The 144,179-nt window shown below is 41.4% G+C and overlaps 2 protein-coding genes across 2 annotated transcripts in view; both read right to left on the minus strand.

Moving 5' to 3' along the window:
• Positions 1 to 1,317: 1,317 nt before the first annotated feature.
• PRKAR2A (protein kinase cAMP-dependent type II regulatory subunit alpha) lies at positions 1,318 to 113,745 on the minus strand. The gene is made up of 11 exons (XM_044451696.1): positions 113,267 to 113,745; positions 81,684 to 81,719; positions 38,331 to 38,383; positions 37,776 to 37,859; positions 22,818 to 22,924; positions 19,142 to 19,295; positions 14,553 to 14,654; positions 13,587 to 13,661; positions 11,720 to 11,785; positions 6,707 to 6,845; positions 1,318 to 5,393 (listed from the first exon to the last, which is right to left on the minus strand). Exons 1-11 carry the CDS (start codon positions 113,550 to 113,552, stop codon positions 5,260 to 5,262), a joined length of 1,236 nt encoding a protein of 411 aa, XP_044307631.1. The 5' UTR covers positions 113,553 to 113,745; the 3' UTR covers positions 1,318 to 5,259.
• A 26,187-nt stretch (positions 113,746 to 139,932) lies between these two features.
• Positions 139,933 to 144,179, minus strand: part of SLC25A20 (solute carrier family 25 member 20) — a 20,087-nt gene continuing 15,840 nt past the window's right edge. The window contains exons 8-9 of the mRNA XM_044452051.1: positions 144,154 to 144,179; positions 139,933 to 141,481 (exon numbers count right to left, since the gene is read on the minus strand). The exon at positions 144,154 to 144,179 is cut by the window's right edge and continues 99 nt beyond it. Of these exons, the coding sequence (XP_044307986.1) occupies positions 141,419 to 141,481; positions 144,154 to 144,179 (89 nt within the window). The 3' untranslated portion in view covers positions 139,933 to 141,418. The remainder of the gene's footprint in view (positions 141,482 to 144,153) is intronic.

Here is a 144,179-nt window from a genome sequence, read left to right on the forward strand (position 1 = left end):
GGAAAATAGTAAAAAATGAAAGGAATTCAACAGTTTGGTACCACTAACTTAGAAGCCAGACACAAGTTACCAAATAGCATTTCCAGCTGCCAATTTTGCAATTAAAAATTTATAAATTTTGGAAGGAACAGAAAAGATATGCTACAGATGCAACTTAAAGATATCTTGCATTTCAAGCAGAAAAACACAAAATAGCCATTTCTTTATCAGTTACACTAGTTGCCAATAAAAGTCCGAGCCCAATTTAAGGCACTGCTTATAATCTATAAAGCCCTAAATGGCTTAGGTCCGGTATACCTGAAGGAATGCCTTCTTCCCTATGTGCCCTCCCATCCCTTGACACTGAGGCCGAGGTCCTGCTCCAGGAGCCCTCCTTGAAGGAGACTGGGAGGGTGAGTACCAGGGGGAGGGTCTTCTCTGTGGTGGCGCCCCACCTATGGAATACACTCCCCAGAGAGGTTTGCCTGGCACTGACGTTATATTCTTTTTGGCATCAGGCAAATCCCTTTATATTTTCCTGTTATTTTAATGTTTAATTGATTTTAACTGGGGTTTTAGTATATCAATTGTCGGATGCTGTGGTGTCTGTTTTATTCTACTCATTTTTTGAAGGTCGTCTTAAGATGCTTCTAGTGGACGGGTCAGAAAATCTTTCAATAAATAAATAAATAAGAATAGGAATAGTGCAGAACTGCAGCTTTTGAAACTCAGAAGCCTCATTCAGTTTATACTATATCTATACCAACCATACATCTTCCCATTTTCAGGCTTCTCTAGTGCTAGAAACTTCGTGCTGAAATACAGATTTAGAAATGTCATGTCTTTCCAGCATGGTAGCTTCCCATGCACGAGTAGTTACTCTTGAGAAGTGTCCCGGCACATTTCCCCCTGCAGTCTGCTGAGCAGGTATATCTCAGAAGGGCTGCACCACGAAAAAAAGAAGCCGATTTGCCCCACATCAGACTATTTGTTCATCTAGGGCCATGCTGCCTAGTCTGACCAGCAGCGCCCCACCCCTTTCCAGGATCTCAGGCAAAGAGGGGTCTTTCCCCATCCCCTGCTACCTAAGATCCTTTTACGCAAGATACCAGAGACTGAACTTGCGGCCTTGTGGTGCAAAGCAGGTGCTCTTCCAATAAATTCCTTGCACTTGAACCCACTACACAAAGCTACACAACTTCAGAGGAAGAGCCGCTCCATGTCCCCCACTGTCAGCTGTTATGCATCACTCAAGCTTACTCGCCTCTTTTAATCTACAGGCACTGAAAAGGACAGCATTGGCTAGAGGTGAAAAATAACAGACACAGAGAGCTGTAATCAGGAAGGCTGGACATGGCACGTCAGCTTTTATTAGTTGGAGGGGGAAGTCAAGCCCCGGATCATACTGAGACCAGCGTCGTAGATGGCAGATGTTCTCTCCCCATCTTGGGTGCTGCCATTGTGCAACAACTGAGCCCTCTGCAAATCTGCCCACGCTTGTTGGGGGGAAATAATTGAATGCTAGCTGCAAAAACAGATTAATTTAAGCCACTCCCCAGCAGATAAAAAGAGAACATCCCTCATACTTAATGCAACAGAAATACATATCAGAACCAATTTGTGGAATTCTCACAGGCAAGACACATTTAAAGCACTTGGAGCTTTGAGGTAGCATCTTTATGCAAAATTAAATTTACCTTTGTGACTGGAGGAAAGCATTCATAGTACATGGTTTAGACTTTAGCTAGCCTCAGCAAATTTGTGTCATATTCCTAAGAGATCAGGGACCATTTCCTTTTTCCTGGATGACCAGGTCCAACACAGCCCTATCGCCTGTACAGGGAGAAACCACAGATAAGTCTTCTTTAAATGAAACATGTGGCTGAAAGAAATGGAGCACACTCACCTCACTAGCAGTACTCACAAAAAAGCTAACTGCAGTGGGAGAAAATACTCAGAAAAATGTATTTTTGGCAAGACTAGTTTACATATACATGTCAAGAACAACTGTAAAGAAAAAAATGACAAAAGGGCATCGCTGTTTCCTTCTGCAGAACTACACTCTTGCTGATATTTGTTTTATAGAAAGGAATTTGTTTAATACATTGTGTGAAAACATGTGCTGTGATGTTAACAGAAATATCGTAATACCAGGACAGTGTAAGTTTCTCCCAGCAGCCTTAAAAATAGCAAGCATAAAGTTAAAAAAGACAATCTCAGGAGATACCGCTCTTCTTAGTCATTTTGCTGCTCAGTTATCTTATTAAAGCTAAACATCACCAATGAATTTATACATACTAATGGATCTCGTTTCCCCTTAACAAAGAGCAAAGCCAGAAGTGGAAGCATAACTCTTGACAGATGTTCAGGTAAGTCATATGGGATAAGTGAAGCCAAGGTAAAAGCAGGAATCTAAAAATAGAGATGGACCTCTCTTCATCAATGTTGCTAGACTCCAGTTGGACTGGGGAGAAATAGTAGATGTCTACATGATTGCTCTAACTAGCTGCCACTCTAAATATAGCACAACAAATAATTTAATATCACGATTTCCAAATGATTTTCACTCTGACAAACCCCAAATGGCTCATGATCTCTTCAGTGTGAGGAGCAACCCACAGGACTACAGATTTGAACTCATATTTAAATCCAGTTGACAAAAAAAAAATCTGTCTTGGTTGAATGTACATGTAGAATTCTCACATAAGAGATCACAGGAACAGCAGTGAATTGTGCTCATGATAAAGTGATTCATAGGACCAGTTGGCCATTCACAAATATGCACAGGTAAGAAGATTCTGCACATGTAGAAAGGTAAGCCCAATTTGGCATTGTGCAACATCAGCCCTTGAACTGCCTGCTTCAGATAAGTACAGAAAGTTATTTTCAGTAGGAAGTTTGTTGATCGGTACCAACTCATATAACTCCACCTGTTCAACACATGCCCTTTTTCAGTTCTGCACCGGGCTTCCAACACATCCCTTCCCTTCTTTTCAATGCAGAATTCTCTCCATGACATCAGCAAACCAAACCCCAGCAACTGTCAGGTGATGAAGATGCCATAGTGTGTACTATAAAGCAACTGTATCGAATGAACAAGCACAGAAACTCCTCCCATGTTCCAATGGACAAGTGCTCAGCAAAGCATGTACAAATGAGGGAGGGGCACTCCCAGGCTGACTGGAAACCGTGGCTTGTTTGGCTCAACTAGAACTGTGACCAAGTCTCAAAAGAACTGAATGGCTTGGATGAAGCACTGAACAACCAACGAAAGCTGCATAGTGACCTTTTTCCACCTAACTCCTCCTTAATTAGATCCATGGCCTAGAGGTTTATACAAACTGAGAATTGTACAATTAAAAACAATATCTTTGGTGTAAAATCGTAAGATGAATGAAACATACCCTCCTCTGGGCTTTTCTGACATAGCAAACCTGTCTCCTATAAGCAAAGAACACAGGGCTGAATGCTGGAACAAGAGGGGATATGCTCACCAACGGCTTGACCTTTTCCAGTGACATTCATAACAAAACAGTAAAGTCCTTTTGCCTGTAAGCTAGAACAATGTCATTCCCTGATACAGAAACATAGTTAAAAGCAAATCTTAAATTACTAATAAAGGGACAGAAATTGTAGCAAGTTGGAAAATGGCTACTTGCTAAGACCCGTGAATTAGACCTTTGTCAGAAAGAATGAATTAAGATTGCTGGGCTTGTTTCAGTTGTAAATGGCAGAGCCACAATGAATTCAATTATTCTATCAGGTGGAAATCTACAATTAGTGAAAATCTATCCCCAAATAGACATGATTACATCACACCGAGAAACATGGATAATGCAACAGCAACTGACATTACTACTTATGGGTTCAGTAGTTTTTCCTTTAAGAATGTTCTTTCTAAAGCTATAAAAAGACCAATTTTAAAGTCTAATTCTTCTAGAGATAATACTTGGATAAAATTTAATCCAGATGTTAATTTTGGTAAATAGTGCTAGAGGAACAGACACTTATTTTGAAATGCTGCTGGCTTAGCAGACATTTTTTTTAAAAAATGTAATTGTCTGAATCTCTCAAAGAGATTTCTCCAGCTGGAGTTCAGAGAGTAAATGAGATTTTTTCATTTTAGTTTTTTGTTTTTTTAAAAAAACATTCACTTTTGAAGTAAAATGTTATTTTTTTAAAAAAAGATTTAGCAAACAGACTTGGTAATTGGAAAGTGTTTACCTAATTATGTTAAAGAATGTTGTAAAGTATTATCATTGAAAGGAGTCCTCTTTAGTACATAAATACTTTTTAAGTTACAAAAAAACCCCAACCCTCCTTTAAAAAAAAAGAGCATTAAAACTGATTCTGTCAAGGGCACTGCCATGCGAAATCTAAAAGTATAAAGAATCCCATGAACAGGAATTTGGGTTATGTTTCACTGTCTCCCAACAGACCACAAATCAGTCCACTTTAAGAAACAGACAACAAAGCTTCCAAAGAGAATATGCCTGCAATACATCTGGCCATGGGATTCTACGGTCTATTATTCTGATTCACTGTTGCCTTAAATACCTACCTATATTTTAAAAAAGTATGCTTTCTGTTACTGATACCGCTCACAATTCAGCATGCAGCTTCACCACTCATTATTGGCCAGGTAGGTTCCTCATGAACACGCAGGCTATAAAAGCTGCAGTACCAGCCATATCCAGCAGATGACAGGAAGAACTCAGAATTAGCCGACTCACTAGCACTGAAATCTTCCCAGCCCCTTTAACATTACCAACTACTTCAAATCCAAGTACATAATCATTATTAAAAGCAGATTTTGATACTCTCGAGAAAACAGTGTCAAAAAGATGCTGCTGCTAAGGAGGTGGCTGTCCCTGAGTGAAGGAAGAGCCACCTGCTATCCCAGATCTTGGATCACAAAGTTCTTTCTTTCCTTCTTTCTTTTTGAAACGAGAACAACAAATAGAGGGCTCCACATCTTTCATATCAGGCACTTGAATTGTTGGAGAGACATGCCATTCTGAACCAAACAATGTGAAAAGGAGAATTAAGAGACTCAGCTAGGTCTAATAATGAAATTTCAGCAGCAAAGTGGAGGCCTGGAGCAAACCTTGACCCATCCAGCTGTGCTGAGACCTATGTGGGTTTCTAAAAAATGCCCAAGAAGACACCAACAGCCACTGTCCCGTCGTGTCCTTTTTTTCATTTGTGTGGTGCTGCGTTGTTGCTAATAGGAGACTTTTCTGTGTCTTGAACTGAGAAGGCACCAAGGTATTCCTGTGCCTAATTGCCTGGATTTGTCAGGTCCAAGCTTGAACCAAACAATGCCACCAGCTGCTCCTCATAATGTGTTATATTCCTCTTCATAATGTCCATGCAGGGCCCAAGTAACCGCTCAAATGCTTGCACATCCATAACTGCACAAAAACACAGAGATATGAAAAGACTGTAGCATCACTGCTTCAATGGAAAACAAATGTACACACTGCCAACACCGTCATAAAAAAGAGCCATAGAGCACATTACTGAGGGAAGGTGGGGGAATCTCATACCTGGAGGTTTCTGAAGTGATCCTGACACCAGGTTTGTGGTTTGGGTGGTTGCTGTGGTGATGAAGGGATGGACCAAACAGCCCTTGCCAAACCATTTTATTTCCCCCACTTCAGTGGAAGTCATTTTCACAGATAGCAACATTTTGTTTGATGGGGCTACCCACCCTGGGCCTGAAGGATGTTCTAGAAGTACCTCCTATGCTGGATTACAGAACATACCCAGAAGGATGAAGAGAAGACCAAGCCAATGAGCACAGGTTGGGTTTCTTAGTAAAATGGGATCCAGACCTCCTAGCATGTTTCAAGTGAAAACATGTCTCTTGCTCAGATAAAGCACTTTAGCATAAAAATCAGGAAAAGATTAGTGTGATTGAATGCAATGCCTCCCAACTTACCACCTCCCAAACAGCTATCTTTAGAAGAGGGGCTGTCTCAGTTGTGTTGTCCCACATAAGGAATGCTCTCCCCTCTGCAGGCCCTCGTGGTGTTTTCTTAATGCTGTCTTTTTAGTACTAGCTAAAACCATTTTTTATCTTCCCAGGCTTGTAAGAATTTCATGGATGAAGAAATTGTATAATAGTTCAGTTACCCAACTTCTTTTATTTACTGTTAACTCCAACTTTTGCTGCTTCTATTCTGTTTGATAGCCAAAGCTCTCTAAGCGGGTTGCAATAAGTTTGCCGCTATTTTGTAAACTGCTCTGAAGGTGTTTAAAAATTGAATGGCTGGATAAAAATTTATGAAATGAAAAATAAAACAATGCCCACTCCATCAGAAAAAAAGGGAAGGTGAGTGTGTTCAAGGTTTTCTTCACAGCAATTTAAGCTAATATATAAGCTCTTAAGTGAGCCATAAGCCCTTTAAACTATAATGAAAGAGCTTTCATTAATCAGCAGTTATAAGCAGTTAGCAAGTGGCTAACACTTGTATGAAAGAGTTTCTTTGCACCTCCGAGACTCTGCAGGAAGAGAAGACAATATTTCAAAGACCAGGAAGCATGTTTGAACCATACATCCAATGGAGAGGGGAGAAATCTGGGCTGTTTGCCTCACAAATGGAGTTGAAACTAAATAAATCGTGGCTCCAAATGGAACAGTACAGGGAACATGAACCAACACAGCCTGGTCTGAAGGTACTTGATCAGGAAAGTAACATACAAGAAGAGATGGTGTCCTTACCTAAACATTTGACCTCCCCAACTGCATAGGCAGAGGCTGCTCTAGGTTTGTTAGTAACAAGTGCAAGTTCTCCAAAATACTGTCCTTTTTGACACCGAGCAATCTCCACCTCCTGGTTTGCATCCTTGCCCGTGACAGTCTGCACCAAAAACACATCATTTGGAAACGTTGTAATAGAGATACAGTATAGTCTGTATGTTTTTAAAGCCAGTAAACACATTTTTAAAATTGCAACAGGTCTCTGGAGAAAGAAGTTAATGCAGCTACAAACTCTGAATCTCTTTTTCAAAGTGAAAATCATGTTTTGATTTCAAAATTATTTTATTATTGTGAATCTTCAATTCCGTGCTGTTAGCTGCCCAGAAGAATATTATTTATTTCATTTTTATACTGCCCAATAGCCAAAATGCTCTCCGATTGGTTAACAAAATTAAAAAGAGCATATAAACAAAAATGAACAGAAACAACACATAACAATATAATCATGTAGCAACATGTTTGAAAAAGTATAGACATAAAATAAGGAAATGAGGACAGGCAGGCCTTTTTGCATGGGATGACCTAGCATTCCATATCCCATGCACACAGCAATTCTCCTGGTTATTCTGTCAACCTACTTACAAGGAGGCCATTTGTACCAGCAGAACATGGGAAAATGGATTTCATTCAAAAGCAATGAGGAAGCTGCTGAGAAAGTAGAGCACTAAGATAACACAAATTGCTTGTTTATCAACTACTTTCTACTACTGCTCCATTAGGAAATACAAGGGCTTTGCCAAATGCCAGGGTACATTTTGACTGTTAGTGCACAGTTTGATTTCTATAAAACTCTGTGCCCGTGTAAAGGCAGGAGGGGGCCACAGACTCATGTGCCCCCATCCTTTCATCTCTGCTGCATATGCTCTGCACCCTTTCTTTGCTTACTAGTATGGTAAAATATTACACCTGCACTAATGTTAAATATGCTTAGCATTTCACCAAACTTGGGCAATCTCTAGCTAGCATTAACCCCAGTTAGTGGCTAGGCAGAAGTGCTCGATTCCTGCTTTGGCTCAGCCTTCCACCAAGTAAGAGAGTTTATGGGTTCTCTTGGGCTGAAACAGATGTAATGTTTAAACTGCATCCTTAACAGAATAAGGATTATATTGGTATTCCACTCATCCTGCTCCACAATAAGCTCCTTTTTGAGCTAACTGAGGTGGTCTTGGGAGTGGTGCTGAAGTCTCCATAGTTTATGGTACTCAAGGACTTCCGTCTACAGCCTGAGGCTGTCTTGTCTGGAGGGGCTCAGAATTTCACAGCAACCATGCATCTGTCCCAATTAGTATCTGGCCCTAATGGTTCAGCAGGGCCCACTGTGGGTCAGGTTTTTTAGGTAGTGCAGGATGATGGTGAATGATGGAGCTGCAGAAGAACTTCTGGGTCAGAAAAATGGCCCAGGAAGGTCCTGAGTGTCCACAGGGTGGGATCCAATAACCCCTCTAATTTTCCAGATTGCAAAGGACAGTGAAACAAATGAAAGTTTGACTAAAGGAAAACTTGGAACAAATCCTACTGAACATGGTCAAGGTCTCCTTTGAAAGCCTATTCCATGGCATTAAGAGTGACAAAAAAATTCATGCTTCACCACCACCATCACATCTGCTCAGACTTGTCCAGCTTTGAACAGCTCATTCAGGTGGCCAGAAGCCTGTTATGCCCTGGTCTGAAAGAAGAGGTGCACGGTGTCCTGTTGTGATCAACTTGCACACACTTTGCAGAGAGAACTGGCCTTATCTGTGTTGACTTGAGTGCCATACTTGATAACTGATCTGATAGATAGATAAAATGCCGGCTCTTGTGTGGTCAGTCACAATATATATTTTTCAAAACGTACAGTCTGAGGATGAGGCAAGTGCTTTGGAGAAGCGAGGTCTACCAGTTTTGTGCTTTACCTTTAGACACCCCAGCTTGTAAAAGCAGCAAGGGGAGGGAATGACCGAATGGGTACGGACAGAGGTGACCGCCTCTTAATGGGAAAGTGTAATTCCGTCATACCTAAAGGAGATAATGCCTTTGCTGGCACACACATACATCCTGAACCCCAATGTGCCGGGTATTTTCCAGCCTGTCTTCAATAATCCATTCTTGGGCAAGGTGCTAGCGTGTGTGCTGCCTCCTCAGTTCCAGGGATTCCTGGATAAAACAGATTATCTAGATTCGTTTCACCTTGGCCTCAGACAATACGTTCACCTATGCCAGGAAATGGACAGAGGGATTCTGCCTCTGCTAGTTCTACTGTATCCTTCAGTGCAATCAACCATGATATCCTTTCTAAGGAATCCGACTGTGGTGGGGTAGAAATGTGCTAGCATATCATGATTTTGGCCTTCTTGAAGGGACAGTATCAGAAGGTAGTACTGGAGGATTCTTGGTTTACTTCATGGGCATCGGACTGGGATTCAGTGCCACCAGTACATTGATGGCACTGAACTCTTTCCTCTCCTTTCCATATAAATCCAATAAAATTGTTCAGGTTCTCGTATAACGGTAACTGACTATATGAGGACAAATAAAAGGAGACAAAGGCGCTTCTGAACACACAAAGGATAGATCATGGAATAGGGATTAAACATGTACTGGGAACAGTTAGATTCACCCTGAAGACTCAGGCTCACAAATTGTGTTTACTCTTGGACTCAGGCCTGAACCTGGATGCCCCAAATCCCATTAGGACTACTATAATATACTCTGTGAGGAGCTGGCTTTGAATACGATTCAAAACTTCAGCTGATCCAAAATGCCGTCGCAAGACGGCTGTTGACTCCCCTGTTATATCAGATGCACTGACTATGTGTTTTGAAAAGCTGAACTCAACATGCTGGTTATGATCTGTAAAGCCATCCATGGTTTGGCACAAGGATACCTGAAAGATCACCTTTTCCCATACCAACTTGTCACAATCTTAAGTTCTGGTGAGGCCATTCTTTTAATACCACCACCCTCGGAGATGCATTTGGTGGCAATGCAAGAAACAGTCTTTTTAATGACTTCAGCTAGGACAGTGGTGGTGAACCGATGGCACATGTGCCACAGCAGGCATGCAGAGCCCTCTCTGTTGGCATGTGAGTCAAGTCACCCCAGCATGACCTCAGCAGCCAACAATCAGATAACAGTGCAAATGAGGCCATTTGAGAGAGAGAGAGAGAGAGAGAACTGGCTGCTTGAACTGGCTGCGAGTTGTTTATTCTAAATTAAAACCTCAGTTTTCAGACTTTATTGCAATGTTGGCATGCTGTGATAAATAAGTGGGTTTTGGGTTGAAGTGTGGGAACTCGGTCTCTACACAGTTCACCATCACTGGGTTGGGTTAGAAAAACCAGGTGTCCTGTAAGATTTTGATGGTTGGAATGTGTTTAGAATGGGCAAAAATGATGAGCTGTGCAGAAAAAGCTACTCAAGGAACACTTTTTCAAAATCGCCCGCTTTTCAATGGAACTTTCACCCTCTATTAGGGTTAGGGGATAGCACCAGGGTAGGGTTAGGGTTGGAAAACCAGGTGTACTGGCAAGATTTCGATGGTTGGAATGTGTTTAGAATGGGCAAAAATGATGAGCAGTGCAGAAAAAGCTACTCAAAGAAGGCTTTTTGAAAATTACCCTCTTTTCAATTGAACTTTACCCCTATATTAGTGTTAGGGGAATGCACCAGGGTAGGGCTAGGGCAGAGGTCACGAACCTATGGCATGCATGCCATAGCAGGTACACAGAGCTCTCTTTGTCATCATGAGAGCCAAGTCACCCCTGCATCGCCCCAGTTTTCAGGTTTTATTGCAGTGTTGGCATTTTGCGATAAATAAGTGGGGTTTGGGTTGCCGTTTGGGCACTCAGTCTCTAAAAGGTTCGCTATCAGTGACCTAGGCTATGGAACTCCCTCCCAAAGGAGACTAGGTTTGCTCCCCCTCTGCTATATGTCTGATGCCAGGCAAAGACCACTTTATTCAAGAACGCCTTTGGCCTCTAAATGGATCTATTGAGTTGGATGCTGTTTTTATGGTGAAACTGTTATATTTTATTGTGTTTTATTGATATATCTATGGAATGCGCTCCCCAGAGAGGTCCGCCTGGCGCCGTCATTATTTGTTTTTCGGCGCCAGGCGAAGACCTTTTTATTCAAATATAATTTTAACTGCTAATAGTATTTATTTATTCTATTCTTTGGCCAGGGCAACTTAATTTATACTGTTAATTTATATTATTTTAACTAAATTTATTTATGTTTGTGAGCCGCCCCGAGGCTTCGGCGAATGGGGCGGCATAGAAATTTCCTAAATAAATAAAAATATCTATCTTAGTTGTTTTTTTAGTGCTGTTAGTGATAAAAAGGCAGGGCAAAAATCAAGTGAATAATAATGCATAACCTTATGAAAGGGCCACTATGATTTTTCATTATTTACATACCAGTTTAGTGAGTCTGCCATGATTAAGATGCCAACTCAATTAGTTGCAAGCCCTTGGGGTGGTCTTGCACACAGGCTCTTTAGCCCTAACCATCTGAAGAGACAGTCACCTGCAGACAGTTGCTTTCCACCCTGATAACTGTGATTCTAGAAGGCAGGGAAAGGGAGCCTCTTTCATCCCAATAGCCAAACTGAATTTTGGAGATGTTCCCAGTGGTGGGGAGGGCTGAAAGCAGAAGTGTCAGTGGTAAAAATACCAGCATTATGTAGCTTAAACTTATCTAAATCTTAGAAGAGACTTAGTTTTAACTCTCAAGTGGAGGAAAACCACACAAGAGTTGCAAAATCACCAGGCAACTGGTGGTCAAATGAAAGGGGAAATGCACAAAGGGAAGCACAATCATTTGGGGAACCTTCAAGAATGGGATTGGGTCTCTGGACTGGAGATTCTCCATCCTAGCAATAAGGACCACTGTCCGTATTAGGAATCTGGAAAACACATAACCCGGAAACTTAACTGGCTGATCTTGATATTTTCATGTCCCAAACGCCACCACACACATATGAGAACTCACCTTGCTTTTAATCAAGATTTTTACTTCACCAGACTCTACAATGTAAAAGCTGTCTGCCTTATCACCCTGTGGAGAAAAAATGGGTTTTAGGTTTTGCATTTTCTGAAGTTCTTCTCAAAAACTGATTTCAAACCAGATACTGTTTAATTTCTAACACAGTTGCTAGAAAAGATAATGAAGAACAGAACTATGTTGGGTGATAACCAGGTTCAAGGCCTCAAAAGACCCATTAAGAAGTACCACACTACTGAAGTATTTCAGCCAGGGAAAAGAAGAAGAGTACACATTAATGGGTCAACGTATTCAAAACTAGAAGTTGATCACTCAAAGAGTTTATCCTCAGTTTACTTTTTGTACTTTGCTGTGGATAACAGTGTCAATAAACAAACACGCACAAGCATGAGCTTACTAAGAGGTTTCTGTAAAATGTGGCAAGTGTCACTTTAGAAACACTAATATAGAAGATTCAAGGACTGCTATGCACTCTCCATATTTTACCCATGTACTACCTTCGTGCTTTACAAGCACCTTTTGCATTTTGATATACATCCATTTCAGAGGACAAGGTTTAACTAAGCACCAGCCTGAAGGCAAGTTCCTCCACTTCTGGGAGAGCAACATTAACTGTAAAAAAGCTTACCTGTTCTGACATCCAAGCAAGAGCAAGCCACTTGGCATGAGCTGCACAAGCCACTGCTTCTGTGGAATTGCAGTGGAGCTGGTTGCCCAGGTTTGGACAATACGAAAATCCATTGTGGGTCCAACAATACCTAGCTCAAGCTATGAATTGGTAGGGTGCCCTGATGCCCCCAAATAAGACAACTTACCAGAAGCAGTCCAGGTCTGCATGACACAGCAACTGGCCATGGCTAGTCACCCATGATTAGTTTCTATGTCATATGAACCCCATCACTGAATTTAATTATCCATTAAGCCGCATATTGTTTTGAATTAACTGCCATGGAAATCACTGGGAGAAGACAGCAAGTCTATCAAGATCCAACCTTCAGAGAGTCCAACTACTATCAAGCCAGCTGTTGGAGGATATGGAGTAGGGGTATCCTGGTTCTCTTGGCACAGACACTTATCTGTTGGACTTCTAGATTTGGTTGGGGGTGAGTATGAAGAGGTGAGTAGTCTCTGCTCCATTGTGAGGCCAAGACAGTTAGCATCTGAGCACATATCAGGTTAAGTGGACCCCGGGTGATGGTGGACGACAGGAAGGCCTGAAGGAATGTTGTCCATGGGGTTGTGATGGGTTGGATGTGACTTTGCAACTAACCACAACAACAACGTATCAGGTATAGAATGAGGGCATCTATTCCTTTTTTCTTAGGTGGGAGATCATTATGTAGAAGCTTGCACCTGCTGAGATTGTAACACGCTTATTTTAAACATGTTGGTAAGATCTTTGAAGGCCTACAGGACAGAAAGGTACTAATATCTGTGAACTAATTCAATAAAATCTTCTAGTTAACTTATCCATGGAGAAAAGGAAACATATGATGTGTATTATTGAGTACTGGCTACAAAGGAATCTAAGATGCAGGTAAGTCATTATTACAAGAATATACCGCAGCCCTATAAAAGCAAATCCAGCAATTAATTTCTGGATGACCGTGATATGTTCTAGTTCCAGAGCACTAATAGACTGTACCTCTGGACCACTATCTTCTTGCTGTTCCCAAGAAGTGGAGGCACTTACACAGCATCCAATAAAATTCTGCATTTTTTGGTCTTCTACTTTCATATAAAATGCACAAGATTTATGGCTCTTAAATAAAAACACCAATAGATTCAAGTAGTTCAGGCTAACAATAAGGTCAACCTAACCTAGCCATATTGAATGTGAACTGTGCCCACATACCTGACAAATGATACGCTCCCCATCTCGATATGTCTTCTCCCCTATTACATCAACAATTTTCATTCGCTCTGAAGGCTGCAACAGAAACAGAAAATTGTTTTCACCTGTCCTAACACTTTCTCTGGCATAACCCAATGCATTCCACAACATGGATTCAAAATTATCCATATACAGATACATGCAAAACAGTCTCCTTTTTGCTACTATGCCTTTTGGCAGGGCTTCCAATAAGTCCTATGTCCCCAAGGAGTTTCATAATTTATTACTGAGGGGCGGTTTGCCCAGCTGCCACTCTAGTTAGCTATGCCTGTCTGTGTCTGTACCATCATCCTTTCCACTGCTTTGCTTAGATCAGCTAGCTCAAAAAGTGGCAGGAAGACTATTTTTTTTCAATTCCTCCCAACCACCATTTCCTGCTGCTGTGTTCAACAGCTATTCACAGCTGCCAGTGTTTCCACTAGACCTGGGTGCCAAGCAGAAGCAGCTGTGGTGATCCATGCCAGCAGCCATGCCAGCATGCACACAAGCTTCTTTCCTTTCATTTTGACAGAGCAACTACCAGAAGGGGCCCCGTCAGAGAGCTGAGTGTACAGCCTATGACAACAGCATTCTGGACTCTCTGCCAGTTAACTCGGGATTGCCATTGTGTTCAGCATAAGATGGCACTTTGTAGGTTCCACATGTGGTTTAACATTCTTCCAACAGAAGCGCTTCAAGGCCAGAGGAAGCTGTCACACCTCAAGACTCCATAGCCCAACACAGTTTACCCCTTAAATATTCATCTATAAAATAGTATCCATGTACATAGCAAAGTTGTCTATTTGGAAAAACACATTATAACTCTTCAGTGGCTATTGCCACAGGTTCTTTCCTATCCTAGCAGATGGAATAAGCTCCTAAATAATTTCAATAGTGAAAAGGCAATTTAACAATTCTTTGGGGATCACTTTCTACAAAGGACTTTACCTCCAGTGACTTGAGAAGGGGCACTGACTCAATAAATAATTCATACATCTTCCTCTTCTTTGCATTGTTTTTTAGTATAATTCTTCTGAATGTCACTCGATCCTTTAAGAAACAGTGTGAAAAAACAGGTTATTTCTTTTGGCAGTTGCAATCTGAACTAATCAAACCAGGACCACATCAACACAAATAACACACCCATTTAAAACCCACTGGTTCGCTGAGTTTGTGGTGGGCTTACTGTGGGTGTAACGTTGGTTTTAGTATGTTATTTTGTGATTTTCTATGTTATTGATTGTTGTTATATAGTTTAATGCGGTAAACCATCCAGGGAACCTTGTTTGGGCTGATGGATGGCATACAAATATTTAAACAAAGAAACAAACTGTCCCATTTGGTTGTATGAATAAGTATAAAATTTGTCTAGTCATCCAACTTTCGCAATTGCCAATAAATACATTCATGTTGGAAAGAGAACATGAAGAGAGTTGAGAGGCAAAAATATTCTTTCCTAAACATCCTTTCTCTCTCCTTGTACTTTATGCAGAGGATGTAGTCAAGAATCAGGTTGTTGAGAATGAACAAACGTTTATTCAAGCAAGAAATGCTGCTTAGCTGGTTTCTTAGGCATTAGGAAATGACAGAATAACAGAAAGATCAGGCCACAAATAAACCAGCCTGTCTCATTGAACTTTGTGCCATCAATATAAGATGAACTAGTCTTCCCATGCGTCTAGTCTTTCCTTTCCCAAAGATTCAGAAGTCATGAAACAGAAGTCATAGCACTCTCATGAAAGACAAAAGCAACATAATCTCTCCCACACACTTTCCATGTACATCACAAAGCAAGTTTTGTTCAGCCCAATTGCAGATTGGCTATTAAATCCATGATGCACTAACCAGTTACAGGACACATTCGGAAAAGCAAGCAGTTTGCAAATTATGTATTACCCAAAGCATCTTAAAGCTTTGTACATCAATTAGTTCTGAGAGCTACAGACAGGGAAAATAACAGGCATGTACTTCCATGTATATTTTCACCTCTGGGAAACCATCTACATCAGCATTGACTAGAGGATGCTGGAGGTTGTAGTCCAACACATCTGGAGGATGTTGTGAAAGGTTGTTCTACATGACGAAGTGTCCACTAGGTGGTGATATATGAATGATCAAGTGGGCTGGAGCGTATCCAGATTCAGCACAAATTCTTACCTCACAGTTTTCATTCATACATGCACACACTGACATTGTAACTTGCAAGATCTAAAAGATCACAGCAACATTATTGTTGCCGAAATACATACATAAGAGCTAGCTCCTAAATCACAAGCAGGTAGAAATACTGGCATCTCCACTCCCACATTACAAAACATGCATATGCCACCAGGCATGTGGTTGTATACATGAGAATCAGTTCTGGGTTTTCACCATAATTTTACACGAATTGGTATAACCTGCTCTGGAAAGGTATGCCTTAATGATTGCTTGCTTTTCATAGAATAATTTTGAATTTAGGAATGGAGTATGACTATATAAGCCCACTATCCACCCCTGCCCCCTGTGCTCTCGTGTAGGTTTGACATTTTGTGGGACTGTGCGTAAAACTCCTGCCCTAATGAGGAAGGGAAGATTACAGAAATTGTGAATAAACTGTCCTTTCTGAGATTTATGTGAAAATATGCTTCCCATGCAATTGCAAGCACGATCCTAGAGCGACCCAAACCCCTGCCATGAAGAGCATCCCTATTAGCCTTGCATTCAGTGCTGTTAGAGGACTGAGAATATATGTGAAAAATGATCGCTTGAATAGGTCAGGGCAGACAACAGAGTCAGTGCTGTATTTTAAATTCACTGGAATTATGTCAGAACAGGCAAGGTTGTTGTAGACCTACTTCATAATTGTGTGAACAAAGAAATACAATTCTTGGATGTTACAAAGAAAGTGACAAAGTGATTGACTACTGTCTTTAAATCTAAACCTGTAATCAGAGGAGCCATAAATGATATTCAGGATATAATATAATAATAGGGGGAATTCATGCTTTAGTGTTTTCAGCAATGGGCTAGAAATAAAATGTGTTTCTTAATCAAACAGAACACAAATAGCATGATAATGTTTAGTTTCTGAAGAGGATAATACTGGTAAGGGACTTGAAAGGCCTACTATCTTGTGCCCACAGACAATCTACTCACTGAGTGGTTTAACATTTCTAGAACAACTTTGGCAAGTCAAAATACAAATTGTGTAATGTGAGGTAGAATGCCTTAGACAAGATTCAAAGAAGGTAGCTTCTCTGTTATGAAAGTTTAGTGCAAGCGTATATGGAGTCAACCTAAATGGTGAGATTTAGAGATCCACCTGCCATATTAATATGCTGTGTTTTCTGCAAACTCACAAAGAATGTAAGATGATAGCTTACAACTAATAGAAATTAAAAAAGGAAAAAGGACAGAAGAGGAAGAGGAAAATAAGCCAAGGAAGGTGTCATGGCCTCAGAGGAGAGAAGTCAAATGGCAGCTGGTTCCAGCCACCACTGTCTCACTTCTTCTGATGCAGCTAGATGGAATGGCTGATAGAAAGTGCACATTTAGGCATCAAAGCTAAACAAGGAGGAAACCTGAAGCATTCATTTACAATCCGTGCTTTAATGCTTCTTCTGTATATGTATAGGGAAGACCTGCTCCATATTGCTTTTCCAGAAACTGATAACTATATTAAAGAAAAAGGCACTCAGATACTATGCAAAAGTGCTTCAGGTTAGCTTAAAAACAGAAAAAAATTACCCTGAACATTCTTTGACTTGAAACAAAAAGCTATTTTTTGGACAAAGGAGGAGGAAAGGCTGACAGAATGGAAATCAAAGGTGCAAGACATTAGGGAGGGCACAAAACTGGATTTGGAAGAATAAAGATACCTACAAGGCTATGGATGATCTCCAGAAGTAGCAAACCATTCACAGTAGAACAAGAGAAGTCAGTAACTGTGATGTCTGTGCGTGAATGAGAGAAAATAGTAATGCAGTTTCCCATTTCTGTCAGCACAGGCTTGCAAATCCTGCTCACGGTAAATGGCTTTTGCTTATGGTGTGGGAGGTGAAGGGAGCCTAACATTCAAATGCACCCACAAGGCTCTAATAAGCAGCTGTGAGACAAATGAAGGCAATTGAGAGGACTGTTCCAAGGTGATGGGAGACATTACCAGGAAGGCAGGGAACAATGGAGAGAATCTCTGGGAGCCTGAAAATGGTATAGATAATCAAGCAGAAATATAATTATGTCCAGGGCAAAGCAGAACTGGGGAATGAGTGCTGAGGCTGCCTACATCTCTCTCCAACATTTTGAACAGTCCACCTTAAAAATGGTGATTTGAAAAGGGATCAAAAGTCTCTTGCACTTGAACAAGTATCTGTAATAAAATACACCATTACAGAATAAGAGTTTCTTCATATATAGAAACTCCAAAGCATATGTGCAAGAGCCAACTGGCAACTGGAACGAAGCGATAGCGGATGGAATCTGAAGTATTACACAGCTGATTCTGCATGCAAAGAGGGTTTTGGCGCACGCATGCACCCCCCTCCCCCAATAGCTTCCCATGCTGCATGGCAAACAGCTTTTGAAAATCAGGAAGCTTTCAAACGCTGTTTGTGATACAACATGGGTAAGTGTAAACTTCAAAGGAAAAAATCTCATTAGGCCCGCAAGTGCCACAAACATGGCTACCAAACATTCCCTACACATCTTGGGTTTTTTATGTTGCACTGAGCAATTTTTGTTGGGAAGGTGAAAAAACTCAAACGAAATTAAAATCTTCAGCCAGCTCTGAGTACAATCATTCTGTTCACAGTTCATTTTGTGCAGAAGAGGAAGATGACTGATGCTCAGAAGACAGGCAATGAATAAAGTAAAACCTCTCCTAAGAGAGTGGCTGCTTAGCCTTCTTCTGAAGAGGTCCCAAGATAAGATTACTGAGCCTGTGAATGAAATAAGCCCTGTAAGTAACAGCCTAGCTAGCTCAACAGTTAAAGGGCCATTTTAAGGCAGGGATGGAAAACATTTCTGTTGAGCACTGCACTCTTGGGAGCGGCACACACTTGCGGAGGGCAGTGGTCAGTGGGTAGAAGACGCAGACAAAGCTAAGAGTGGGCAGAGATAGGCAAGGCAATGGCCTATCCATATTTCCTAGAATTTTTGTCTTCTCTCTCCAGCTGTGACCTTAAAAATCTCACTTCAAACAAGCAATTATGTACATAAAAAAGTATCCACTGGCACAAGCTTTTTTCTATATATTCTAACTGTTAGCAGGAAGATTTTTAAGGGGCTCACAGAGTACATGGGTGAAGTGAACTCCACCAACCCCAGCTAAAACCCACTTCCACAGCAATTGTCAAGAAAAGAACGGCCAGATCAAGAAAAATTCCTGTTCCTCACCCGTTTCACAATGTTAAAATTAATAGTCAGCCTAGCCAAAAGCACAAAGCTACATATTGAAGAATACAAGAGCAGCAAAACAGTGGACAGAAATTATATTTATTACTATATCATGCAAGTATAATGAGAGATGGTTTGCCCACCACACACAGAAAACTTACCAATCCCCAAAGAGATCCATCTGTTGTAGCAACAATAGTCGCAGCTCTAGGAGTGTTGTACATCAAGGCCAGTTCCCCAAAACTGCCATGATTATCATAGCGGCCAACACAACGAGTTTGGCCATCTCGTGCTACAAAAATATCATACAATCCCCTAGAATGATGAGAAACACAAATTCTTAGACAAACACAAAACATTAGACCAAATGCAAAGCACTGCTACCAAGAACCCAGTCTGGCAAAATGCAAGCAAGCAAGGTCCTCCCCAATCCATTTAAAATAAGACTGTTTCCAAATTTCTCCCCTGTGGTTTGAGTAGAACAAGCCTGCTAAAATGTATTGTGACATGCATCCAAAGCAACTTTTTTCTTCTTCTCACCAAGTTGATCCTTATTTGGAAATCTTTTTCTCTTACATGTGTTATACAGAAGAATATTCTTGCAAAATTTTTATCATCTTCTATATTGATTGCTCTCAAGAATATTATACGGTAGGGCACTATCATCTCTATTTTATAGATAGAGGAATTGAAGCAGATAAATGATTACAGAAAAGATACCCACTAAAAGGATGGTTCAGGGAAGGTGACTTGAACCAATGTCACCAAGAGTTCTGCATCGCCATGGGGAGTTTAACCATTTCAAAAACCATGGACTTTTTCAATATTGCCAGCAGCTGCAGACAAGTTTCCATGTATAATATTTTAGGTCTATTTGAGAATGGAAAATGGAATTATTTCTTATTATATAAATGAAAATATGTTTTCTAATTTCCAGTGACTTTCAGAAAGAATATTTCTAAATATTGCTCTAAGTTAATTTTATCCCCAGCCACCTAATCACATGAAGTACAATTGATAATGACCTGGAGAGAAGGCAAGCATGTTGCTTACAGTCCTTGTCTGGTTTTGTGGAACATACTTGTACTATTTGAAAAACATCCACCAGGAGCCAATTATTTATACCCAGCTTTCACTCTGATTGCATGGCTTTGAGACACAGACACTGCTACAATGTCTACGTAGTAATATGCAGAACTACATTTTGTAAGCTGACAGTGCTGAATCTGGCCTATTCTCCAATGCATCATGCTATCTAAGAAAATATGCAATCACAAAAAGGATGATCTACTGCTGCTAAGAAAGAACAATGCTACTAGTACATAGAGAATTTTGTATCAGGAGTTTTACAAAGACAGCAATAAGCATAAAAGTGTTAACAGCTTAGTCACCGTCTCCAACTTGCTTTGGATCAACAACAGGGCATCAGGTGATACTGCAACATCTAACACAGAAAAGCAGCTTTGGGATAGCAGCTTTCTCAGCAACAGAGATTTCCAGGCAATAAAAAACTATTGCTTTTGGCTTTGATCAAGGAATAAACATTTTGAAGGAGCTCAATATTTTCATAAAATGGAACACTCACACTGGTTCCTAAATCACAGAACTAAACAAGACTGACATTTTTAAAACAACTACTGACATTCAGTAGAAATATGAGAGTATGGTACACTCAAATATGAAAACTTTGTAAGAAGTTATGAGGATTAAATGTTCACACATCCTAAGCAATATTCAAGAATGGGAAACACCCATTGTGAGAATATATGAATCGGCTAGTAATAAGGATGTCTTAAATATCAGATACTGTTGTATGCATAGGAGACAAGAAAAATTGATTTCTGTTCCAATCTTAGTTCATAGATTCATAGAATAGTAGAGCTGGAAAGGGACAAGAAGGTCATCAGGTGCAAACTGCTGCTGGTGCAGGATGCCAAGTTACACCATTCCACTCAGACAACTGTCCAGTTTAGCCTTGAATCTCTTTAGTGGGAGAGCCCACAACCTCTCTTGGCAACTGGTTCCATCACTGTATTGCTTTGAGAGTTAGGAAGTTTTTCCTTGTGTCTAGTCTGAATCTAGTGTGCTGTAGTTCAGGTTTGTTGTTCTGTATCCTACACTGAGGGATGAGTGAGAAGAGATCTTTTCCTTCCGCTTTGTGACAGCCGTTGAAGTACTTGTAGAGTTTTCATATCCCCTCTCAGTTGTCCCTTCTCAAGGCTGCACATGTCCAGCTCTCTCAGTTTCTCATTGCAGGGACTGGTTTCCAGACCATCATCTTAGCTGCCCAACTCTGAATCCTTTCTAGTTTTTCTGTATTTTTTTAAAACTTGGGTGCCCAAAACTGAACACGGTATTCTAGGTTTGACTAGTGCAAAGTAAAGGGAAACTAGTACCTCTAGTTCATTCAGCTAGCTATTAGAACTTGTTTCATAAGAGTTTATCAGCAGCAAAAGTAAAAAATAAGTTTTTTCAAAACTTTTAATTCTTTCAATACTTGCTTAAATCACCCAATTTTATCTCTGTGAGGTTCCTGTGCTGTTCTTTTTAGATCCTGGATGCTCATGCCTTTACTCTGTAGTATTTATATTTTTAAGTCTTTAATTGTATCTTTAATGTTATATTGCAAGCCACCCTCAGTGCTTGTCTCAAGGAAGGACATCAACTCCTATTTAATAACAGCAATATACCTATAAGTCCCTCAAAGAAATTTTGCACTATTTCTTTGAGGTATGATAGAAGCTGAGTCTTTGGGTCCATGCTCTGCCCACAAACACTTGGGTTTATAATTATGATGAAATATGCCATGAATATGCATATTTCCCCAAACTTATAGAAGACTTAAATAGGTGTTCATCACTCCCATTGTCGGCATAGAAATTTTCAAGAAGGAATACTATCTTGATAGTTTTAGACACTCCAAATCAATGTAAATGTGTTTCATGAGTAACAAAAAATAATGGCTATAGAAATAAAGTCATGTGTGGAATGAGAGAAAGATTTTAACTGTCACCATAATATGACAATTCCTGCAAGTCTCCCAAAGAAAGTCAGGCTACATATGTACCACAGTTTTTGCTGTTTTATATTCAGAACATAGAATAGTTTATCTTTGAGCTTTACTGGTGCTTAAGTAAGGCCTTCTGGCCTGAGTTTGGCAGGCTGCATGATGCCCCCAAAGCCCACCCGCTCACATGATCTCATCAGTGGTGCCCCACCTACTGTTTTCTCCAGTGCAGAAGGCACATGGAGCACCATTACCTCTTTCTGAACAATAAACTACTCAACTGGACTCCTACACATGGCAGTGAAGTTGACTGCTTCTTCCCACCTTACTCATGTCCTGACCAAGGTGCTAGTGGGCTAGGAAGGGAGTTGCCTGGAGTTTTTAGGACCTGGTTCCTGAAAGTGCCACCCAAGTTGAGTGATTTATTTCTGCTCTGTCATTCATTATTAAGGCAACCTCTTGTTATCTATTATCAAGAGGAGATAACAAGGGGATTCCATTCCCAAGATCAAGAGTTGGGGCTTGAGCAGGAGCCCATAAAGGCAGGAGTTTCTCTTCTCTGCTATAAATCTACACTTCAAGGGGCCATTCAGTTGTCCATGTGTGTCATTTCCAAATGATTTATGAGCCATAAAGTGAAAGCTACCATAGTATCCATTTATTTTACTTTTCAGTCACATCATGTTCCTAGAAAATGCTCTTCTGAATTTTAAAGAAGTACATGCACAGCTTAAAAAGTTCACTTCCCTAGCAATGCATTCCTAGATTTTGGCAAAACTTAAAGAATGAAGTCTTAAACTCAGTGGCAAAGCAGTTTTTTGGCTTCTTACCGCTCAATGACATAAAAGTTGTCTCCATCATCTCCCTGGTCAATTACATGTTCCTGAGGTTGCACTCTTCTTTCAAACATGGCATCAAGAACCTGTGACAACTGCTCCTGAAAGGACAAGAGTGCTTTGTTTAACATCATTTACTATAAATACTGAGGCATGCTCATTTTTACACAGTATTTTTTCTTGTTTATTCCTTGCATTCCATATTTTGCCTCTTCATATTGTTATTCAGTATAACGAGCTCTTCAAATGTTACATTCTTTGCATGGCAATTTCTTCATATAGGAAAACATGGGCTAAATGCACTGTATAGAGTGTGGTCTAAGCTCATACACACACGTGCCACACACAAGTCAAACAACTTGTGCATACCACATACTTGGAAAAATTCAAGCTGCACTTCACATATTCCACAAGATAGTACATACTGCCCTACACTGCAGTTATCTCCATGAAGCAAACCAGCACATGTGAGGCATTCCAAATATCAAATTTAGTGGGTCAGTTCACAGTGACCTGTGTGCAAACTTGTCACCTGCCAACCAGATTTAGAATCACAGAATCAGTGCAGGACTGTAAATTAAACCATCCCTCTCAGGTGGCTGTCCATCTTGCTTCTAGTGTGGGAGAGCCCACAACCTCCCTAGATAATTCATCCTATTGTCAGAATGCTCTAGTAGTCAGGAAATTTTTCTTGCTATCTAGCCAGAATCTGGCTTCCAGTAACTTGGTCCCTTATTCTGCATCCTGCACTCTGGCCCTCCTCTTTGTGACAGCCTTTCAAGTACCTACCCACTTATGTTGCTGGTGTATCTTGCCATGTTGCCTAAATTCAGGCAGCATTACCTGTTCAGGAAGGCAGTGACCTTCAAATAGCCCATGGATTATTTGAGGGTTTCTGCCCCTAAAACAAGCCATGCCATCCAGATTTGGACAACTTGGAAAAAATTCACACCAGCAATGTTACTTAGAAATGTATCTAATCCAGTGCAGCTTGTTTACTATGCCATGATCAAAGGGTCAAAGTGAACACTTGGTTTTCAACATTTAACAGTTACTATGGAAGTCAACCAATTAACCGGAGACACTAACCTCAATTTGTTATGTGCAACTTTGATGAAAAGAATATCTCGCAGGGCATAGGTGAAGATGAATGGCTGATATAATGAAAGCACTTTGCAAACTAGATTCAATGGAAGTAAACACTTAATAGTCAAGGACAGAAAAAGCATATGCCGTGTTTTAAAAACTCAAAATGTTTCAAGCACTACAGACTGCTCTACAGTGTAGAACAAAATCCTGGCTGATGGATGTCATAAACACCCGGTACCCATGCTGAATCAAAACATGTTTTAAACATAAAAATATTGGTCGCACATCTGAATGCTACCCATATTAAACACACACACCTTCTATATTTCTGAATATAGAAAACGTAGGCTAAGATCTCTCTCCCTGGCAAGTTAACTACCCACAGCCAAGGAATTAAAAACACCCACTATTAAGAAATTTCAAACATGCAGGTACCCAACTGCAGTCTGAAGAAGTACAATATAGAATTTTAGCATGATTAAATAAGCTCTGAATGGCAAGGAAACAGTGGAGTCCAGGGCATTACTGAAAGAGTTTGATAGTTAAAAGACAACAACTACTACTACATCAGCTGACATAAGGTTCCTGTCTTCATTAGTAACAGCTACCTGGAAATAATTCACAATAGCTGCAGTACAAAAGTGACACTCGCCTCGCAATAAGAAAAATGTGTCATTTAGAATTAAGGCAATTTTATGAAAAGTCAAACTAAAATCAATGCAATTAATACACCCAACACAAAACATGCTGTAAACATATTTTAACATATAATTTTATTTAACAAACCTAACTGTAGTTCTGGAACAGGTCTGCAGACTGTGCATATAGTCCAAAATAATCCTAATACTTCCCAAGTAAACTAGGCTGTAGCTTTATTAACAGCAACCCTCCCAAATGTGTATCCCCCTCAGAACCAGGGCTAATGTTTTGTGCGAGACAGCAGCACAATCCCAAATTCTGTGCTACCACCGGCTAACATGTTATTTCTATTATAGTGAGAGGTCCCAGAACAAACCAATATTAAGTAGCATTCTGTGTTAGTCTTTCATTGCAAAATCAAACCAACTGAAATTTATTTAAAAGTTATTTTAACTGTTAATTTATTATTATTGTATTTATAAATTTTAATATATAGCCGAGATGGTACCAGTTTTTAAATTATTAATAGTATTTTTATGGTTCTTTTATGGATGTTGTGAGCCACCCCAAGGCTTTGTTGCAATGGGGGCGGCATAAAAATGTTTTAAATAAATAAATAAGACCTTGTCATGACTGACTTGTCCCCATCCGTTTCAATAGGTCCATCTTAGAGATGGGTAAGATTCTTTTATCTCTTCAAAAGATAAAAGAATACCAAGGTATTATGCTACTACTGTACTGCTTTACGCCACAACCCCCAAATTTTGTAGGCTTTCAGGGATATCAAATTCTGGACTTTTTTGTGGTCTTAACTAGAAATTCCAGCTGGACATGCTATGCAAAAAGTACAGTACAAAATAAGGATTTTGTGGTACAAAACAGCACAAAACTAGTACCAACATTTGGTATTGAAAGGGCTCTGAAAAGCAAATATAATATTTCAAGCATGAGTATTATTGCTCAGGTTGCTGGATTGCAAATTAAATCTATTAGTATTTGTCAGTGCTAGTCAACCTATTTAAAAGTTCTTTTTCTTCTAGCGAAAGCCACTTAATTACAACATATGCTTCAGCCTATCATTATGTATTTATTCAAGGTCCTCTGTATACCACTTCTCCGCCTGAAGGTCCCCCAAAGCACACCATAGTGGCTACATTTGTTACTGATAGCAACTTACCAATGCTGTGATTCACTTGCTACTCCTACATTTTTATTGCTACTGACACTTATAAACTCTCTGCTTCAGTTATTGCTTGATTTTCAGACTTGTATGTTACCTGTTGAATTATTAAAGCTGACAGAACACAGTCAACATTTTGAAAACAAGAGGGATTATCTCTAATGAACATACTGGAATAAACTCTGAACCACCTTCTGTGAGAAGAGGGGTGGGGTTTGAAAAGCTTTGGCGCTACAGTAGTGGGGGGCGGGGGGGGGGAGAGCTGACATTCAGGCAAAAGCTTGTCCCTCCCTGTTCAAATCTTATCAAAAGGAGTTCTAGAGCTTTCATCATACTAGGATTCCCGGTGCTCATGCAGTCTTTCAAATCATTATTAAATGATTGCACATTGTAGCTAAGCAACCTATAGCAAAATAAAGAAAACCTAACAAAATAAAGATTTCACAACACCTCTACGTGAAGATGGCCTACAAAACAGCAGAAAAAGGCTTTACACTGTTGGAAACAAAGCACAGAGTTAAATGAACTTGGGTGAATGGGGCCAATATGTACCAACCAACAACATATCCCCAGCAGATGCTGCTTCAAGCCCTTTCTAGAAAACCTACACAACAGGATGGAGAAAATTCATTGCTGGTTTCACTGCCATTTCTATCAGTCCTAGCCAACATACTTAACAGTAAGAGATGAAAGAAGCTGCAGTCCAAAACATGCAGAGGGCCTTCTGTTTATCACCCCCGCTCTACAACATACTAGATTCAGTTCTAAAGCCACCTTGTTACATTGCTAGAAGATTGTTAGCAAACTCCTACCTGATATCTTTGGTAGACCTATAATATGTGGTCTCCCAATTTTAGGACATTATTAGAGAACATTACTGTCTCAGGACAGATATGAGTAACAGCCAGATGTATTCCTCCATGAATCGGAGAACGCCTTCCATTTGTGGCTTCCTGCTGGAAGAAAGGGGCATGGTGGTAACCCATCAGTTCCCCCTTCTCCCAGCACCATCTGCCAGCTGTTCTAGAAAGGGTCCCACCATTCAGAACAGATTTTAAGCAGGTAGAGAGACAGGAGGAATTGATGAAAATTGCCACCCTGCCCATTTCCTTCAAAAGGAGTGAAACTCTTACCAAACACAAGTCTACATCTAATCCTAATACAGACCATTACTTGGGTGAAGTGCCTGGCAAGTGACATTTCACTCAGTTTCACAGTAAATCTGAGATGTTAAGTTTTTCATAATAACATTTTACAAGTGAGGAACCTCTGAGAATTCACTTCCAGAGAAGCTAAAGCACAGCTGGTATTTGAAGACAGGCCTAAATTCAGCAGTCCACTGGATGATGTGGGCTCAAAATGGTCTTACTTATGAAAATAATTTGTTTGAAGAGAGGAAATCTTAAAACCTTATAAAATTGCTTTGTTAAAAGGCACACAAAGACTACACTGAAGAGATGTAATATTCTATTCACAATATTTTCTGTTTTACTCCATCTGTTGATGATTAACAGGGCAGGTGAAGAAGGCATCAGGGTCTGCTCCAGCTGAACTCCCCACCACCAACACAGGGCCATCTACTATCAACAACCATGTGAGAAGGATGCCAGGAGAGAGAGGGCAAGGATGAGAATGACACCAGACTCATGCTGGTGTTCCAGGTGGACTCCCCCTTCTCCAGCCCCCAAGGACATCTCCCACTTCTGCCCTATGGGAAGGATCGTTTTTATTTGCTAATGATGTTTGTTATGATTTTATTATTAGTAAACTGCTCTGGTAGGAATTGTATCCTGAAAAGAAGCATATAAATAATTGTAGAAAATTAACACAAACTATTAAGGATTCACTTAATATAGCTGACTAAATCTACCTTTGCGGCTTATTCAGAAGTTCTTAATCGAGAGACTCTGCCAGCAATTATGGTAGTAAGACTGCTTCTGAATTTTCAAATTTCCTATGTAAGTGTAGCAGCTGGATCAGGTAGAGGGTCCATGAAGTCTATCAATCATGTTTCAACATTGTGTAACTAGACACTGTCAAGAAGCTTCCATGCATGTTTATAAATCAATCAGTCAATCAATCAATCTCTCTCTCCCCACACACACACACCCGTCCAGTGCATGAAACATGATAGAGCTACCATATGCAATTTTCTTTTTAATATTTTTTTAATAATTAATCCTGCTCTCCCCTGCACTTCCCCTTTGTCTGGTTGTTATTGTTAGGTTTTAAATTTTGATAATGAAGTGTTTATTCTTTATTTTATGTGTTTTTATCTTTCTTGTAAACAGCCTTGAGACTATGGTAGTAGGCGGCATATAAAGGGAGGGAGGGAGGGGAGGTTTAACCTAGCTTAAATAGATCTAAACTTTAGGAATTCATGTAATCAGACCATCCCAGTAGCCACTCTATATTTTAGCAGCCAATTCTATCAATGATCCTTAGCATGAAGAAATGCTTTTATCTGTGTTAAATTTACTGTCAGCTTCATTTGGATGATCCTGAATTCTATTATTAGGAGAGAAAAAGAACAAATGTTCTATCAATTTTCTTTTAACTATTTATACTTTTATAAGCCACTATCCAGGCAATAAATCTTAGTAAGATATATTAAACATTTAATATTTGTTTAGCAAAGAAATTATTCAGGAACTCTCAGTTTTATGCAGCTATGATGCTGGAACACATGAATGAATGCAATTGTTCAGAGCTCTGTTAAAGGAGATTGTTTGTTGGTTTGTTTGTTTGGGAGGGGAATCCTCTGGCATTTTAATATATTTCCTCTAATTTAAGAGCATGAAATTATAAAACTCAATTTTTCATTTGTATATGCCCATCCTTTTGGGTTTAAATTGTACACTACCCTGATTACTATGGTAAATGAGCAGGTTAGAAATATTATAATAATGAAGATTTGCCAAGTATTTCATTCAACTAAAACTATTCCCAAAACCAAATTCCAGTATTCTAAAACTCCATGTCAAACTACTTAGAACATGTGGACACATATGTTCAACATGTAGGCCTAAAGCTCAACAATGAACAGTAACATGAAATAACCACATCTCTTGGGAGCACAGCAGGCATCTCTATAGCACAAAACGCCTTGCCTGCCATTCAGCTGCTTAATGGAATCACATGCTCCTGAGAAATACTTGGGTGGGTGGTACCTCCTACTAATACACTGCCTCCCAGCTTCAGTGATTAGGAGTGACCAACTCGCCACATAACAGGCTCTGGGAAGATGGAAAAGTGTGCTCCAGGCAGCAGAGCTGTCCAGGCAAGCTGTCACTCAGTGCTCTGCTGCTGGAGCAAGGGCAGAGGGAAACCTGAAAGCACTATAAAAGACAACCCTTAACAATAGCTACACTAACTCTCTCTTCTCGGCTTCCTTTCTGCAATACCTAACCATATATCTTTGCAAGCTTCCTCGTGTTAGAACCTAACATAGTACAGCCACATGCAAATATGAATAATTCTGAACCTTGATTGCATTTATAAAAGGTTTGGCACAATTGGGGTTATTGAATTTAAAACAGCTTATTCCAGTTTGAGTAAAAAGATAATTTACAGACTGAACCTAAACTGACAAGAATTCCTCTTGGATGCATCACAGAATGAAACGGCAAGAGATGGTGAAGGACACCCTAGCACTAGATTTAATTGCTGAGTGAACACTTATGCCAGGACAATACATTATCCTGACATAAATGGCAATTAAAGAACACATTGAACTTGGTGTTCACAAGTACTGGCAGAGAGATGCACCCTGGATGTTTCATTTTAGAATGGCTGTCAAGCCAATGACAAGCTGTCCCTGTTTGTCAACCTTTAAATAGGGAACTATAGGTGAGCGGCCATGTTATATCACTTACCATTTCCTCTTTCTTCATAAGAAACTGGAGACTTTGCTCTCTTTACTACCTCCTAAGTCCCATAATTTAATTGCCCACTAATTCTTCCTGATGCTGCATTGCCTACAACTACAGACAAGTCAATTCTGCAGAACCTGCCCAAGTAACAGACTTACACTTATATAATGCTTACACTGTCTTATAAGATCTTATTTATTCATTCATAATGTGTCTAGGCCACCTTTCAGAGGAGGAGCCCTCCCAAGGTAGCTTACAGCAACAATAAAATCCCATATAATAAAAACTGACACAGCAATAAAACAGGAAAAATTCATTAAAACAAACAACACCAGCAATAAAACATCTAGTACTAAATAACCCACAGCACAACTACAGCGACAAACCAGAAAAGTCCAGCAAACATAATCGGGGAGAGTAAAGAAGCAGGTCTCCAGGGCCTTCCTAAAAGACTGCAATGGACCCTTAATAGCAACCCATTCCAGAGATGAGGGCACTGTGGAAAAGGCCCCTTCTCATACATTAGTACATCTACCTGCCCTCAAAGGTGAGTGAGAGGGGCCTCTGCAGCTGATTTTAAGGTGCAGGCCAGTTGATGTAAGTGAAGGCTGTCCTTCCAAGTACATTCATCCCAAACTATTGAAGGTTTTAAAGGTTAAGGCCAACATATTTGACCTTGAAAATGTGTTGTTAACTAGTGCAGCTCCTGCAGTACAGTGGCTATATGATGTGACTATCTGATCCTCAACAGTACTTGAAAGGTCATATCCTGCACCAGGTTAACTTTCCAGACCATCTTTAACAGCAGCCTAAGTGCAAGGCATTGTAATAGTCCATCATGGATGTGACTAGTGCAGATAATCCTGGCAAGGTCCGTCTGCTCCAGAGATGGCTGGAGCTAGTGTCCCAGCCTAAGCTTGCAAAAAACACTCCTGGACACCACAGCCACCTGACCTTCTTACTTAGATCAGGAGGATTCCCAGACTGCACTGAGTATTTTGTGGGGAATGCAACCCCACCTAAGACTAACTAAAAATCTCAATCCAGAGTAATTGGTTTCCCAAGTTACAGCACTGTCAACTCGTCTGGGCTAAATCTCAGCTTGCTCATCCTTCTCCACTACAAAACAGCCTCCAAACACTGGCCCAAGAGCCATACAACCTCCCTGGAAACAAGAAGTAGAGCTGAGTATCATCCACATACTGATGTTACTTCAACCCAGTGAGAGCCAGTGTGGTGTGGTGGTTAAGAGCATGGAACTGGGACTCAGATGATCTGGGTTCGAGTCCCCGCTCAGCCATGGAGCCAACTGGGTGCCTTTGGGCCAGTCACAGACTCTCAGCCCAACCTACCTCACAGGGTTGTTGTTGTGGGGATAAGATGGAGGAGCAGAATGATGTAAGCTGCCTTGAGCCCTTTGTAGGAAAAAGGCAGGATATAAAGCAAAAAATAAATTAAATAAATAAATAAAACCCAAACCTCCAGATGACTTTGCCAGTGGCCCATGTAGGTGTCAAAAGAAATGATGGACAGAAGGAAATGTGGTGGCTCTCCATAGGGCAGTGGTGATAGGGTAGCATGAAGGTTTCCAAGCATGACCCTCTAAGGCAGCTCTTCCAGGAATGACCAGAACCACATTAGCACCTTGTGTCTTAAGTCCAGCCCAGATAAACAACGCAGAAGGGTATCATGAGCAATGGTACTGATACTCTTCACACAGCACAGCAACCCACCAAGGCAATTTGCTACAATGAGTTGATTATTCCCACAATGCGCCAGACAAAACCATTGGGCTCATCATGAGTATTTCACTCTCTTCATCCCCTTCCTTCCCCCTCGTTCTTCAGGCAGTATCACAGGGTATACCACAGAAGGAACGAGTCCCCTTTCCCTCCCTTCCATGAAGCTGAGCTGTTGTTGGCCTGCCGTCCTATTTCCTCCCATTTTTCTAGATCATAAGAAAATCTACTTGGGCAGCTGTGTCACAAAGGTCCTGTTCAAGGGGCTGCCCATGGCCATCCACCTTTGGAAGAGGGGAGAAATAATATGTAAAAGCAATTGTGCTCATTAGTTTCCTTCTTAATCCAACCTTCCCAATTTGTGAAAATCAGGCATGCAGGATTAGGAGTGAGGGAGCCTGGGGTTAGTGCTGGGCATGCAGAGCACTTGCTGGCAGGTACTCCCCCCCCCCCCACATACAGTACCTATCCAGGCTTCAGAGAAGTATTCCTCTGTGCCACAAACCCCTGGCAGATCCTCTCAGACTGAAATCTGTCTCAGGCTTGCAAAGCTTCAAATAGAGGATATTTGCTCCTGTTTGCAAAGGATCCTCCAGTCTTGTTTGGTTTGGGGGGGAGACTAAATGCCCCAAGAGTTACCTCTGTCTTGCCAGTGTCCACCAGATGTTAGTCCTTTCCAAATCAACCTTGGAATTTGACAGCTGAGGAATGATTGCAAGCATGGGGTTCCCCAAAATTTTTGCAGCACCCTGAGGTGCTATCACTTTGGGATCAAATTATGAAGTCAAGGAGAGCCTGGGAGCATGTGAGCACCCAAAATTTCCCTGAGAATCCAGTTGGGAAAGGGTTTCGGTGGAAGGGGTAATCCCAAGCACCCCCTTTTTTAAGCAGGCTCACTGAACTTTACGGAGGATTCATGCGCCCCTGATTCACTGAGTACATGCCAAAATTAAGTTTGCAGCACAACAGGAAATCCATTTTGGAGGCATGGAAAAAAGGACATGGTCAAGTGGGAAGGACTCTTAGCAGCAGAATCGACAATTTCTTTCCAGTAAATCCAGGAGCACATAAGCCCCCACCCAAAAAGTCCTGAAGACTTGAGGTAGCTAAATATGTAAAAATCTATTCCCCCTGCTAGCTACAGTGAGAAAAGAACATAAGAGAAGGGTTGTTTCACATCTGGAAAATGGAATACTTGCTATTTCAGTTCTTCCTTTTCTTATCCATGACAAGGATGGCACCAGTAAAAAAACTTCCTAAAAACCACTGTAACCTTAAAAGGCATTAGGAAAGCAATGTTTATTTGCCAGCAGATTCCCTGGAACAGCATCAAAGCTTGGCAAAGTCAGTTTCTTTGGTGTTTATCCTATGTTTACATATTTTTCTTTGGTTGCCTGACATGTACAGTATGAAAATTCTAAAATGCCAGCTGAAAGATCTTTTTCAATAGTAATGAGCAATAGCAATGGACAACACTAAAAAGAAGTATCCACAGGTTGCATGCTCCCCTGTCCACTTGGGTTTATTGGCCTCTTTATTCACTTATAATGACCTGTTTCAGATGAAATGACAACCCATCAGTTTAAAAACCTGATGCACGAAGGGGCTGAACCAGCAATGAATCTACAGTTTGTTGTTGGGTTAAACACTGGGTTGTTTCACACCTATACAACCCACTGATCCCATTTCAGATGATATAATCTGCAACATACAAAAGAGGCAACTATGAGTTATGAGTAAAAATGGGACTTATGGGCATAAGAACATAAGAAAAGCCCTGCTGGATCAGACCAGAGGTCACAGACCAGTGATGGCAAACCTTTTAGAGAGCGAGTGCCTAAACTGCAACTCAGAACCCACTTATTTATCAAGAAGTGCTAACACTGCAATAAAACCTGAATTTGCTGACCACCAGCACAAGAGGGCAACGTTCCACTGACCACCAGCTTTTGGCTGGCCCTGAAAAAGGCATCGGAGTGTATTTCCTACCTGAGTGTATTTCTTACCTTTCTTACCTTCTGCTAAAATCACAACGGGTTGTGCAGACTCGAACCAGCGACCTTTCAATCAACCAGCAGCATAGCAGTTTAAACCAATGTATTCCACTGCTGCATCCCATTAAAATCACAGTCGATGCAAATCCCTGGCAGCTCACTGACCAGTCATGCAAAAGTTCTGCAAGTCATGGGTAACGAGTGACTCATTAGTGCCTGGTGCCCTTAATCTTTCTGAATATGCGCATGGCTCCTGGAGGGCGCTGCCTGCCCCTTTGGGCATAGGTTTGCCATCACTGTCATAGACTCATAGAATAGTAGAGCTGGAAGGGGCCATGAAGGTCATCGGTCCAACCCAGACACCAATTATACCAACCCACTCAGATGATTGTCCAATTTCACCTTGAATGTCTCTAGTGTGGGAAAGCCCATGACTTGTTTAGGCAACTGAATCAACTGTTGTATTGCTCTGACAGTGAGGAAACTTTTCCTGATATTTTCCTAGTCCAGCACTCTGTACACACAGTGGTAAACCCGCTGCCCACAAGATCGCTCTAGCAAGATGGGTGCAAGACCTCCATCTGCCCAAGCTTCTCAGCAACTGGTGTACGCAGGCATGCCACCACTGGTAAAGGAGGAAGCACATAGCCAGCAAGGCTAGTAATCACTGACGGGCTCCTCACTCATGAATCTATCCAATCTCTTTTTAAAGACATCCAGATCGGCAGCCATCATCACTTCCCATGGCAGCAAATTCCACAGATTCGCATATGCTCTGTGAAGAAGTACTTCCTTTTATCTGTCCTAAACTTCTCACCACTCAGCTTTGTAGTATGAGCCCAGATTTAAGAGTCATGGGAGAATGAGAAAAATGTCTCTATTTTAAATACCTCTACCATGTCTACCCTACCATTTTTTCTAAGGTGAATAGACCAGTTGCTGCAGCTGGTCTCCACCCCCTGCTCCACCCCCTGATCATTTCTGTCGCCCTTCTCTGTACTTTTCCCAACTCACGTGCAGCTACCGGAACTGTACACAAAATTCTAAAACTGGTTGCACCAAGGGACTACAATCATGGTAGTTTTAGTTTCCATTCAGTTCCTAATTATGCCTAGCATGAAGTTGGCCTTCTTCAAAGAAGCTGAGCACTGGGTCCAACATTTTCATTGAGCTATCCATCACTACTCCAAGATCCCTTTCTTATTCAGTCACTGCCTAGTTCAGATCCCATCAGTATGTACTTGAAGTTGGAATTTTTTTGCCCCAACATGAGTTACTCTACATTTTCTTACACTTAAATACATTTGCCATTTTGATGCCGATTCTCCCAACTTGGAGAGACTCGTTTGGAGCTCCTTACAATCGCTTTGGTATTAACCACCTTAAAAAGTTTAGTGGCATCAGCAAACTTGGCCATCTCACTCCTTACCCCTATTGCCATATCGTTTATGAATAGGCTGAAAAGCACTGGTCCTAATACAGAACCCTGTGGGACTCCACTGGTGACCTCTCTGCATTGGGAGAAATTGCCCACCCTCTTGTCTTCTATCCTTTAACCAGTTAGTCGTGCATAAAAGACCCCTGCTTTTATCCCATGACTGCTTAGTTTGCTCAGGAGCCTTTAGAGAGGGCCTTTGTCAAAAGCCTTTTGGAACTCCAAGTAAACAATGTCTACTGAATTGCCCCTGCCTACATACTTACTGACACTCTGAAAGAACTCCGATAGGTTAGTGAGACAAGACTTTCCCTTACAGAAGCCAAAGTGATTTCTTTTCAGCAGTGCTTGTCCCTCTGTGTGTTACTGATTCTATCTTTATTCATGCTTTCAAGCCATTTACCTAGAACAGATGTTAAGCTGACTGGCCTATGATTTCCCAGATCCCGCCTAGATACTTTTTTTTTTTAAATTGGTGTTATATCAGCTATTCGCCAATCCTCTGATACAAGGGATAATTTTAGAGACACGTTAAATATTTTGGTAAGAAGGGCAGTGATTTCATCTGGATCTAGCAGGGCTCTTACATCCTCATATTCATTAGTCTAAAGCTACAATTCCATGCATCTTTACACAGGATAAATTTCTACTGAACCCTATAATGCTTATTACTTCAGAACAAATATGCACACGATTGGCCTGCAACATTATATTACTTATTCTCAACAGCTTTACAGAGCATGACATGAAGAGTCATACGTTTTCTAGAGGCTTTAAAAATGGTGCACTAGTGAAAAGCTTTTAGTACAAGCTGATTGTAGGCTCATGATCAGCTCAAAGCTGTAAAACTCTCCGCAAATTCTGGAAACAGACTGTGGAGAATACCTCCAACATAGCAGCACCAGTGAAGTTACTGTAACTTGTCACTTCCTACTAGCACAGACACTACTTCAAAATGTCACCAGCAGCATAAACTTGCAAACAGCACTTTGGCAGTTTGGAAAGGCTTTTATGTTAAAAATTTCAGAATAGCTGGCAGTGACTTGAAATTATAGCAGAAGACAACTGGCAATGCTGATAACACTTGTGCTGAAAGGTTTCTACTGTGCCAAGCGATGTAACTGACTGAGTTATAAAACTGTGCTTTATAGTGCATCAAGCATTATAAGACTAATGACAGTAATAGGAGAAGCAATCCCTGCAGAGCAGCCCTTCCATTTGTGCTGCTAGGGAAGGACTACCATGCAATGATCGATACTCGGATACCTGACCTCCAGGGAAAGCTTGAGTCAGGAAACAAAAAGAATACCGTTACACAAGTGAATTGGTTCCTGACATGTTTCTAGGTATTCCTTTTTATCAAGGGACATCTCTTCCAATGCTTCTTGGCAAACCTCCAGGCACTACTTTGAGCTCAAAGCTCTGAAAGCCAAAGAAAACTACTTTGGTTAATACACAAATATGAATAGGCAAGGCCTTAACATAGCAAACTGTAATTTGGGCTTAAAGTCAAAGAAAAGGTTGACATTGGATCAATGCATCTTTTTTCACTGGGCATACAACATGCTGTTTCATGACCCATGAGACCCAGTTACCAACACATGTGCACTTCCAGCAGAAACATTCTCACTTCACTCTAAATTCAGCCTCTTCCTCTCAAGCCACAAAAAGGGTCAGGTTCTCCTTTTGTTTTCTAATTACTCCCTTACCAGTTTACTTGCTTCTCCCCATCCAACAGGGATACATCCCTTAACATATAGTGCCCAGGATTCTAGTAGCAGAAAAGACTACTAAATCTTAAACTAAGACATATTGTGAAAAAATGCTTTAAGAGTGGATCTTCCTAAAAACTTGGAAAATACAAATCGCTGCCCATTTTGCAAAAGGAGGAAGGAGGGCAATAAGACTAGCACACAGTTACTTCCCCAAATACATCCTGAGTTTGGCTATTGTCAGGCCATCCAAATTTCTAACTAAAAGGGTGCAAAGAGTCTTGTAAAAGTGCTGCGCTTAGAGAACGGTAAGAAACAAGGAACACTCCAGAACCATCCAACAAGAAGAGTTTATTTTCAATATGACAGTGAAAGTATCTTCTGTTTTTGGTATAAAAATATGAACCTTAAGGATTTAATATATGCAAAGCAACTTCTCATCTTAACCATTCCCACCAAATCTGCAATCAGGGGCCACGGTGGAGGTACAAGAACCTAGCACCACACTGGCATCAGTCCTGGCTTCTCTAAAAAAAATCCTGCTGGCTAAAGAGGAAGGAGGGCAGTGGTTGCCATTTTTGTTTTTAACAATGCCCTGGAGACTGAGCCAACAACTGTGGCATTGCAAGCATTCCCTACTCCTGCAAAACCAGTTGGGCTACCAGCACAATCAAGGCAGGTGTGTAAGTTGGAGAGGCACCAATTTGAGAGGAAAATGCTGTTCTGTCGGCATCTATCTTCCATGCAATACAGAAATATATTGTGAGTTTTAAAAATGGCATTTCCCTTAATCTTTTGTGTATCTATCTTAACTTGTAGTGGTGAAAGTCAAAGTCCTCAGTTCAAATCTTGCTTCTGCCAAGAACTCACTAGTTAGCTTTAGGCAAGCCATTCATCAGTTTCAGTTTCCTACATACAATATGCATATAATAAGAGCAACCTATTTTACAGTGTAGGTGCAGGATTACAGCAATACAAAGTAAGACAAGTAATTTAGCATATGAAAGTGCTATATAATGTTAGGTCTTAACTTCCTTTTCTTCCACAATAACGTTTTTCTTTTGAAATTCCACTGGTGAAATAAGGGGCAAAAAGTAGTTGTACACTTATATTCAAAACGATTCTGTAAAAGTGAATTCAGTTAATCCAGCTTCATCCACACACTGCTATAAAATACATCAATACACTCTTGTATTTGGACATCAATTTTTTTTAGTGATTAGCCTGCAAACCATTAACATCAGGGGTGAAATTAAAGGTTGATTAAGTAACCACAAGACAAGTACTGATACCTGATCTAGGTTTTTAAAGATGAGGATATCTTTACATGCTTCTTGTAACCTGCATCTCTGCTCATCTGTTTTGGGATGCACTACCTGCAAAACATAATAAAGTAGAAATTTAAAAATGTAGCAGAAAATGCCAAAATAACTTTAAAAGTCTTAATTACACTGTAAATCTGAATGCTGAAATGTACCTAGAAATCAGTAGGAACAGATAGGCATTAAATATTCCTCAGTTCCATGCCCAGTGCTTATTGGAGGGAAGTTTCTTATTACTTTGATAAAAAAGGCAGTGAAAGGCATTTGAGAAGGTTTGAGTATCAACAGTTTTCCTAATTTTTCATGTTCCATCTAATGGAAAGCCTTCTCCTGATTTTGAAAATCCTTTATTGCTGTTTGTAACAATTCTGTAATGCCTTAAAGAAGAAAGTGTCACTGGTTCATTTTATTATGAAATTTAGAGAAAGGAGGTAAAACACACAGAACTGCTTACTGCAGAATCAACAATAAACACCATCCTATGGATTTGCAGAAGAATTAATTACAGGTGGTTTATCCTCTTACCCTTGGTTCTGTATCTTCCTCTTCATCATCTGGGTTGAATGCTTCTGCACAGACTTGAAAGAGAAGGAAAGATTTATATTTTAATGATTAATTGCCACTATGCTCCAAGAGCAATTAACTCTGTGTAGACATGTTAATTAATGTCACGTTCCATTACAACCCCCAATTTACTGTATATGATAAAGTATACATGTATATGCTGTTACTATGTGCTACTAAGTCTTCTTTGTCTAATGGCAGCAGTATGAACGAAAGCCCTCCCAACTGTCCCATCCATGCCATCCCTGCTGAGCTCTTGTAAATGTACACAGATCTCACATTCGGCTCAATATTCAGTAGGAATCACCATGCCTATTCCCGTTAAAAGAGGAAAGGGACAATGGATGTCCCAGCAGATGCAAAAGTTCTGCCCTAAGAGAAAAATACCCTCCTTCTTGCAGAACATAATGTCTACCCTTCAAATCAGGATAATTATAAACACTGCATTGCTATTTTTCTTGTCCTCTTCCTCCTCCAATAAGTAGCAGATCACATAGTCTACAACGCATCTAAACATTTATAATCAAGTATGTGCAATTTCATCAGCTCAGTTTGTACTGTACTAGAAAGAAGGCAGCGGCTGCAGTGAGGTTGCACATAGAAAGATTACCTTAATGGGATACAAGTCAGTTATTACTTTAATGTGACCATAAATTTCCAAGGAAAGTGAATGATAAGATCTCTAAAAGGCACAGTATGAACATTGGGTATAAGTTAAAGAACTCTTTTGGCAATTCCAAAAATATAGACTTGTTAAATAAGCTACAGTAATATAGTGAATCAATGTTTTAAACTAAATACCATCTACAGGAAACCATTTTAATTTTTAGATAGCAGGTTTCAGCAAACCTAACACCCACTGACAATCTCCCAATATGCTTAAAATAGGTAGAAAATCCATGTACATCTGAGTAACAGACGCACACAACCTTACTATATGACAGATCCCACCTTGTTCTTCTTTAAACAGATGGGAACGGAGACCCAGCACAGACTTCCTGCTTGAGGAAGAGGATATGGCAGAGTTTTTCTCTAATTACCCATTCCCTGGCCACTTGGTTTATAGTTTCCTTCAGCAATGTAAGTAGATAGAGGAGTTGAGGAAAAAACTTCCTAATATCTAGCTAATATTCTATGTTCACTGACATCATGGACTCAGCAGTTTGCCATTACTTTGTCTTCTTCGTTCCAGCCAGAGTGAAACATGGCAATTTGCAAATAGAGGCAGCAAATGGCATAGTGGTTAGAATGCTGAATGAGGACTTAGAAAATTCAGGCTTTAGATCTCTACTCAGCATTGAAGTTCACTGGGTTGATTTTGGCCAATTACTGTTTCTCAGCTTAAACTGCCTCACAGGGTTGTGGTTGTGGGGATAAAAATGAAGTAGAGAAAACTTACACAAGCTTCCTTAAGTTCCTTGCAGGAAAAAAATGGATATAAATATGATGGATGAACATTATTAATTACATTTTCTGCAAACAAGCTCTGATCAGCCCTTCTTACTCCTGTCACTAAGTCACTAAGGAGACTGGAATTTGAGGAACAAGAATTATCTAATTTGGTCACACTGAATTTCCCTGAAGTAGTACTTGCACGTGATCCAAGCTATTTATTTTTGTGAAATAAAACATCTCTTTTGCTTACTTCACTGCTTTTTGGAATCTATTTTACCATGAAATACATTCTAGTAATCACCACTCTGAATAGTTTTTGAAAAGAAACAGACTTATCCTACATAGATTTGTCAATCAATGGTTATTAAGCATGGCAAATGAATGTATAGTCTCAATAATTGAAGGCAGTATGCTTCTGATTGCCAGCTGCTGCAGACAAATTGACAAAGGATGCATATCATTACGCCATGCTGCTTCCCAGAGTGCATGGCTGGTTACTACTAGAAACAGAGATCTGGCCTACATGGTTCATTGATTTGATCCAGAAAGGCAGGTATTGAGATTTCCAAAACGACCCCAAAAGTGATCTTAACTTTATAATTTTCTTTTCTGTCACCCTTCTATGGCAATATTCAGGGCATTGTGCAAGTAAAAACAGCACAATAAAATACTTGTAGTCAATTATCTCACAAGGACAAATTATCTCTAGCTTTTAAAAATACAGTTTCTTTCTAAAGAGAAATTTCTTCTTTTCCTTCTTTGATTTTGCTTATACAGTCAATGTTAAGAATGGCCAAAACTAAATATCTGTTTTCACCTTATTTTTTCCCTTTTCTGTTTAGACTTTGCTGCTGAGTTTGCATCATCACAAAATTTACAGAGGCATTCTTTTCTATTTTATTAACTAGGCTGACAGCACAAATGTCTTGGCAGATTGCCCAGCCTGCTGCAGTGAATAAGCTTGGATAGAATAAGAAAAACAAGTCCCTTTCTGAAATTCTGAAATAAATGCACCATCCAGAAGCATGCAAACCATGTGAGAGATTTTAGTTCTGTTTTGTTACCTTCCCATAAGTTACTGATAAATGCATCAATATATAGGATGCTCATTCTTATGATCAAGCTTTCATTCAGGAATCAGTGCAGCTTATTTTAATGTTAAAAACAATTCAGTAAAGCTGCATTGAAGAACTGGTACCACCATGCCCTGTGCTGCTCCCCAACCTCAGCAAAAACAGATGAAAAGTAATTCTCCAACAAATTGTGTTGGCTATGATCTAAAAGAAAGCCGTTTTTAGAAAAACAGCACAGACTTTTTACTTGTAGGAATATGTTCCACATTTTAATTTATGTATGAATGAAGAAATGATGCAAGGATAGATTTGCAATTGCTTAATTATCTAGCTGATAATCAGGTGTCATTTTCTAGAGCACAGTTAATGAAACTGTAGAACAAAGATTTAAAAATTCCCTGAAAGTGGTAACACATTAAGTAAAATGTAAAAATACCCTCAAAAGCAAAAGTGTTGATATTTTTCTCACGTAATATTCTTCCCTACCTACTATATATCATTGCCTACACTGAACTACTTTACCTTGTTGGTTGCACAATACAACGCAATCCCTTATATTAATGAAGATAATATACACCACAATTCCAGTTGTGGCGTATAACAAAAAGAGAGCTTGTGCAGTCTAGCAGATAAGAGTTCAACATGGACAAGTAACTAGAAACAATGGTGTAGTCTCAATCAAATCATCCCCAGTATAAAATGGAAATTGCAGGGTTATATATAATTCTGTGTGGACCTCCATGCACTAAGACATTAGTATGAACAGCTCCTTATAGCATTCAGAAGTTTACCCAATCCAGTCAGAACCATTCACTATAAAATAGGATGATATTTCTACAATGTTTAATTTAAAATCACTTAACAGCAGCAAACAGTATCTCGTAAAACCAAACCACCATATCGAAGAAGAGACTACCACTATCTCAGGGACACTTATGTAGTAGAGTAGACCACAATTTTATAATACAGAGCACCTTGCAGGATGTTAACAAAAGCTTTGTCAAGTCTATGGAAACAAAGAGGTTAATACATACTTCCCAAATCTGGTACATCCCAATATCTTGGATTACAACTCTGATAATCCACAACCATAAAAGACATGAGTAGAGTTGTGGGCTATCATCAAGAAGGCATTAGGTTGAAGAAGCATAGGTTAAAGTAGTAAAAAGAGCCCATGTAAATAACAAGCTGTCAAGAAGTCCCTGGAAAACAGTCTTCCACAAGTAGGCAGTCACATGTGGAGCTTTACTGATGTTGCCCCTTAGATACACAAAGAAGGGGTCCTCAAGCTATGCACAAGCAATGCAGTTTTTACTTCATGATAAAGAACAAGCTCACAATAAGCAGAATAAGCAGTAGTTTAACCCAGAAATTGGAAAGGGGGCATGGGAACACATGTGCCAACTCTTGCCCCTCACCACATCTTTTCAAAAAACTTTCAAAACAACCCAATAACACCACGTTCCTGTGCTGTTTCAGGTTGTCTGCACCCAGAAACTCTGGCTTGTTTCTGGGTTAAATAACCCAAAGTTAATCCAACAACAAACCGTGATTGTTTATTTTGGATCTATACAGGCCAATAACCGAAGCTCTCTAGATTCATGACAATTAATAAAATTACAAAAATATACATTAAAATACAGTATAAAATTCCAATATATAAATGTAGAACAGCTTTAAAAAATCAGTAAACAAAAGTATAAAACCATTTAACATGTAAAACAGAGTATAATCACTGAAACTAGGCTATCCCTCTACAGACAGGAGCATAGTTGAGCTTCCCAATGAAGCTTGTGCACTCAGTGCCACTGAGGCCGCCTGAGCCTCAATTGACAATGGCAGATCAAGGAGAAGTCCCAAGCTATGAACCTGCTCCTATAGGTGGAGTGCAACTCCAACCAGAGCTGGTTGAACACCCTCCACCCAGTCAGAGGAACCACCCACCAACAGCATCTCAGTCTTGCCTGATCTGAGCTTAAGTTTATTAGCCTTACCCAGTCCATTGTCTTAGCCAGACACCAGCACATCCATAGCTTCACCTGAGGATGCAAAGGAGTGTCATCCCAGAAGAGTACTACTGTCAGTGGTTTCAAAAGCCAATGAGAGATCAAGGACTATCACAAGGTCACACTCCCTTTGTCCCTCTCCTTACACAGGTCATCATTCAGGTGGCCAAAGGTGTTTCCAGTTCAAACCCTGGCCTGGACTGCAACTAAAATGGATCCAGATAACCAGTCTCATCCAAAAGTGCCTAAAGCTACTTAAGAACCTTGCCCAGGAAGGGAACATTTGCCACAGGCCTGACATTGCTAAGATCTTCCAGGTCCAGAGGGGACTTCTTAAGGAGTGGTCTCACCACACCTCTTTCAGGTATCATGGGACCACGCTCTCTCTCAAGAAGGCATTAATTACCTCCTTGGCCCAGCAAGCTGTTCCCTCTCTGCTGTTTTTTATTAGGCAGGAGGGGCAAGGATTTAGAATAGAGGTAGCTACATAAACCTGTCCAAGCACATTGTCAACATACGCAAGCTGCACCAACCGAAACCCACCCAATAAAATTAGACTAGGTTGTGCTCTGGGAACCTCACCAGACTCAATTGCTGTAACACTGGATACAAAGTCCTGGTGGATTTTCTCCTGGAAGTGCCTAGCGAGTATGTTACAGGAGGCCTCACCTCAGACAAGCCTACAGCAATTTTAGGGTCCGTATGTAACAGGTTCCAAACAACCCTAAAAAGCTCTTCTGGGCAACAAGTAGAAGATTGAACAGAGGCAGTGCTCTCTCACTGCCCCCAAGTATACCTGACTACAGGCAAATATCAGGGCTTGATGAGAATGAACTATTTTAATGCCCCCACCACCACCCTTACAGAGAGGGAAAGCTGCCGTCAGTCTACACTTCAACAGGTAATGATGTGATCACGGCAAAGGGACTGAATTAAAGTGTCCACACTCAAATCACCATGTCCATGTCCAAATTAAAAAACAGGTCTAAAGTGTGCCCCACTACATGCATTGGGCCAATGATATGCTGGGACAGTCCCATGGTCGTCAAGGAATCCATGAAATCCTGATCTATCCCAGACATTGTGCCCTCAGCACAAATGTTGATACCCCCAAAGACCAAGAGCTTCACCACTGAGACATCACTGCATTATCAACTCCTTAACTCTGGTTTAACCCATAAAAAGGCACAGTTCTGAATTCAGACATCACAAAACAACTGAGGAACAGTCATGGCATGTGAACCTGGTCAATGATTCTATATCCAGTCTGAAACCAACATTTTGAGGGAGGAAATCTGGCCTTCCAAAACAGTTTTTAGAACCATACATGCTTTGCAGTGCCAGTTTAATTTGTAAGTCCCACCAGCTTTAATAAGATGTACTCCCAGAAAGGTCCGTACATGAATGCAGCCTTACCATTGAAAATCTCACCAAATGGGTGAAGATAAAACAGGACTGATAAATATAAAAGGAACAACTGATAGGTACAATTATTCCCAGAACAGGTAAAAACCAGGTATTTGAAATGTGTCCTCAAATGTTATCTTTCCATATAATGGCTAGAATAGCAGCCTTCACTTGGGAAAGCCATTCTAGTCATGTAGATCTGTGAAAAGAATCTGACAAAATGGTCCATGATATCCCGATTAGCAAGCTAGTTAAGTGTGGGCCAGGCAGCACTACTACAAGGTAAACCCACAACAGTGCTCAAAGGCTACTCATGAACGGTTCCACATCAAACTATGGCATGCTATCAAGTGGGATCCTGCAGGGTTCAATTCTGAACCTATATTCGACCTTAGCAGACAAAAGAGAAATTTGAAATGAGCATATCAGATATCAGATTTTTAAAGAATTCAGCTAAATTGGAGCAAGTTCAGAAAAGGGCAACCAAGATGATCAAAGGATTAGAAATTAAGTCCTACGAGAAAAGTTAAATAGAATTGGGTATTTTAACCATAACAAAGTCTGAGGGGAAGATGATATAGCACTTTTCAAATACTAAAAGTGTTGTCACACAGAAGAGGATGCAACCTGATCACCCAAGACCGTATGATGCAACATAACGGGCTTAGGTTACAGGAAGCAGCTTTTGGTTGATCATCAGGAGAAAGCGTTCCTACAGTCAGAGAAGTCATATACTGGAAGCAATTGCCAGAGTGATGGTGGACTCTTTTATCCAAGGAAAGACTGGACAGCTTTCCTAGTCTTAAACTAGATTTGTGCACTAAGCAGGTGGCTGGATTCAATAGCCTTAATGGCTCCTTCCAACTCTACAATTTTATGCCAAATCCATAACCCACAACCACTGGGTTCACATAACATTCTAATACCAAGCAGGAGTAGGATATGCAATCTGGCACCACAGCATGGAGCCCACCCCAAGTTAATGCCTCTATTTTCCTAGGGCATTTTATAAAATAAGAGTAGCCATGCTGTAATAAACCACAGGCTTATCTAAGCTAGCCTTTCCCTTCAGCAGAACAAGAATTCAATAAAACCGTCCTACTCTAAAGAACAAAATGTAGCCATAGTGGATCATAGCAAGGGTCCACTTAGTTCTGCATTCTATCCCCACAGTGGACAACCAGCTGCCCACAGGAAACCAGAAGCACAAGTGTAACCTCCCGCCCATGTTTCCCAGCAACTGGTATTGAGAAACATACTGTCTCCAGTATATTGCCATCATGACAAGTAGGTATTGACAGCTTTCTTCTCCATGAATCTGTCAAATCCCCTTCCAAACCCATCACTGCCAACCCAACTTTGCTGCCTTCACTAGATGACCCGTACTCGATGAGGAACCCAAGAGGTAAATTCAAAAATATTAATATGCATATAATATATTCAGTGATGTGTGCATGTGCACACTTAACTAACTACAAAAGTGGTATATGGAATTAACATATTAGAAACAGGGAATTACATTTAATGCTAGCTTCTTGTGCTATGAAGTAATGAATAAGAGAATTAAAAACATTACCTCTTTCTGAAGTCCTAAAGATAGTCTTCTACAAGATCAAATTTGTTAACAAATTAACAATTTTACAAGGGGTATCTGAAAAGGTCACAGTTTTCCACCAGAGACTGAATAAAAAAAAAGTACTGTGAATAGTTAACCCCATGCCTGGATAATGCATTTAGATGAGCTAAACTGAAAGCACTTGTTCAGTAAATGTCTTGCTACTAGACCAAATTAGAAGATGATAAAATGAGTATGGAGTAATGTTTTAGAGGAGAGGGAGCAAATGAATGTAGAAACATAAGGATCAATTGAGATAGTTGGGATTACACTAATTTATGGCTCATGTAAACTGCCCAGAGAGCTTCAGCTGTGGGATGGAATATAAATGAAATGAACAGCAGCAGCAGCAGCAGCAGCAGCAGCAACAACAAGTAGTTCCAATTGAGCTCTGATTCTAATTTAAAGTGCTTGTTTTAACATATGAAGCCCTAAATGGCTTAGAACCAGGATGCCTGAAGGACAGCCTACTTCCATGTGTAGCTTCCTGGTCCCTAAGTTCAGGTTTGGAAGCCCTTCTGAAGGAGCCATCCTCCAAGGAGGTAAGGAGGATGGTGAGCAGAAGAGGGGCCTTCTCAGTGGTTGTGTTTCACCTGTGGAATAGCTTTCCAAAGGCAGTTTACCTGGTATCTCCATTACAGTATTTCCAGCATCAAGCAAAAACATTTTCCAGGCATTTTTATAATTGATTTCATTCACACATTTTAATGAAATTGTGATTTATATTGTCTTAGAATTTTAACTTATTGTTTTACCTTCTCACAGCTTAACTCTCAGCTGCATATTGTTGTATATTGTGTGATTTGTGTTTACTAATGTGTTTTGTTTATATAGTTGGTTCATTATATTACGCATACGATTGTTTCACTGTGACTTTCTTTGTATATATGATTTTATTTTGTTATTTCACTTTTGTCACTTTGAAATCTGCCTAGAGAGTCCTATGGGACTATTGGCATAAATACATGAATATTCTCATATGGTAACTTTCTGGAATTTTGTGTGCAGACTCCAAAACAAAATGCATTTTCCTAGTTCTATGGCTAATATTTCTTTCAATTACAGAGTCAAAGAAGTATCTTTGCAATCAACATGAATATGTTCTATGAACAATTAACATTTTAAGAGCTTGGTCAATGTATCCAATCTACATCAGACAATACCCCACAGAGGGAGGGGTAAACAATTGTTTCCCAGGCTTTTGCATCTGGTTCTTCTTGCAACAGTTTCCATCTTCCTAGGAAAGCATTTTAAAACCACAGAGGCTTTTGGCTACAGGTGATATAGAAGTTAAATAAATAAACATACATCTCCAGTTTTATGATTCAGATGAGGGAAAGAGGCTTCTAACAAGTGGGAAAGGGGGTTGGGGGTTCAATGTGGCTTTGGGAATTGTAGAATTAAACAGCTTGCAGTTGTACATTTCATTAACATGGTTCCAAGCAACATTTTATAACTCTGCATTTACTTGAACGTTTCAACTTTGGATGAAAAAATGTTCTAAAAATCAGTTATTTGTGATGACATACGATATGCAAGAAAGACGACACAGTGGTGCATTAAGGAGGGACTAAATGAAAAATCTCAAGCTGGCTGTCCTTGCAAAAGAGTGGTGTTTCACTACAGTTCATCCCTTTCAGTCTCTCTGCTGAGATAGAAAGCAAAGTATGTCAGAACCCAGCTGGCCCTCCTGACTGGATACTAGCTGGAAAAAGACAGGCAAAAGTACCGGCTCATGAGGCTAGCTACTCATGTGGCTTGGATATTTCACTGACTGATTTTATTATTAAAAGTACATTCTGCACTATTAGCCCAAGAGCTCTCTTAGACGCCCTATTACTGTAAAGTGGTATTTTGAGAAGGAAAGTGTGCAACATAAGCTGTAAACCTGTATCTCTTGAAAACCAAACTGAAGCCTTGAAGTTCCTCCAGATAAGGATTTTTTTTCATACAATTGTACATCTTCCATCCTTGAAAAATGTGTTTCTTGCAGGCTTCCTGCACACTTCTTGGCACTACTTCTGCAGTGGTTAAAGTCTGCAACCTCTTCCCCCAGTCAGCCCACCCACCACTATAACAAGTACTGTGTGAATCTGCTTGTGCTAATACCATCAGGCAGGGTCTGATACTAGCTGTAACAATTCCCCATGGCCACACCATATGATTTCAAAACTTCATTCTATTTTAAAAGAAGTACATGCAGGGTATCCCCTTAAGAGAATTTAACTAGCTTAGTAGAAAGGTTTCCACTACAGAGATTCCCCATGAAGAGGGGAGTTGATGCTTAAGGTTCTGAAGACCTCTTTAGTACCAGAGAGCACTTCTGCTTTTTCTTTTTATTTAAAGGATTTTACAGCATATTTTCTATTGTTCAAATAAGTTTAAAGATTAAAACTCCAAAAAGTGGCTATCCTCATCTCAGCTGGGTAACCCTTTCATCATGTGGAGTCAAGATATTTCACTAATGACAATGGATCAAAGCTAATACAAGTATATCATTAAAGAAAAATGTATTTTTTACCCAATTGGAGGTCCAGATTTAACATAATTCTTGGCATTTAAAATATAGTTGTACTAGCTCTCATTAGCAGAAACCTGACCACATCACCTCTACACACTATTTGAAAGAGTCCTATTTTCAGCTCCAAAATATTTATACAAACACTGCATTTCCACCCTTTGTTCTGAAATGTATCTCTACTTAATAAACATAAAATAATACAGTCCAAAACAAGTATAGGTACATTCTTGCAATAAAATATATATGTACATAACTGCTGATCTGAGTATCAGTCAAAAGGTCAATCTTAACACAAAAAGAATAACATTGTTTGGGAATCTTAGCAACGGAGATGTTTTGGCAATTCCATTTCAAACAAGTTTTGCATGCTTTCTGAAGAAGCATGAGCAATGTTTGAGGCTCCCTCTCTAAGGCCCTTTCAAAAGAAATCAAAATGAACTTGTTTTGATGGGATTTTAAAGTTTAAAATATTAAATTGATGCAAACTTTCACTAACAGCTCTTCGAGGTCAGTGCTCTCTAGAATGCATTTTCATTCTATTTCTATTAGTATATTAGATTTTTCATCTAAAATATTCTAAAAATTGAAGAAAAGCATAATTATAAATTGTGCTGATTTATAAATTATTATAAATCAGATTCCACATCAAAAGTGTGTATTATTATGTGATATTAAGAATATGCAACAACACCTACAAAGGATCAGAACGATAAATCACCTGTTCACTGTAGGCTGCCAGTTCCAGTACCTTGAGTGCAACGACACCATCCATCCACATGTGCACACGCCCATTAATTCCATTCTCCTTTTCCCATCCCCTTCTTTCTCCTCCCGTCCTTTTATTTCTTCCCTATTTCTCTCTATTTTTGTTCTCTCTGTTTTTGCCTCTCCCCCTCACCAGGACTCTGCCCACCTTGTAAGGTGTCCACGGCCTCCAGCAATAGGAAAACAAGAGACAGACTCACATGAACTCAGAGGCCTGACCAGAGGATGTGGATGCGAAAGCATCTTTCCAGTAGGTGCCACACTGTTCTAGCGACTGCTCCATGTCTGGGCCTCCAAGCTAGAGTGCGCACCTGCTCCCCTCCTGGTCTCCTCATAGTGGTGCCAGCTGGCAGGGGAAGGTACAGGAAATACCAGTAAGTCCAAGTGCTGCAAACAACAACCACAGGTTGTCTACTTCAGCTTTTAAAAATCAGCAATGACCTTAATTTTACAGGTCAATCTTTAACCTGGGGCACATGGACACATGTGCTTGACTGAGCCCCACTCAAATGCAGCAGGAGCAATAGTCACATATGTCTGAGAGTTTTTCTGACAATTTTTTTCAAATGCTGCCACTTTACCTGAACACACAAATTATTCCTACACTTGACACATTTTTATACAAAAGGAGCATTCTAGGGATTTAACACGAGCCCTTCAAAACCAATATTCCTCCAATACGCCTGTGTTATTTTCTCCCAGTTTTCCCTCCCGTGCCAAATGTCCACATGGCTTTTTGAGCTTTTTACTAAACTCAAGGCAGCTCAAATGTGTGTGAATACCTTTAATACAAAGACGTGCCAGTTAGAACCAGCCATATGAACACGATGTTCCCCTAAACAAGGAAAGAGCAGTTCAAGGTAAACATGTTTGTTGATCCTATGCCAAGTCATTCCACAGAAAGAGAATTTCTGAAGAGGCTTTTGGATAAGATATCTGCCCCTATAAAAGACCCACTGGAAACTATGACTCAACTTCACGACCACAGCTTTATAATTCAAGGCACATCATTTATTTAGATAAGGTTTAAATATATCAGATCTGTGTAACTAAGGCAAATTCAGCAAGGCACTGAGCTCCCAATTATGTCACTGTGTCTCAAAAATAAGCAATAGTGTGTGTGTCATCCTTTTAGTAGGGGTAGAGAAAGGAGATGTGTGAAATTTACTTTAAGCCTTTTTTGGTACAGTATTTTAAGCCTAAATGAAGCACATGACTCAGGCTGGTCTGTAGCTTTTGCAAAGATTGTTAAATGCAAGTGCTTGACAGGAAAATAAAGATGCATTCAAAGAAAACATCCTTTTAGAAACAGGAAATGATCTTTGAAATGCAGTTTTAAGCAGTACCTGTTACTTTTTAAAAAGAATCCACTGAAAGGTTTACTTCAGTAATGAATGGTACAGAAAGATCACTAGGCAATGCCTGTACTATAAGAGGAGTGGGCAGAAATAGATTGCTTGAAGTTTTAGATTAAGTCACAGTATTTCTGAACATAAGTCCAAACCATTTGAAGGTCTGCCTTCTGCCAATTCCTGCTATAGAGCATGTGTCCCCACCACAGCGTTTCTGGGGGAAGGGAGCTGCCTCTTCTGATATGCCACCAAATGTGCTGGTAAAATGCAATACGACGGCAGCAGCCATGTTGTGATTCCCAGAGGCTTGTGGAAAAAGATTTGCTTTACAACAAGGCATGCATTTCCCAGGTCACTGAGGCCCCATTGGTGAGGGTGTTCAAAGATACCATGCTGGACATGCATATGGTGGGCATGTCATGGGCAGAGCCGGCTGGAGCCGGGGGTCAGACTAGATGGCCCGGGAGACCCCTTCTGACTCACTCTGATTCTATGTTTCTACACCTTAGTTAACAGCAAAACTGCATCTTTTCTGCCACTCTCCTATCAAAGTTTAGTGGCACACTTGGTGGAGAAAGTGCAATGTCTGCTGAGTTCCAGGAGGATGCAGATTTAGGCATCTAGATCAGCAGAAGTTGCTCATCCTAGTGTAGGACTTACAAACACTACTGAAAGTGTCAGAAAAAAATCTCACATGCAAACAACTCCATACGAATTCCAGAACATGTACTATTAAAACTGGGCTTTCTTTCACAGCAATATTTTTTGCTGTTCAGTCCATCACTGTCCACCCTGTCTCTCCAGGCAAGCTAGTGAGAGGCAGTGTGGTGCAGTGGTTAAGAGAGCAGATCTGGTGCTCAGGCAATCTGAGTCCTAATACCAATTCAGCCATGGATCCAACTGGGTGACTTTGGGCCAGTCACAGACTCTCAGCCCAACCTACCTCACAGGGTTGTTGATGTGGGGATAAGATGGAGAGGAGGAGGAGGAGATGCAAAATGCTTTGAGTTCTTTAAAAAAGAAAAAGGTGGAATATAAATCAAATAAATAATACTTCAGAAGTCACACCCCCCGCCATGATTTCCACTTAACCAGAGTTTTAGAAAGCCAATCTAAGCATTTCACTATTTGTTTCTGTATTTATGCAAAGAGAAGGAGAATCAAAACCTCTGACAGCAAAGGTGATATAAGGCAGAAAATTTGCTAGTGCTTTTTATCTTTCCATGGAAAATTTTCCACATAATGCATGTCTGCATTTATCCATACATGTCTGGTCTGTTGTGCCGCAATCAATCATGTTAGTTAAGCTAAATACAGCATATAAACCTCTGTAAGTTATTCTTCTAAGGCAAACCTCATTATTTATTATTAATTTCATTTCTATATCACCCAATATCTGCAGCTGTCTGGGCAGCTCACAACAAACCTTTACAAACTCTATTGTTCAGTTGCCCACAGAAGAAACTAAAAAATAAGGCATGATGATCCATCCTATATGTTCAATGCAATGGGCTCCATGCTGAGTCTGGACTAGAGCTCTGCATGGCATATTTGCCCTCTACTACTAACATTATTCAACAGCAAACTGAAGGATGACTGAAACTGAAAGCAAGACTGCAATTACTCTAAAACCAGAGATGACAAAAGTGTCTGCATAAAAGTTTCTTAGCCATCTAGTACTTTTGAATTCTTTGAAATAAATCATAATGCCAAAACACAAGAAGACATAACATGTGACATTACTACATTGAAAAGAATGAAGGCAGAAAGTTGTTAAATATAAATATGGTGAGTAGTAGTATATTAATAATGTAACAATAACAGAGAAGCATTTAACAACATGTAGAAATTGTCCTGAAAAAATATAAGACAAATAGAGGAAACTACTACAATGAAGTGGTAGAACTCATTTACAGCATTGAAAAATTGTCTGGAAAAATTTCCAATTCTATTTTTTTCCCAGAAAACCCATATCACTTCAGCTGCTATATTTCAGTCAAAAATGACTGTCTGCACCAACTAGAAAATTATTTGGACACATCAACCCCCTTGCATCCCCTGTTGATGTGACAGCCACCTGCATAATAAGCACCATACCAGTGCTGATCCCACAAAAAGTACAACATGTACCCAGTAGAAAATGAGAGTTTGCACCAGCAGCCTCTAAAAGGGCACCTGCCAGGTTAAGTCCTGGTACTCTGCTGAATACATCCATGCTGTGTGGAACCAGGATATGGACAGCTGTCCATCACTGCTTTAACCTATAACCATCCCACACACATACTGCATGAATGAAGCATAAGTAAATAATTGCACTAAGACTGTACTAGAAGTTACATTCCCTATATTCTATCAACTTTCATGGTTTTGTGAAATGTATGAATATTTCTGTTTACTGATACAGCAAAAGCAATAATTGGTCAGAAATCAATCTGCAGGTAAGACCCATCACCTAATGAAATCTGACAAAGAAGCTTCCATGTAATCGATATATCTACTTGTAACTATAAAATGGTTCTGCTACAGCTTTCTTAAGCCTGGAAGGAATGACATCAGAACATCTTGTAAGAGTCAGCGTGGTGTACCCCTTAAGAGTATGGGCCTGGGACTCGGGCAAACTGGCTTCTGGGCTTCTGGTCTCCACTCAGTCATGGTGCTAATTGAGGGACTCTGAGTTAGTCACAGACTCTCAGTCCAACCTACCTCACAGCACTGTTATTGTGAGGACAAGTTTGAGAGGAGAAGGAGTAACCCTAACCCCAACCCATAAGCTGCCTTGAGTTCCTTGAAAGAAAAAAGGGTGGGATGTAAGTATAATAAAACCAACAAGCCTACATTTGGACATGGAAAGATCTTCCTGAGACATGCTGCTGAAGGAAACAGGAGACATGCCCACACATAAATCAGCTTGATTAATTGGTTCACAGAGAACACTTTGCTAGTCTGCTACAAGCTAAACTAATGGAAGAATGTTGGCTAGAAATTCAGGTACCAATGCACTTGCAATTTAGATATAGCTTGTTCTGCATAGCCTAGTACTAGTTCTGTTTTTTAAAATAGTTATTTGTTAATGGTCACCAACATTCAGAATGGAAGACTGCTATCAGATCCAAGCTGCACCTCTATCAAAAAGCTGAGTCATGGAAACCTTGACCAAGCACTGCTGCTAACTCTGGTTCCCACTTATAGCATTGCAGCTGCTCCGGATCAAAACTCCACAGAATGAGTTCTCAACAGAAAGGAGTTTATCAGCAAGGCAGCTGACTGCCAATACTTATCAGTGATTTCCTCTGTGAGGTGGCAATGGGAATCCTTCCTGTCTTCCTAATGAGAAGACTCACATTACTTGGCAATTCATGCAAGTAGTCCATAAAAGCCTATGTTATAAGAAATTTCCTTATCTTAAAGTTGGCATAAGACTTTTTAAAGCATGACTTTGTCTGACCCAGTTCCCTACCATTGACTCACAAGTTTTGGCTATTTTTTCTTTTCATTTTCTACAAATCTTTAAATATTTCAACAGCAAGTTCAGCTAATGGTGAACATTTATTTATTCTAACAGGATTACTGCTAACTTAACATCAATTGCTCTATCTAAAACTACAAGCTGACTACAAACTAGCTTTCAAGAACAGATGGAATGTATCTAATCTGTGTGGCAAAATATTTGCAACAGCTACATACTACAAAAAGCCTTCTATGTGCAGAATTAATAACATTGAACAATGAATAACTATTTAAGAACAGTTGCTATTTCTTTTTTCAAACTGCAAGTCAAACACATTTCAGTTTTAGCTTTGTGCTGGAAATATTCTGTCAAGAGCAAGTATAGAAAGATGGCAGCAAAACTCCTGCCAAATGAAGGACATGCTTATTACCTTCACAGAAGCATAGAATAATAGATTTGGAAGGGGTCAATAAGGTCAATGTGTCCAACCCCTTGCCCAATGCAGGACTCCAAGTGAAACCATCCCTAACAGCTGGGTGGGAGAGTCATGACATCCCTACCCTAGGTGATTGGTTTCATTGTTGTGTTGCCTGAACAGTCAGGAAGTTTTTCCTGATGTTGAGTCAGAATATCCCTTCTTGTACCTCAAGCCCAATATTCCATGTCCTGCACTCTGAGGTGACAAAGAAATGATCCTTTTGCATGACAGCCTTTTAGGTGCTCCTCTATGATGACCAGGTTTGCAGTAATAGCAGCAAATTGTGGATTAATTTGTTGGGGTTGCACGCCATTACTTTTCTGAATATGTTATTTCCAACTGAGCCAACTGGAATTTGTTCTATGACATGTGAACTTAGACACTATGGATTAATCTTGGGTTAAACGATACAAATATTGTTTTCTGTTGTGGTTTAGGCTGTAGGTTAACGTAGGGTTGTTTAATCCATGACTGACTCATAGATCAGACATCACAGAGCAGCCTCCATTTGAACCCATCAAAGGTTGCATTGTTAGACATATTGATGGTATACACTATGGCAAATCATGAGTAAATTAACCCACCTTTTGGCACCACTCAGTACTAAAAGGGCCAATGCTTGCTTGAAAATAGATTTTACCTCAAAGTAAATACGAAAATCCTAATTGGAAACCAGTGGTGTGATGTAGATTTCCACTAGTATAGTTTTCTGTGGGAAAAATGTTTTCTTTCTAAAAATACATTGTTTCATAATGGATAAAGTACCAGTCAATTTGGCATTGTCAAAGTTTGCTTGTATTCTAACTCTGGTCTTAGTTCATATGAAATAAGAATTTTTTTAAAAAAATCATACGGTATAAACATAACAAACTATATTTAGTATTCCTTTAGATGACTTGAACAAGTAAAAGTCTAGAAAACATAAGATTAATACCTAACTTGGTATGCTTTATCTTATAATTATTTCTGAAATTGATTCAAAATAATGGAAAGCAACAATGTACATTTAGATAAAATAAATTACTTTGCAATTTTCAAAGAAAGCAGTTCAAATTACTTTACAGTTTTTCCACTTCTAATTCTTTATCTTATATAATGCACTAATTTAATCATGACAGTCAATCTTACATAAGCCAATCTTTTCAGGGAAGATAATTTTAAGACCTCTAATTATTTGCATAAAGTAAATTGGCAGTAGTAGTAATTAATTATACTAGTTTCATGTTTGAATATTTTTTTCAGTTAACCATCTTTAAGAAATACGAATGCATCATTTATAACTAAATGTTTACCTTTTGTGCATGCTAAAATTAGTATAACTGTCTTTTTCTGAAACAATACAAGGAAGCTGTTATGCCTTAGAACACTGAAAAGCGCGGGAATAAAAATATTTTTTCAAGGTAAAGCTTACAATTTGTTTAAAAATAACATGTAAGCAATAATAAAGCCAGGATCCTATGCATCCTTACACAAAAACTGCCACCACTCCCTCGCCAGCCATACTGGCTTGGCAGGCTGAGGACTACGGGATTTTTTTTTCTATCTAAAGGAGGACAGAATTGTGTGCTGTTACTGAATTTCTTTCCTAACCCAACTTTTCAGTCGAAATGATTCTGGCTACTGGAAAAGCAGCTGGGTTATTTACACAGGTATTTTACTTGATACAAAAAGGTCAACAGAATTTGGGGGTCTGCAACATGTGCACATACTGCAGAAGGTATTCCTGTTCTGCTGATCAGGGCAGGGACCACCCAATGCTTGTCCCAGACCCTGAACACTAATCATACTTCACAATTTACCTTTAACTGCAAAGATTTTACCTATTGCCCACACACACACAAGTCTACAAAGCTACCAATTTTTTTACATCAAAACAGATTTTCAGGATATGAATTCTGCTCAGTGCCCAGATCTGTCCAGTTCTATTTTTAGACTTTCTGTGCAAGACCCCTGCTAAAAGTTAGGTAAAACTAACTTAGCAGTTCCTGAAACATACTTCCACAAGCTGATGCCTTCCAGACTACAATTCCCAGCATCCTTGACCATTGGCCTTGTTGACTGGGGCTGACAGCAAGTGAAGTGCAAAAAGGGGAAATCATACTGGAATGTCTGCCTAAGAAATTATGCCTAGGCTGAACAGACAAAGGAAAGACTACATAGCAAAAGATGCAATCTAACTCATATGTGGTCTATATAAACCTTAGGCATAAAATACCCAGAAATAAACACCCAGGAAAGCCTGAGCAACAATTGTATGTTCAAGAAGAATGAAGTTCACTGTGGTTTCCAGCTCTCAAATCAACACGAAGAGCATTCCAGAGCCTTTCGTTACTAAGAAGATCCATTTACATGCCATTACCTGACAATACACTGTTGGCCATGGAATAACCAATAAGGCCCATTCAGAAGATTTCAGAGGTCTATTTGGTGTATATGGGAGAAGATATCCTGTTTACAGGGTTGAATGTCAGCAAAAAATTCATGAACATGGCTTGCCAACTAGAAGGCGGCCAATGCAGCTCTTTTAACATTGATATAATATTCATATAGCGAAATGCTCCCCCTAAATATTCTTGCTACTACATTCTGCGCTAGCTGCAGCTTCCAAACAGGCAAAAGAGAACCAGCATAAAGTGCATTCTAGTAGTATAATCCTGAGATAACTAAAGCCTGATTCACCACAGCTAGGCTTTCTGTACGCAAGAATGGACATAACTGTAGCACCAAACAAAATCAGTAACAGGCATTTCTGGGCACTGAAATTATATCTGGGGTTCCAGTGATAAGAACAGATACAGGAGTAGCCCCAAAGTATGGACATATTCCTTGAGAGAGAATGCAGTTCTGTTCAGAGCAGGTGAACAAAAGTCAAATTCCTATACCAGGGAACTGCCTGCTCACAGGGTCTCTGCCTTAATAGGATTCAGGTTCAGTCCATCAACCCTCTTTCAACCCACAACTGCACCAGTGTTTAGAATGCACACACCTCCTCCTGATTCAGATGTCACAGAGAAACAGAGGCAGTTAATGTACTTGCCCCTTGACCTGAATCTTGTAAGAACTAATCCCAACAGCTTCATACACATATTTAATAGCACTGGGAACAAAAACATGGACTGTGCAACCCACAGTTCATCTGCCGGGGACTACAATCAAATCACCTAGTGTTATTCTCAGGAACTGAACCTGTAATAAGAGCAGAACCGCTGTAAAAGTCTCCCCCAACTCACAGAGACAGTTCTGTGGATACCTTGTTTAATGATATACGAGCCCTTGAAAATGGTCCGGCAACTGCAACTGGTGCAGAATCCAGCTGCTTGGTCAGTGACTGGCACTTCTAGAGCAGTCCATATAACACCAGTTTTGAAAGAACTCTGGTTATTGGTTGTGGCCTGGGCCCAATTCAAGGTGCTTGTATTGACATATAAAGAAAGTCCTAAACGGTTTGGGGGCCAGCTATCTGAAGGACCATCTACACCCATATATACCTATCCACCCCCTCAGATCAGCTCAGGAGGCCCTTCTATGAGAGCCACCCCTCAAGGAGATGAGGGGGTGCCAACTAGGCGAAGGGCCTTTTCCGCTGCTGCTCTCCATCTTTGGAACTCCCTCCCTACGAAATTCACCTGGTGCTGTCTCCATTTTCCTTTTGGCACCAGGCAAAGACATACCCTTTTAGAAAAAAAATTTAAACGCTTAGCCCTGAATACTGTGGACCTTATACTGTTATGATAGATGTTTTAAGATATTAGTGTTTTAATAGGTTTTAATGTGTTTTATTATGTTTTAATATGTTTAATGTATTTTAAGCCACCTAAGAAGGCCTCAGCAGTTATAGGCAGCTCATAAATATGTGAATGAATGAATAAGTCAATGAAAGAACAGGAAGAATACAGGAGAACTAACAGGGTGAATACAAAATCAACCTATAAAGGGGGATCTCTTTTAAATTTTCTTCTGTCTCATCCATAGCAGAAAAATTCTGAATACTATATGCCAGCCTTCCCCAACCAAGTGTCCTTAAGACGCTTTAAACTACAATTTCCACGTGACAACAACTACAGTTCCTATGAGACAACTTGACCAATGGGCAGAGATGGTGGTAGATTTAGTTTGAACTATGCAGAAAGTAGCAGACTGAGGAAGGCTGCACTATTCACTCAAGTCAAATAGCTATTTCATTGACTTAATTCCAATGATGCCCAGAGTTTTTGAATTTGCTCCCCCTTCTAAACTTAAGCTACCTTCCAGGGTCCCCAACCCAATGGCAATAATCTATCTCAATCTGCCCGATTTACACTTTTGGTAACGACAATTAACAATGGTTAATACTTGTACTAATTTTCCTTTGCCTTGGGAGACATTTATTTTAGCCTGCAGTAACTACAGAATGATCTCTGTAGGCTAATTTTGTCAGAGGTTGGCTCCTAAGAAGGAACTTTTGGTTGTTCATCATGGCAGAAGAGAATAGACAGGCAGGAACCAGCCAGTTTGCACAACAAGCCGCAGTGTCACCAACAGGCAAGCAGACTCAATGTGATTCATTCTCATTCTTCCATTCCTTCTTCCTCAGTCCTGTAGCCAATATCCAAGCATGCTCCACCAAAGAATCTTTTTGTTTCCCACAATTTCTTCCCCCGCCCCACACAGAGTCTCTAAAAAGCACAATTAAGATTGCTTTTTACAGCTCCCATCCTCCATTTGCACAATTGCATTCACAATATTTATTTAATATAAAATTTAAAGTAGGAGCATCCAAAACACAGGAAAACAAGATTCCCTTCCTTGTCAATTAAATCCTCTTGATATTATATCTTAAACTGTCATTTTTCACTGTCCTTTACCCTTTTAATGCTTCCCCAAATCTCCAGCTACTCCAAAAATGGGAGATATTAACTCCCCCACATGTATACTTTGTGTGGATCATTTTCAGAGCATTAATGCTGCAGTTATTGTGACAGTTCTAAAATAAATCACAAATTTAATAGCTGGGAAATAAATGGAGGGGAAGTTGGGTGCATTTAATGGCTGAGTAGTATTTTGCACCTGCAGTAAAGGAGCAATTGTGACAGATATGCAAATTCCACCTCCATTTACTTCCCAGCCACCAAATTTGCGTATTTTTCTCAATCCAGGATGCCTGCAACCCACAATAAAATTGCTCTCTGAAGTTCAGACATGCCAGTTCATTGTGGGTCAAACACCTCCTAAAGCCATGGGTTGTCAAGTTGGCATGCTACCCAAAAATATGGCACCATGCTGGAGCAATCTAAATTTGAACAAAATGACTATCAACCATGGCTAATTACACATAAGCTTTTCTTGTCATGCAAATCCAGTCACAGGTTGCCAACATGCAAACTGAATCTAAATATTTAGATATATTCTAGAATTATAACATGTCCGTAGTAACCTGCTGCACCTATTCTGAAAATGGCTTATGAAGAAGGCAAATAGGCAATAGATATTCACAGAATCTGATCTGTCAGAAGGCAGAAGCTTGAAAATGTTCTCCATTCTCTTCTGTGTCCTATTCCTATTCTTCACTAAAGAAAAAATATATTTAGCTTTCTGACCTATCTTAATTTTTACAGCTGCTAATAAACCCGACTGAATTTGGAACCATTTTCTTATGCTAATTTAACACTTCATGGAGCAATCCAGATCCAACTTGGTAACAAAATGTTTTTGTGGTGGGCATGGACAGAAAAGGGATTTTTTAATTCAGATCAATTGATGAGTACTAATGATTAGTTTCTGCCTCGTACTTAAAATAACTTGACAGCAATGACTGAACGGCAATGCTTGCTATTGCAGTGCATGTTGCTGTCCAGTTTTGGCCCTGCCACTTTTACATCAGAGTCTCCATCATTACCGAAAGTATTTATGCAAGGCTCCAACAAGGCAAGCCCATTCCAAAGCAAATCAACAGTCGGAGATCTCCCAGTGAGTCCCAAACCATCTCCGAGTGAGTGATCCACCACCCCCCGCCCGTGCTGCGAGACAGCAGCACGCGCATGTGTACGGCAGGCAGGTGGCAGCAGCTTGCTCGCTCGGAGACCATCTCCGAGCGAGCCCCCACCTCCCCACCCATGCAGCAAGCATGTGCACAGGCGGCGAACAGCAGCGCGGACCGGATGGATGGCCATGGCGGGCCGGATCTGTCCCGCAGGCCTTAGTTTGAGGACCCACAGTCAGGGGTCCTCCAACTTTTTCACCGGGGGGCCAGTTGAAAGCTGCCGGCGCTGGGCATGGGCCAGAAAGGTGGTGCCGGCGGTGCACACGGGCTGGCGCGAAGGTGAGACATGCTGAGGCGGGGGTGGGGTGCGCAGTGAGGCAAGGGGAGGCGAGGCATGAGCAGGTGGGCACGGCAAGGGGAGGCAAAGCGCGGGTGGGCGCGCAAGACAGTGGCTTGCTCGCTTGGAGATCATTTTCTCTGAGCAAGCAAACTGCTGCCTCCCCGCAAGCTGGGTGGCAGGTCCAAATGGGCTTGGCGGACCAGATCCAGCCCCTGGGCTGTAGTTTGAGGACCCATGGCCTAGATACTGCACTGTTTTCCTGCAGCTGTGAGAGCTCCTGTAACATGACGCTAATTACATCCTGAAACTTATTGCAATGGCTTGAAAAAGGGACTCATGGAACTATGTAGTTTTTAGCACTCAGGTTAGGTTCCCAAATTTACTAAAGAGTGTAGGAATATGTTCTCACGAGAGAACTGGTATAGTGCTTTTTCAATATTAGTTGACCAATATTAGAAATATTTTCTTCCCTTTAGCCATAAATGCCATGTGAGTTCCCTTTGAAATTGATTCAATTTTTAATTTTACTATAATATGGTGCCTTGGTATTTAAAACTCTTTCTACTGAGGTTTAACTCATGCTACCCAATACTGAATAAGTATCACTTATAGAAGAACTGATGTGTCTACAAAGCACTGGAGCAGTTCTAGTGGTGACCAACAACAGTCTGTGGGTTTTGTAATGTTCTGCATCTTTTTCTTTTCATTTTTAAAGCCAGCTGGGGTTTAAGGCATGTCTAGGGGAAAATTCCGTTTGAGTCCACATGCCTGCAATACATGATTGCAAAAGTCATAAATTACAATAGCACAAATGTTAAATATATACGAGGATCAAAATGAATGGATATCCTAAAAGGCTCTTATTGGCCCAAGTAAACTTTTAATGGGGTTGCCTCAAGTTGCAACATTTGAAGCTAACAATTAAACATTAATTTACTCAGTAGTGATCACCTATCACTCATCAAGCTCTTTGAAATGCCATGCAAATCGTCAGTGGCAGGGAAATATGAAATTAGAAGCTTATCTCTGGCTCGATGCAGAACCAGTCTGCCCATCCCAACATATATGCATTACAATAAATTGTGGCTGCAAAACTGTCAGAGAAGAGCTGTTCCATCATAAAGCTGCCAAGTTTAGCCTAAACCAAGATCTTCAGCAAGAACTACTGGAAAAAAACACTGTTTTGTCTTCAATATTGTTTGGGTCACAGTGTACTACCTATTCCTATGCACTTAAGCAAAACTCTGAACATATCATTGTCACAAAAAGGAGAGTTGCAGTAGTATGTGCAGAGCTATGTTGCTGGATCGAAGTGACGCAGATCAGGAAGTGCTATCTTTATATTTGATTGAGCTCAGTGTACAACTGTTCTCCCTAGGGAATTAGATCTGTGTGCCAACTAAGAGAACTAAAATGGTTTTGTTTGTTCTTCCACAACACAGAGAGATCTTTACTTAGGTTACCATGACATTTAGAAAAGCCCTGGCAAGCCACTAAAGAGCTACAATAATACATCGCTTTTAGTCTTTGTATGCATACCAACTGCTAGCTGAAATATAAACTTGATTCAGTCTTACACACTTGAAAGCTAAATAACTCATCACGAGTTTTTCTGGAATGGAAGGTCATCTTATCGCTGATACAAGATTGCATGCAGAGTGGTGAATGTATGCACACTGACATAGCCTTGGCTTCAACACTGCAAAAGAATTTCAATTATACTGTCAGTGTGCAAAGCTATTCGTAAACAGCTAAGCATTAATGTGACCTTTTGAAAAACAGCATGCATATTCCATGTGACACATAGCCAGAGAGAGCACACACTTTTTGTGCACACGCTCAACTATGACACAGCTGTTATCATTGTAAGAAAGTCAAGAAATCTTATCGGAACTAGCTTTCCGAAAGAAAGAGTCTGTGAAATAGAGCCTGTGGTCTGTGAAATAGGGCCTGTGGCCTGATTTGCATGACATGATGTGGCTCACTATGGGTTATTTAACCCACAATGAGTCACACAGTATCAGCAGGTACCATTTTGCATTCCCAGCCACTGCTTGAAGGTTGCTTTGGCATGTGAATCCTGGAGGCACAAGGGTTAAACAACCCTTGCATAACCTACAATTGCTGAGTTCACAAGACACAACAACTGGTAGTAGGACATGCAAAATGGTGACTTCAAACACAGCAGCCTCACCCTGGTTTAAATAACCCACGGTGGACAGTCACCTTGTATAACTAATTTCATGTGTTGGGAAAATTTGGATAAATCCTGTCTGAAAAGCATTACTCCTGTGTGCCTTTGTATTGTGGGATCAAATCCTGTCTTCCTTCTCAAAACCAAGCTGTCACTGTTTAAAATGGCCCCCCCCCCCCCCGCTCCTTTCTCTCACCTTTAGCTGTAGGCTACAGTAGACAAGCCATTTAGTCCAAATTTACATTGTATACCTTCACAATGATTAAATAATCATTGTTGGAATTCAGTTTTACAAGGAAGTAATCTTGATAGCCCAGAGGCTTAATGTGCCTTGATCATGCAGAATGTTTAGAGTTTAGATGTTTAGATAGGGGTCTGAGCTTATCATGAATAGTTTCTAGTAGCCTGAATTTGCAAGTTTGAGCAGACCTGGAGATGGGTTCAAGTCACTCAACTAAAATGTCAATACAGGCAATTAGAAATATTTTAATCTCATTGTTACAGTGTGATTGACTGACATTTCTTTATCTGTTCTGTATGTGATGACCTCAGAATCTTATTGTAATCTCTGCATTCTGTCATCAATTGCCCTGTACCTGTGTACTTATAAATGCCCTGTGATGGTATTGAAGCTTTGCAGCAGAGTTCATCTCTGCCTGCCTGGTAATGCATGCATTATCGTGAGTGTACCGCGGAAACCTTGGGGTAAATACAATAAAGCCTCAGATGGTCTGGACGCTTGGTCTTTCCCACGAACCCGAGTTTTATTCCCTCTTCTCAAATTGAGATTCCGGGACTCTGACACACGCTAAAGCTAACAAAGCTGCTGAGCAGGAAAGGACCTGGATGCTTGTAAAACTGAAAAGGCTGAAGCGCTTTTCTGTGTCCACAAGTAAAATTATGCATTTTCAGCCACTGTTTAAACCACACAGACCACAGATCTATAATCAACAGAACCAAGCAACAGAATAGCCTATGCTTGCAACAGCATGGCATTTTTTTGGGGGGAGGGGGTGTTGTCTGCTTTGTCACAGATCTCAGTTCAATATCTCAGGGTATACTTTCATCAAACTGTGAACTCCAACCACAATTGCAGCATAAATGACTGCTATCTCTAATCATGAAAATGTTTCCTACAAGCAACTGCAACACACAGGCTGCTCAAGGACAGAACAAAGACACAAAATAACCTCAGTCTCACGCTGATGACCTTCCATCATTCCCATGTACTTGAAATATACGTTATGTGATAGCTCTCAGGCTGCTAGTTTGAAGGTGGGAATGCCAATGTTTGGGTACACACCTATTTCAATTAATTCAATAACAGCTATCAATATTGAAATTCCTTTCAGTTTAGCACTGTTGCCAAATTTTCAAACTGTCACAGATGTGTGTATTAGCAAAACCATATTGTGCAAACAGCTGAAGGGAAAGGAGAAGGAAACAAGAGTTTTGAGCATCAATTAAACAATAAAGCTAATTTTAATGTGTATTCCCTAGAACCTTTTATACATGTTTTGAAACTGAGATGTATAACATCCATGCAAAAAGCAGGAATCATCATTAAAACAAAGGATGTTCTCTGGACTGACCCTATACCTACAATTCTGAAATCAAACAAGAAACCCTTACAATTTCGAACTCTGCAACATTAACCCAAACGTTTTACTCTCCATTTGAGAAATCAGTTTCTATAGCACAACACTGCTGACAATAACCAATTCCATCTCCTCAAGGAGTCCTCATGGGATTCTTGTCCTCATATTAAGAAGACAACAAGCAGGCATAGCACCCATATGTGTGATGCACAAGACCACGGCAAATAACTATTAATTTTACTAAGCAGTATCTATGAAATTGGTCTTATCCCTGTTTTTATCATCATTATCAAATGCAGTGTGTTGGCTGCTGTATATGGTTGTTATGGTTTTTGTAAGCTGTCCAGAGACTTTTATTATTGGGACAGCATATAAAAACTTAAAATAAATAAATGCAAGACAACTCTATAAAACTTCACTAGAAAGTGACTGAGCTTAGCCTGTTCATACAAATTGAAATACATCCTGAAAGAGCTGCTACAATAACCATACTCCGCAAGACTCCAAGAAACAACCTGTATAAGACAGGCCTAAATTACTGACTTTCCTCCAAAAGCTAACTTGTACTCCTTCCAAAAACCAGTACTACTTATTTATTAATTACACCTTTATATGACTTAATAGTCAAAGAATTTATTGCAGCTATAATTGGGCAGCAAAAAGTTCCCTCTCTTAAAAAAAATAAATAGAAACAAAAGGAGGTTGTATTTATTTGTAAAATGTGCTTTGTTTAAGCATTTAAAACAGTGCATTACCAAGGCAAATGTAATTATAATCCACCAGTAATAAATCCAACGTGGAGGTGGCTCAGAGAAAGCTTTTGTATCACTATGACCAGCAGTTAACACTAAGAGGTTAGGTGGAAAAAAATACCAGCCTTGCCTATACCCAGTATTGTCAAATCCTCAGTATTGGGGTTTTCCCCTTTTTCATTTTTAAGGAAAATGGTGGTTTGGAGGGGACTGCTGACTTGATCTCAAGATAGGCCTAGAGGGAAGGACTGATTACCCCTTTTCATGTGGGCCATTTCTGCTATCAGAATAAATCCCAACTTTGCTCCCCCACCTGTGGGATGTCCCCTGTTTTTATACCACATATGTAAAGGCAGTTGCAGGGTATGATTCTGATAGCAAAAATGCCTCACAGAAGAAGGTTAATAGCCCTCAATTCCAGTGTCCCTTGACACGTACACACACCCCAGCTTACAATGGTTTCTTCTTAAAGTCTATTTTGAGCCTCAGCATTATTAAACAGTTCTTTAAAATGGTGTGATCGAAACTAGGAGAGATGAGTGAGATCCCACCAGATACTTCCCATGTTCTTCTGATAGGGAAGAAAAAGTCAGAATGCTTACCTGTAATTGCCATTCTTCAAGCGGCCATCTATACATTCACATTAGGCTTTTAGCACCTGCACAGAATTTATGGCAGGGGTCTCAAACTCAACTTACCTGGGGGCCGCTGGAAGTAGAGTCTGGGTGAGGCTGGGCCGCATCAAGTATTCCACCACGGGGGGGGGGGGGGCCCTCATCCCGCGTCGCTCCTGTTGGCCGGCCCGGCGAAGGCCGCAGGGCCCCTCCCCCATGCCCTGCCCATCCTGGCAATTGGCCCCGCGGGCTGCGAGTTTGAGTCCCTATTTATGGTCAGGAAGCTTCTATAGCTAAGCATTCATTTTGGGCAGAAGCCCATCCCCTTTCTGTTCCCAGGAAGCATGGGGAGGGGCTCCCACCCATCCCATCCGTTCCTATGGAGACCGTCATGGATCTCTGGACAGAGGGGAAGGAGAAGAAGGTCCCAGCCCAGTCCGGCCCTGAGCATCCATGGAAAGTAAAGGAGTGTCCATTGGAAGGATGACAGTAACTGGGACCAGAGGATGGGTTGTGTGAATGCACAGATGACCACTTGAACAACAATTACATGTAAGCTACCTCCCTTTTTTGGTCTCTGTGCATTACACATATGGGCAACTTGCAAGCTTTCTGTGTGAAGGACTGAGGGTGCTTTTATCACTGCAGGATGGAGGAGAGGATTGCCCTGCTGAAGGAGCAGTCTGACCTCACATGGACATCCAGTCATAAGGTCAGATGAACACTGGGAGTGTAGACCATGTGGCAGCTCTGCAAACATCCTGCAAGGGGATCCTGCCAAGGATGGCCACAGATGTGGCTAGGGCTTGTGCGGAGTGAGCGTGGCAGGCCTGGATCGCATGGTGAGTTGAAAGCCTGCCATCTCACAGGCAGGGCACATGGTAGTGGAAACTCTCAGTCCTACATTTATAGAAGGTAAGGGCTTTCCAGATGTCAGGCAGGTGTAAGGTAGACCCTACTGTACTAGATGAGGCCGTGAAAAAGGCAGGGAGAACAATGTCTTGGCTGAGGTGGAATGGAAAGATGACCTTGGGAAGGAAGGCTAGGTCTGGGTGGAGAATTTGGCCTTCTCCTAATGAAAGATCAGGTGGGGTGGGTCCATTTGGAGGGAGCAGAGCTGACTGGTACAATGGGCCAATGTGAGGGCCACTAGGAAGGCCACCTTCCAGGATAGAAGGTGCAAGTTTGTTGAGGCCAGCAGTTCAAATGGTCCTTTGATGAGAGCATGTAGTACCAATGACAGAATTCATGCTGGGGTGCAGGAACAGACAGGTGGGGCAAGGTTTTTACTCCATTCAGGAATCTTCATACCAACAGATGCACAAAGACTGACACCCTCTCAATTGCTGAATGCAAAAAGGAGATGGCCACCGGGTATATAGTTCAATGAGCAGGCGAGGCCTTTCCAGAAGTGGGTCTGGAGGAAATGCAGCACTTTTTCTATGGTGGTTCACCCTGGGTTGGAGCCTTACTGGCACGCAAAGGTAGAACAGGCTTTCCACTTTGCTGAGCAAGACCTCCTTGTGGAAAGTTTCATGGTCGTGTCTAGTACGGCTAACACAGGTGGAAACAGCAGCAGTACCACCCACCTCTAGGGGGTGATCCTTCAGGCCATGAGGTGCAGGATTCTGACATCTGGCTGGAGAACTTGGCCCTAGTCTTGTAAGATGAGGTCCTGTCTGTGGGGCAGGTGGATGAAGTCCACCTGGTTGGAAAAGCCAGGTGAAGCAGTGATCTCAGCTACCATGGTGTAATGAGGATGTAGTCTTTCCTGTCCCTTGTGGACTCAACCTTCCTTGAAGTGCTAAGGGAGACAGCAGGGAACTTCTAGGACTGCTTAACAGTCTGCAGGGCTGGCACTAAGGATATGGCCACTGCTGTCAAGCCCTCCAAGCCCAGAGTTTCAGAGGCTGGATCAGCAACCTGATCCTTTGGTTGCTCAGTTTCTAGGCCCAGATTGATGTCCATTCCCAAGCACCTACTCCACGAAGCAGCCTCATATCAATGGGGACAATTTGCTATCACAGGAGGCACATCTCCTGAAAATTGATGCCAATGCCATTGTGCAGGTGGAGAAGAGTGTGGGAAATGTACTGAAGAAAAAGTTAAGAAAGCTCCCAGGCAACTCAGGTAGGGGTGAGGAATGGTGGATAGGGAAGTGGCTAGAAATAGATTATATTGTAGGATATTTTTTATTCTTTTTTTAAGAAAAGAGTGAAAAACAGGTTGTCAAAGAGACATGAGCAAAGGGACTGTTTGGGGTAGAAAGAGAGAGGAAAAAAAACAATAGAATGCAAAGTATCTAAGGTAGAGGAGAATGAAACGATTTCTGATCTAGGCATGATGGCTGTTGAAAAGGAACTGCGGGGATGGGCAGGAGGGGAAAATGAGAACAGGAAGGGGAGGGGCTTCTGCCCAAAATGAACACTTAGCTGCAGAAGTTTCCCTAAAATAGGCTCTGCAGAGGGGTAAATCCCACACATGTGATTTACAGAGACTCCAAAGAAGAATGAGACGAATCCACGTAATTCATCCAACCCATCTGAGGAACATATTTCCCACTATCAGAGCACTAATATATGCATTACTTCTTACTGGCAGGGCAAAATGGCACAGCCATGAAATTGGAAAATGAAGTGGAGAGGCATTTCTCCAACTGGTTCTTAGGAAGGGCTGCTTCTGTCCCCAAGCTCAACTCCTGCTTTTTTTCCTGACTATTTTTTTTTTTCTGTCTGAGTGCAAGCTAACGGAATGAGGCAGCAGGAGTGAAGCTTGCACTGGAACACAGGGAAAACGTTTCAGGGACAGAAATGCAGGAGAGGGGGCAAAGACAGGGAGAACCATGTTGCTGCACCATTTAGTAGCTATATGATCATTTCCTAAAGACAAGCAGACTTTGTCATCCCCAGTTATCAAGGTGCAAGTCAGCACCACAAAAATGGCTGATATGTGGTGGAAATGCCAGCATGGACATTTGTGGTCACAAGTTTCTTGCTGGGCATGTGCCTCATGGTATATTTGTTTAATGCAGCTTCTTTACACTTCCCTCATGGGGCAAAGTAGTAAACACAGAAGCTTCCAGAAAAGATAAAAAGAGGTTGCAGGGGCAAATGGAAGACCCAGACGCCACAGACCTCTCCAGTGATAGGTTCCCCACTCACCCCATTTGTCCTTTCAGCCTCTCTGCTTTCTACCAGAGGGCCCAATGGAGTAGCTTCAGTTCATCATGTTCTAAGGAAGGGAGGTGGGTCCATGTGCTTGAATCAAAATCTAAAGGAAATATGTGGGGCTTCTTATAGCTTGTATCAGTTTGAAGACTGGCTTTAATGAGTTTCCTCAAGCTTGTTTCCAAACTGGGCTTGGGTACCAACATCCGTACTGGCTAGTTCTATTCTAGGAAAAAACCACGCTATGCTCTTATCAATCAGCAGCAATCTAGCAAAGGTCCATTTAACTACCTACTAATGCCTGCCCCACAGCCTAAAGCCAGCATTCATTCATATGAAGAAGGCTTGGCTTCCACTGTTACCTGCAGCTATGTTCTGTCTTTAGCAAGGCAGTAAAGGAAAAGCTCAAGCAAAACCAGAGTTTAAATAATGAAGTCAACATTTATATATGCTTTATGTTCTAGTTTCTAGCAAGCTTTATGTTCTAGTTTCAAATTTTACAATCATTGCCTTTGTCCAGAATGTCAACACTAGAACCAGCCAAATAGCATACAACAGTAGCTAGCAATACCCTTTTCTTAAGATTTCGTTCAAGTTTACAAATCAGCAGCCAAACTTCAGGCTAAAGAGTTCTCAGTGTTCAGTGAAGAGCAAGCATACATAATATAATTGAACGACAAAGGTTGTCCAAACTTGTCTAGTCTACCAGATAGACTGTCTGGTCTAGATTGTAAATGTTTTGTTTCAAAAGACATTAGAACTTGATGATGTATCCTAAGGTCATCAGACCTGAACAAACACAGTGGAAATATCCTGTCTTACTCTACTTTATTTTAAATACACAATTAACCTTTTGTCCAAGAAATTCCAGAAGCAAGTTCTCTTCATAACGTAGTCATGTAAATCTTCAGAGCTATTGTTAACAATTTCAAACTTCCCTTCATAAAGAAAAGTACTCCAGCCTTCCCTGGAGTATTTCAGAATATTTCACTATTTCACAGATTTTACCAGGCCACTGAGGTGATTTTTGGGATCTTACTATACTATGATAAAGCTATGCCTGTGATCCTTAAAGTTATCAAGTCTCTATACACTACTCATATTAATATAGTATTAAACATTGAAACTTAGTATTTAGGTTGGAACAAAAGTTGGATTCCCTTTATTGTCACTGCTCCAATCCAATGATGATACCTTGGTAAAGGTGCAAATATAACACAGAGAGGGGAGGGCCTCCCTACTAAGTGAGAAGGGGACACTTTTTCCTAATTTCAGGTGTTATAATTATGGCTATTATTACACTGTTTATATTCCCTCTTCAGTCAATGTCATTAGACATAATTTCTAACTATTCAGTTTTGGTACAAAGTGAAAAGTTAAGAGAAAGTATTTGTCAACCACTAGAGGAGTAAATGGATGAAAGCACTACTGCAGTTAGTGTTATGGAAAACAAGGAGAGCTGGTACCCTGTGGGGGCAGCCTGAAGTATGCGCTGCTTGGGATCCTAAATCCTAACTGACACATGTGCAGCCTGTGTGTAGAACGGGATGAAATAGCAGACTTTTGGCTCAGAATACAGAAGAAAAAAAGATTTCTTCCGCACAGTTATTCTCACAGATTTTTCTCACAGTTTTTAACAGCTTCAAGAAACTTGCTGAACGTAACAGTGTAAGGGGTAGACTTTGTGTCCCACTGAAAGATTGTCTCTTCCTTTGTTTGTTAGTGAATTGCTTACTGAACTGATAACAGTTCAAAAATCCTCAAAACTTAATCATCCACCCAGGTACTATTTTTATGTGCTCAAGAGTCAATCTGGCTTGGATTAAGTACTGAACTCAAAGCAGAGCACGATTTTGAACAATGGATCCATTTCTTCTGTTAGAAACAAAGAAGAAAGGTTTGTCTATCTCCTGTCCCTAGGGAGTATTCACACCCGCACTCCTTTTTTTTTATTATTATTCAGATCTGTTCCCAGTTTATGCCTCTGAATGACTTTCTTCCAGCAATGTTTATCATTTATTGCACAAGTCCTTAGACCATGGCAAAGTAAAACAAACATATACAATCAGTTAAAACTGCCATAGTACACAATGACTAAAATTAGCATATAAAACACAGATACACATGTACATAAAACTTGAAACATGTTAATATTTCTAAAGTGCAGACAGAATAAGCCATTCCCAGGAGGTGTGGTAGGGCTATGAGACCACTGTCATAGTCTGCAAACATTCTTGTTAATTTGCAGAGATACAGAATGCAAACTTCTCCCTGCATCCGAAAGCCCTCACTGCAAACCAGGCTACATTTTTGTCACATGCCAATTTGTTCCTTGAAGCAGAATGCCCCGCCCCCCACGCTTTCTTCCCAGTACTTCATTTTCTTTAGAAAATATTATCTAGAACCCTTCCTATATAATGGATAAAGTCTTCCACATCTGGGGATCTACAGATGCACTGTATCTTGCACTGTCTACCTGGAGAACGACTGCCTGGCGACAGTGACACACGCGTTGGTGACTTCCCGCCTTGACTTCTGTAACGCGCTGTACGTGGGGCTGCCCTTGAAGACAGTCCGGATACTTCAATTGGTTCAAAATAGAGCTGCCAGGCTGCTGACAGGGACTGGGCGTTATGTTCACATGACTCCGGTCCTCCGTCAGCTTCACTGGCTTCCCATGGAAGTCCGGGCCCAATTCAAGGTGTTGGTGATGACCTATAAAGCCCTAAACGGCTTGGGTCCTGGCTACCTGAAGGAGCGCTTACGTCCATATACGCCCGCCCGCCCCCTGAGATCTGCGGGAGAGGCCCTTCTCCGGGAACCCTCCGTGAAGGAAATTAGGAGGGTAGGTACCCGGAGGAGGGCTTTCTCAGCGGTGGTGCCCAATCTATGGAATGCGCTCCCCAGAGAGGTCCGCCTGGCGCCGTCATATGTTTTTCGGCGCCAGGCAAAGACCTTTTTATTCAAACATCATTTTAATTGCTAATATTATTTATTCTTCGGCCAGGGCGACTTACTTTATAATGTTAATGTGTTTTATATTTTTAGTGTTTTATAGTTTAACTGATGTTTTGTAAGCCGCCCTGAGGCTTCGGCGAATGGGGCAGCATAGAAATTTTTAAATAAATAAATAAATAGAACGAACATCTCAGATCCAGACAAGGCAATGCCTGTGCTGAACCAGTGTCTGAGTTTGATAATGGTCTGGATGAGGGCCAATAAGCTGAAACTCATTTCAGACAAGATGGAAGTACTGTTGGTTAATGCTCTGTCTAATGGATCAGATGGCTACTGCCCTGTCTTGGATGGGGTCACACTTCCCCTAAAGGACAGGGTCCACAACTTAGGAGTGAGCCTGGACCCAAAGTTTTCATGGGAGTCTCAGGAGGACTCAATAGCCAGGACTGCCTTTTTCCAGCTGCAGTGAATAGACAACTACAGTCTCATCTGGCTAGACAGAGCCTGACCACAGTTACTCATTGCCACTCTGCAGGGGCGCCCCGACTATGGAATGCACTCCCTAGAGAGGTCCACCTGGCGCCGTCTTTATATGCTTTTTGGCGCCAGGTCAAGACATTTTTGTTTGATCAATATTTTAACGTTAATCAATTTTAATTGTATATTTATTTATCTAATTTATTTTGAACACGTCGTTTTTATGCTCAGTTCATGGTATAGCTAATTTATTTTGTTTAGGATTCATAATATTCTGTAAGCCGTCCAGAGACGACAGTGATGGATGGCCTATAAATTTCCGAAATAAATAAATAAATACTCATGCACTGTTAACAGCCCAACTAGATTACTGTAATGCGCTCTATGTAGGGCTGCCTTTAAAGACGATCCGTAGACTTCAACTGGTCCAAAATAGGGCTGCGCATCTGGTGATGGTTGTCAGTTTGCGTGCCCTCATAAAACCTTTTGTGTACAAATTACACTGGTTGGCAGCTGAAGCTCAGGCTCAATTAAAGTGCTTGTTTTAATATACAAAGCCCTAAAAGGCTTGGGACATGGTTGCTTAATGGACCACCTTTTCCAATATACTCCTACCCACCCATTGGGATCTGGAAATGAAGTCCTTCTGAGAAAGCCATACTTAAAAGAGGTAAAAGGGATGACATTTAGAAGAAGAGCCTTCTTGGTGGCTGCCCCCAACCTTTGGAATGGGCTGCCTACAGAGGTCCGCATGACAGCATCTCTATTTTCATTCTAGTGCGAGGCAAAAAAACTATCCTCTTTCACAGAATTTGCAAAAGCTGAAATTAAAACCTAATTATAAGTTCTCACTCCACTCCAACAGATTTCCTCCCATCCTCCCCCTCTACTCGTACTGTTTGTTGTACATTGTTAGCTGTTTAAAGAGTTCTGTCAGACTACTGATCCACATAAAATTTGAAAAATAAAAAAATAAATAAATTGGTATACCGTGAACTCTCAACAGTTTCATTACTGATTCCATTTGTTCAAACTGTTGCCTGGTAAAAGTTTTCCAATCAAAGGATGTCAAACATGTTTCATATTGATGTTTTGTGCCTGCTAAACATTAACTTATTTTAGAGGCTGGAACAGTTATATCACACTGAGCACTTATATCCAAAACTCTTTGTTTAAAAATTATTCTGGTGTCCTTTTCTCATTGGATTCAAAGATATGGAGAATCCAAACTTTGAGTAATTTTGTAAATGTTTGGAGCCAGAACTCTTGTTCCTTTAAGCAAATCTTTGGAAGTCTCTTTTTCAACATCTGGTTGACTCTACACTAGTAATTTACCCCCTGACAAATACTAAATAAGAAATCATTCATATAACCAATTCTGCTCTATAAAATGGAGTTATTTTGTAACTCCTATAATCATGTGCCAGAAATGGTTTTGAACTCTCAAAATTGGTCATTCAAGCAAAGCTCCACATTTTCACATCAAATATTAATATTGGTATCACCTTTGATTTGAAAATATTTAGAATTTGGATGCAATATCCCACAAAATAAAGTAAAATTCAGCAATCTGCTTAGGGATTATAGACCCAAATTGCTTTTACTTCACTTTTTTTTTTTTTTTTTGCAGTGTCCAAGAGCCTGTGGCCAAGAATTGTTCAAGCAATGCATATATTTAGATTTAAAAATAGTCGAGGGGACAGAGTGTTTTTCAAGCAGCATGCATCTGAAAATAGATTTCATTGTAAGTGTGACACTACATTGTAATTCCTGCAGGGAGAGAGAGCATACAACTAGTATTGGGGAGTGAAGCAGTTAATACCAATTTTTACCAGGAAGCTGCAAAAAGTAAGCTCTACATACATGTTCACAAGAACTAGTGATATCATACCTTATTCTTCAAATTACCATTGCTATTATAACCTACTTTTGGGCTTCCAAAAATGCAGTGGCTGATCACTGTGGAAACGTAACTATGAACTAGACAGGCGTTTGGTCTTCTCCAATGGGGCTTTCCTTATGCACACTGATTCAACATGCTGGGTATATGCATTCAGAACTGCAAAAGTCTTGATCGCTTTGCTGTGTATAAAAAAAGTAACATATGACCAAGCGGATCTGAAGAAGTCAGAATTTCTCAACTTACTGAATCAAGAGCCATGCAGTCATCAGTAAGTTCATTTACCTGCCTTTGGGCACCGCAGCCCTTGAAATGCAACAGTGCTGCAGTTACTTGCCCTTAAACAAGGGCTCCTCAACTCACTGTTTGAAATAGCACATTACTGCAAAATATAAAGTAAAATAACATCCCCAGAGGAAAGGAGACAATACCCTTTGCAAAGCCTATCAAGGAGATGAGGGGAAGTCAGGGATTTTGTTGGACTGTACCAACTTTCTGGCAAAAGAGGTAAGAAAAGTATATCAGAAAAAGCTCTCCTCAGGTACCAGGCATCTGCCGTATGCTTGAGGAAATCTCATGTGAAATTAGCTGTTTCAGATACACACTGCTCCTGAGGCAGCACTGTATATTTTCATGTCTTTACCTCCTTATTCAGGGCATTATTTTGAAGAAACTACAGTTATTAGAGTTGCTTTTCATATTTCACATTCACATATATAGACAAACTACTGGGAACCAGATCGCCACAGAGATGACCAGAAACAACTACAAAAAGGGCATCCTTCCAGAAAGAACCATTTAAAAGTGAAGAAGAACCACCTGGGATGGTTTGAATCACAGATTAACCCTCCTGGGATTTCTACCCAAGCCCAGACAACCAGGCAGAGTGGATGTTGTATCCCCCCTGCTCCGTCCTTCCACAGTAACCCAGAAGGCACTGAAGGAGCACTGAGGGAACAGGATGACAGCAGCCACCGGCTGGGAGTGCTGGCTACTGTCACCTGCTTCCCTGTCCCTTCCTGCCTTTCAGCTGTGGCACACAGCGTCTGAGCAACGCTGAGACTGCCCATACCCCTTTCCCATGGCATGTCAAGGCTGACAAGCAGGAAGAGGCAGGGACATGCTCAGCTGGGTCTCCCTGAATGGAGGGTTGGCCAAAAATGCTGACCTGTTCCTCAGTCTACCACCTCCCAAGCCTCAGAAAGTGTGGTGACTGCAGGCACCATACCACCTGGGGGCAGGAGGGTGAGCCAGTGTCTACTTGCACACCTCCTCCCAAATTTCAGATGACATGTTAATTCACTGTAGATTATTCCAACTCTACAACAATCCATGGGGAACCAGGGTGGTTTCGGTGGCTTATGAAGCACCCCATAGGGAAGGGGACACTTTGGACAACATGTTATTGTGCTGTCCTGAACCTAGTCACTGAAACTTTTTATCTCCTTTGTGTGCTGCTCTATTTTACCTTTCCAAAAAATTAAATTCATTTTTTGGAACACTCAAATTAAAAGATAACATTTGCAGCTACATATTAAACAATAGGCAGGCATCTCCTTAGGACAGTGAATAATCCTAAATCCTGATATGTTAATGAAAGGCAGCCAAACTTTGCATTCAAGCCAAAGAAAGCAATTAGCTTGACAGCTGGGGTCTTGTTATATACCAGGGAAGCATTAACAAAAGCCAAGGGAGTTCCTGAATACTTCTAATTGCAGGTGGAGGAAGGAAAATTGCTGTGCACTTTTCTGGGCAGCCCAGCCCTTAAGTGAAATGTGTTTGATATTGTAAACATACAAATGTGTCAAGTGTGAAAAGTACTTTAAGAAAGCATGAAAGACAGACATTCCCAGGAGTAGCAAGCTCACTACAATGCTGTCTAAAAGTATTGCCTTGATAAACATACGTAAGAACAGTAAAGAAACCTGCCGTGATTGCACCACATGTTTCCCACAAAGATGACAAAGATGCTACCTCAAGCAAGCCAGTACCCAGTGTCAGTCTTTTGGTGACCCCAGCCTACTTGGCATGGCTGTAGGCCATGCTCAAGTGCTCAAACTCAATTTAGGGAGTGAAGCTTGCAAAACAAGCAGACAGTCTTTGCATAAATATGTACATATTTAATGCCCTGCATCTGAAGCCCAGCTGGGAGCCAGTTTGCAGACTGAGAAAAGCATGAGGGTATGCAGGCAATTTAAATGCTAATAAGGCCTGGTCTATATATGCAGCAAATGAGTTGGCAGAGAACAGGACATTAGACTGCATGTCCCCCACGTAAAACAAGTTAAAAAGGAAAAAAGAAACACTAGCAGAGGAAATCTCTATAAATCCCATTATCTACTGGGCTAAATTAATTTATATTAGGGACTTTTAAGTGTGTACAAACATTTTTAAGCAACATTCCCTCTTGCACAAAAATATGAATTCATTCTGCCAGCTCAGAACTCTATCATCTTTCTGTTGACTGTGCAAACTATCTCTTTAACCATCACTTGACAGAAATGTAATTTTAAAAATTGCTTTAATTAAAAAAAAATTCTATACTGTCTTTTATTCCCGGGGAATCTCAGGAATTACCCAGCTCTAGTGCATGATGTAATTCCAAACTGTTTCTCAAAGTTGGGAATTGCATAAACACATAGAGAAATAGAGGTCTGATTATAAAAGTAGAACTTTGAAAGTTTTTTAGAGAGTGGGGAAGAGGCAAGGTTGAAAGCTTTCTCTTTCTGCTCTAACTGGTACCTGCATAAAGCAAACAAGAGTTAACTAGAGCTGCTCTGGTACAACAGACTAATTTTAAACTCATATTTTCTAAGACAGCCTTGCTATACTGTTTACACACTTTCAAGAAAAGGGCTTCATATCCTAGTTAGAAAAATGGAATCTAAAACACTGGCCAGGAAAACAGCCTTCAGTTTTCAAGCACTTCTTACTTAGTTTGTGATAGTTTTTGGCATTTCTAAACAGCTCTGTCAGCTTGTCAAGAGCAGTCATAGGGAAACTAGCAGCATATTTTTGCTAAAGAGGCTTAGATTAGAGCCACAGAATCCCTTATTGAAATTATATCTTTTCTCTGTCATTCATATGGAGAAATGTTGGCACAGTAGCTTAATGACACTGAAACTGTCCACTCCAGCGAGATGGGAGTACACTCCCATTGTTCACCCCAGCTCCTACTCAACCTAGCATTTCAAAGCATGTAATGTGAGTAGATAACTAGGTACCACTTCAGTGAGAAGGTAACAGCCCTCCGTGATGTCATGCTGGCCACATGACCATGGGATCATCTTCGGACAGTGCTGGCTCACAGCCTTAGAAACTGAGATGAACCTCACCCCCTATTAGCCACTGACTAAGCAGAGTAAAATCTGCAGGGACTCCTTTACCTTATGTCATTCATGGAGCTTTCCCCACATTATATATCTATGATTGCAAATTAAATCTATTAGTCAAATATATTTTTCATTTTAAATCCCCAAAATAAGATTTAACGAAGTATAGGCAGAGAAAGAAAGATAGATTTGATTTTTGTGAATATGTGAGCTGTAGCTGCATAGCGTAGTTTCTATGGTGGAAAAGTATGTACAAAATAATGGTGCAGTCCTCTTTCACAGAAAGCCCCACTAAAACCCGGCACCCCAATGATTTAGCCAGGCACTGCACTCACTCACATATCTGGGAAACAGCTTACAAGAATTAAGAGCATGATCCTCTCAGAATTAAAAAGTATGCAAATTAAGTCCATGAGTACAGTGACATAATCACAGAAGAGCTGGAAGTCTCCATTGTTTCATTGTCCAAACACCTGTTCTAAGCAAGAATACCCCATACACTACATTGTCAAATGACTACACATCCTCATTCCCAACCCTGGGCACTCCTGAATGCTACCTAAGCTACGCATAAAACACCCAGCCCTAGCTCATGTGAATGCTCAGTACCCTATTAGCCTCAGATTCCCTGAAGTCTTCTGTAAAGCCAAATATAATTTACTAACAGAGGTTAAAAGATGATGGGAGGCATTAAACAAAAAATTAATTTTAAGAACACCAATGAAATTTTAATGTTAAGAGTTTAAAATCTTCTACAATTTTATTTAGCAAATGTTCCAATTTAAAACCAAGTTAGGATGCCAATATTTTGGCTTTTTAAAACTGTTTAATTGTTAGTTTGTTTTAATGGCATTTTAATAACGGGGTATGCCTTTTAATGAAATTACTAGTTTTGTCAGTGGATGCATATGTATTAATTCATTATTTTATTGTTTTAAAGTTTTATTATAATTGGTGTGTTATGTTTTTATATTGTATTTATAGTTTTTATAACCTGTCCAGGGAGCTGTGTGGCTAATGGGGTGGGTTAGAAATCCAGTAAGATAAATAAATACATAATATATTTTATACTGGAGCTTCAAGGAAGGGCAAATATTTGAACAGGATAGGGATCCCAATCTATGGCTCTAAGAAAAGCCAGCTCACCAATATTTTGCTTCAAAAATCCACTAAGCCTACCTGGATGAACTAATATATCATGGTGTACCATGGCAGCTAGGAGACTGAGTATAAATCAAGAAGCAAATTTCACCTTTGCTATGAACCCAATAGGTGACCATAGGCAACCTGCACTCTCAGCCTTCCAATATGAGGGTAATGCCACCTTACTATCTTACAGGGTGCCTATAATAATAAAATATATAAACATGTCTGGAACACTCAAAAGCACTATTTCTTTATGTATCTGGAGAAATAACAGGACATAAATATAACAAAGAGCCTAAGCCAGCATACACCATCTTCCTGTGAATTTTCTTTTCATAACAACTCTATAAGGTGGGCTAGACTAAGAGTTTGTAACTGGATTGAAGCCATCTAGTGACCTATAACAGAGTGAGGACTAGAACCCAAGTCTCCCCAGTTCTACTCCGATACTCTAAGCATTACAACACAGTGGCTCCCTATGCAAAAGTCAAGTATAATGATGACTTCCCTTAATTGTGAACTGCATTTTCCTCAGTTCTTAAATTAAAACAGTTTATGATGGTTATTAAATATAAACATTTACTTTCTGCCTTATGAGAAAACAATCTGACCCTTGGCTTTGGAAATCTGAGTGCAGTAATACTTTTCTGAACATTCCAAAAAATCTATGGTACATCCCTGTTGACACTTTATACTGTTTTAACCATGTATATTTGAACACTCCCCACATCAGAGATACTTGCTTGAGAAAAGGACAAACAGTATGTCAGAGACAGTGCTCAGCTACAACTGTCAGGGAAAATGCTCACCCACAACCTTCCTCCTTAACTTATGAGGGTCAAATAATTATGTTCATTGGGGGGAGTATCAACTAAATTTCAGCAGACTTCTGGAGCTTAGCTGTTCAATATAACCATGCATTCTCAGCAAAGATATTCCGTTTTCCAAGGCCACTGTGAATGTAACAGTTAAAGCTCTCACATATGTTGCCAGAGATAAGAACTTAAGCAGTTTAGACAATCATTGTGGTTTTATTGGTTTGGTACTCCATAAAACTTGGTTTAAATTTTTTATCACAGAAATACAAACAGCAGTTGTAGAAGCAGCCATCTGGGACTGTAGAGAATACCTTAGTTTGAAACATAAAACATACTACTTCTCCTATTAACTAGCACCTACCATTTCCACATCCAGATCACAATTTTTCACATTTCAATCTGGTAACTTTAGCAAAAATAATTCCTTCACTATTTATTTTGAGCATAAGGGCATTAGGAACATGGCCCAAACTTGTTACTATTTTGTTTCAAGGCCCAGCAGAGATTTCCCCAATCTGGAATCCTCTAGGTGTTTTAGACTTCAGCTCTACCAATCATGGCCAACATTCAGGAATGGTGAAGGCTGCAGCCTAAAACGTCTGGAGGGCATCATTCTGGGGAAGGCAAGGAGGTTTAGGTGCAAGTAGATCCAGATTTGAGCCATAGAGAGATTATGGGGATCCAATCTCTTCCTTCCCTACACTTGCTATTAAAATAGAGGGTCCCAGGGCTTTGCATAAAGCTTTTCTATGCATCTTCTCAGCTTCGGCCTCAGTTCTCCCTCCTCCTCCTGTCATCTCCTATTTTGCCCTATCTTAATTTACTAATCTTTAGCCTATGGTGCAATTCCTAAGAATTCACCCATGGTTTTGAAAGACTCGGCTTCTATTACCAAATAAAATATACTGATTTTGCTTTACATTCCAATAAACGAATATTCTTTAGATATTAGACATATCTGCCACATGAACAGATGCTAGTAACACAGTCAGTACTCACTTTAACCCCCAAGTGTCCAAACATATATTCATGCCCAAGGTTCCTTCTCATTTATTATATTATCCTTTTTAGTGGCATTCACTTTTATCCATTATATCTTTGTCTAACATTGCAATGCCTTTGCCAGGATCTTATTGCTTTGCATTGACCAAATTTAAAAAACATCAGTTGCTTTAAAAAGTTAACCATTTCCCTTCTAAGTTCCAATCATTACAAGAATTTAAGCCTCTTCACATAGTTTGCTTTGCACCCTGTGACACCATTACTTACAGAATACCTTTTATGCCTAAAGTACATTTCTAGTATGCATTTACTATGATTCCTTGCTGAAGCCTTTCCCCCTAACTTTTCCCTAGTTCATCCTTATTAATCCAATCCTGCTCCAGTAATTTCTGTTAAAGCTAAACACCTGGATATCCCAAACAAGGGAAAAGATAGGGCACAGTTCTCCATAGAAAAGCAGGGTTCAGGCATATGTGACCAATAACTTTCTATTTAACAAACACTCTGAATTCCAACATGAAAAAACAGCATATTTAAGGTTGAAGGGGTATCTTTGTCTAGATATAGATACTGATATATAATTAAAAGCCAGGCAACGTGCAAAATTAAACCTATATTTTTATACAATATAACTAAAATGTAACCAGTGACAATCCAAAAACAAAAAAATAAAATGACAAGAACAGCATCAAAATCAGTGCTTTTTACAATAGTGCAAATGCAGCACTGACGATTATAAATAAGACAAGTTTGGGAGCTCAGTATATTAGGCCTAGAGCACTAGGCATCTGATTTGGAAGTAGTCAGATTATATGACATTTAGTCAGAATCAAACAATTAAAAATACGTTTTAAAAAGGTATTATATGTTCTTAAAACATGCTCACCAACACGGTAAGAATATAGAAGCAACCATACTGTAAATGGTTGTGATTTAAAAGTTTGAACAATATTTGAAATTAACCTAAGATACATTACAATAGTAAGGGAAATCTTACCTGATACTCTTCTGTTGAATCTGCTGATAACAGGAGCTACAATAGAAACAAAAAAAGTTTATTAACTTAGGAAACAATTGATTATTAAAATTATTAAAATAACGACCTTCTTTGCACATCATGGCAGACTGCCACAAATTAATTCCCCCACTGAGTTCTGAGATGTACAACAGCTGCCATTTTTAGCATGCAAGCCACTGCACAGGAACATCCCAGCTTCTACATTCGAGCTACGGAAGAGGGGGCTTTGCGATCTCCTCCCAGCTCATACCCTGCGGGAATCCATACAGTACCCAGCATGAAATTTCTAGTTGCCGGGGGCCATCAGGGTAATGTGTAAATGCAAACCTGGCCTAAATGGACAAGAACTGATGCAACACAAAACTAAGTAAATCCTGTCACTGTGCAGAGTTAAAACTACCACTATGAACTCAGAGATCACTGGACACAATTTTGTGCTTTTATTCACCCTTCACCTAAAAGGTTCCATTTGGACACTGAATTTCTTTACATTCTTCAAGCACTATAAAGTGCATAGTATAGTTATATATTTCAAATCAAGTATTTGTGTCATCTGGAAAAGTCCTCTTTCCACTCATACTTTTCAGTACGGTATGGCACCTTGCTGAACTACTCTTGCTCTATCTCATGTTTACTAGGAATGTTCACTAGGAATCTCCCTTAAAATACAGTACTACTAAGCAAAGGCTGAAACCTTTTCTCTGCTCGAGTATTTTAAATTAGTAACTGAATGATTCTCAAATTTAGTGTATTGATGTTTCAGTCTGATGTTATTTTTACTGGATTGAATATGTGATTTTTGTGTGCAACTCCATGAAATCCTTTTCTGAACAAAGACCAAGTCTATCAATTTTTAAAATAAAATGCGGTCAAACCTTGATTTTCGCAGGATTAACTTTTGCAGATTTGATCATTCGCAAGTTTGCCATGAATAATTAAATGGATTTTTTTTTTTTTTTGGAGTTTTACAGCCTGCTGAGAAAAACTGTCATCACTATGAGGAGAGGAGAGGAGAGGAGGCACCAAAGCATGCCTTCTTGCCACTCCCATTCAAAGAGAAAAATATCTCTGGCATTTCCTTGGTAAAAAAGAGGCAGCACTGCTGGGTGGAAGGGGGAGCAAGGAATAAAAACAGAGAATGTAATAAATGAAGAAAAGGAGTCCTGCTGTATCAGACCAAGGTCTGAGAAGGAGAGAGGGAGAGGCAATCCAGTTTGTGTATGGGCAAGAGTATTAAGGGCTACGGTTGGGGGTGGGGGAGGGGAGAGAGATTTTTTCCACTTTTGCAGCAGTGCATTTGGAGGGCCAACTGTAATGCTCAAGAGTTTCATGTCTGAGTAGGATTTAAACATGGATTTCCACTAGAACACACTGAGTTGATTTGGAGCAGCAAACCTTTGTTTGGAGACAGGAGCAAACCAGACTTTCTGGTCCTGATGTAATGGCAAACAATAGTTTGATCTAACTAGGAAGTAATTCATTGAACTGAGGTAGATGCACAAGAAGAGGGAACAAGCACAGGGCCCCTTCCCATAGCACCAGATAATGGTTTGGCAGAGCATTCACCAGCAGAGACTCTTTGAATTGAAGTAAGGCAATAAACTGAGAACATTTAGAAAACAGAATTTTAAGTCTATTTAAATTTCCCTTACTTTCTTTTTTTAGAAATACACATTTCCAAACAATCATATGGCAGTTTGGCAGCTAACATTTCTGTATACCCCTAAAGTTTGATTCTTCAAAAATACTGTTCAAGGACAAATGAGGAAATGTGTGAGATGAATACTAAATTATGGTAAATGAATTTAGCATAACAAATATATGAATGATACATATTTGCATATCAGGAGTTGTTAAATTAGGAAGACAAAACAAATCCACTTAAGTATATCATCATCAACATTCCTTATGTACCTGCATTTAACATATCAAAACATACTAAATAATAAAAGGGAAGAAATAAAATTTATACATTTCTTTAAATGCCTTCCTCTGAATGCTACCTACTGGTGCTTCTTTCAAAGTACGGTTATTTAACCCTTGTACCATTGTTTCCTTAGCATTTGTTTTTATGTGCAAACTAAACTGACAAATATCATATAGAGAGAGAGAGAGAAAGAGAGAGAGAGGGAAAAATTACTTTCAAGATCTTTGAAGAGTGAGTCAGATCCTATTATGTGACCAAGGAGTAAAAAAAATCTAAGTTGAACACTGGAGGGCTACTTACCATGGAGTTGTACCCATCATCCACTGAATTTTGCAACCAAAATTTAGCATGGGGGGCTTCCTACCTCTCAGCCCCCTTTGCTTTTCTGTCTTTTAAACTCTAGGTCTGAGGGCATGGACTGAATCGCTTATCTTTGTAAGAGAATATTAGGAGCTTGTTTGGTTAAAGGCAAAATAAAAATGTTAAGTAAATAAATAAATGTATCTCAGTAGCTCTCACCATCACATTTCACCATCTTCCTTCTGAGCTTTTATGTTTTACTTAGCTTATTCAGTCAGGAGGGGCTGACACAGAAGGGGTTATGTCAGCAAATCTCTCCCTTGAAACATACCCTCTCAGTGTCCGGGGGTATTCTTATTCTATTTCACATACACTGTTATTCTATTTCACATACACTGTGGGCAATGGTGAGGAACAGCAGAAGAGATTGTCAATCTGAATTTCTACAAACCGTGCTCCACCCCACATACTATGCTACTTTAAACAAAACACAAAAGGGTATGTTGCCCAGGGTTGGGTGTGGGGTGTTTTGTTTTGTTTTGTTTTTTGGTTATTAAATCTATTGCTTTATTAGCTAAGGCATCACATAGATCAAAGGAAGGCATGTGCTATTATAGAGTGTTGAAATCCATTATAATAAATACCCTGCTAATTTAACCTACTGTATTTCATTTCTCCCCCTCCTACATAATGTCACATAACAAATGATGAGAGATTTATAAATTGAGCAAAGCCAAAACAGAATGAGAAGAAAAGCGGACAGATCATTTCTTAAGGCAGAGAAGGAAAGATGGAAAGGAAAACTAAAAAGATTCTAAAATCAGAGCAGATGATTAATATCAAGGATAACTTCTGATACTTCTCATTTATCATAGTGCCATGTTTATGAGTACAGGAATGCATGAAAAAGTAGATCCACTCAAACACTTAATACTGAAGAAAAAATTAACACTCAATCTCTAGATTAATTTGACATAGTAAAAGGAAAAAAATTCATGTAAACCAGAATGTCTTGTTTTAAATCTACCTTGACCTAAAGAAATCTTCTTTAGACAAAAGCTTTTCTTTCCATCATTAAACACTTATGATTCATTACAAAATTACACTACATTCCAGTTAATAATGATGGATAACCACCACCAGCTTTGAGGGATTAGCTAGTCTAATACTACCAAGCATGCTAGATTTTTGTTTGTGCTTCTAAGAACATAACAAAAACTGAAACATTTTTAAAGCAAAGTACAGAATTTTGTTCCATTTATGCTAAAGCATTCTGGTACAAATCCTCCTACAAGTTAAACTACACAAACACACACACACTTATATAGAGAGTTCACCAGTCTGCTGAAATTATGCAACTCAGAAAAAGCTGGTCCGCTTGGTCCACTGAAGAATCCACAGAACATATTTAAAAATAAAAATCCAAACTTATTTGAATCCCTTGTGGATTTCTCTGATGTCCCTACCTATTTTTTTTTTCTTACTGAGTTGCATGTAATGTCTCTGCTAAAAGCACACAAGGACAACCATATTCCAACACTGCTATGCAGTTCAATGTCCTACCAGTCTTGTGAATCCTACAGAGAACCATTTCTGGTTACTAAAAATCCCTGCGTCAGGAAGTGCATCGATAAGAGTACACACACACACACACAACAACAACTACTAAGGGTACAATTCTATGCAAATTTAGACAGAACAGGCTACTCCATGGATGACTGAGGAATGGCAAATACAGAGAATTGTTCCCTAACCTTCTTTCCACATTCAGTTAACAGTTGGCCGTAAATAACTTTTGTAAGGCATGCAAACTAGTGTCTTAAGATGGCTTTTTAAGCTCTCTCAGGTACTTAGAAAAGAAGATTTTAGTGTCGGAAGATTAAAAATATCCACAAGGGATTCAACCATTCAGTGGGGAACGGTACAGCTAAACCAACAGTTTACTGCACTGTTCTTTGATATCTTATTCAAATATTTCATGTATAAAAGGTGGTGGACTAGAAGATTAGCATTTATGACATCACAGCAGCAAGACCACAAGGCCAAGCAAAGTAAAAACAAGAGTTCAATGTTTTATAGGAATTAATAGATAGGATAACAAATATTTCCTTGAAATTTGCTGCTCCACTGCAGGAAGTTCATGATTTAAGTTTCCCAGAAAATTTTATATTACAAAAGTGTTCTACCATATTTTCTTATGCAAATTAATTTACATAGTTATTTGCACAGGAAACATTTCATTTACTTCTATTCTGTAAACAAAACTTTAAGAGGTCCTCATGTTAAATATCTTGTTCCAATACGCTATTTGACTGGAAATATTTCAGGAAAAAATACTATGTGATTTACTTTTTTTAAATTAGAACACTGAAAAACATTAAGTAGCATTTATTACCTTGTTTCACTGTTTCAGTTTACACTGTTTCATGTTAAGGAAAACAGAGATACTGAAAACTGTTAACACATCAATACATTTTAATAGCCCAAAGAACTATACATGATATGTTGACTATTAGTTGCATCTAACCCATCGGGACCCCATGGACAACACTCCTCCAGGCTTTCCTGTCCTCCATCATCCCCTGGAGTTCATCTAAACTTCAGTGGCTCCACCTAGCCACCTCATCCTCTGCCGTTCCCTCCTTCTTTTGCCATCTATTGTTCCCAGCATTAGACTCTTCTCCAGAGAGTCCTTCCTTCTCATTAGGTGGCCAAAGTATTTGAGTTTCATCTGGCCTTCTAAAGAGCATCTATTTCAAAAGATTATTGCAGTAGGCATGTCATGACCGGAGCTAACTGGAGCCAGGGTTCAGACTAGATGGCCCATGAGACCCCTTCTGACTTGCTCTGTTTCTATGTTGGGGCACCTTCAGTTTTGCTGTCACTACATCTTAGCTATATTATACACTGAGAATAAATATATTTCACTGCCATGTTATCTCTCACCTACTTGCAACTAGGGAAACGTAACACCTGAAAATACTACAATTTTGAAACTGCCAAGCATACCAAATATGGTAGTTGTAATGGGAATCTATTCATTCTCACTAATGAGCTTAGTAGATGTAATATTTTCTGCAGAAAAATAAAGCACTGGTAAAATTGCCATCCTCCATCAATGGTCTCAGTAGAATTCTACACAAAGACAACCTGCATCAATAGAATGTGTCCAGCACATCGGAAAAAATCAAGCCAGTACCTTAAAAAAGAATTAAAAAAAAATCAATTCTTACAACACTAAAAGATAATTATCAACTCTTACAACAATGTAATATTAGAAAGCAACGTGAAATCACCTACTTATGGGATACTTAGGCTTCATTTCTTAGGCTTCATTTCTGGACTACCTTTTTCAGAAGAAAAGTATGCAGGTAGAAAACACCTTTCACACCAACCTCTCTTTGTTGGTTCAGATATAACACTAAATTATAGTTTAGCATCTAAGAACAAATCTAGTACCCCACTCTTCCCTCTGGGATAAACATGAACTTTTTCATAGCATTCACTTCTGATTTTGATCAACAACAGCTTGCTGGGTCGTCCAAGGTATGGTTAAACTTAACTAAGATTAGCAAAAACAGCAACTTCCAACCAGTTTATGAAGCTGGCTTGTCCTCAACAACCATCACTAAGATTAACCACAGTTTAGGCTTCAAAACAGTAATTTAATCAAAAATGCACACAAGCATAAGGCCTGGTTCATTTTTATCATCATGCTAAAAGCCATGGTATACTATGACATGCAAACCAGTTCAGTACCTGTTATATTTGCATAACAATACAATCAAACTATCAGTCTGAATGGGAAGAGTGAAGATATTAGCAGCAAGTAATACTTTCTAGCTACCATTTCTTAAATCAGGCATTTGCCCCAATTCATATATAACTCAGGAGATTAGGGTCTTTCATGGTAAAAGAATGTTAGTGCTGACCCCACAAGCACACCTGATGCCTCCCTCAGTATCCATTCACTTTTTAATAATTTCTACTACACATCTGATATCAGCACTACAAAGAGGAACAAGTGCTGAGAGTAACTCACTGTCAATAAAGCTTGGGGGGAAGGAGGGTTCTAACATTCCTCTCCTGCACGTGCCACTTACTGTTAAAGAGCAGTGTGAACTTGTGAAATTTGTATCTATTCTAGTTTGGCCTTATGCTTATTAAATAACCATCCATTTGCAGTTCACTAAAGCAGATATTAGCTTTTCCTTAGCCTGATATTTCTAAGCACTGCAAAGGCAGGTCATCTCTAAACATAAATCATCTCCTATTTCACACTGAAGGTTTACAGGCATTACTGGTCTAAAGAACACAGTTGACCTTTTCTATTAATCACAGTTTCATCCATAAAAGTACCCTTCAAGCTTAAGAAAAATGAAGTTCTCTTTCAGAGATAATAGAAGCCACAATATTCTTTGACAGAGGCAGAAGTCAGTGACATATAGTGTCTGACATAATCATGGAACAGCAACTATTAATCTTACTTAAATGTTGTTTAAAATCATATTTTCACTCCCAACGAAGGGTGCAAATCAAGAGTCTATCCCCTGCAAAGGGAAGGCCTCCAATCCAGTGGAGCACTGATTCAGGAAAACAAGGAAGCAGAACATATTTATCAACTTTCCTTCTCCCCCTAAGGTGTGCACTCCCGCCAAAATCTGGTCCAAAGAGTAGGGGAATTCTCCAGAATAGTGTGAGACAGTAGCACTGGAGGCTGCAGAAAGAGGGAAATAGGTGAAAATTTCATCTTAAGCTCTACTCTAGGTGAGATCCCATTCACAGGGATCCACCTGGATCCAAACCAAAAAACAAAACAAACAAAACAAAGCCTTTAAAACATGGGTCCTTAAACTATGGCCCATGGGCCAGATCTGGCCCTCCACACCCATTTATCCAGTCTGCCTCAGAGGTTTTGGACTCGCTTGGAGAAAACAATCTCCGAGCAGCTCCAAAAGCTCTGAGCTGGAGCAGGCAATCTTCAAAACTGAGCAGAGAGAGCCTGCGAAAGCCCAAATTACAACAGCCCAACTGCGCATGAGCCGGCTCTCCCCCGCCCAATTGCATGCATATACAGAGGAAACAGAAGAGAGGTGGGAGGAAGAGAAAGAAAAAAGATGAAGAAAGGTAACAAAAATATAACTTTTAAAATCTATTTTGAATTATGTGAGCCCGGGGGTGGCCAGGCCGGGGGAGGCTGTGCCCGTGCCTAATGCCGACACCTCGCCCGCACGTACTGCCGCCTCACTGTGCCCACCGCCGCCTTGCAGCACCCACAAGGTATAATTGTAAAAAAATTATCCTATACAGCATATTAGTTTATTCTGACAATAAATCACAGATCACTAGAGCTGCAGCATGGAACCACTGGAGGAACTGACTGGATTTCGACCCTTAATCAAGTTCTTACAATTTTTTTAAAACTATTAACTGTCCCATTTTCAACACTATTGCAGATTCTTTGAATGCTGTCCTCTGACTGTAGACTGTTCTTGCCACATAGGTTCAGAATATGAAACTATATCTAGAGAACATTCTATGAATTCTTTAATTACTGATAATTTGTTTCAACTCTTTTCACATATGAAACCGAATGCAGCTTCCAGCAACTTCTAGTGCCATACATGTTGAAAAGTATTTTTATAGACTATTCACAATTCTAGTGGAAGTGTCACACTGTCTGTTTCCAGATTACCCTCTGCAAAAATAAAGCTATTTGCTATTTACACATTAATTTTTTTCATCCACATTTTACTATCTTCTAACTTTGTTTCCTTAGTGTGTGCTTTAACAAGCTAGCAAGTCACTTTTCTAGCCTGTCATGAAAAACGTTTCTACAATAAAGCCCCTTTGAATGCAATTATACACAAGGCATATATTTTTATTACACTCAATAGAGAATATATTATTGCTTGGGTTCTAGTTCAAGGTTGAACTTCGATTTTCTTAGGTGACCCAACCAATGTTAAAATTAATACAATAAATGTTATAACTTTGTTAAATGACAACAGTTTGGTTAATTGCTTTAAAGCATTTGACCAACTTAAGATGCCCTTGTCTAAGTGAGAAGATTATTTGTAAGCACTTATTTTTTTAAAACTGCAGGTTGCAAGCATCATCTTAAGAGGTGTTCTCCCTTCTCACACAGACCATGCTTGTTAAGAAACACAAGCACATGAAAAAAGTATTTGTTTTCAAATCAGAATTAATGAATATCCATATGCACATTTGATGAACAGATTAACCCTTTTGGTCAAATAAGACTCACAAAATTAATCTTTTTTCATACTGTAGCTTTAGATTAAAGGAATTCATGTGAATCAGTATTCAGAAGATGCCAGCAATAAGCCTTTGACTGGAATAATGCCATACCCATTGCCACACAGCAGTCTGAACATTAATGCAACTACATGTGAGAGGCCTTATAATAAATGTCCAGCTGAAAAATTGATAGAATCTTTAAATAATGTGATCTTAAGGTCCAGAGGGTAGGCTGAAAATTAAATTCTCAATATCCTGAAGCAGTTTTCTGACCCCATCTGCATCTAATACACTATTTATTAGCAATCTCAATAACTAACTGCCAGTAGTCATTTTCGTATGCGGACTGCATTTCCAAAGCAAGCAGCATAAGCAAGCAAGCTGATGCAATGCCCTGACACCACAGTCTCATATTTGTTGGTACCAAAGGCAAAAATGGTATTTGTCTAGACACTAGTATCTCAGGAAATGAGTTCAGCTATCAGAAGCACTGTGGCAGAGACCACCAATAGCTTCTGAATCACTACAGAACTAAATACAGTAAAAACAATGACTGGAATGTAACTACATGAATGGAAAATACTTACGCCTACACAAAGTCCCAGTGTGCACAATCACAGAAGGCAAGTAAATCATGGTGGCTTATTTCCCCATCAGCATGCACATGCCGGTTGCATGCTGGGAGAGAAGTAAAATTACCCTATGCAACATGGCTTGTTGACTCATGTGAACCTGACCAGGGTGGCTTGTAGCAGTCAGTAACAAGCCACCCAATACCCTACAGCAGCCAATGAGTTTTGAGTTGCTTGTTACCTACACCAAGTCACCCTGGCTGGATTTGCACAACATGACAAGCCATGCTGCTAATAAGAATTATATTAATCCCTTGAATACATGGGAAAATAAGTCATCCCTCCATGATCATTTGAACCCTGTGCAAGAGATTTGCACATCATGCTAAACAAACTTCAGACAGTAAGTCCATGGTCTGTTAGCAGATTGCATTGCATACAACCTCATGCCAAACCAGGTCATAAAGAGGTTTATGCACAGACAGCATTGCAATTTTAAAACACCTGAGACACTTGGGGACAGTAACAAGATGGCACTGTTTGTATATAATGATGACATACCAGTTTACAAATCAATGAGTTGTCAGGGATGAGCTGGAGACTGTGAGCATGCTGCTTACAGCGTTCCTGCCACTTCTTCTAACCCACCATCAGTTTAACCACCTACAAGCGGCTTCTGCTGAATGTAGTGTCCCATCATAGAAGTAGTTAACCCAGCAGCAAACTTCAGTTAAAAGCAGAAGAGATGGGCATGCAGTCTGCAGTGCGCCTACTTTCACCCACTCATCATTGGGCTGCTATGTGCAGAACAGGTCTACATAGCAAGGTAAAACTCCTGCTTGATATTGTGTAACACCCCCCCACACACACACACACTCAAATGAAGTCCAAATAAATAAAATATATTTACAAAATAAGTATCTCAGTCATGTAGCTAAGTACAGATGAAATCTACTAGCTTTTACTAATCTGTGGGGTGGGCGAAGATAGGGTTGGCTTTGCTTTCCACCCAGACACATATTTGTGGCCACCACCAATTTCATCTCCAGAATCCTCTGGAAATCACAAGAGTTTGGGGAGAGGAAAGGTCTTCTTTTACTTGTGCTGAACTATGGAGACAGTATGAAATGGTAGGAACTTCCGCTACATCTTACCTGCTTGGAAGTTGCAATGGAAATTAAAAGGGACCTTTGTATAGTATTATTCCAAGGGCATAAACACAACGGCTAAACATTTCCCAGCCTGCTCCTGTGCGCTACATACCTCTTTAAAAAAAAATGAACATTGAAACACAAATAGGCTTGTATTCTGTCCATTGTCTGGTCTTGCCAATTTTAAAATTTTATTTACACATTACCTAGATTTAGGCTTTAACCGTATTCACTTATGATTCTACCACACCAAAAGCTTGCAAATCCTAAACCCAATATCAACATAAAAGGACTGACTACAGGCTTGTCAAGCTGTCTGCCCACACCTTTCTAAAAGAACGGGCAGCCTAAACTGTTAAACTAAGAAGCTTTTACAGGAGGGGAGGGGGCGCAGCATCCTGAAGTGAGTTATGTGCAGCACCTATCAGGTCTACACTGGACTGTGAGGGGGACTGTGTTTTTATTGTCCCATGATCCTAAAGTGATTTGGGAAGAAAAAGGTCCAAAAACCTGCCAATTTTTTCCCTGTATTTCCTTCAGAAAGGATGTAGGGGAGTGCCAGAGATAGCCAGCTTCAGCCCAACTATATATGCAGCAAAAGAACATCTGCAAACACGTGCATGCAAAGGTTTCTACATATCTGTATTTGGGGCCAGGTGGGTGCAGGATGAAAGTTTAGAATGAAAAGTTAAGTTCAAAATGGCTGAGAATGATTAGGCTAACAGCAAAGCTCATACAATGCATATGGCATCAGTAAATAAATACAAGTGAGAAAAAAACGAAGCACCCAAATTAGCACATTAAGATAAAAAAAGGAGGAAACCCAAAAATGGATTGTGAGATAATGCCCTTTTAAGCTTGCCAGCTGCTCCAGGTATAAGAGGTATTGTGCATATTAAGTACCAAAATTACCAGAACAGCTAGTATATATGAAATGCTAACTCGGTACAAAATAGTCTAACTTTTAGACTTTAAAATTCAAAATATTAATATACAAAGGTCACTAAATCCTCTCCAGGCATTCCAGTATACAAAGTGTCAGTAAATACTTAACGGATCAAGAAAAAATAAATGTACAGATGAAATACCATTCTATCCAACTGTAGTTTAGATGAAAGTATTTTTCTCAAAGTTTTAACATTCTGCTTAAGAGTCAAAAAAAATTCTCTCTGACTTAAAATGTCTAAGCAAACATATCTGCCCCTAGATCTCCTACAGCAGCTTTCACCAAGATGACCCCTCCAGATGTATTAGACTACAACTCCCATCATCATCAGTCAGCAGAGCCATTGAGAAGCTCTATAAAATATACAAGGGAAAAACCAAGCAGATATTCTCAAAATACAGTGGCAGGGAAGGGTGGAAGAATGAAACACAGAAGACTAAGTTCACAAACACACACTAAAAGAACGCATGTGCACGTGTGTGTGTGTTTAAGGTGTTATTAAGGTAAGATGAAGGTTCTTCTCAGAGAGCCACCTTTAAAGAAAATAAAGATGACTACTAGAAGGGCCTTTTTGGTGGTGGCACCCTGATGATGAAATTGGCTCCTTAAGGAGGGATGCCTGGCGTCCACTCTTTATTCCAGCACCAGGAAAAAAGACTTTTAATTCACCCAATATTCTAAAAGTTAATAATTTTAATTCTTTAAAAATATTTCTATTTTGCCTACATTACATGTTACTGTATTTTACCACTGCTGTACCTTGGATTAATTTGAGCATTACTGTTGTAGGCTCATTGAGGGTCTACTGTTGCTATTTTAGCATCATTTTTATATTGATGTATTATTTATCTTAAATGTATTGCTTTTATTTGTGCACTTTAATTATGTAAACCTCCCAAAGAGTCATCTTGACTAACAGGCAGTACAGAAATTAAATTAAAAATAATAGTAGCAATAAAACAATACTTCCCTCCACAATTTCAGCTTCTGTTAATAGCTGCTATACTATTGTGCAGATTTTTTTTTAATTGCTGGTTACTATGTGAAAGTTAATAATTCACATTTACCCAATAGACCAAAGACTCCTCAGCTAACAATAGCAATTATTTCTTGGTGGTGAAGAGGCTTTATATTTTACTATGATAATATACTAATTTGCATAAGTTCATCTTTTCTAAGATTATGGCAGAATACAGACATGGAAAATAAGTAGGTACCTTGAGGAGCATTCTATATTCCAAGTACTCTAAGCAGTACATTAAAAAAAAAAAATAGAACTTTTAAATATGTCCCCAGATGAATACTTACCCAGTTGAATGTTGAATACTTCCCCAGATGAATGCCATCATGAGAACTTCTTGATTTTTCATATAAATATTCTGCATATTTATCTTTATACTTCAAGGTTATATACCAAGGTACATCTACGTGTATCATCTTATGTCAGGATCAACTCCATCACTGCACCCGAGAGAAAATCTGCCAACTTTCAGCTGCATCAGTTCATGGTAAGCAGAGACAAGAATCTTAAAATGAGAGGGTAATGTGGTACCCGAAAGTCTGCCAGACTAATATGCAAAAGAAACCCACATTAACCACTTGACATAATGCAACAATATATGGAATTCGAAAATGGTAACTTAAACTATCTGGGTAACTTTGGGCCAGTCACTAACTCTCAGCCTAACCTACCTCACAAGGCTGTAGTGAGGATAAGAATGATGCAGAGAATTATGTAAGCAGCACTGGGTTCCTCACGAGAGGGAAAAAGTCAGGATATAAATGCAATGCAATAATATAATATAATAACAGCATGTTAAGGTCACACTGGATTGTGCCTTTGATGACTTTAAGCCCCCAAACTTGGAAGCTTGCTATCATACAATGCAGGGCAGAGGAGCAGTAGATGCAGTCTGATTCAGACATGGCAACAGATACAGTCTTTGCCTCCCTATATATTTTGTTAAGCAGGCTTTTTTGCTGACCCCTGCAATTCCCACAGAAATTGCCTGCAGAGGGAAGGAATTCTGGAGAGAACGCTTTAGAGATTTCAGGGTAGTTCGTATCAGAGCCTCTCCAATGTCTTCCCCTCCCCACACAACCCATTTTTTCTCTTTCCAAGGTCGAATTCCTGACGTCAGATGCCAGTCAGCACAGTTCCTTTTCCTGTAAGTCAGAGTGAATAATGCTATGGCCCCAGAAACACAACACAGAATAGGAATGGCTCTCACATTTTGGCATAAGTTGTCATGGGTTTGATGCGGGATTCTATGAATGTACTCAGCAAGGTAGTCATAGAGCTGGATCCTCCTTCCTCAGGCAAGTGAATAATATGATATGGAGACCTGCAGGCTTTACTGTTTTCAGTGGCAGTTTATTTATTGCATACATATACTGCACCATAGCCCACAGGGCCATCTGGGTGATGAACTAGTAGGGAACAAGTTTGGCTTAAATGCTTAAATTCAAAAGGTGTGGAGACACAGGAAGCCCACACAGAGCAGTTGTTCAGTCATATCTATGCTGTGCAACTAGAGCAAGTAGGGTAGTATCATCCATTAATACTGTCACAGAAAAATGTTATTACTGAGTTTCTGAACTGTGAAAGGCAAGTGCAAAGAAAAGATGAAGAAATGGAATACAGATATGCTGTAAGAGAAAAGTCAGAGGCTTTCCCTTTGAAGACTAGATAGGCCAATTGCCATGGTGAGCACTATCATCCAAACCTGGCTACCGTGGGTTGTTTCAGCGTTAAACAATCCTCAAACATCTCATGCTTAACCCTCAAACAATACTTCCAACCAGGTGCAGATGATATGACAAACCATGGCAACCCACCACTGGGAGCTGAATATTCAAAACGGCCACTGGCATGAACCAAAACCCTCTATGGCTTTAATAAGCTACAGTGGGCTGCAGTGATCATGTGAACCAAGTGAAGTTTTAAAATAGGAAAACTTCATTTAAAAGCTGTATGTATTTTTAATTAAAAGCTAAAGGTTACATTCTAACTGGCTGAAGAGTCTTTGTTAAACAAATGTTTCATGATGTTATATTGGACTTACCCATGTTTATAGAAATGCCTCTGAGTTCTGTCAGAAAAGCAGGTTGCTTACCTGTAGCTGATGTTCTTCGAGTGGCCATCTGTGCAGTCACACATATGGGGTGCTGCGCCTGCGCAGCGCCTTTGGCCGGAAGATTACAAGCTAATGGTTTTTGGCGGGAAAGCTCCGCTCCCCCTCCCCCATGGCCATTTTGTTCAGTCTTTGACGACCAAACATATGCCCCCATGTGGAAAAAATATTCCTACTGTAAACGATATCGGTACCAAGAAAAAATGGAATTGTTCGGTACTGACGAAAATGTCCACTCACCAACACCGAGCAGGGCCGGCAGGTGGGTTGTGTGACTGCACAGATGGCCACTCGAAGAACATCAGTGACAGGTAAGCAACCTGCTTTTCTTCATCGTGGCCTCTGTGCATCACACATATGGGTAGATTAACAAGCTTACCATAATGGAGGAGGGAAGGTGTCCTCAATGGAGAACAGATGAAAGAACAGCTCTGCCGAAGGAGCAATCTTGTCAAGCCCAAACATCTAAACGATAATGTTTGGCGAAAGTGCAAGGGTTTGCCCAAGTACCAGCTCGACATACATCGTCAATCGGGACTCCCAATGTGAAGGCAGATGAGACATCAACAGCCCTAGTCGAATGGCTTCGAGGAGCTGTGGGTAAGTCAATCTTAGCCAGTTGATAAGATAAAGTGATAGTATGTACTATCCACTTAGAAGGTCTCTGCGGAGTGACAGAAGCGCCTTGATCTCTGGTAGCATATTTAACAAAAAGCCTATTTGAGCGCCGAACAGATTCCGTCCTAGATCTGTAGAAGGCTAAGCAGCACCGAACGTCAAGTGAGTGCAACGATCTTTCTAACGGAGTCGACGAAAACGGAAAGAAGGCAGGTAAAATAATATCTTGTCCCATATGAAAAGGTGTGGACACCTTAGGGAGAAAGGATGGATCAAGCCGCAGGACGACATTTTCTCCGTGAAAATTTAGGTAAGGAGGGTCTATGCGGAGAGCGCAGAGCTCACTGGCCCTTCGGGCTGAGGTAACCACCACTAGAAACGCTGTCTTCCATGAAACAAGACGTAAATCAACTGTTGCCAATGGTTCGAAAGGAGCTCTTGTAAGCGCTTGCAAAACAACAGAGGGACTCCAGGTAGGCATTACTGGCCTGATTGATGGATTGAGATTATAAAGACCCTTAAGAAACCTCTTAATAGTAGGTTGAGAGAAGATGGGTGATCCTTCCACCATGCCACGACGATAGGCGATTGCCGCCGTATATACTTTAATTGAAGATGGTTTCAGTCCAGAGTGGTGCAGTTCTAATAGGAACTGAAGAATTTGATGTATCGATGATGTAAATGGAGAGAACGAACGAGACTCGGCAAAGGTGGAAAATCGTCTCCATTTAGCCGCGTAGGACTTCCGTGTAGATGGCTTTAAAGCGGAATCAAGGATGTGTCGAATATCCGGATGAAAGGTTGTCAGATTCGGTGGAACAATCGTTGGATCCAACAGTGCTGGTGGATCAAAAGAGGAAGCAGCGCCGACCCCAGCAGATTCGAAGGCCCTGAACACAGCGGATTTGAAGGCAGGATTCAAACCACTTGAAGTTGCCGTCGATACAGATGGGGCAAAGTTAGCTATCAGATTCGCCACGCTGTTAGGTTCAACGATACTACATCTGAATGGCGAAGTGTGCCGTCCTGTTGGGTTATGAGGTATGGAAGCAGTGGAAGATGAAGGTATTCCCCGTGAGATGTCGAGCAATGTGGCAAACCAATGTTGGCATGGCCACCAAGGGGTAATTCGTATCCCCAAGGCCCGATCGTATACTATCTTTGCTATTACTCTCATCACAAGAGGAATCGGCGGGAAGGCGTAAAAGTTCAGGTTGTTCCATGGGATCATGAAGGCGTCCCCTAGGGATCCGTACCCGATTCCCGCTCTCAAATAGAAAGCGTCGCACACCTTGTTCTGTTGGGTGGCGAACAAGTCCATGTCGGGGAACCCCCAGTGATGAAAAAGATTGTCGCGTGTCTGAGGATCTAGCTCCCATTCGTGAGAGATGAACATGCGCCTGCTGAGGAGGTCCGCTTCCACATTGTCCGTACCAGCCAAATGGATGGCCATTAGTGTAATGTCTCTCGAAATGCACCTGTCCCAAATCTGCATAGAAAGTCTGGCCAGAGTCGGGGACTTCATTCCGCCTTGTTTGTTCAGATAAAAGATGGTGGCTATGTTGTCCGACATTATCTGAACGACCCGATGTTGGAGAACATCCTCAAAAGAACATAGGGCTTTGAATACCGCCAACAGCTCCAGGAAGTTGATATGATTCGTGGATTCCTGATGAGTCCACGTGCCCTGGGTATATAGGCCGGGGCATACTGCTCCCCAGCCCAGAAGAGACGCGTCGGTACCAAGGGTTATCGATGGGCATCGGGGCCTGAAAGGAACCCCAACAGTCAGATTGGCCGGGACCGACCACCATAGCAGAGAATGGAGCACCGAGGATGGGATTCGAAGCAACTTCGACGGTGGGTCTCTCTGTGGGTGGAACATCTTGTTGAGAAATAGTTGTAAAAGACGAAGTCGAAGTCTGGCGTGTGGCACCACAGCAACGAAGGAAGCCGTATGTCCCAGAAGCCTCTAGATGGACTTCACTGGAACCGTCCCGTCTCGTCACATTTGATGGATGTGGCGAGCGAGAGTCTGTTGTCTGTCCTGAGGAAGGAAGGCTTTTTACAGCATCGAATCCAAATGGGCTCCAATGAATGTAAGTGTCTGCATCGGAAGGAGAGAAGATTTCTCAGTATTAACGCATAGGCCCAGATCATCCAATAAGGCACAGGTTGTACAGATGGATGTGAGGAGTCCTTCCTTAGACCAGGACACCAGGAACCAGTCATCAAGGTAAGGATAAACTTATATGCCTTGGAGGCATAAGAAAGCGCAGACAGGGGCCATGCATTTGGTGAACACTCTCGGAGCGGTGGCCAGACCGAAGGGTAGAACCATAAATTTGCATAAATCGGGTGCAACAGCAAAGCGAAGGAAATGCCTATAACTGGGGTGAATAGAAATATGAAAATAGGCGTCCTTCAAGTCCAATGAGACGAACCAATCCTCTTTCCTTAGCAGCGGCAAAATATTTTGAAGGGTGGTCATTCGAAACTTTTTTGTCACGATAAATAGATTCAGAGTATGTAAGTCCAAAATCGGATGTAGACCACCATCCCGCTTCGGGACCATAAAATATCTGGAGTAGAATCCATGGAGTCCGTCATGTGGAGTTACTTGACAAATCGCTCCTTTACAAAGAAGTTGTTGTATTTCATCGAGCAATACCGGCGAGCATGATGTAAACCGGATCGGACTTGATGGAGGAACGATGTCAAATTCTATCCGATAGCCGTGCTGTATGATTATACCCACCGGTCAGATGTGATGGACTCCCAAATGGGGAGTCGGCTTCTCAGCCAGTCCCCAGATGAGAGGGGGGTGGGTATGGAAGGGGTCAGAGGAATGGTTCGCCAGTCCCGTCAACGCTGCCTCCTATCTCCGTCATAACGGCGATGGCCCTGTTGATAACGTTGCTGGGGCTGTTGACGGCGGCGTTGCTGTGGCCGGTGCTGGGGCTGTTGCCTAGGCTGATAAGATTGTCTATAGGATGGACGGGTCCATGCCCACTTACGCCTAGGTTGAGTATGGAGCTCCATCCATTGGGCCGTCACGTGGGATGCAAGGAGTTTTTTCAGCTTGTGGTCAGTCCTGGAATGGAAAAGCCCGGACCCATCAAAGGGCATTTCCTCAATTCGCCACTTACTCTCCTCTGGAAAGTTGGAACTCCTTAACCAGGCATGTCTGCGGAGAGACAGCACTGACCAAGGCTCTTAAGTCAGTGTCCAACATGATGCCTGGCTGTGGACAACTGCTGGATGGCGAACTGCATCGCCTCCTTTATCAGAACCTTTGCCAGATCACCCTGGTGGTCCAGGAGGGTCGAGATGACGTTGTGGAGGCATTGCATGATGAAGTATTGGTACCTCGCCAACATTGCCTTGTAGTTGGAAATACGCAGTCCCAGGCCTGAGGCTGCGTAGACTCTCCTGGCCAGGGAGTCGATCTTATGTCCCTCTTTGTCCCTCGGTGCGATGTGGCCTCTTGCCTCTCTACCCTGGGAGGACTCCACCACAACCGAGTTCGGCTTGGGGTGGCGGAGGAGGAAAGGAATGTCCTCCTCCCAAACCTGGTACATGGATTCGTACCTCCGAGACGTGGGTTGAGGGTGAGAAGGCAAGTCCCAGGGTTGCGTCATAGCCTGTTGTAAGGTGGTAATCAACGGCAGGGCGAGTGAGGTGGACTGCTCCCCGCGGATGACATCATAAAACTTGTCGGTAGAAGGTCCCGGACACTGGATGTTGTCGATGTCAAGGGACTGGACAAGACGGGACATCAGCTCCATGAAGGAGACGTGGGACTTGTCAGGTGACACAGGGCCCTGGGAGGTCACAGCGACATCAGGAGAGGTTGAATCAACCTCCGAGTTGTCGGAGTCCACACCATAAAACAGAGGGGCCGAAGATGAGGAATCCACTGGAGAGACGGACCGGCTGCTTTCATCCCGAGGAGGTATCGGGGATGCATGCCTCAGACCCGAGGACAGTGGACGGTCACGGGAAGGTGGTGAAGACCGACCCCTAGGTACGGGATAGTACCCAACAGAGTGTGGTTCACCCCAGGACAGATAGTAGGAGTGGTGCCATCCCTCGGATCGCTGTTTCATCGAGTGACTCCTTCGGCTCCTAGGCGGGGACATCTCCACATCTGCCTCCATTGTAGCTGTGGGCATAGGTGTGGGCGACCTAGCCCTGGGGGGGAGAGTCTTGAATTTCCCCATCAGAAATTGACCCCCACTGAAGAGTTGGAAGCGGCTCAAAGGGAAGGTCAGCCACAGGTCGAGGGGACCCTTGAGGGGTGACCCTCATAGCCGCCTGGAGCAGCGGATCGGGTGGAGTCGGTACAGTGACTGCCGCCGGTACCGAGGGGGCCATCAAACCCAAATCACGGTGTCGAGCGCGCTTCGTGTCCTTCAACTTCTGCGTCGGTTTCGGAGACTTCTCCTTCCTGGCTTTCTTTGCTGATTTATCAGAGTCAGCATGCTTACGCTTCTCACACTTTTTCTTCGGAGAAGCAGGTGGAGCCCCCATGGTAGACGCGCCTTCCTCTGAAGGGCGTGAGGGCGGAGCCACTGTAGCAGAGCCAGGCCTCGGAGCAACGACGAGTGGGTCAGACTGCATGAGAGCCCGATCCTACAGGAGCCTCCGCAGGCGGTCTCACAGTTTTTCCTGGCCTGCTTAGAGAAGGCCAGGCAGTGAGAACATTTGTCAGTTCTATGCCCCTCCCTCAAGTAGAGGAGGCATAGGTCATGCGGGTCGGTCGGAGACATCTTCGACCCGCATTCCGCACATTTGTGGAAAGCCACTCGCTGCGCCATCGTAAGAAACAGTGCAGAGGGTAAGAATGTATTTTTGGTTTTGTTTTGTTTTTTTATAGAAGATCAAAAGAGAAGGTAGAACGATAGAGAACTATAAAACTAAGAAGAACTATAAGAACTAACAAGAACTAACAGGGGTACAACTGGGAGAATAATCGAGAACAAGAACAAGCTAGACGAGCAATGGTCAGAGCGATAGCGAAAGTGGCACGAGGCACAGTGAACGGCGGTCGCAAAGACTGAACAAAATGGCGGACGCTCCGCTCTTTATAGGCCATGGGGGAGGGGGAGCAGAGCTTTCTCGCCAAAAACCGTTAGCTTGTAATCTTCCGGCCAAAGGCACTGCGCAGATGCAGCACCCCATGTGTGATGCACAGAGGCCACGACGAAAAATTACCACTAAGTATACACAGGATTTTAGTCTTTGAAGCAAAAGGCCTGACATGGCTTTCCTCCAGACAGCAACAGCTCTGTCTGAGCAGAGTTGAGAGCCCCTTGGGTCAGCAGGAGGAAAAAACGCAATTGTCCCTCGCTCTGCAACCCCAGTGTCACCTCTCAAACTGTTTGCAGGTCCCCCAGCAACCTGGGTCACATTTTCATGTAGGACAGGGACCTACAGGAGTCAAAAATACCAAAGATCACCTCCTGTCCTATTCACCAGCAAAAATTCTGCCAAATTGAACCCTTCCCAGGACAGAAACGCTTCACCCAGACTGTGGTTCAAGTTAAAAGAGCATAGCTGGGAGTTAGGCAGTATATTACACTTAAGCCAGCCAATTTCTCCAAGCCACCCACTTTTGAACAAGGACTTTTTTAAAAAAAATAAATGTTTTGGATTTATGGAAGTATTCAGCTCTGACAATTCATATACATATATGTTGTCTCTCCAAAATTTAGATTTTCTCTCTTATTTATTTATTTTATTTAATTTTAAACATTCATATGCCATCCTTCATGTATAACATCTCAGGATATCTAACATCATTAAACTCAGAATCCAATAAAAACAATCAATACAGCAATACAATAACACAATATATAACCAATAAAAATAAATCAAATCAAGAGCTGTTAAAACCACTAAAATACTAATTTTTAAAACAACACTTAAATAAAAAGGTTTTGACCTGGAGCCAAAAAGAATATAGGCTCGGTGCCAGGCAAACTTCTCTGGGGAGCACATTCCACAATATGGGCGCCACCGCAGAGAAAGCCCTACTCCAAGTAGATGTCCTTTTAACCTCCTTCAGGGAGGGTTCCTGGAGAAGAGTCTTTCCCACAGATCTTAAGGGGCATGAAGGTGTATAAGGAAGGAGATGTTCCTTCAGGTATCCTGGTCCCAAGCCGTTTAGGGCTTTATAGGTCAAAACCAGCACCCTGAATTGGACCCGGACTTCAACTGGAAGCCAGTGGAGCTGGTAGAGGACCAGCATTATATGAAAATAACGACTGGTCCCCATCAGCAGTCTGGCAGCTCTATTTTGTATCAGCCGAAGTATCCGGACCGTTTTCAAGGGCAGCCCCACGTAGAGCGCATTGCAGTAATCCAACCGGGAAGTTACCAGAGCATGTACCACCATTGCTAGGCAGTGCTTGTCCAGGTAACAATGCAGCTGATGGACCAGCCAAAGCTGTAGGAAAGCACTCTTTGCCACTGCCACCACCTGGGTTTCCAGTGACAGCTCCAGATCAAGGAGTACCCCCAAGCTGCAGACCTTGTCCTTTAGAGTTAGTGCTACTTTGTCCAGGACAAGGTCAAAATCACTTACCTGAAAACCCGAACAGCCCACCAACAGAACTTCCGACTTATCTGGAATTAGGCTCAGTTTATCTTAGGCATTAAGAGCATAGCGTATCTGTTTAGAATGCATAATTGGAACAGATTTTTCTGTTATGGTGGCTACTGGAGGTGGAAACAAATAATCCTCAATAAAGAAGCTTAGATGCCCAAAATAATGGCTCCATAGCCAATTCTGATTAAAATCAAGACATCTCAGTGGAGCTTTCCTAATCAATCGAGCAGAGAATGTTGGTTACTTAGCTGGGAAAAAACAAAGCAGACTTTAGTTTATGAACACATGCCCCCCCACACAAAAAAACTCCCTGACTTTAAGGTGCCAGAATATTCTTCCAAAAATCGGTCAGTATTTGAACTTCTGCAATAACACTTTTGCAGAAATTAAATAAGCATGTTTCTGGCCAACTTGCACACTGCACTGATTTCTGGGGGTATCAGAGATACACTGGGAGGCTCACCTGTTTCAAAGTAAAAAAAATAAATAAATTTTATTTTAAAATAGGATCAATATTCTATTTATTATTTTTGCAGACTATTAACATAGTGAATACTACAGTGAAACACTTTTGGGTAATGTCCTGACAATCCTTAGTTTAATTTACACTTGTTGGGCCATTAACTGTTACTCATTTCAAAATGAGCATTAAGAATTGTGTAACAAAGAAAAAACATATTAGATCACCAGTATACATAAGATTTTATCATTCAAGTCATTTCAAGCAATTACAAAATAAAAATTGCAAATGATAAGGGTCACTGCTGCTGAAAATTTACTGTCACCTTCATATTCAAAGTAAGGAAAATAATCACTACTGAGAAGGAACAAATACCAATATCATGAAGCAAACACAGCATATATTTATATAACTGTTTGATGAAATAAAGACTGGTTTTATCTGTGTAATTTGTTGGCATTTATCCAAACTTGGGGGGATTCAATATTCATATTTTCTGTCTGTCTATCTCTCTATATAGCTCCTTATTAATACTTCCTATGTGTTGTTCAGGGCAAATAAAGATGCAAGTCTAAGCACCCCTGGGAATATTCCCACTGAAGTTATATATAGGTCCATTTTCCATGTAATGTAACTCACAGTTTAATGCTATAAGAACTGGCATGTTCATATGACCACAGACTACTCTGGCCCAAGGACAGATTTAAAAAATATGGAATACACCATTTCACAGATGTCAAAGAAGTTTGGTGTGCCGGTTACATAAATCTTAAAGAACAGACAGTGTGTACATTGTAATTAATATTTAGTTCTCTGTATTTAATACAATAAAATTAGCTGTGCACTTTTAAAAAGTTGTATACTAAGACTAAACACAATGGGGTGAAGCAAGCTACTGCACTGTTTCCAAATATTTGTTTGAGTAGCATACAGCTGACCAATATTTGATCAACTAATGAGACTGAAAAAATTCTGATCTACTCCATTATTTCATATTTGCAATTTGTTGAAATATCTTCAGCCCATCTTTCTGGGCTAAAGAATCTTGTACATGGTAGGCATGTCATGAGCAGAGCTAGCTGGAGCCAGGGGTCAGACTAGATGGCCTGAGAGACCCCTTCTGACTCACTCAGTTTCTATGTTTCTGCTTCTAAAAGGACTTCCAAGAGATGTAACAAGTAATAAATAACATGTGACTGTCCTAGAATCTGTCTGGATATGGAGCAGTATCAAAATATTATAAATAAATGTCTGACACACAAATAATCAGCAAAAGCAATTATCCTTGTTATCTTTGTTAACCGTTTAAATAACAGTTTCACACACAAAACACAATGGAGGCATGCATTTAAGGCTCCTTCAGGCAGACTGTACACCTAACCAACTTCACATTAATGTTTCATAAAAATGTCTTAATTCTATAGGTAAACAACATTTTAAAGGCCATGGGTCACCTGTCAGCCAAAAGCCCCTATCCCAAAAGTGACTGACAAAACACAGTGAACTGATGCAATGGCGTCCATTCGAACTTAATGCAGCAACACAGAACCCAGCGGTGTTACCTTGGGAATCTTTATGAGCTTATTAGTACCCTGACATTACATCTCTATCCCATCTTTTTCTCCTTGCAAGGAACCAAGGCAGTTTACATAATCCTCTCCATTTTATCTTCACAACTATTCTGTGAGGTAGCTTAACCTAAGAGTTAATGACTGGTCCAAAGTCACCCAACGAGCTTTACTGCTGAGAGGGGACAAGAACCCAAATCTCCCCAGTCCCAGTCCAGCACTCTTAACCCAGAAACCACATGGACTCTCACAATTATCACATTAAGAGATCTTTAAATGAAAACAGTGAAGAGATTAAGTAACTCTAATTTGAAGTGCTGTTTTTCATTTATAGCCTTCAATGGTTTGAACTGAGTTATCCCATTACCATCAGCGGAGATGTCCAGCACACCATCCGATTCCATTCTACCAGTAGTTTCAGCTACTGCGGCTTAAGAAGGCGGACAGAGTGCTTGGTCCAATCTGGCCTATGACATATTCACAAAATCCTTTCTCATCTTGGCTGATTGGGAAATCTAAAGAAGGGACTCAGGCCTGGATCCAGGAAGTTGTCAACACCTCTTTGAGTGGCGTCAGCCCCCTTAAAGGTGGCGGTAATTGCATCACTCCTGAAAAAGCCTAATCAGGACATGGCTGATGTAAACAACTATAGATTCATAGCCAATACTCCCTTCCCTAGCAATATGATTGAGTAGGTTGTGGCCAGGCAGCTCCAAGCACTCCTTAAGCAAATTGATTATCTGATTCATTTCCATCAGGCTTCAGCCCTGATTTTGGAATGGAAACTGCCTTGGTCACTCTGTGCTTGGAAAAAGACAGAGGGAGTACAACCATGTTGATTCTCCTGGGCCTCTCAGCAGCTTTCAACACCATCAACCATGATATATTTCTGGAGAAGTTGGCCAGACTGGGAGTTGGGGACTCTGCGGTGCTTAGGCTCCTATCTGGCCAACTCTCTCTAGATGGTGATGCTGAGGGACCATAGCTCTGTGCCATGGCCCCAGTGCCCTGGATTTCCACAGGGCACTATTCTGTCCTCCATGCTTTTTAACATCTACTGAAACCAGTGAAAGAGGTCATGCAGAAGTTTGGACTGAAACGCCATCAATATGCTGAAAACAGTCAACTCTCTCATTTTCATCCAATCCAGGTGAGGTGGTGACCGTTCTTAATCAGCGCCTGGACTCGGTAATGAATGGGATGGAGGTGTTGTTGGTGGACAGTATGCCCATCCAACAGAGGAATTGTCAACCTTTTCTGAACAGGGTTGCACTCCCCCTAAAGGACAAAGTTCACAGCTCAAGAGTGTTCCTAGACTCTGAGCTGTTATTTGTGTCTCAGATGGACATGCCACGAGCACTTTCTGCCAGCTTAGGCTGGTTCTTCAGCTGTGTTCCTTCTTAACACCAGCTTCCTCTCCTAGTCATTCAAAAATTCTGGTACATACAGCTCTTTATCATGTCTCAAACATATGAGGTGCTACTCATGACTCGAATGCTCAACATTTATGTACTATTGTATTTCAATGTATTTTATCATGTTGTAAGCCGCCCCGAGGTTTCGGCAAGGGGCGGCATAGAAATGCTATAATAATAATAATAATAATAATAATAATAATTTAAGCACAAAAGTAGTAAGAAATGTAACCCTGAATAACAGCACTCTCATTACACCCTCTTACAAAGCTACACTAACTTAAATTCATATCAGTGTAGTTTCTTCAAAGAATTTTTTTCTGCCTGAAATCAAATGCACTAATCCAAGATCCAAAGAGCCAAGATAATGAAATTTGGTGCCTTTCAAAGTTTTGTATTACAATTCCCGTATCTCCTGACCTCCTCCTGGCTGCAGATCAAAACATTTAGTTTGCCTGCTCTACTATTTGAGTTCTAGATAAGAATGAGGTCAACTAGGTTCAAATTCTCACTCAACCACAAAGCTCACTTGGTCAACTCACTTGGTCAGTCACTATCTTTCATTCTAAGCCACCTCACAGAGTTACTGTGAGTAGAAAATTGTGGCAGGGAAGAATTGCGTAAGCTAAGCTGAGCTCCTTGGGAAAGGAATAGATGAAAATGTAAACATTAAACAACATAACCCATACCTTGAATGATTAAATTACTTGAGTACAGCTTTATAAACATATTCATACATTTTTCTTTTATTCATTTAATGAATTTATTTGAAGGCTGTCCATTAGCATCACACTCTCTGGGTGGCCTTTACAATAAAACTACAGATAACAATATTAAGTAAAATGATACAATTAAAATTTCATAATAAAGAAAAATAAAATCACAATATGCAGAGAGAAGTAAAAATAAAACATAAACATATTAAAGCCAATGCAAATTAATATAGATGCCCTAAGAGGTACTCTAGGTGCACTGAAAAGCAACATTTTTGTTAGGTGCCTGAAGCTCAACAGGGTAGGTACCTGATGACTCTCCAGTGGTGGAGAGTTCCAGAATTGGGATGCCACCACATAAAAGGCCCTCCTCCTTGCAACCTCCCCTGGGAGAGGACCTCCTAGGAGGGCCTCAAGTGATGATCTTAGGCAATGAGAAGGAATATATGAAGTAAGGCACTCCCTAAAACAATATGGTCCCTGCATAAATTTTTGCTAGACTCCTGAGAGCTAACCAAAGTCAGATGGTGACTTCTATTCTTCTTGCAGCAGTCCATCTCCTTTCTATATGGAGCACAAAGAAAGAACAGTGCACTGTCCTTCCTCAACCGACCAGCTTCCTGTCCTGCATAAATTCCATGCACTTGCCTAGATGCAATTCTTTATCATGTACTGATGCCAGGACAGCACAAGGCTGCAGCTGCTGAACAAAATTTACACCATCCTACAGGTTCTAAGTAGCAACAAAAGTAGTCCTTTCACTTTCATTACTACTTAGAAACCTATATGATAGTGTGAAAATTGTTTTCATTCTGCCATTACATAAAATTATTTTACAAGGATATGGTTCACGAACTTTAAGGTTGCATTAGTGCCTTTTATTTCTGCATTTATACATCATTTATGCACAAAGTCCAATCTAATTTCTTTTGCTTTTTTGTGCTTACTCACAACAATAATTAAACTCAATAACTGGCTAGTTCAATGCAGATCTCCCACAAAAACTGTCTGCATAGAATCTCTACTGTCAAAATGTAAGAAAATAAGCCCTACTGGATGTCAGTGTACCAGCATCTTAAGCCCAAAAACATTTGCTTTAAGTTACACTGATCTTGAGTCTTCCTTCCAAATAAATATGCTTAGAAAAAACAGAATACTTTCAAGAACTATTGTACGTCCAACTGATGCTGCTGCCAATGTAACGAAGAATCTGGATGCTGAAGCAGAGTTTTACAATTTTATTCCAACAGCTCAAATCAGGCGGTGCCATTTTAACAGTTACTAGGGAGCTATTTATTTTTTGCTTTCTTTTTCAAGGCAAGCCTTTCCTGAAACAGATTAAAGCTAAACCAAACTCTGTAGATGAAATTGTTTTTTCCATGATAATATTTGATTGCTATAGACAGAGCTCTCTAAAAGACCACAGCAAAGCTTCATATTATCATATGTAAGACACACAAGGTATCCGGGAAACGATTCTGGTTTTATCACCTATCACTGTTTGCACCATTTGAAATCTGTTGGCTCCGAGGGTATCACAACAGTCTTTTTCTGTTACAGTCGGATGAACTTTCCTTCCCTTATACTTTGCCTATTATCAATCAGCTTTATTGCATTTCCATTCACAGAGGTGATAGGAAATGACGACACTTCTGCGTTCCTAAAGATATTGCTGCTAACTTCTTCTATCAGCACCTTTATTAAAGGACTACAGAAGGTATGTGGGAGGTGAAAACAGAACTTGAATGGCAGGAAGCAAATGTATTTATTTTATTTACAAGATTATTAAACTGCTCTGTAACTGAAAAGAAGTCCTGCGCAATGAATGAGGATAAAGCCAAAAAACAACACAAATATTTTAAATCATATTATACCAATAAAACCATCCATGATTGGTCTTTTACTCAGGACAGGCTTGCTCAAAACAAGTAATATTGTGCAAACACCAAAGACACTGAAGCTTGCCTAACATCAACTGGCATGATTCTAGAAAGGTAACTAACATACTAAAGGTTCTACTCTATATGGACTCTAAAAATAAGTTAGGTGCATGCAGAACAACCAGAAGCTCCTCATGCAGTGATCAGACTCTCAAATATCTTGACCTCAAGTTGTTCAGGGCTTCCTATTCCAACAAAACGAAAACAAAAAGCTAATGCAATTGTCCCAGAAAAGGTATTACAGTCTGGGAAGGGATAACCCACAACTATAGAAGAATAGCTATATTCTGAATTTCCTACAGCTTCTGGAGCAACCAGAAGGGCAGCCTCACACTGAGCACATCCTGGTAATCCAGTTTTGTAGTTACTAATGGTTGTACTATTGTGGTCAAACTATCTAAAAGAAGACATACAAAACTGGTAGAAGGCACACCAAGCTACCACAGCCAGCTGGGCTTCCAGTAACAGAAATGAATCCAGGAATATCCCCAGACTTTTTAAGAAGGCATGCAACCCTACCTATTAAAAGCAATAGGTCTCCCAGACTCAGTTCACCCATGGGGTCTTGACTCACCCACAGCTGAATGTTACCAGCATCTGTTTACTGGCCCTAACACAACAGAGTCCAGACACTGATCTAGGAATTACACAACCTCAGCCTCACCCAATTCAGAAGTCACAGAGAGACACAGCTGCATTCCATCAGCATATCCATGGCTCTTCATTCCAAGTCCCTCCTATGAACAAGCATCGCCCTAACTTCCTATAGATGGGGGCAAGTACTTTGGGAAACCCACAGCACAGTCAAAGAGGTAAGCAATACTCAGCTATTATACTGCAGTGTCTGGGTTGGTCTCAGAGAATATCACCAATACCCAACCCACAGAATTGGTCTAGAAGGATATTAGGGTCAAAAGTATTAAAAACAGAACAAACAGCACTGCATTTCCCTTTTCCTTTTCTTGCCATTCAGCATTCCTATGATTAGGCTAAAAGCCAGAGTGAAACAAATCTAAACCAGGAAGGAGGAATGCGCAGCACCTCCAGATGACACTGGGGTGATGGGGAAACAACGTTTGGAGGCCAGAGGATCTAAATCACCAGTATCCTCCAAAGAGTGCCTTCACAATTACCTTCTCCAAGAAAGTTACTTTAAAAAAAAAAGGAAAAGCAAATTCCTAATACAAATGGTTCATTTCCTGAGAATTCCTAATATCTAATATTCATTATAATATGGTAAAACCTTAATGTTTCCTCTTCATTTAATCAACCTGAATTGTAAACATTTCCACAGCCTACAGGTCATGAATGGATCCAACATCATTTCAAGTCTGTAGCATCAAAAAGGTATGTGTTTCTGGCAACACCTAGCCAGAAATGGTTCTGCAGGCTTCACTGTTCACACTGTCTTGCTCTCCAGCAGCAAGAGGAGGGTAGAGCCAGAAGCTTTACTGAAAGGAAGGAACAGTTTCTCCCTCAACTTTGGCAGAAGGTTATTTACAGTTCATACTGGTCTGCAATCTGTCAATCAAAGAACTTCACTTCAAAGGATTGTCTTGACTTTGCATCCGGAAGGAAGGAGGGAAGGGACCAGTTCACAACCCCTACTTTCTTTCATAACCTGAAATTACAAATAGATCAGCACACTCACCAATAGTGCAAGTCAAGTACCTGCCACACAATGAAGGAATCCTAAGGCTCCAAAACTTATAAGTCAACATGTACAGAACAGTCAGTATACAGACCATCCCCAGATCATGAATGAGTTCCATTCCTAAGAAAACAGAAATTCTCTTTAAGTCAAATTTGCATGTAAGTTGGATTGTGTAGTCAGCAGGACCCCTGTGAAAGTAGGAAAACTACAAATATTACCACCACCACCCCACTGCAAAACTCACCAGTGCCTCCTCTTTGTAGCAAGGAAATGTTGGCAAGATTTTCCTCTCCAGATGGGCAGGGCAGAAAGGCATGATTTGGAGGCCTCCCTCTCCCTCTATGGTGATGCTCTGGAAGCCCGCCCTCTCTCTCCTTTCATTCCTTTCTCTCTATGGTGATGATGTTTTCTTGCAGTAGGCCTTTAACTTAATATGCTTTATGGTAGTTTGTTCTCGAGTACAGATTGTTCGTAACTCAGACATTCACAACCCAGGGACTCCCTATATATACTTTTTTCTCAACTCACTTGAATGTTGTTAGGAAAATTAGAATTCCCTAAACAGCAACCTAACCTAGACTCACACAACTGTGTCCATTAGTATTGACAGAGAACCCTCTCCTTACATTCAACAGCATTTATGAGCCCAACTGTAGAATTATGAGCTAAACTAGATTATGCATTTCTGACAATGTGTTATGATACTTCCAGGTATTGATGCCTATGTTCCTAATTATGAGATGAGCTTGTCATGGTATGTTCTATTCATCTAGGTAGTTGCAAAGATAACCAAGCACAAATTTTTGTTCATCTCATACCTATCACTAACTCGTTCATGTATTGGAATTCTAGTCAGAGAACTGGAAAAGACTCAACAAATTAGCTGAAGTTTGTTGATTATTTTTTCAATTAGCTAAATTGCTGAATGCATCAAATATTAAATAAGCTGTAGATCCTTCTGTTGATCTGTGAAAAAAATGGAGTGGAAATGGAAAAAACCTATACAATTATTTCTCTTCTTTCTAGCATGACAAATTCTTTTACACCCTTTTCGGAGCTTCATGGATGCTAGTAAGGAATCCTCAAGTTCTTTTACATTAACACCAAGCAAAAAAAGGAAAAGCTTCTTATCTCAGTGTGAAGGTTAGGGTCTTCTCCAGCAGTTCATTAAAATTCTACTCAAACACTGCTCTGTTCCAAGAATTACATTTACTGTACCCTCTTCCCAATTTCTCAAACACATCCCTGAAAGTCTCCAACAATATCACCACAGAAATCTGAACACTCAACCGCACATCTGGGAAAAGAGAAGAAAAGGTTCCGTCAAGCCACACCCCCACACCCACCCCCTTCCACCAAGAACCACGGAGTTCATTCAAATCAAGACAGATAAGCTAGCACCCACACAGCAACACAGATAAGGATCACCACTCTATGTACATACATAGTAGCCACATGTGCCTCGCTCCCGCGGCACTGGGTTAAGATCCAGAAAAAGTGTGAACGCAAACATTCTGCAACATTTAATAAGCCCTTAACTGTTCAAATGAGACTGGAGAAAAAGGGGGAGAGAAAGAAAACGATACAGACACACACAATGACAGGGATGAGGATCAAGGAGGCTTATTACTCACAACCAAACCCTGTATCAAAAAATTCTCCTACTTAAGCAGGAGAAAGACATACAGAAAGCATCTATAATTGTGCATCTTTTTCCACCATTTACAACAAGGTCACACCTACAATGCGTCCAAAAGAACCAAACACACACTCGCAGTTATAGGTAGATTTATTTCGTACACTGAAATCCCTCTTTCCTTCTATCATGGAATTCACAAGGATTCCCACTTGGCCGAGAAACACACAATGAAAAACCCCATTTAAGAGAAGGACGGATGAAATTGATTTTTTTTCCTGGCGTTGTCATAGGCGCAGAACAGGTTAAAAGCGCAACCGACCCCCTGCTAGCTGACCCGTCTTAACGTGGCCTGTGCATGAACATGCAAAAGAGGAAGGATTAATTTGAATTGCGCCTGGTTTCTCCAGGGCATAAAAATACTAACATTAAGCCTTCCGCACACAGCGATTCTGAGAGCGTGCGCACACCTTCCCGAAAGGAGAGGGAAAGGGAGAAAAGGGGAATAAGGGAAGCATATTCCTCACAACGCAGGGCAGGGCAGGGCAGGGCAGGGCAGGGCAGGGCAAGCGAAGCACGCGGAGAACCGCTCCGACCGACCGACCCACCCATCCAGCCCAGCCCCCTCCACGCCGTCGCCCGCCCGCCACTTACGCTCGAAATCGGAATCCGAGTCCTCGGCGGCGGCGGAGGCGGCGGCGGCGGCGGCTTCCCTCCGCTCCTCCTCTCCGTTGGACTCGGTCTGCATAGGCTCCCCATCGAAGTTGACCCCTTTGCCCCTGGCGGCCGCCCCCTCTCGCAGCTGCTCGTCTCGGGTGTCCCTCAGGCGGCTGAAGTACTCAGCAGCGAAGTCCAGGAGATCGGGCGGCCGGTGCCGCAGCACCTCCACCGTGTAGCCCTGCAGCAGCTCCGTCAGACCCGGCGGGATTTCGATGCTCATCTTGCTGCTGTGGCTGCTGCCGCGCCTCGCTCACAAGTGACCCGACGAAGCGCCCGCTACGGCTGCCTCCCCCTCTCCTCAGCCTTCACACCGGGCCCGGCGCCGGGGCCTCCTCCCACCGAGACTCCCTCCGAGTCTTTCTCAACCCGAGGAGCCGCACTTGCGCTGCCGCGGTCTGACACGCGAGGAAGAAAAAAAGAATTGGGGGGAGGGGCCTGGACGGAAGCGCACGAGGATCTGCGCACGCCCAGCAGGAAGCGGCGGAGAGCGCGGGTGGGGGGGGGGGGAGGGGGGAGAAAAGGGGGCGGAGCCGCGCGGAGAGAGGGCCGTGAAAGCGGAGGGGGCGGGACAATGTGCGTCACAATAAAGAACAAGAGGCGCGCGAATGACGGAGTGGAAGGAGGTGTGTGCGGGCATTGCGCATGCGTAGGGGGAGTTAAGGTTACCTTTCTCCTGTCGTGCATTGCAGAAGTGGTTGAGGTGACCGTTGGTGTAAGAGGAAAGCGGGTGCTAATTGCATCTCTTGTATCTGTTCAGTGGCCTTCCAGACACTCTTTGAGAAGAGAGCCAGTGTGGTGTACTGGTTCGAGTGCTGAGCTATGGCCGAACATTTCTGTTCATGCAAGTTTGACTTTCCCAGGGTAGATATTTTCTGGTTTTATGTCATAGTCTTGAAAGTTGAAAATAAAGGATATGAGGATACAAGTTTTTATGTGCTGGCTTGATCACTTTGTCAGTAAAGTGTTCAGACAAAGTAAGATCATGGCCGGTTTTTACTGCTGACAATTCTGTGCATAATTCCAACATATAGGCAGAGACGGTGCAATAATATTTTATTTCTATATTTCTCAATAGCTAGTACGTGTGTGCTCACATATATATATATATATATATATGGCTACCTTTAAAAGTGAAACTCCCTCAAGATAGCATACACAAAAAAAAGGATGCGAAGTGAAAAAATATCAGTACATATGTATTCAATAAAATTATAATAATCACTAAAAACAGGTACCAATATTAATCATTAAACTTATTTGCACCCCTGGGATAATGTGACATACAGATCCAGGCCCTAATACTCTATAGAGAAATTTGAAATATTTATTGCATCATAAATGCACCCACCTTTCCCTGAGGCATAAGTAACAGCCCGCACAGCTAGTTTTGAGTAAATACAATGAAAAGGCTAGAATGGCTCTTTTTTTAAAAAAAAAAAAAAGCCAGAAATAATACATGTTATAGATACTTGAGAACAATATTTTAAACAAATACCCTTGCGATGTTTGATTAATATTGACTCCGTAATGCTTAAAACCCATCCAGTGCTGAATGGAAAGGACTGGACAGCAACTTTCAAGCAATTCCCCAGGCATCCATAACTATACAGGAAAGAAGTTATAAGCTACAAAAATCCCACAGAAACCACATTTTGGGCAATAGTCTGTATTCCAGAAAAATGTCTGGAGTAGCAAATTTATTGAATGTAAAACCTGGTGGACCCTGTCCACTTCATAAGAAAGATGAAGTCTCAGTCTCAAATTGACTGATTTATATAAACATGCAGTGGGTGGGAGATGGTAAACTTATCTGAACAAATTAAAATGCATAAAAAAGGATAGGCAATGATAACTTCTTTAACAGTTGCTATTCTCAAAATTTGTTTTGGTGATATATATAATAAATTTGCTAATTTTTAAGGTGTCACAAGACATTTTGTTGTTTTTACATGTTTACTGTCACTTTCAAAGAACTCTGAAAGTTTAGTGAGGCAGGACTTACTTTCATAGAAACAATATTGACTCGTTTTCAGCAGGTTCTTTCTTTTTCAGCTTATCCTCTTATGTGCTTATTAATTTTATCCTTAATTATGCATTCAGCCAATTTACTTGGAACAGATGTTAAGCCGACTGGTCTATAACTTCCAGAAATTTCAGATCACTTAGCTTAAAATTGTGATTTTGTTAGCTATTCTCTAGTTCTCTGATAGAAAGGCTGATCTTAGGGAGTTGATTTCAAAGTTGCTGTTCTGGGCCATTTTCCAGAATATGGATTATTGCCCAGAATAGGTACCAGAAGTGTGGATTCTGTGGATGTTTTATGACTTACTGCATCCCCCACCCACTCATATAGTGATGTGTTAAGTTCGGTTGGTTTGGCTCATGTGGAACTTGCCATTCTGGACTAGATTCAGAGTATGGACTTGTCATTTATTATATCAGTCTCATCTGGCCATGCAATCAGTTTGGTTACGCTGACTCCCTTGAAAATCACTGTTCTGGAACCTTTTGCAGAATACGGACTATTGTTCAGAAGAGCTAATGAAAAATGATTCCTGTGGAAGTTGTGCAGCTTAAGCCAACACTTCCTTGTAGTTAAGTCTAACTGGTGACTTTGGTTCACTTGCCTTGTTTGGAAGTTGCCATTCTGGGACATTCCATTCTGTTCCAGTTCAGTTCTGGGCACTATGGGTTAATAATGTAATATTGAAAAGGGTGTTAGTCCTAAAATGTCCTTCTTAAGTGCCTCTAACCTATGCTAAGATTTTAGACATTCTTTTTAAATAAAGGATCCTTTCAGCCTATTCCCTGTATAGTTTCTTCCTTGGTGTTCTAGCCACACAACAGTCTGAGAGAAAGCGAATGGCTCAGGGTCACCCAGTAAGCTTAAGGTCTGAACAGAGAGATGTGATACCAGGTGCCTGAAAGGCTAGATATGAAACAGGTAGCAAATGAATAAACACTGTATCTAAAGCAACAAGCAAATTGTTCTCTGGTTGGGGATGGGTCCTGTTCATTCTGCAACCTGTGGACAGCTCTCTCGCTTTACTGTTTAATACGTGACCCTGTGGTAAGCTCGCATATGGAACAAACAATGCATCTCTGTACATCTGACCAAAAGCTTAGCACAGGTACATTCAATCAATATTTCCTAAACAAAGGGGAAGCAGCTGCAGGGGAAGTTCTTGTCTTACTGGAGTCTTTAAAGTAAGATCATGACTTCTAGTAGCTCACAAATAATTTCGGTAGATCACTTCCCCACATATACCGATGTGATTCATTTGAGCTGTTTGGAATTATATTGCCCACTTCCAGTTAGTTAATGGAAGCACAGTTGCCTGAGGGTGCCACATGAAACACAAACCCACATCTGAGATTTGAGAGTAGAGAACTGCTAGTATCAGAACTGGATCTAGTGCAGCTAGGATGGGAAAGAGGGAAAGCCCTCTCTCGTTCTTGCATTCTACCTTGGGTTACAAATCTTGTATGCACACCTAACGTGGGACCAAGCCGCAGGGCACCACATGCCACAGAAGCCCAAGTCTCCCCAAGAGAGGTGGATGATTGGCACAGTGGCAAAACTGCAGATGAACTCTGTGTGTGGGTGTGTGTGTGCGCGCGCGCGCATGCGCGCACACAAAAATTGGGGTTAGCAAACTATTATTCTAACATATTGAAAATGTAGAAGCAGTTGTAAAGGAAGGAGTGATGCTTGTGGGGGCAGGATAAATGCTAAAACAGGTGGCCTTCCAAATGACAGGAGATCACCTAGTGATATCCTAAGAGGGTCTCATCATGTCTTACAGGATATTTTCCTCTCCTTTTAACATTCTTTTATTGTTTAAAACCAATGACAGAATAGTGTATTAATAGTTTTTTCCCCATGTTTCATGCTAGGCTTTCATCCATTAAATTTCTCCTCCATTATTTGCATTTTTCCTTCATTTATATAAAATCTGATATGCACACTTTTGCAGAAGCAAGTCCCATTGAATTCAATGGGACCTGTTTCAGCGTGACCATACATAGCATTGTCCTGCTCTATTTCCTCTTGTTATTTGATTCAGAAGAGGCTATTCTGGTGCTGAAATGGGGACTATTGGGTTGTGAAACAGATGAAAGGTGACATACTGAAGCTGAATGCTGGTGAGAAGGAGGCTGTGGAAAATTGGTGGCTTTCATGTCCAGGAACTGGCTGTGTGGCCTAGACAGGGTTGTGCTCCCTCGGCAAGAGCAGGTGCGTAGCTTAGAGTTGATACAGGATCCAGCTTTGTCGCTGGAGGCCCAGGTTGCCTCGGTGGCTTAGAGTGCATTTTACCAGCTTTAACTGAGTTGCTGGCTAAGGAACTGCCAGGCTATGATGGTCCGTGCTCTGCTAGCCTCCTGAATGGACTACTGGAATGCTCTGAATGTAGGGCTGTTCTTGAGGGTGGGCCAGAAGCTTCAGGCAGAGTGGAATGCAATGACTAGAATGCCTGTGCCTTTTGCCAGATTGTATCTCAACGCAACACTTGCAGAGGAGCCACACCAGTTTCCCACTTGCTTCAGGGCCAATTCAATGTGCTGGTTTTTACTATTAAAACCCTAAAGGCTTGGGACTGAAACACCTGATAATCCCCCACCCCATTGCTTTGTCTGTGCAGGAGAGGCTCTCAAAGTCCTGCTCCTCTGAGAACTAGGGAAGGCATATTCTCTGTTCTGCTGCCCCATTTGTGGAACAAAGGTATGCCTTGCAATTGTTTGTGTGCCAGGTCATCTTATTCTTTGGCTTGACTCAACCAGTGAACCAGCCAATATTTCCCTCATGGACCACAAGCCCATTGCACAAAAGGCTCCCCTTCCTTGTAGAAGGAAAGGGACTAATTACCTGCACTGAGGAAAGTACACGCCACATCCTAATGGCCTCAAAGAGCCTTTCAAGTTTTAAAAAAGGAAGCTGTCAGGCTGGGGAAAATGCTACCAGTGTGGAAATAGCAGCTGCCACTAAAGAAAGCAAAGGAGAAAAGAGAGCCTGCGAAGAGAAACCTGCAGCAGACTGCAAAGATTATTTTACTTTTTAAAAACAAAGATAGGTGGTCACAGCTATTCAGGCAAGTAGCTAAATGCAAGTCTAACTTATTGTTAAAATGCCTATGAACTATAAAAGGAAGGACTTCTTGATACAGCGCATCATTCAACTGTAATTCACTAACACAAGAAGTTGTGGTGGCCACCATATTGGATGGCTTTCAAAGGAGAAGACCTTCAATGGCCACTAATTCTGAGGACTGTATTACTTCTAGTATCAGAGACAGGATGCCTCTGTGTACTGGTTGCATGAGCGGGACAGTGCTGCTGCGTTTGCAGCTTATTATTTGTGGGATTCCCACAGGTAGCTGTTTGGGTGTTTATGTGAGCAAAATGTGATTCAGCGTGACTCTTACGTTGTTATGAGTAAGGAGTGAAGCTTCCCAGAGTATGTCTACTACCTTATCTATATAGCTCAGGCTATGATTTAAATCATGCAGCAGATAGGTATGTGTATAAGCTGAAATGGGAGGAAATTAGATGAAAGGGATAGGAGACAAGTGCTTTTAGGTGAAGAAGAGTACTGTTTCTTGTAAGGTTTAAAGAAAACTTGTTAAAGGAATTTTTCTGATTCAATGTTGTACATACACAGGATTTTTTCTGATCATTTATATCAGCAATTTTCAAACAAAGCTGCCACGAAAAATGTATAATTCTACTACATATAGCTTGTTTTCCTTACAAATGCATGCTTTCTACACAGGGACATATTGGAATGGAATAATGCTGGTTGCTATATGGGGGTAATTGATAAAATCTCTGAGTTGTCTTTAAGCTGTTTTTAGAGGCAAAGTGTATACAGCATAAGAAATTAGCATCTCTAGAGGTGGAAGCTTGGCAGACATACAAGCACTTGGCACCTGTCTGTCCTTAATATTCAAAGGCATCAGGTGAAGTACAGCTTGTTGGTTTGTTGACACAACTCTGTGTTGTAACAACACAGAAACATTTACACTGATAACAGCAGAAAGAGGAATAATTCAATGTCTGTTTAAACTGTAAGTTCTGATCACAAATACAGTTTGGACTGAGCTTGTCAGTTACAGCCTGTCGGTAATTCCTTGCTTATCAAGGGGTTGCATAAACTTTTTAGTCTTTACCAGTTCCCACCTGTTCTCACAGCAATAAATGTTTCTTTACTGTTTTATGCATAGTCTGATTGAGGATAATAGGTTCCTTCTGCATAATTTTTACTGGGCTTGCACTTTGTCAAATGGGAAAGACACAGATGAGGAATTTTCTTGGCATTCATTTTAATGCTGCTACCTCAGACATTATGTTCATGTGTAGTGTTATTGTCATGCTTCTGTGTAATGTACATTTTCTCAAAAAGAATAGCAACATTGGTTTAGCTGTTCTGATATCATGGAATAGTCACATAGAAATTATGCATACTAAGGGAGAAGGATCAGTCCTGTACTGATAATACAGCTGCAGATATGGACCGAAAGTCAGCCAATGGGTTTGTGCACTGATGGTCGTGGTGGCAACTGTCAAAGGAACGTGGAAAGCCAAGGAGGCTACAGGTCACTAAGTGGATAGAAAGCCAAGTGGAATTGCCACATATTGAATAGTTACCTTTGGCTGCCTTATATTGTTCCACTAAATATAAACACAAGAACAAATAATTTTGAGACCTAAATAGTTAATCCCTTGGGCACTGCAGGTAGAAGAAACTGGCTTGTCTTACTACAACTCTGAATATGTCAACATTCCTGTACACAAATTATGTTTCTACTAATCCTAGCTTCAAGGAAGCTGAGCACATATTCTACTTTAGATTCCCCCAAAAGGCCAGGGAATCTTTGTTGCAGTAAACTAAAGTAAAAAAAAGTGAGCATCTTCCTGTGGTATGTTTTTCACTGTGCTTGTGAAGACATGTTATACATGGAAGCCTATTTCATTACACGTTGGTATGTGTCACTTTGTGTTGTTAAGCACCAATAGCAGACCAACAGGAAACAAAGATTAATCTGCTACGTAATACTTGCAGATATGTGTCAGCAAGGGGCATGCCCTCAAATAGGACTAATAACTCCTCAGCTGGATGTAGAAAGTACCTATCACATCTCCAATCATATTGTTTTTATATGTTTAATATGTATTTATTTATTGTGAGCCGCCACGAGGCTTCAACGAATGGGGCGGCATAGAAGCTTACTAAATAAATAAATAAACATCAGAATCTACCCAAACTGCTACAGCACAAAAAGGAACAACCAGACCTCACCCGAACTCCTTTGGCTCCAAAGTGGCTGGATGTTTCCCATCCCTGTTTCCCAAGAAAGCAAGTTAACTGACATAAGGATAGGGAAATATTTTTATCTAGCCATGATGTAATAATGCTTGGGATAAGGATGATCATGAATGGGTTCAAGGCAGGGGTTTTCAAGTTTTGTCATAATGGGTCTCTACAAGTCAGGAAAAGAACTGTCCGTGCCTTCAAAATGTGACACAAATAGATAGAGGGTGGGTTTGTGTGCCTCTTGCACGAAGCACCCTAGTAATAAGCCAGGGTGGATTGGTTGTTTTGTGAACCACCCACATTATGCCTGACAAATAATCATTCAGCACAGGTTGCTCTTCCTCTGCTTGTCCCTCAGGCCTCCAGACTATATCTGAGGAAACACCATGGCTGAAATTCCTGTCTCCTCCGGCTGCTATTAGAGTGAGCCCCTTGAGGTTCATTGTGTTTTTCTTCCCCTTTTAGGTTTTTTCCCTGTTTACAGAGATCACCTTTCACACTTTCAAAATTAATAGCCAGTGACAACCCCTCTATTGCTCAAGTAACAAAACCATTTCGGAATGACTATCACCAGATAGGCACCCCTTTGTGTGTGTGTGTCATCTCCAAATGTGTGCATTTTTTTGTTGTGTTAATTTTTTCTAATCGGATTTCATCAAGGTCAGAAGTATGCCCTTCCACATGTCGGAAATCAGAAGCCATGCCTGGACAATCTCCTGTGCAGGTACCAGTTGTCAAAGAGTAGCCAGAATCAGTCCTGGATATTTACCCAGGGATACCCCAAACAGGTTTAATTTTTACTTTGCCTTCCACTGACAGTTGTCAAAAGGAGAGCTATCAGGAGAAAACACTGATACAAATTATCTTTACTCATGAAAGAGGGGCAAATATCCTTTCCCCCCTTCACAGCAAGATTCTCCAGGTTCTGAGTGTCACCAGCCATAGATCCTAGTGCCCCCAACCATTCCAAAGACAGAGAAGGGCAGCAGAAATGATCAAGGAGCTGGAGTAACACCTCTTTGAGAAGTGGCTATAACTTCTGGGACTGTTTAGCATATAAAAAAGGGAAGCAAAGGGAGAGCAAAGGGAGATTGAGGTATTTAAAATAGTGCACAGCATGAAGAAAGTGGAGGAGACATCTTTATCTCTCTCCTCCCTCTCTTGCAGTGCTGGAAGCCAACGGGGTCATCCCATGAAGCGGATTGGTGGCAGGTTCAGGACAGATAAATGGAAGGACTTCCTCACACGGCACTTAGTTAAACTATGGCATTTCCTGCCCCAGAAAGTAGTGATGGCCACCAATTTGGATGGCTTTAAAAGGGGACTGGATAAATTCATGGAGGAGGAGAAGACAGTGATCAGTGGCTAGTAGCCTTGCTGGCTGTGTGCGTCCTCCTTCACCAGTGGTGGCAAACCTGCATGCACCAGTTGCTGCAGAGCTTGGGCAGGCGGAGGCCTTGCACCCATCCTGCTCGAGGGATCCTGCAGGCAGCTCGTTTGCTGCCATGCAGATGGAGTGCTGCACTAGAAGGACTCTTGGTCTGATCCAGCAGGACTTTTCTATGTGCTCACGAAGGTGGAAAAGTTCATACACACCTGTCTTGCTGACACTTGCTTTTGGCAGCTGTCAAAAGTAAGACTTGTTTTGAAAGCAGGTGTTTGGGCAATACAAAACAGGGTAGTTTGGACAAGGAAGTATGAAATCTGCATGCTTCCCTGTCCAAACTACCTTTTCACCTTTCCTAAATCCCTGCTTTTTAAAAAGCTCTATTTCTGACTGCTGTGAGAAGCAAGTGTCAGCAACAAAAGGAGGCGCTGTACTTTTCCTCCTTCTTGATCAATTATTGAATTTTATTATAGTTTTAATTGGGGGGGGGGGGTGTTTTTCACACTGTGTTTTTGCATGGTTTGCTCTTAAAGATGGCCCAAAATAGTTTTAAATACGTTTTTTAAAGGCCGAGAAACATTTTTGGACAATTGCACAGTAAGTGTTCCCATTCATGTTTACAATTTGTGCCGTCACTTTACTTGCTACTATCCTGTTTATAATGATGAAGCATACACCAGATTGCCTGACAGCTGTCTCTGTCTAGCCTGATAAACACACAAACACATCAAGGCAAAGGAAAATGGATTGAGGAAGTGATGATAGGACGGGGAAACAACTTTTGTTTGCCTGACATATTCTTTATATTTATATATTTTTGACTAGTCTCCTTGAAGCTTGAAAAAGCGATTGCTCAGACTTGCTCAGCGGTCTTGGTGGCGGTACCCTTGGGATTTCAAACTGAGCTTCCTGAGAGTACCTGCTTTGGAACCCAAGGAGAAAAGAAAATAAATGGATTGCCTTTTCAAAGGCTCTTACACAGCAGCTGCTCACTTGGCCCTCGCTTGCTTCGGGCACTGGTCCCCTCTCCCTGGTTTTGCATGTCGTTTCATGGTTTCCATTTGTATTTTGTATAGGAATTTGGTTATTTATACTTCAGGGTATGTGGAATGTGTTGCCAGTAAATACAAGTAAAGCCCTGAAAAATTGCCTCATGTTCTCTTTCTGATGTTTATATGTCCATACATGGAGAATGAGGACATGCCATCAAGCCACAGATTAGAGCATAAACACAGCTTTTCTGTAGCATCTTGAAGGTCATTTAACCATAAAGTGGAGTCCATCTATGATTCCAGCGGTGATTCTTCCTGCTTTTGTCTGCCTGTTTTCAGACTTTCCCAAGGGAGTGATACAAACTGTACAAGACATGTATTTCTTACATTTATACTTTGTTCTTTCTCTAGCACACTCAGAGCAACTTAACAGCCAGTTCCCAGGCACTCTTCCATCTTAGCAGCTGAAAGGGCTCAGCCTGTTCAGCTAGAGAAACAAAATTACAGATTATTTTGAAATCCAGAGTAGTGCAGTGGTTAGAATATTGGACTGGAACTCAGGGGATCTGTGTTCAAGAAGTTCACTGGGTGACTTTGGGCCAGTCACAGACTCTCAGCTATCCTAGCTCACAGGATTACTGTTGTGAGGACAAAATGGGGAGGATTGGAACTTTGTAAGCTGCTTTGGGTTATTTGCTAAAAGAATAAAGGGGGGTATAAATGTGATGTGGTGATGATGCTGAACCATCAGATGTTTCCCTTATGCCACTGTTGCATTCCACAGGCATTATTTCAAAATGGCCACTGTCTTCTGATTCCAAACCCGTAGTTGTATGTGCAACAGAGGACTCACATCACAGCAACCCGTTATTCAGATTTAAAATGTTGTGGCACTTGAAAACAACTTTTATTACAGCATAAGATTTGTGGACTGGAGCTCCATATTGGAGTGGAGGTGGGGGGCACTCAGGATTGTGGCCTCACTGCTTATAACCTCCCCCCGGCAAAGCTAGGTAGCTATGTATCCTTTTTTGTAAAGGACCATCCTCTATTTTCAGGGTTGTCAGAAGGTTGTCCTCTATTTGTAGGGCTGTCCGATTCCATTTTAAAGATAAAGAACAATAAGAATGGTTTCTCATTGCAAGTTAGCATCTGGACAGCAGCTTGAGCAAGGCACATGATCAGTCTTCCATACTGTATTTCTGTTGAAATTAGGATGATTATGTCTGCACAAACGTATTAACACATGTGGAATTTATGCAAATAAATGTCTTCCTTTCTCATCTTTTTTGGTAACACATCGCCTCTTTTCCTTAGCCAGGGGGCAACTAACACCCTAACCCAAGAATGAGTGTATAGATGCCCATCACTGCTCCACAGAGGGCACTCTTTTTCCTAAGGTCTAGTCTGCCTGACCTTCTGAGGACAGAGTACAGGTGGTACAGGAGGTACAGCATGGAGATAGGTTGGTGGAGGCACTGGCTCAAGACTTCTGGAAGGATCTCAGTTGCATGCCAGGGCATGGGAATGCCATGCAACTAGTTCTCCACAGGGCCAGCGACCAAGGCATGCTCCTGGCAGGATTGCATGGCATCTCTTCAGAGGATTAACCTGTGCAAGTAGTGTCTATATGGGCCAGGCATTGCCCTGCAGAATCAGCTGGGGCAAGAGCAGCAGCAACAATACAGCAGAGTAGCTACAACTGTAGGAGAAGGAGAGTACTGAATGAGCTGGCCACCGCAGCCGAGAGAAATGTGACTGCGGAGAAAGGCAGGTATTTCAACCAGCCTGTCCAAGCCTAAGAAAACGTTGTGTGGAAGACCTGAGAATCCTGTCCCCAAATTCCTCTGGGATTGCCTAATGCTGCATAGGCATCTAAATCCTCTGTGAGCTGCCTGTGATTAGCCTCTCTTTCCATCCACATGCTCTCACCCTTTGCCAGTTGTTTTCCCCATTAGGCAGTGTCTGGTCCCCCCTCCCCTCCCCCTCCCCTCCCCTCGACCATGCTGTCTGTCATAACTTGGCTATTTGTTTCAGCCTGTAAATGCAGCCTCAGACTCCCTTGGCTGTTCCAAAACTGCAGAGGGTAAGTGCTAGCTGGCTGCACATAGTTAGGCTGCTAAAATCGCACTGGAATTCACCAGGATTTGACCCCCCTTAACTGTACACAGGACTATAGGCTGTCCCCCTGATCAAGCAAGAGAAGTGTGTCCGTGGAAGGAAGCAGACCTCCACACGCATGCATAGATGCCCCCCGCCCCATGACTGGATCAATCCTTGGCCTGGGGGCCCCTGCTGGAGCCACAAGCTTTGAATGACTGCAGCTGAAATGGAACCAACCATCTTCAAATTACTTCCAGATCCATCTTTTGCTTTCCACTCCAGCATCAATTCCCATGCAGCAATGAGGAACTAGAAAATGATTCTCATTCTTTCATTTCCAGTTCTACGGGAAGAAGATTTAGTCCTGAGTTGCCTTTTAAAAATTATCTTTATCAGTATACATTTGACTTCACATAAATCATGCTTGATGTGAGCCTGCTTCTGATCAGGCAAATTCTCACAACTGATTCCTAAGGCTGCTGACCTGTCAGTAGTTCAGCCGTTCTGACGCAGCAATTCCTTGTGACCCAAGCTCACCCTCCCCAGTTGAAAGCTCCTCAGGGTCCTGGGGTAAGTACAGAACTGGGTGGAGACAGCTGCCTGAGGGAATCCCCTCTTCTCTAAGACATGCGTTCAGCCCTGTCCTTCCTTGGCGTAGACCAGCGGTGGCAAACCTATGGCAGGCGTGCCACAGCGGGCACGCAGAGCCCTCTCTGTCAGCACGTGAGCCAAGTCGCCCCAGCAGCCAAGCATCGAATAACAGCACACACAGGGGCCATGCGCCTGCTCGGAAAGCAGTAGCGGTGCCAGGCGATGATGTCACGAGCCGCAACTCATTAGCCACGACTTGGCCAAGCATTCGCATGGCCAGTCAGTGTGCTGCCAAGGATATATACGTATCTGCTTGGACTGGCTGTGAGTTGTTTTTTCTAATCTGAAACCTCAGTATTCAGGTGAGTTGTTTTTTCTAATCTGAAACCTCAGTATTCAGGTGAGTTGTTTTTTCTAATCTGAAACCTCAGTATTCAGGTTTTATTGCAGTGTTGACACTTTGTGAAAAATAAGTGGGATTTGGGTTGCAGTTTGGGCACTTGGCCTCCAAAAGTTTCGCCATCCCTGGGCTAGACTCTATGCATGTAATATGACAGATTTTTGGGACATAAAGGAATTCCCATTCATAAAATCACAGTCTAAAAACCCCAATGAAGGAAGATTTCTCAAGGATCAGAAAAGAGGACTAACTCCAGAGTTAAGTAAGTAGGAAGCCGACAAGCAGCATTTAAAAATTAGGAAAAGAACCTATGAGGGAGAAAAAAGTAAGGAGAAAGTTCCAGCTGCAAATGGAGAGCCTTTTAATATGGAAATGCTAGTGTCTTTCTGCTCTTCTGCTCAGTGTACACTGGAGCAAACAAACTTCATTTAATATAACATAAATAGGTGATATTTGTTCTCTTTCATACTCCAAACAAAAAATGAGCAGCCCCTGAGAAAGGAAACTAGTATTTGCAAAACATGTTGGGTGATAATAAAAGCCTTTCCATATGTACCCAGAACTTTCTCTTTATTTTTCTCCTCATTGGGGGTTCTACCGTATGTGTGTTTTCTGCTTCTGTTTTGTTATTTTTAAACAATTAACAAAACATCTAACAATCTAGCCTAAATATAAATATAAAATATATCTAAGCAGCCTTCAGATTCCCATAATACTCAAAACTGCAATAAAAGGAATAGCTTCAGGTACTCAGGAAAGCTGACAGGTTGGATGGGGAAATCTTCCTAAACTGGAGGGAAGCCCCGAGTCAAAGGAGCGCCTGGATTGCCCATCGGTGCACTTGGGAAAGGGGAGGAGCTTCCAGGCCGTGTCAGACAGTGCCGTGTGCCGGAGGGGAAATTCTCTCCGGAGCACGGGGGTTCTAGTATGCCTTTCAAGGGCAGAGCCCAGTTACTAAGCGTTTGCCATCTAAATCATGCAAATAGTGGCTTGACATGTCCACAAAGAGGAGTTGTGTCATCCATTTCACTGCTACACAGGGCAGTGTAGAGCAAATTCCTTTACAGCAGTGCAGGTGGGATGTGTTTACACACAGGCCATCATGGCAGCCCCCCTCCCCATGGCATTTTAAAAGGAATGTCTCCAGGGTTTTTCACGTTATGAACTGCCTGCAGGACTCCACTTCTTACACTTCTGCTCCATCACAGCTTCAAGTTCACAGGGGAAGCTGACTAGCAGAGGCACTGCTGGGTGGGTAGACCTTGTCCATAGCCTGAACAGAGCACTGTGGAGGATGATGGCTGGCTCCCTCTCACCCACACAAGGCAGCTGTTGACTCAGCAAGTTGCAGAGGCCTTCTCAAGGGGGCCTCACCCAGGTTTTGGTCCTGCCCTATCTGAGGAGACGTGTGCTTTCAAATGGCTCTTAGAGACATTCTGCAACTACTGCCTCCTACTGCACAGAAGCTGCACTGCATGCGTGTCTTCTGACTGAGCAGTCCAGCAAAGACACATCCTTTGATCTGGAAGCAGGAGATGGTAACTCCCACAAAGCACCTCTTCCCCAACAGTGTTGACTTCCAGTCTTGAGGAGGATCAAGGTCAGACAATAATTCAATTTTGGAGGAAGGGTAGTACCAAAGGAAGGACCTCATTTAATCATTAGTGAGGAAATACCTTGGGGTCTAGTTTCAGATTATTATGAAACATGCCTCTGATTTGGACCAAAGTCAATCCCAAGGCATGCTACTTTGTCATTTGGAGGAAAATTATGCTTGACTTCTTACAACAGGTAAGCTTAGGCTGGGGTGGGGAACCTCAGACCCATGGGCCAAATCAGGTTCTTTTGAGGTACCAAGCTGGCCCTCTAGGATTTCTCAGACGGACATGCCCCATTCCCTCAAGCACCAGTAGTTGGTTCTTTCTACCTTTGGTGCATTTCCTCCCATTCCAAAAGGCTGGGCAGAAGCTACTATATGTTGCCACTCCATTGTTCCTAGCCAGGAATTTGAAGTTACCCTGCTGCCATCCGCATCAACAACAAAGCAAGAGACCCAAGGTGGTCATAGCGCACATGCGTTTTAAGCAAGACCAATTGGCTATGGCTCATATTCAAAAAAGGTCCATTTTTTAAAACAAATCATAAACTGAGTCTTTGCAGTCAGCTCTGTTCTACCTATTTAAGTTGACAAAATCCCCCCAATAAACCCCACCTCACCACACTTGGCTTTTCAAGCTGCCTGTTGATGAAATGTGGGAACCCCCCTTTTATTCCTCATTTCGCTTAATTGGTGTTTTTATTCAGTTAGTTGAATGAAAATTCATTCTGGTGAGTGGTGTGATTATTTATGTACTTCTCGTTGTATTTTCATTTCACTAAATTCATAGTTGTTTCTTTTGGCATTCGTTTGCATATTTAGAACAAACTGCTGTAACATGGTTAGCTGAACCTGATGCACCAGCCTCCCTCCCTCCCTCCCTCCCTCCCTCCCTCACTGGTGCTGTGTGCGTCTCCCATCCTTGCATGAGCTCCATTTCACCTGTTAGACCTTGCGTTAATTAGGCTTGTGGCACAGCATGCTCTCCATTTACCAATAATTTGGGGAGCAATTTTGTGTCATTATAACCAGTTCTTTCCTGGGGATATTAGCAAGTTTCCCCCAGGGCTTTGTTTCTGATAGCCTTCACCTGCTGGGTCTTTAGCTTATGTGATAAATTAAGAGCATCCATAACTGAATGAATGGTTCTGGGAAATTGTCATGGGGTGGTGGGAACTTCCACTCCTCTTAATCCAGCTCAAGCCTCTGACTCCTGAAAAGTCCTTGGCAGGCACTGGTGGTTCAATGAACTGAGTTTAAAATCTAGTTAAATGTCATAATGGAAGGGCAGAATATGAAGAACTGCAACTGATTGGCCATGGTAAACTCAAAATTCACCTGCAAGCTTGGAGCATACCTGACTCTTAGGTTCTAAATGGCTTTGAGAGATGAACAAACAGGTTGACCCACCCATCTATCCCTTTATTCACCACGAACAGATTTAATTTGTATTTTTGTATCACCGTCCGGGGCCGTTCAGCCCTCTCAAGGCTGTCTGCACACTGACAGTGGCAGCCTATTGCCGCCAGCCCAGGGGTCCTCACACTGTTTCAGCAGGGGACCAGTTGAAAGGTGCGGGGGGCGGACAGGTCAGCAAGGCGGTGCCGGTGGCGGGGGCGGGCTGGTGAGGGGGCGGCTGGCACGTGTGCGTGCGTGCGGCGAGGGGGTGGTGGGCACATGGAGCAAGGCAGTGGCTTGCTCGCTCGGAGATCATTTTCTCCGAGCGAGTCCAAAACGATCTCTGTGCCAGCAAGCCGCTGCCTCGCCACGGGTGGCGGCGGAGGGCGTGGACGCAGCGAGTCCAAAACCTCTGAGGCGGGCCGGATCCGGCCTGCGGGGTGTAGTCTGAAGACCCATGCACTAGGCAGCACCTAAACAGTCATAGGAGGGGGTTTGTTTTGTTTTTTGGTTTTTTTGGGGAAACCAAGCTTATGGATGGAAAAGCATCGCCTCTGTGCAGAATGCATGAAAACCTGCACCTCTGGGGGTTACAGGCATCCATTGCATTTCATCAAAATAATAATAAAAATAAGCAAATCAATATCTAATTCAACAATACGATCTACACCCAATGATAAAATAATTAGAAAAAACATCAGCACAGCTGCCTGCATAGCTATTCATCAAGCTAGCATGTGGAGTCACCTTTGCTAAGCTAGAATGGCGTGGACGTGCAGCCGGATGGAAGGCCACATGTCTTCATAGGCCCCTGCAAGCATTTTTTTCTATTTGTAAGTCTAAGCAAAATTCAAAATTAAAAGTGTAAAAATAAATGCAAACACATAGGGGGGGAGAAGCGATTTTTGTGAGGGATTTCCAGGGTGATGGAGCAACCCCCATGAATGTGGCTGGCACCATGACGGACCTGACTGGTAGGTTCATGGAGAAACCCTCAGAGACTACCTTAATGACCAGGAAGGCTCATATTATATATAGACTTTCCCTATGCCATTTTGACCTGAAAAGGTTAACAACTAGCACTTTGATGAAAGGTATTGATTACATGGACTGTGATACCCTGGGATGCTTCTCCTTGTGGAAGCATAAGTCAAAACAAAAATGCTTATGCCCATCCATTAAGTTGATCTTAGACATGAGATTTTAAATACAATACGACATGGTGACTTAAGCTGTTCCTCAGCCGCCACCCCCAGCTGATCATTTTTTTTCAGGACTGAGGGGGGAAGCTTCTGATACCTGCCCAATAAATGTAGGTTACTTAACCCAAGATGAGCTGAGCCATGATAGGTCCATGGTCGGCATGTGCATCCAGCGTTATGAATATACAAGTCCCAATGGGGTTGAGGCATGTCATCTGAACTAAGCCATCAGGGGTTCTATGAGGCTTAAACGACCCCCATGTGACCCTCCTGTTACTAAAGAACCCGCAATGGACTTGGCACATTGTACAAAACGGCCTACTGCCCGACCTTCTCACCGACACTGTTGGTAGTTTCTGTTTGCTCCTCACCTCCTTCCCCCTCATTGCTGCAACTTACTTGCTCAACAGCCAGGGAGCAGGTAGGCAGTGGCATCTCCCCTCATTTACATCCTCTGAGCTAGAGTGAGCGGAAAGTGAATGTGCAGGTTGGAACGATAAGAAGAGGAACTACTCCCCGGGATCCGGTCAATGGGCCCCTGCTGAGGTGCAAAGCCTTGGCAGACACCCAACCGTGGTGCCAGCCCTGCTTTGCATTGCACCCAGAAACAGACTAGTAGCCGGTGTCTCTGCTTACAGACTAGGAAAATCCATTCTGTAAATAACCAGCCTGTTCTCAGGCCAGTTCAGCCATCCTGCTTTACCTGATTATTTCTGCAGTGAACCACTAGATTAGGTTGTTCTACTTTCATTCCCTCTGGCCGGCATGGAAGCCTCCCTCTTAGGCCAGAGCTGTTCCCATTGTGGGGTCGTCTTCCATCTTTCCCGGAGAGCCAGGCTCCCTGACAATTAGATGGACAGAGCTAGGGAGCAAACGGTCAAGGTTATGGAGGCGTAGCACAAAAGGGCAGTGCTGTGGTCAGGCTGGCTGGCTGGCTGGCCGGCCGGCCACATTATCCCAAATTTGTGCTGAGCAGCAGAGTTCAGCCTCCCAGCAACTGACTGAGACACTGCCCTGTGTTAATTGCTTTGAGGTGTGCTAAGAAATTTCAGTCAAGCTTGTGATGCATGAATGTTTCCTTTCAAACAGAAAGTCTTTGATACCTTGATGTTGCCTGAATGGTATCTCCTCTTAGATTTAATTAGTGACTGAAGTCTCCAGGGTTATTAGCTAAGTGCATTCTGCTGCCACAGAAACATATACAAATAATACCTTGTCTATTCTTCCTCACCTGAGTCCCTCTTCTGCTGCTTGCTTTAATGATGAACAGCCTTTAGTGCTCATTTCGGTTTGTCTCTTTATTGACATCTAGTGTCCCGTGCTGAAAGAGATTTGTTAAAGCGCATCCTGCAAAGAGTATCTATTCCTTTTCACTTGCTTGTGGTATTCACTTTTGCCTGATTGCTTAATCAAAACCTCTCCCCACTCACAGGCAGACTTTTGTCAGCATCAGGGTGATGACAAGGCTCTGTGCACTGCAAATACCTGCCTGTTTTTGCATGACTTGGTATAAATTATGTACATTTAACTCATGGCTTGTACGATCTGTTCTGCATCTATTACCTAGCCCAGATTTTTTTTCTTTATTATGAATATATGTACCTCTTTATATCTGGGCCATCTTAACGCATGGGCCTGATAGGCACTTGCCCACGGGCCCCATACTAATCTGTGTATGTTAACCCTTGGAAAATTGTAAAACTTCCAAAATTAACAGTAGTTGTAGTTGTCACAGGGGCCCCAGGACACTGCTTTGCCCAGGGCCCATGATGCTGTTAAGACAGCCCTGCTTTATATTTGAAATATAAATCTATGCAGTAATTGCATGTGTTATTATAATCACTACATTTACATCCTGCCTTTCCTCCTCTTCAAAGGACCCCTAATTAGCTTACATGGTTCTCTTCCTCTCTATTTTTATCCTCACTGCAACCCTGTGAGGTAGGTTAGGCTGAGAGTCAGTGAATGGCCAAAAGTCACCCAGTGAGTTCCATAGCCAAGTGGAGACTAGAACCCAGATCTCCTGATTCCCAGTCTACCACTAACCACTCTGCAACACTGCTAGTGCAAGTACTGTGCCAATCCACCTGTTCCAATGCATGCTATTATTTCTTTTTTATCCTTCTTGCCACACAAACCAGAGACCAGTCTAACCACAATATCCTTTAATACAGTAAGAGTTCAAGACAAGTTTTTATAACTCTTTCCCTCTCTCCTGCCCCATGATTCCTCCTGCACCTCAGAACAAGTTTTTCTTGTTAAATATCAGTGTCGAACTAGATGTGACAATGACTCTTGCCACTGGAATCCCTACAGGCTTTTTCTTTCTTCTCTAGAAGTGTGGCTTCCAGATCTTGATGCTGCTCTGCACAGCTCTGATGCACCCACAACTGGAGCATTGCATCCAGTTCTGGGCTCCAAATTGTAGGAGAGACATAGCTAGGTTAGAATTGGTTCAGTGCAGGGTCACAAGAATGGTAGTTAGGTTGGGAGGGATGACATATGAAGTGAGATTGAGGGAACTGGGTTTTTTCAGCCTGGAGAAGAGGAGACTCCAAGGGGATCTTTTAGCGACTTACAGGTTTGTGAAGGAATGTCATGTGGAGGAGGGCTGTGACCTGTTCTTCCTTGCAGTGGAGGGCAGGATGCATTCCAGTGGGGCAAAGCTCAAGGAACCAGGCTTCAGGTTGGACGTCACAAAATACTTCCTGATGGCTAGGACCCCTGGGATATGGAATGGGCTTCCAAGGGAGGTGGCAGAGGCCCCATCAGTGAGGGTGTTCAAGGAAAGATTGGACAACCACATGTTGGGAATTACATGAGTAGGGCCGGCTGGAGCCAGGGGTTAGGCTAGATGGCCCAGGAGACCCCTTCTGACTCAGTTTGTTTCTATGTTTGTACCATCTGCACCACCAAAAGAGCAGCTGTAGGAATGCCCCAGCTATATGATGCCCAGGGTAGAGGGAAAGGTTTGTGTGTTTTAAGCCTTTGCCCCCTCACAGATTCTTATGCAAATTTCTTTCACAGGTAGAACAACCTTCCTCCCTGTATAGCTCCAATCCAAACTGGAGGCCCCCATGACTCCCCCCACCCACCTTGGAAGGCCATTTATATCAAGCTGCTTTATACAAAGTCAGAAATTTGTCTTGCTTGCTCATTATGGCTGACACTGACCAGCTGTGACTTTCCAGGATTTCAGGCAGAGGTTTTGCCCTGACCTGCCTATACATGCCAGGAACTGACTCAGAGACCTGAGTGCAGAGCAGGTGTTTTTCCACTGAGCTACAGTGCAAAAACACTGTAGCCAATCCATCTGTGCAACTTCAGTGTCATATCAAATTTGACCCTCATTTTTTAATTTTTTAAACATCACTGCATGTGCATCCATGTGTAACCCTGTGATCTGTAGTTTCTGCTTGAGCTCAGACCTCTCTTGGCCTTTACTATCGGCCTTGGGAGGGCTAACTGAAGAGATGGGGAGATGGGGAGCAGGCGTCCCACAGTTGCCAACCAGATGTCCCCAGGAAGCCTGCGGTTGTGAGCTAAGTGTTCCTTTGCACATTCAAGGCAACCGGCTGCTTCTTTGCAAAAGCTCTTTATTCACCAAAGGATACTCAATGAACTCGGTCACCAGAGAATGAATCTCTAAGCATGCGCAGAGTGGGTTCATTGAACCCAATTGAGCAACTACTTCTGGGAACCCTCCTTTTGAGTATGTCTGAGCCCCATCCCTCTGGGAGATCCTTTTGGAAGTGGGCCCACCTTTTCTCTGTACACCAACCTCAAAATATGGTCAATGTGACCATTGATGTGGCTACATATTTCCTCCAGTGCAACTCTGAATAACCGTTCTTGGGAAACATGAGCAGGAGGGTTCCTGCTGGTGAACACTTGGTTGGGCACCGTACATGCCATGGGCTGGACCAGAGACACCTTTTGCCCGATCTCTTCTTTGTCTTGAACTCTCAGAGCATGTGCTTCATGCTAACCTAGGCATGGTGCAACACTCCATATTAGGCTCACTGATACCCACGGCTTTCAGATCTTTGCCACAATGCAGTCTGTTCATTGACGTTTGGTGAAACGAGACCTTTGCTGTGAGTTTTCTGGCTGCCACTCAGCAAATGCTGCACATTTCCTAAACTTGAAGCAGAACTTTCTTATTTTTCATTTTGTGGTAGGAATGCTAAGACTAGAGCTCAAATTTGGTAGAGAAAATCCAAAACCTAGGGAGTAGTATTTAGGGAATAATACACTTTCGCAAAAACATTGAGGCATGATGAAGTATTTATGTGCCTCATACACAGAATCCATTTTATATTTTTTAGTTTTAATTTGTTTTTTTCATTTATCCTCAGAGAATGGTAACATCTTGTGAACACAGTTTTAAGTGCCTTCTTGTCTCTTCCATGTAAGTTATTCATAACCGACCTTGTACAGCAAGCATAACAAGGTGTAAAGGTGGATTGCTTGTTTTGATTTCTGTAAGCTGTCCTGAGACGCTTTGCGTATAGGGTGGGATATAAATATTTTAAATAAATAAAACAATTGAACAAAAATATAAAACACAATAAATTACATTTACTTTAAAGGCATCAGGTAAAGTGAGCGGTAGTTGTATAAAGGAGTTAAGGTCAGTTCAAAGAGTGCAAAATTATGTGTCTGTGTGTGATGTCAAGCAATGTTGTGAAGGAAAATTCCACACATGTGGAGTCACCACCAGAAAGGCCCTGAACCTTGCACCTTGTTGTTAATGTTGTGTCAGAGAGCAGGGTATGTGTCACAGATGGACATTATCAGCAGCAGCAGTTCATTTTCTAGTAATTAAATGACACTGCAATACCTTTCATTAGATTTTTAAATTAACACTGCAGCTGATATGCAGATACCACTCTAGGCCAGTTAAATCTGCAATACCAACAGTTGACTGGAGAGTGCTTAACCGTACACTGGAGCATTTTCTGGAAACTATAGATGCAACCTTTCCCTTCTTTTTCTACATTCCAATAGAGAACCCAAAGATCCCAGCGGACCCGTATGCAATAGAATGAAGCAGCAAACACAGTCAAGAGCATCATGTTGCTATGCAACGTGTCTCCACTTCCCTGTGGATCTTGCAGTTACTATGGTGACAACTGGGTGAGCAGACATGTCATCCTGAATTGTGTCTTTTCTTCATAAGAAAGTGAAAACCAGCTAATCCCATCCTTCAAGAGTATTCTAAAAGGAAGCAACAGTAACTGGGTTTTCCAACTCAGGAAAACGGCCACTGCTTTTGCTCCAATGGTAGGGGTGTCTGTGCCTTTGCTGTCCCCCACCTTGCCCAATTATACATGAAGCAGCATTTGATGGAGACTCTCCAAGCTACCAGAGCCTTCTCAGAGTCTGGACCCAACAACTTAACTACAAACGAGAGTATATTGCCCCAAAACGGTGACTGCTGTGATATGCTAAGGGGAAAGCAGACCTCACAAGCTAGTCTATCTGCTTTACTGACCTACTTGTGCTGAGTATGTTCAATACCATTCTCAATGACCTGGGAAGAAATAAACTGGATGTAATGCACAGAGACACCTGGTTGGAAGGAACCAGATGGCACGGCATGCTCTTTAATGATTTATATCAGTGCCACAGGGATGTGGCCTAAGTGACCTCCCAGGTCTTTCTCAGACTCATTATTGAGGGCTGCTTAAATGGCATCACTCCTTCCCACAGCTGCCTGCCACAAGGCACGATGCTCGCTAATGGGGGCAAGAACAGGACTTCAGCCACTGCAGCACCATTCGATTCCCGACTTTTTAAGCCTGCTTTGTTTAGTCTCTACATTTTTACTAACAGCTACTGAATCATAAAGGGGATTTTTGTTCCTTTGGCACAAGTGGAGGCCCAGAGCTCTGTGGAGCTGCATCCCTCTGTCTTGGCAGACGCATGCTATTGAGCTAACAGGGCTGCTGATGTTACCACATTTTGATTTGTCGAATCAGCCTGAAGGAACAAAACAATTACAGTATGGAAAATGAAATAGGACCCTGCTCTCAAAAGTAGTACTTGCTCTTTTGCATGCAGAAATGCATTAGGAGTGTTCCGGAGAGGCATTTTGGGTTTAACAATTGCATGAGAGGTTGAAATCAGGCAGGTGCAGCTTCCCTTCATCTCTATGCTTGGGGGTGGGGTGTGGGGAGGCTCTTCTTGAGGCTTCTCCACCAGCATGAAGATTAAAAAACCTGAGTATGATTTTGTGCTTTGCCTATTGAGAATTGCTTTCATGAGCCTCTAGTTTTATACTAAGGAAAACCAGCATTTTCAATGGTAGATATAAAACTATCATTCCAATTCCAGTATATTTACCAATGTCTTTGACAAAATTATTGCAAACCACATCAAGTACATGAAAGACCAATTTCTGCAAAGTAAAAGAGGAAAAAACATAAGTAAGAAACCATCTTTTTTACTGAACATTTAAAAAAGAGGATCAAGTTGCCACTGTATGCAAAAATGTGGAACTATCTTTAAAGAGTGTACTAGTAAAAAATGCTTATTAACCTTATTAGGCAGCTTATAGCACGTGCTACAGCTGGTTTTATGATTTGCTCTCCTCCTCCCACATCCCAAGTGCATCTATTGTGTTGTCATAATGGCATATAACAAATAAACTTAGTTGAAATAAAACCGTAATGATGGTGTCATTTAATTCAATCAGATGTGTTATGAATATTCATTTATGCATACAGTGATAGCTAAGCAAAAAACTGAGTGAGGGATAGAAAGCAAACTCCTTGGTATTTGCAGAGAGAGATAGTCCAGTTAGATATAGTCTGTTTTTAGGAAACTCTTGGATTGAGGAGCAAATTTTGCACATTTAGCTAATTGTCATGTCTCTTCTGGTTGTATATTTCAAATGCTATTTTCCAGCATATCCATAATTCATGCTGTTTGGGAAACTGGCCTAACAAGAGCATATGCACAGCAATGGGATCCGAACTAACAGGCACTGCAGTGGAAAGTTCATTGAAACCATCCATCACTGGAGGAAGCAAATTCAATGTTAGAAAGGAGAAAGAGCAAACATAAAAATGGCATTTTATAAATCTGTAGTATGGCTGCCTTTGGAATACTGTCTACGGTACTGATTACCCAACTTCAAAGTTGTCATCACTGAGCTGGAAAGGGTATAAGAGTGACTTAAATGATCAAGAGAAAGGAAAGTCATAGCACAAGTATTTCAGGCCTTTTAGTTTAGGAAAAAAAGACCTAATAGAAATGTGCTTTATTTTGAAGAGAGGAGGCATGAGAAATCAGCTCCCCAATAATCCCAGAAACTGGGCCACTAGTGAAGTTGATTGGTGGTAGGTGCAAGATAAGACAGGACAAAGACAAAAGACAAGACAAAAAGGAAAAAGAGCAGTAGACAGCAGAGGAAGTTCATGTGGTTTCACAAAAAGCTAAGAGATATTCTGAAAACAAAAAGGGATATGAATAAGAGGTGGAAGGAAGGCTAGGCTATAAAGGAAGAATATAAGTAGCAAGGAACTGCAGGAATGATGTCAGGGAAGCTGAGGTGATCCATGAACTGAGGCCAGTGAGGGGAGCTAAAAAAAAAAGCCTTCTTCAAATATGTCCAAAGCAAAAGACAGATAAACAAGAAAGGGAGTTCAACTAACTCACCATGAATGGAACAATGATTACAGATGACAAAGAAAAGGCAGAAGTGCTCAACTCCTACTTTAGCTTGGTCTTCTCCCAAAAGAAGAACTACAACCCGCCTGATGAAGTGTAGTACAAGCTGAAGGGGCAGCCCAAGATTGACAGGCCCATGGTCAAGGATCTTCTAACTGGGCTAAATGAGTTCCAGTCTCCAGGGCCAGATGAACTTCATCCCAGAGTCATAAAAGAGCTAGTGGAAGAACTCTCAGAAACACTACCTATCATCTTTGAGAATTCATGAAAGACAGGAGAAGTGCCAGATGACTGGAGAAGGGCTAATGTTGTCCCTATGAACAAAATATGAACCTAGGAACTATAGACCAGTTTGTCTGACATCAATCCCTGGAAAAAGTCTAGAGCAAACTATAAAACAAACACTCCGTAAACACCGTAAGACAATGCAGTAATTACTAGAAACCAAGATGGATTTCTCAAGAAAAAATTCTGCCAGATCAATGTAATTTCATTAGGGTTGGTGGGGCGGGATTCAGAATTGGCTGCAAAATCAGATTGCTAAAGGGGAAGTTCTGGGCTCTTCCCCACTGGGTACTTTCCAAAAGCACTTGGACAGGCATTCAAATGGGATGGTGTAACTTAGTGTCCTGCAATAGCAGGGGGCGGGACCTGAGGGCCTTCTGGCCCCTTTCAACTCTACTGTTCTGTGATTCTAAGAGAATGTCTTCATCCATTTAAAGAATTCACTCCTACAAAAAGATCAAATGGCCACTAGTGTAAATGAATTCTGAAGCGTTTCATGCCAGTTAGGAATATTGACTGCTGTTAGCCACAATCAGTCTAAGGAACCTCTAAGCATCTATCATCACATATCTTGCTTCTGGAAATCTCTAGCTGGGTGCTTGTCTTAGTAAAAGGGTGGCTGATATCTTTGGTCATCTAGCAGAGGCTGAGTTTTACAAATGCTTTGAAGAACTTACTCACAACAATCCCAACAGTTCTGGAGTTAATTCCAGGGAGTTAATTTAACATCAGAATGTTTTGTGCATAGGATGAAGAAGAAAAAATGAGAATAACTGCTAGCCAGCTAGTTAATGAGCTTGAAGTAGGATCCGAACTGCCCTGAAGAAGACTCTTGATCTCAGGGGAAGTAAAGCTCAATGTATATTTCAACAATAGATTCTCTCACAGCAGGAGGACCAAACAATATGCTGAGAGAAAGCCATTGGCCTTCTGGGGTTCCCTAGAAAGTCTGTCACCATGAGTAATACTAGTGATCTCAGGTCACAAAGTGTCAGTCCTCATGTAGCTGAAATGGAACTGACCATGTGCAAGGGTGGTAGCAGCAGACTTGAGGGGAAGCTTGAGGTTTGTTAAAGTACGAAAGAAATTTGAAAACAAGGTTGGGAGTGGTAACAGCCTATTAAAGACAGGGTATGCTCAGGGTCTCCTGAGTGGCAGCTTCATGTCTATGCTTCCGCATAATCAAGTGTCTCATTATGATGGTGGTTGTTGTTGTTACTACTATATTGCACATATGCTGCCTTTCTTCCAAGGTGGCTTGCAAGGCTGCCTCCGCTCCATTTGATCCTCAGAACATCCACCCTCTGAGGCAGATTAGGCTGAGAGCCTGTTGCTGGCCCAAAGCCACCCAGTCATCTTCATGGCTGAGCGGGGACTAGAACCCAGATTTCCCAAGCCCCACCCCAACACTCTGTCCACTATGCCACACTGGCTTCACACTGCAGCACTTTGACCAAGTCCACCTATAAGGCTTGTATCTGAAAGACTCTCAGCTTCCCAATCTCCTCCCCAGTGTAAAGCAAGTCTCTGGCTGTCACAATGGCAGAGATAATTTTTAAACCACGTCTATCTGACTTTTATGAAACAGATGTTTTTATAGCTGATGCAGTTGTTCTAAAAAGCAAAACAAGCAAGAATATTAAGACACATGCCAAATGAGTATCAGCAAACTTTAATGGGTCCTGAACAACAAAATAGTTTTATCCAGTGAAGCATTTCAGAGATCTTTACAGATCGATAGTTAGACCTCTTGGTCTGTTCATGGGATGTACTGCATAAAAAAGATGTATAATGAAGTCCTCTGGAACCAGGACTGCATTGGCAATGGGATCACCTTGTCTTAGTTATCCTGTTTCATGCACCTTCAACTTTGGAAGGAAGGGTTGTTGTTTTATTCAACACCTGCCTTTAAAGCCATCATTATATGGGTATAGGGACCTCAGGTATAAAATTTCCTAATCCGACATCCCAAATAGAACCATGAGGTTGCATGGTACTTGTGAAGTTGTTGTCAAAGATCTTACCAGCTGCCCAGGAAAAGCACCACATGTGGTAGGATTTTATAGAAAGATGGTATTTTAGAATGCATTTTTGTGCTGACTGTCTATGTCAGTCAAACATACCGGGACTTGCAAAGAAACCTGAGAATTACCCCATTGTATTTCATCTGGCTGAGGTTTATATCACATTCTAATACAAGGAACCTATCAGTTATTTCTTAGCCAATCACCCTGTAGTGAGAAGCTTCACGATTCTGTTCATTTTTGTCCCTTTTTCTCTAGCTGCCTGAATTTCAGTTTACATCCGTACTGGGGAACAGGTGGCATGCCAGATGTTGTTGGCCCACGGCAGCCAGTGCTGATGGGAGCTGCAGTTCACCAACATCTGGAGGGCTGCATCCCTATCCCTGGTTTACATGAATTAGTTCGAGGCAGCATTGGCACGCTATTGACTCCGGGGCCACACACCTGAAGACAACAAATGGAGGCTTGCAGTCTGTCCCTGCCATGATTGTGTCACTTGTAAGTGCTACTGAAAGACTGGGACTTGCACATGAGCACAAACACTCTCACACAAGTCCCATTCATTTCAATGGAACTTGCACAGGAACCTGAAGCAGAAGGTGCCCAGTCTCTGTAAATCAAAGCAGAACGACTTGTATCAACACAGGCAATGACGTGCTAAATTCTGTCCTGAGAATTAAGTGCACAGTGGCCAGTTCTACCTATGCCCAGAACCCCCTCAAAAGGTTTTTGGTACTATCCCCAGAAAGATACTTCTTTACTAAAATAAAATAGGGAGAATTAAAATCTTCTTCTTTTATACCCCGAACAGATAATGTTGTCTTTTAATAGCAGGATGATTTTCTAGTGGTAGCATTACCGCTCTGGCAATTTGGGGTTTAGAAGGCAGAAGTATGAATTTTCAACTCCTCTTGAACTCTTGGCTGGAAGAAAAGTGATTCAAGATTCCAAATGGCAACACGGTCCCACCCAGAGGGTGCAAGTAAGGCAAAAAAGGTTATTAAAAAGCTAGTCATTTCTATATCTTAGTTCATTTCATAATTCTGTTTTACTCCACTGAGGCAGCTGCAATCTTGCTCTTTTCCTAGATCTCTCCCAACAACATTCTGTCCTGCTCCTCACAGACTTGGTACAAGCCAGTTAAGGAACTTCATGGCAACTTCAAAGCCAAGGAAACAGGCCTGGAAGAAAAGACAAAATCAAGCTCAGGTGGAGCACCATTCAGAAAACAAGATCCACTGCTATATCTTTCCATGAAAAGTGTAGTATAAAGATCAGACACAATACTACTCAAAGGGGCACTTTCAAAGTTGTTATTAAATTTTAAAGGGATCCTTAGGAAGCATCCTGTGGATATCTTGGCTTGGCTTCAGAATCGCTGCAAGTCCACTATCGCTCATAGGATGCTTGATATGGAGGAAGAGCTGGGGAGGCCCTCTTCTCTCTGGGCAGTTGGGGAACCCTTTAGAACACGGTTGGAGATGGTGCTGCAACTGTGGAAGGAATCTGTGAAAATAGTCTTTCCTTTAGCTGCAGCAAAAGCCTCTGCTGGATATCAGTTCCTTCCACAAATTCACAGAACCATCTCTCTTGAGATTGAGATTTGTGTCATGTAACACAAAATGCATGGCTCTTTGGACATACTAACACTAGTATGATTAAACTAAGATGAATGAAGTTTGGGTGACTTCATTTTTTCTTAATGTTTAGATGACTTAAAATGCATCTTCTTGAAATGTTATTCCTTCAAATTTACAAGCATTCCAAATAAAATAATGTCTAAATAAAATTTTAAACTTTTGTTTCATTGGATATTTGAGTTGGTTTGAGTATAATAGTTAAATCTAATTAAGAGTGATCCTGTGGCCCCTTGACACCACCTAGAGGGCTGTAAGATACTTTAGATTCCCAGATCCAAGGTCAGAGACAGGGCTCTGACCTCAGAGGTGCGAGTCACAGCTGTGGTCCCCCCCCCCCGCCCCCATCCTCAAAGCCTGTGCAGAAGGAACTGCATTGGCTGCCTCTCCAAGGTCAGAAACTTGACACTGGAAAGGAGGTCAAGGGGCATTCTAGTGAGCAAGGAGCAGAGGAGACTGTACAGGCCAGGCTACAACATATCTCTGTCTCTGCAGCCCTTTCCCTTCCCTCACTAAACTGCTGTCTAGAAAATATTTCTATTCTGCTGCTGCCGCTGCTGCCGTTGTATTGCATTTATATGTTGCCTTTTTTTCCTCTTGTGAGGAACCCAAGGCAGCTTTCATAGCTCCATTTTATCCTCACGACAAGAGCCCTGTGGGACAGGTTAGTCTGAGAATGAGTAACTGGCCCAAAGTCACCTAGTCACCCGGGTCTCCAGTCCAACATGCTACGCACTGCACCACCCTGGCTCTCCAAATAGGAGATATGGGCAGGCACAGATTGTCTCCACCACTCCTCCCACTGTGCACAGGATTCTTATAATCCTTCGAGTTTAGTGCTACACCTTATAAGTGCCCCCATCACATACTTTGCTTGAAATGCACTTGACTACTGGAAAAATCTTTTGAGAACTTTGTATCTCACAGTAACATGGTGATGTGAACATGGCATCCTTCCTCAGAGGAGTACACAATCCTCAAATTCAGATCTCAACTGAATAAGGAATAATATTTTTCTACAAAAATTGTGATAAATTTTGAGTATTGCTCTTGATTAGGTTCTGCCGGCCACATTTGGGGGCCTGGAAGATGGACTAGTAACCAGCGATCTGCATCGTATGGCTTGGCTTGCTTGCATTCACAGTACATCGGCAACATCTACTGGCAGCATTTGCTAAAATAGCTACTTTGCAATCCAACATATTTTCCCCGTCACCTAACCACTGCAAAAATTTAGTGCAAAATCTAACAATGTCTTCAAGGCTAAGATAAAGCCAAAATATCCCTAGACAAGTATATGGTTTGCCTAGCTGGCCTGCATGAAAGATACATCTGTGATTCCCGTGGTATACACCGACTTGGCTTGGACAGGCTGATTTGTCAAGGCTGGTGATGGATGGACTCGCTTTGTTGCAAGAAGCTACAGAGAGCTGCTCTCTTGCAGAAGCAACTGTGTTGAACGTTCCACTTGTCTCGACATTTTAGTTCTCAGGGCATCCAGTGCAACACTACTGCCACATGAACACAGTTGCACTAAAGCAAATGACTGCACTGCAGCAGCAATAACGCTTGCTGGCGCAGCCTACTTCCCCAAAGCCCCCATCAAACCAGCAAACACCATTGGTATTGGGCTAAAAGGCTTTCTTATACAAAATAAAGTAACTCATTTACAAGAGATGTACATGAAATATACATCCATACATATCTGAAAGAGTATGATGATAAAGCTATCTATAGAAAGTTATGCATACACTTCAGAAAAGATGTACCAAATGACTATACATTAATCCATCTATAGGTGGCATATAAATGCCACTGGTTCAAATGCTGGAAGTGTCATTAGGTCCTCAATCTACTGTATTTTAGGAGCTGGGTGTTCTTTAATAGTAACCCAACACAGTGTTGCATGGTTAAGCCATGGAATTCACTGCCACAGGAATTGGGATGCCTATTTGGATGGCTTTAAAAGAGGACTGGAAGCTTTCAAGGGCCGTTATCAGGGCTAGCCATGTGCTACCTCTTTTATCGGAGGTGGCATGCTAAGGAGATTGGGCAAGCAGAGGGATCCTATGCGCAGCTGTTTTGCCACTGTGTACAGAGTGCTGAACTGGACGGACCACTGGTCTGATGTTCTTATGCTTTATCTTCTGTATTCTATGCTTCCTTATGTTCTATGTTCTTATACCACCCTCAGTGCTCAACTAAAAGCCACTTACTGCATTGGCAGGAAAGGCCCTGATCA

Source organism: Varanus komodoensis, unplaced genomic scaffold (assembly GCF_004798865.1).
Source record: "Varanus komodoensis strain SLA01 unplaced genomic scaffold, ASM479886v1 scaffold6_4, whole genome shotgun sequence".
NCBI lineage: Eukaryota > Metazoa > Chordata > Lepidosauria > Squamata > Varanidae > Varanus > Varanus komodoensis.

Excerpts from the sequence above, each read along its gene's own strand:
- PRKAR2A (XM_044451696.1), bottom strand. The coding sequence starts at position 113,552 with ATGAGCATCGAAATCCCGCCGGGTCTGACGGAGCTGCTGCAGGGCTAC. Across the intron at positions 81,720-113,266 it reads CTCGGATTCCGATTTCGAGC|CTCCTGTTATCAGCAGATTC; the intron begins GTAAGTGGCGGG and ends TTTCTATTGTAG. Across the intron at positions 14,655-19,141 it reads ATGGATCTCTTTGGGGATTG|GATCGAGTGACATTCAGAAG; the intron begins GTAAGTTTTCTG and ends TGTTTCTTAAAG.